Source organism: Heterocephalus glaber, unplaced genomic scaffold (genome assembly GCF_053883595.1).
Source record: "Heterocephalus glaber isolate CG9 unplaced genomic scaffold, H.glaber_assembly_v1.0 deba00000818, whole genome shotgun sequence".
NCBI lineage: Eukaryota > Metazoa > Chordata > Mammalia > Rodentia > Bathyergidae > Heterocephalus > Heterocephalus glaber.
Window position 1 is genome coordinate 13,847,110 of NW_028258164.1, and position 144,179 is coordinate 13,991,288.

Below are 144,179 nucleotides of genomic sequence, written 5' to 3' on the forward strand. Positions count from 1 at the left end.
CAGAGAAGAAAATTTCATGTTGAAAACCCTGTTGCCACTGATGATTTTTTTCAATTTTCATATATATATTTTCATGGTAGAAATGTATGCTCAGGTGACTGAAATTTTTTGAGCATAAAAATTCACTACAAGATAGAATTCTGTGGGGGTAGTAAATGGACAGCCAAGGAGGAAAAGAAACAGTGTAAAATTTCTGACTATTAGAAAAATGCTTACTCGTGTATTTTTAAAATAGCTAATGACTGGGATCTAATTGCTATGTTGCTTGTATTATGCTGGAAATGTTTTCCAGAAGCACGAGTAATCCTTCATTTTAAAATATCTACAATGTGCTAGAAGTGACATCTTTTGCAAATGTGATGAGAAAATTTTAGAAGCTCAGTTTACAATCCTCAAAACAGGACCTAGATTTTCGAAAATCCTTTTAGTGAATAATCAAGCAAAGAGGTTGAAGAATATTGTCTTAGAGAAGCCCCTACAGGATGGCGTGAGGATGTTTTTATAAGAAAGCTCCTGGTCATAAAAAGCCAGAAACAACCCAAAAATTCACTAACAGTGGAGGTGTAAAATACCCTTCAATGATAGAATGATACACAGCACAGGTATCTAAATGAACAAATTATGATTACCTGCATTGACGTGTATAAATCTTACATACATAGGTTGAACCAAAGAAATATTCCCCACTCCCCAAATAGAGTCTGATCTCATTTTGTCAAAGTTAATCATAGAAAAAATTTTTAAAAATTTATTGTTCAGAGGAAAAGACATATGTGGTAAAACTATAAAGAGAGCCCAGGGAATAATTATGACAAAGGACAGGGTAATGATTCCACTCTGGTGGGAGGGAGGAGGTGTGGTAATCACAGAGGGACTGCTGAAGGTGGCGGGAGGGCGCTCCAAGAGCAATGCTCTGCTTCTTGAACTGGGTTATTTGTTCCATTGATCTTTCTATTGTGCAAATAGTCTTATACACATATGATATACTTAGCTATAAAAATGAAACCATATAGGGCCTGGATTTAGCTCAGCGGTTTTGCTGCCTGTTGCACAAGCGCAAGGACCCGAGTTCAATCCCCAGTACCAGAAAAAAAAAGAAGAAACCATATTGAAAAACATAAAACAAGTTCTGAGCTAATAGAAAAAGTACCATATTCTTGTATAAAATGTACTTACCACAATAAAAATACACATTCTTCCAAAAATGGAATATACAAGAGGTTATCAAAATATATAGTGAATGTTTCTTGAAGTTTATTACAGCTAAAGACACATTGCCATTAATCCCCCTACACTTCAAACATACTTATCTCATCATTCTTGCCACTTTCTGAAGCAGTTCTGGAAGTCCTCTTTCATGAGTGTCTTTAAGAAGTGTGATCAAAATACGTTGCTGCCAGGTGCCATCCAATGGAAAGGCAGATTCATAAATAGATGAAAGTGTATCCTATTCACCAGATTCAGCATCATGTATCTTCTGACTCTTCCCCAAAGTGAAAATGACCACAGAAGGGAAATGTTTTGAACTGATTCAGGACATTGAGGCAGCCATGACAGCATAACTAAGACACTTATGAAGAGAATTCCAGAACTGCTTCAGAAAGTGGCAAGAAGACTGTAATAAGTATGTTTGAAGAAGCAAAGGGGAAGATTTTTTTGGAGGAATTAATGGAAATGTATATTTTACTGTAATACATTTTTTTAAATTTAAACATTAACCGTATTTTTTATCATACCTTGTTTATATTCAAATTCAATTGAAATCTGTCCTTTTTCTTTAGGCACCATGGAGTGAAAGGAAAAGTCAGAAGGCAACCGAGTCAGTATGATGTTGCCGTAAGAGTGGATGAATAAATCAGCAACAATGGACATGGTACATAATGAATCACAGTTGACAGCAATACTTCACACAGGACAAAGGCAAGGAAAGAACAGCTTTTTCAGTCAGTGGTGTGACCCAAATTCCAAATAGACGAAGAAAAGCTAGCCTGCCACTCACACTACATAAACTCCAAAAAGGATTAAATTCATATCTGTAGAAAAGTAAAGCAAAAGAAAATCTTAAATAAAATCTAGGAAGCTATATGTATAATGCAAAAGTTGAGCAAGAAGCTAGACAGGAAGCCAGAAAGTACAAAAAGACAAGATAGTTTTAAAGTTTTCATACTGCAAAGATGCCATTACCAAAGTTAAAGACAAAAAATAGATTTTTTTTTTTTCGTACCAGGAATCAAACTCGGGACCTTGCACTTTCGAGGCAGGCACCAGAGCCACTGAGCTAAATCCCCGGCCCCCAAAAAGTCGATTTTTAAGAAGATGAAACTTTAAATTTTATCTTATAAAAACAGCTCACAAAAATAAGCATGTGCACATCTGTGTAGACTGTTCACAAATGAACAATAAACAACCAATATAGCCAGCAAAAGATATCAACCTCATAAAGAAGTTGAAGTCAAGGAAGTGAAAATTAAAACAATTTACAATTTTTTAAAAAGTCATAACGCTTACTCCTGGCAAAAAGTAGTGATGAGGTTGGGAAGAAAGGACAAAAAATGCTTTAATGCAGGCATTGCTGCTGAAATGGAAGTTATTACAGCCAATCTGCAGGGCTCCCTGATAAAATTTATTTCATTTTAAAATATTTATACCCTCAATGCATCAGTCTCTTTCCAAAGAGTTCATCTCCCTGCAGTGAAGGCTCCAGTGAGTATAGCTCAGCCCTGTATCATTTTTTCCAGACAAAAAAAATAGCAAAGGTAGCAAAGCTCATCAGGGGGACTATCACTGGGTAAACTCAAATACACTCTTACAGAAATTTTAGGCAGTCATTAAAAAGGACCGTGAGAACAACTAAAATAAAATAGACTGGAATCGCGCGGAAGATGCTGAATCACCCCGCTACAGACAAGCAGGTCTGCCCACGCCGTGCCAAGGTCCCGAGTCGCATGGCACATGCCAAATCAGCCCGCTGCAGACAGGCAGGTCTGCGGACACCCTACCGAGGTCCCAAGTCACCTGGAACACGCCAAATCAGCCTGGTGCAGACAGGCAGCCACCTGGTTCCACACTACAAAGACGCAGAGGACACTGGACCACCAGACCATGGTACTGAGTCCCGCTGATCCCGACCCAGAGGTAGGGCCTTCTGAGCCGCCATCCCACTGTTCCTGGTCCAGAGGAAGGGGCTTTCTGGTCACCAACCCTCCCGCTGCTCCCAGCCCAGAGGAAAGGGCTTTTGGGCCACCTTCTGTCCCGCTGCTCCTGGCCCAGAGGTAGGGGCTTCTGAGCCGCCATCCCACTGCTCCTGGTCCAGAGGAAGGGGCTTCCTGGCCACCATCCCTCCTGCTGCTCCCAGCCCACAGGAAAGGGCTTTTGGGTCATCATCCCTACCGCTCCTCCTGGCCCCTGTCCCAGCTCTCCCAGCTCAGAGGAGGTAATCAGTGCAGGTGCTAACGGCCCCTCGCCCCAGTCGAAATGAGAAAACACATAAATAAGTCTCAAAACCAAACTTCCAGATCACCTACAGCAACCCCAAAGGGAAATGAGATAGAACACTCTGATATTCAACCACCTGGACCCACTGAACTGGCAACAAAAGGGGATCTGGAAAAAATGAAATCAGAAATAATTTCTCAGATAACAGCAAAGATTGTGCCCATAGTGCAAGACATGATTAATAAATCTAGAGAGGAGCTGAGGAACATGATGGAATCCCAACATAAGAAACAAATGGAATCCATAAAACAGATGCAAATAGATTTCCAGGACATGAAAAACTCCATTGAAAGTCTACACAGCAGAATGAGCCAGTGTGAGGACAGAATTTCAGATATAGAAGATAAGATTGCAATTAGTGACCAGGAAAAGAAAAATTGCTTCAAAATTATAAGGGAACATGAGAAATCAATCCAGCAGCTGCTAGATGATGCAAAGAAGAATAACATAAGACTGATTGGGCTCAATGAAGAAACAGGAGAGAGTGCAGATGACATAAAAAATCTCTTCACAGAAATAGCGGCAGAAAACTTCCCAAGTGGGGGAAAAGAGCTTGACATACAGATAAGTGAGGCATATAGGACTCCAAATAGCCTTGATCAAAAAAAATCTACACATAGGCATATAATTGTTAAGATTCCAGAAACACAACAGAAGAACAAAGTTCTCTAAGTAGTCAGAGAAAAGAAACAAATCACATACAAAGGAAAGCCCATCAGAATCACAGCAGACTTCTCAACACAAACCCTCAAGGCAAGAAGAGCTTGGAGTGATGTATTTCAAGCCCTAAAGGAAAACAGCCTCCAACCCAGATTGATGTACCCTCAACCCAGACTGATGTACCCTGCAAAACTATCTTTCAAAATTAATGGAGAAATAAGATACTTTCATGACAAAGAGCACCTTAGGAACTTCGTGAATACCAAACCAGCACTCCAAAGAATTTTACACAATATCCTAGGAACAGACATTGAGGATCACAATTCCAGGAAGCAAAGCAGAATGAACCCATCTGGCATGACAAGAAATTAAATGTAAAGGGGGAGAACCCAACAAAAAGAAAAAGTCATGGCTATGACAAGTGAATACGTTTCAGTTATAACCTTCAATGTTAATGGTCTCAATTCACCAATCAAAAGAAATAGACTGGCAGAATGGGTCAAGAAGCAAAATCCAACAATATGCTGCATACAAGAAACACACTTAATTCAAAAGGAAACTCATAGACTGAAAGTTAAAGGGTGGAAAACAATACTCCATGTGACAGGAACCCAAAAAAAAGCAGGAGTAGCTATCCTCTTTGCAGATCAAGTAGATTTCAAACCAACACTGATTAAAAGAGATGAAGAAGGACACTACATCCTTGTAAAGGGAACAATGCAAGAGGAAGAGATGACAATCATAAATATCTATGCACCAAACACTAGTGCACCCAACTATATAAACAAATACTAATGGACATGAAAAGTCATATATGCACTAATACAATTGTAGTGGGGGACCTCAACAACCCACTGTCACAAATAGATAGATCAACTAGACAAAAAATAAGTAATGAAATACTAGAACTCAATCGAACTCTTGAACAAATGAACTTAACAGATGTTTGCAGAGTCTTCCACCCCACAAAATCAGAATACACATTCTTCTCAGCTGCACATGGGTCATAGAACATGTTTAAGTAAGTGCAAAGGAATTGAAGTTATCCCCTGTATATTATCAGACCATAGTGTGATGAAATTGGAGATCCATAGCAAAAGAAACTCAAAAAATTTCATAAACACATGGAAATTGAACAACGCACTTCTGAATAACCAATGGGTCACAGAGGAAATTAAAGAAGAAATCAGACAGTTCCTTCAATTAAATGACAATGACAATACAACATATCAGAATCTATAGGACACAATGAAAGCAGTCTTACGAGGGAAATTCATAGCAGTGAATACACATATTAGGAAAACAGAACAAGCCCAATTAAACAACCTGATGCTGAACCTCAAGCTTCTAGAAAAAGAAGAGCAGGACAACCCCAAAGCTCATACAAGGGAGGAAATTATAAAAATCAGAGGAGAAATCAATGCAATGGAGACTAAGAGAATGATACAAAAAAATCAATGAAGCCAAGAGTTGGTTCTTCAAAAGAATCAACAAAATTGACAAACCTTTAGCCAACCTTGTGAGAAAAAGGACAGAAAAGGCCCAAATCCATGCAATTAGGAATGAAAAGGGTGAAATGACAACAGACCCAGCAGAAATCCAGAGGATCATCAATACCTACTTCCAGAACCTTTATGCCAATGAGATGGACAACACAGAAGAAATGGACAGATTCCTAGATACATATGAATTACCAAAGTTGAACAAAGAAGACCTAAAAATTCTAAACAACCCAATATCAACCAATGAAATTGAAAATGTGATTAAAAACTTATCAGCTAAGAAAAGCCCAGGCCCTGATGGCTTCACTGCTGAATTCTACAAGACACTTAGAGAGGAACTGCTGCCACTACTGTTTAAACTCGTCAATGAAATTGAAAGGGAAGCAACATTCCCAAATTCATTCCTGGAAGCAAGCATCACCTTGATCCCCAAAGCAGAGAAAGACCCAACTGAAAAAGAGAACTATAGGCCAATCTCACTAATGAACATAGATGCAAAAATCCTTAATAAGATACTGGCAAACAGAATGCAGAAGATCATCAAGAAGATCATACACCCTGATCAAGTGGGATTCATCCCAGGGATGCAGGGATGGTTCAATATACACAAATCAATCAATGTAATACACTATATCAATAGCGCCAAGGACATAAACCATATGATTATCTCCATAGACACAGAAAAAGCATTTGACAAAATCCAACATGCATTTATGATAAAAACCCTACAAAAAATTGGAATAGATGGTCTCTACCTCAAACTGATAGAAGCCATCTATGAAAAACCAACAGCCAATATCATACTAAATGGTCAAAAACTGAAATCCTTCACACTCAAATCAGGAACAAGACAAGGATGTCCACTATCACCACTCTTGTTCAATATAGTTCTGGAAACATTAGCCATGGCAATTAGACAAGAGAAAGAAATAAAAGGAATAAAGATAGGTAATGAAGAAGTCAAATTGTCATTATTTGCAGATGACATGATACTCTATATAGAAGACCCCAAGAACTCCACCAAAAGTCTTCTAGACTTAATAACCAAATTCAGTCAAGTAGCTGGTTACAAGGTCAACACACAAAAATCAATAGCTTTCCTCTACACCAATGACAGACTCACTGAGAGAGAAATAGGGCAAATAATTCCTTTCACAATAGCATCCAAAAAACTGAAATACCTAGGAATTATCCTAACAAAAGAAATTAAAGACCTCTTCTCTGAAAACTATGGCACTCTGAAAAGAGAGATTGAAGATGATATCAGAAAATGGACAGACATCCCCTGCTCCTGGGTAGGAAGGATCAATATAGTGAAAATGGCCATACTTCCAAAACTGCTAGATAGATTTAATGCAATTCCAATTGAGATCCCAGCAGCATACTTCATAGACCTTGAGAAAACAATCCAAAAATTCATTTGGAAGAAGAAGAGACCCAGAATAGCAAAAGCAATTCTAGGTAACAGAGACATGGCAGGGGGTATCCCAATCCCCAACCTGCAACTATACTACAAAGCTACTGTGATAAAAACAGCATGGTACTGGCAAAGAAACAGGCTTGGGGACCAGTGGAACAGATTAGAAGATGCAGAAACAATGCCAGACACACTCAGCCATCTCATCTTCGATAAAGGAGCCAAACACCCTCACTGGAGGAAAGATAGCCTCTTTAATAAATGGTGCTGGAAAAATTGGGCTTCAACTTGCCAAAGAGTAAAACTAGACCTATATCTCTCACCATGCACTAAACTAAAATCAAAATGGATTAAAGATCTAAATATTAAAATAGAAACTCTGAACCAGTTGGAACACAGGTTAGGTAGAATACTTGAAGATATCGGTGTAGGAAAAAATTTTATGAACAAAACCTCAGTTTCCTGTGAACTACCACAAACAATCAACAAGTGGGATATCTTCTTATTAAAAGGCTTCTGCACAGCAAGAGAAACCACCAGCAGTGTGAAGAGACAACCCACAATGTGGGAAAAAATCTTCACCTGCTCTTCCTCAGACAAAGGTCTACTATCTCGAATCTATAAAGAACTTAAAAAGATCAGACCTCCCAAATTTAAAGACCCAATCCAAAAATGGGCATCTGAAATGAACAGACATTTCTCAGACAAAGAAGTAGAAATAGCAAATAAATACATGAAAAAATGTTCAACATCACTGGTCATTCGAGAGATGCAAATGAAAACAACGCTGAGATTCCACTTCACTCCAGAAAGAATGGCTGCTATCATGAAATCAGCCAGTAACAAATGCTGGCGGGGCTGTGGGGAAAGAGGAACCCTGCTCAACAGCTGGTGGGAATGTAGACTGGTGCAACCACTGTGGAAATCAGTATGGAGATACCTCAAAGAACTAGGACTGGAAGTCCCATTTGACCCTGCTATTCCACTGCTGGGGATCTTCCCCAAAGAATTTAAAGAATCATACCACAGTGATATATGTGCACCCATGTTCATAGCAGCACAGTTTCTAATAGCTAAAACATGGAAACAGCCCAAATGCCCATCAACTGGAGACTGAATAAAGAAAATGTGGGTTTTTTATAAAATGGAGTACTACTCAACCATAAAAAATGAGAAATTAGAGACATTTATAGCTAAGTGGATGCACATTGAGGCGATACTCTTAAGTGAAATAAATAGGACACACATGAATAAATACCAAATAGTTTCTCTGGTGTGAGAAACTGAAAGTGTAAATAAGGACTAAATGTATAATAGGTAATGTGAAATAGGAAGAAAAGGGGCAAAGGGGAAGGAAGTGGGAGGGCTAGGGGAAAGGATAGAAGGGAATGAGATTAATATGAGAAAATGGAAAAATAGAAACAAAATCTTTGTAAATAGGAATGGAGAAGTTGAAGGGAGGGCTGGGCAAGGGTGAAAAATAAGAACTAAGAGAGGCTATGGAAAGGTGCAAATTTCCAATGATGAATGTCATTATATTGTATACCTAAAATGTACCAATGATTAGAATGAATAATCGATAATGTAAAATAGGAAGAAAAGGTCCAAAGGGGTAGGGGTAGTGGGAGGGGCAGGGGAAAGGAAAGAAGGGAAAGGAAAAATGCTGAGAAATGGAAAAAATGGAAATAAAGTCTTTGTAAATAGGGAAGGGTGGAGGGGGTGAAGGGAGGGCTAGGAATGGGGAAAAAATAAGAACCAAGATGCATTATATAAAGGTACAAGTTCCCAATGAGAAATGTAATTGTGTTGTATACTTACAATGTACCAATAAAAGAATTTAATTTAAAAAATAAAATAAAATAAAATAGACCACCATTGCCACATGTTGGTGAGGATGTGGAGTAACAGGCTAGGATATGCAATGCACGCACTTTAGAAAATGGATAGTTGGTTTCTTAAAAATGTAATATGTATCCACAGTAGTATTCAGCCACTTGGCTCATAGCTATGTTCCCAAGAAAAAAGAAAACACAGGTTCATAAGAGACTTGTGCCTGATCCTCATAGAACTTTACCAGTAATAACCAAAAATTGGAAACAATCCAAATGTCCATCAACAGGGGAATGGATAAATAAGCTACAGTTTATCCGTACAATAGGATAGTACTCTTCAGTAAAAGGAAAACAACTACTGATCCTCACAACCACGTGGACAGATCTCAAAACTAGGGTCCTGAGTAAAAAAAGCCAACACACAACAGGTTGCATGAATATTGTATGATTCCACAGGTGTAGAACTCCAGAAAATGCATGATAGTGCCTAAGTATGGGGGTTCAGGAGAGGGGATTGTTGGGGACATGAAGAGTCTTTTGAAGGATAACAGTTATATGTCAAAACTTATCAAATTGTGTGACTTTAAATATGTACATCCAATCTATAGTATATCAATTATACCTCAATAAAGATGCACACATAGGTAACTGAATAAACTGAAACAAAAAGCAGGTATAAGTTGCCATAACTATGGATCTAAGAGCGAGTGTATTTTTCTGACTTACTGTGCTTAACAGGTCCTTTTCATTCTACAAATTAAAGTGTTCCTTCACTCTGTGTAAATTTCTTTTTATTCTTTCCTTCCTGCTTTTTTCTCTGCTCCTTTTCAGAGACTATTATCCAAGATGTTCCACCTCTTGTATAGCTCTCTTTGGTTGTTACTTATTCTCTCATGTTTTATATCTCTTTCTCTTTTTCGTCATATAATTTTCTAGCTTTTCTTTGGGATTTGTAACTTCAGCAAGTATTTGTCTATGCACTGAGTGACTCTTTCTTCCAATTTTCCCTGTACACAGCATCCTCTTATTGTCCATAGTGGCACCGCCACAATACACTATAATCCCAATCTCGCTGAATATGCTATTTGGATTTTCTTAACTTCTCAGCTGCTTTTCTCAGTTTTTTAAAAAATTAGCTCTTTTAGTCTTCCAGGGTTCTCATAAACCTGGTGATCCTAGGCTTCTTGTCCACACTTATGAATGAAGAAGTAGGCAGTGACACATGACACACAAGATCCATCACCTCTGCCCTTTCGTACAAGTACTTTCCCTCAGAACAGGCGTCTTTCCTCTGACTCAGTCTGACTCATGACTGGGTCTATCTGGCAGGGCCCCTCAACTCACAAACCATCCAAACAGGGGTTCTTTTCTCCCAATGTCTAGGCCCATTTGAAACTTGAGCTTACCCCAGATAGACCCTTCACTTATTTTAGGGAAAGGCTGTTTGTCTTGGCCTTATCCACTCTGGCTTCTTTGCCTACTAGAATCATCGCATCTGGTGGATGTTGTTAAAAATGACCAAAGTACAGTAGACCCTTGAGTTATGACTGGCCTGACATACAAACAACTTGGGTTACAACCGGAATTTTAGTTTTAACTTATGACCAAAGGCTTCAGTTATGACTTGAATGTCAGCCCTTTGTGCTTCCAGATGGTCTCAGATAGAGATTCAACCCTTAAAGAGTTCTGGAAGGCACATTACAACATCCTTTTCCTGTATGGGGAAATCCTGGGCCAGTGTGTCTGTAAGGACACTGAGATCTTCCTGGAAGAAAGTGTGGCCTAAAATTACACAGGAGAGATTTTGAAGGCAATTGACCAACATTACTTACAAGCCCCAGGGAACAAATTGAATTTGTAAGTCAAAGGTCCACTGTATGTAGGTTTAGTGACAAAGGCAGATCAGCACTGGTTAGAGAGAAGGAGAAGATGAAGGGGAAATCTTTCTTCAATTTTTAAAATGTCTTTAATGATGTCATTTACTTGTTTGATTTGGGAATATTCAAAACATATGAATAGGTATACAATGCAAAGTGTCCCCCTACCCCTTCATTTTCTAGATGGTTAACTCCCTCTCTAGAGGAATCACTGCTGCTAGTTTAGATGTTTTCCTCCAAAATGATTCTATGCCTAAACAAAAATATAAATATAGTATCTAGTGTGCATGTGTATGTCTGCACACTTTGCAAAGAATATACAATCTGTTATGCCACACGTGTTTTTGTAATCTAATTTCTGCCATTGCTCTTCTAATAGACCCCTCCCCTGTGAGGAAATTTGGATTACAAAAGCCACATTGGTGCATATGTTATTTTCCCCTGGTATTGTGTTGTATCCCACCGCAAAACTGCAAACCAATGCGCTCACCGTTCAGTGCTTACCATTAGGTGGTGGCCTCAGACTAGATGTGACTCCCACTTCCTCTCCTGGGCAGTCTTGGGCATTGAAGAGTTGTTCCAGGATTCCAGGATGTTTGTGCATTTTGCATTTGTCTGCATAACTCAGTAGACTTTTATTTTTAACAGTGAAGAGACATTTTATTATGTTTTCCCTATGTCTATACAGAATTGACTTTTTAGTGTGCTAAAATTTTTTATTAAGATCGTTTTTGCTTCTGTTAACCCTCTTCACAAAGCAGCACAGATTTTTAAAAATAAATTCCAACCTGGACTTCTTTGTAACTCTGTTAAGTTTAACGTGATATTTGAAGGACTAGAAAAATGTTCAGCAATCCATATATTATAGTAGAAATTTCTGTACTGTTCTAAACCATCTCAGGCTTCAAAATAAATAGTAGCATGTTACATATACTGCTCTGTGCTTTGCTTCTATTTTTGAACAAGAAGATAAGTACAGAAGCCCCCTTTGTTCTTTCTAAAGCCTCACAGTGCAAGTGGAGACAGGGAAATGAGAACTAGGTTTCTGATTCAGTTCTGCGTCTCTGGTATTGCACTCAGGTTTTCAAGATTTCAGAGGCCCCCAGAACCAGTATTCCACCTGGTCTTTGCCTGCAGAGTACATTTACAGTCTATATATACAACTGCCAAAGTTGAGGAACAGAACCCTCGCTTCACATGAGTGCCCTCCCCATCTGAATCCCTCCCACTCCCCTGTCCACAGGTGATGGCATTTCCTGGTAGTCCAGGCTGTCAAGTACATTGTGGAGAGCGAAGGGTTGAAACAACCTTGAAAGACCTCTGAGCCTCTTGAGAGTATAATGAACCCTGGATATGAAACTGGCACGAAAACAAGGATGTTGACTTGTAAAGAGAGTAGTAAAAATAGAAAGAATCTGAATGTCTGCAAAGCAAAGAAATAACATCCCCGGAATAGTAAAGATACACTTGACCTTTTCTCTGTAAACTAATTAGTCACCTGATCGTGTGGTGAGGAGGGGAGGGGAACTGTGGAAAGGGTATAAAAGGGTCAATAAAGTGGGAAGAGAGGGCTCTCCTCCTCTCTCCTTTTTCTTTTCCTTTGAGTCAGTGTTTTTCTTTCTTAATCCTCACCCCTCTGCTCGGGTACTGTTTGACTAGTGACGGCTGGTTCCGTCAGTACATCTAGAGTCACCCCAGAAACAGCACCCTGAACAGGAGGAGGCTTTGTGTGCAATCCCTTAGCACCAGGACCTAGAGATTCTGGAGGGAACCAAATAAATGCCAGTTATGTATTGTAGTATCTCAGCCTATTAGGAATTCATTCAATGGCAAGCAGTGCAAGCAAAAGTTTATTTAATGATTATGTACTACAAGGATCAAGAGTCAGTCTGGCTTCAGGTACTGCTGAATTCAGGGTTCAAGCAGCAGCATGGCGGGGGGTGGGGGTTCTCACTTCTACAATCAGACTTCAACAGATGTCTCCATTCTCCAGCTCCTGTGAATGTCCATGGGGACAATAAAGCTGTAAGAGTTCCTGCTTTATAGCTTTCCAGGTTCAAGTCCAGCAGAAAAAGAGCTGTTTCTGGTAATATAATCCAGAGGCCCTAGATTTACTCTGATGTGACCAACTAGGTTCATGTGTCCACCTCTTAAACAATCACCACACAGGGGAAATGATCAACAGTTTGAGGTAAGTTGGGTCACATGCATTTTTCAAGGCTTTTTGGCTACTAAATTGCTAGAAAAATTCTTGGGTTTGATTTGTTTTTATTAATTAAGTATTATTATGTTCAGATGTTTTAGGCTCCAGAGCTCCTTACTTTCAGATACAAAAGTCTGAATCTCTCTTGAAGACACCAAGCCTGGTAACTTGATTTCTCTTTCTTTGCCATCTTCTCTTTTAATTCTGATAGGTGAGGAGCAAGACAGAGAAATGTTAAGCCTGGTGTTTCTGAAACTTTATCTGGGGAATGAGTGATTGTTGTAGTCTGTTTTGTGTTGCTATAACAAAATGACCACCTCTTTACTTTATAAAGTAAAGAGATTTATTTAGCTCATGGTTCTAGAGTTTCGAGGCCATGGTGCTAGCAACTATTTGGTTTTGTTGAGAACCTCATGGCAGGAACATATACAGAGAAGTCACAGGAAGCAAGAGAAATCTGAGGGAGGTACCAGACTCACTTGTAACCCCAAAAGGAAGTGTAGGAAGGGAGAATGTGCTCCATTAACCCTTTGTATGAAGGTGGAGCCCTATGACCTGATTACCTTTCACAGTGTCTCTATCATAAAGGTTCTACCAGCTCTTAACATCATCACACTGGGGTTGGAGCTTCTGGTGCATGAGCCTTTGGGGAGGCAAACCATGTCCAATCCATAGTAGACACAAAAATCAAAAGCATGGGGAACAAAAGAGGAAAACCAGATAGTTGGGACTTTGTCAGCATTTAAAAGTTTTGTGCATCAATGAACAATGTTAACAGTAAAATGTCAACCCAAGAATGAGAGAAAATATTTGCAAATCACATATGTCATAACCATTTGATATCCAAACATGGACTCCCACAACTCAGCAACAAAGCTTAAATGGTCCTGAGTTTGGATAAACATTCCCCAAAGAATATATATATGAATTGCCATTAAGCACATGAAAAGATGTTCAACATCATGAATCACTAGGGAAATTCAATTCAAAACTACAACGATTTACCACTCCACACATTAGGTTGTCTAGTAACAACAAACAAAATACACACAAATAAACCAAAGAATAGCAAATAACAAGTAATGGCAAGGATGTGGAGAAGACAGAACCCTTTTGAACTGCTAGGGAGGCTGAAATGATGGGGGTACTGTGGAGAACAGCACAAGGGTTCCTCAAAAACTCAAATATGGAATTACCACATGGTTCTGCAGTCCCACCTGTGAGCATGTGCCCAAAAGAAGGGACTCAAGCCGATATTTACACATCAGTGCTCATAGCAGCTTTATTTATAATATCCAGAAAGTAGAAACATCCAAGTGTCCAACAGCAGAAGAATGGCTGAACAAAATATGGTACGCACATACAATGGAATATTATTCATACTTGAAAATGAATGAAATTCTGATATATTCTGCAAGGATAAACCTTGAAAACATTACGCTAAGTTAAATAAACCAATCATAAAATGACAAATAGTCTATGATTCCACTTCTATAAGTTGCCTACAATAGTAAAATTCATAAAGAAAGTAGAATAATAGTTATTCAAACACTAGAGAGAGAAGGAAATAAGCTATTGTCTCATGTAGACAGTTTGGGATAATACAAATTCTGGTAAGGAATTATGGTCATGGTTGCACAACAATTTGAATGTATTTAATAATAAAAATTTAAAATATAAATACAGCATCATTAGTGAAAGTTGGTAGAAAACTGCAAAGATTTCAAAATTTGGTATTTTTCCTATAGAAAATAAAATAAAGAATGTTGTAAGTTTAAACCATTTAAAGATACAGATTATCACTGATATGATTCAAGGGTAAGATAACATCAAAAAACAAATATTTGAAAAAGAAGGATATATGATATCTAAAAATTTTTAAATGGAATTTAAGTTTAATAGAATGTTTAAATGCATATTATACATAACTAAGGTAAAAATTAGCAAACTCAGAAAATAATTATGAAGAATCGAATCAGAATATAACAAAGAGAAATAAGGAGATGAAAAATGAAAATAAATGACAGAATTTAGACTTGCATATACTGTACAGTGAAGCTGTCTTGAGCCAGGGATAAAAGAGGGAGAGGAAACATTAAACAACGAGGCAACGGGGACTGGAGAATGGAGTTGAATGAGATGAAACCTGCACATTCCCCTAGATGCACCCAGTGCCAATGAGCAATTATGTCTTCTTCCTGTAACCAGACACAAGAGGACTAGCAGACTGGTGATGGCGAAGCCAATAAGCACAACCAGGAAATTAAAAGTGGAGACAGATTTGTTAGTTACAGCAACTAAGGAGAGCACTGGAGCTAATTCTCAAAGCAGGGTCTCCCTGAACAAAGAAGGATCTGTTATTGAGGACACTTATACATATTCAGATAGGAAAACTCATCAACGCATATAAAGGCCGCATGTATATTCCTAAGCATGCTCAGATAGAAGTCATATGGCACTTGTCAAAAAACATGGCAAATTTAAGCATGCTGGGTAGAGAATTTAGTATTACATTAGTCAAAGTTTCCTGTAGGCCACCTGAAAAGAATGAAACAGTGATTCCAAAGTTTTGGCTAATTTCTTGTTTCTCTGAAAAGCTTGTCTAAGAGAAAGCGGGAGGGAGAGAGAGAGAGAGAGGTGATGTAAAGGCATAGCAAATTTTTGCCCCATAAGTAAAGGAGGTTGCCCCCAAAAGTGCCTCTTTAGCAGCTAACATTCCTAGTTCAGATGGGAATCGTTTTAGTAAAAGTTACAGTTTTCCTAAAACTTAGTTGCAGTTTTTCTGCAAGCATTTCTTTGGATCTGAAGTTCTGGAATCTTCTCTGCAGAGTAGGAGGCAATGGGGCTTTACCCCATCACCCAGAAACATCTGTAAAGACAATGCTGGGGCCTTGTAGGGGTATGAAACAGTTAATATATATACATATATATTCCTGCTACAAGAAAGCCCTCCCTTTCCCAACAGTTCATATTTCTCTCTTTTTGGTATCCTGCATACCTTTCCAGGAATTTTCCTGATTGACCCAAGCAGGTAAGATGAGGAGGGCAGAGAAATTCCCAAGTGCTTCCCAGACTAAGCAACAGGAACCGACATGCTCACCACTCATAGTGTATAAATAAAGACCACAAACATCAGCTGCACTGAGATTGAGCAAGACTGCATTTTTAAAATGAACAGGATTGAGCCTAGAACACCAAATGGGAGTCCATTCAGTGAGTCATTACAGAATCTAGAATCTGGTCCTGATGTTAGGGGAACCCGAGATCTAGTGGGGAAATGGTAAGTTAACAGCGCAGAGTTAAAAGCAGTGATTAGGGGGAAAAACCCATTTCCTGTTTATGCTCAGAATGGTTTTAAACGCTTAGATAAATACATTATTCATAAACAGGATGGTGATTATTTGCCAGAAGGGCCATGAAGTCATTTCCATCTGTGGATATACAGACTCACCACCAAGATGGAGTTGCGCAAAAAAGTCAAATAGTTGGCTTTGTGAAGTAAACAGAAGCGAGGGGGTTGGCAACATCTGGTGATGAAAAAGAGAGAGATTCAGAAGTTTCTAGGCTATTCACAAGGCAGGAGGGCAAGGTAGACAGACACAGAAGAGCGGGGGTGGGGGGATTAGATAGAAAGGAGATAAAAGAAGGGGGTAGGGGATAAAAGAAGTTGCCAGAATCTGACACAAAATATTTCACGCAAAAACAAAGCTGACATTCATTTGTCAGAATGAAAAAGGGAAAGAATTTCTATCTGACCTGACTGGTATAGAAACACTGGGGAACAGAAATTAACACCATCAAGAGCCTCTTGACCAGAGCCTTGGGCTCAACTCTGCTTGTGTTTTGCCTCACCAAAATTCCTTGCTAAAAGCCCACAGTGAGCAAATCATAAAAAGGAAAAAAACAGACGTTAAACTGAAAGCACCTAATTCTTTATCTGAATTTTATTCTCCCCTGCAGGCCACAGAGAGTTCACATTTTAAAACTTCCTGAGCATACAGCCCCTTGGGTCTTGGGACAGTCAAATTCTTCTTGGTCTGTCTGGGTTGGGGTAGACACTTTGCCACTCTAGCAAGCTCCTTATGTTGCCCATGCGACAAGCCAATGAATTGCACTGCGAACAGCAAGAATTGGGACCATCAGAATCCTTCTTCTACAGAATTTAGAAGTGGAAAAGAATCTGCCTTTACCCTAGCCCTCACCCCCCAAAAAGAAAGAAAATTTCATTTGTTCATTGAGTGAATATATATTAACATCCCATGTGAGGCTGGCACAAGACAGTCCCAACCCATGGAGAAGCAGAGGATTATGGTCCCAAAAATCTATGACATCTTCACTCCTGTCCACAACTCTACCAGGCATGCCCCCCTACCTGTTCTGATGGTGCCAATGGATCAGCATTGTGCCGTCCTTTTGTTGGGTATGACCTTCCAGGAGAATCCTCTCCCCTACCCGCAAAGGCCTCATGATTGCAAGGGAAGTTCTACCATACCTTCATCCTTCCTGGCCACCATTACCCCTCGTCTACCTCGCCTGCTCCAGAGACACCCCAAGGAACAGATGTACCCAATTTGAAATGGGGCAGTTCTTACACAGCCCCCTCTGGGGTAGCAAGGTCATCTACTTTAAGTGGAAACAGGAAGGGCAAAGTCTTGGGTCAGAGAAGGAGGAGCCTGCTCCAGTAGAAAGAGGACATCAGGAAGGATGGGCCCTCAACAGCCTGATCAATTCAGTAGGAAAACTGACAGCACTGGTTCCTGCTTCCCAAGTATGCTTCTTCTTCTTTTGACCAAGTAGTTGGACCCTTGACGGAAAGACATTTCAGAAGCATGTCTTGATCTCTGATGGTTTGGGCTAAAAATTTAGACTGAAACTACCAGAGGCCTCTCTTATCCTGTTGGCATCTGAGTGCCCAAAAAGATGATACTGGAAATGCCTGAGATTTACTAGAAATTATACTAGAAATGCCTGTGATCGTAGAAATTCTACTGGAAACTCTAGAGATCATTGTGGGAGAGCCTGCCCTGGACCAGCCTGTCTGGATGGGGGTGGGATGCTTCCAACCAGAGGGTGACAGATTTTCTGGACATAGTGAAAGTCAGATGTAGAGGGAGAGGAAAGAGGAGCAGGTCAAGCAACCCTACATGACACTGGCCCAAGGACCTGATGACACCCCAGTGGGCTAGCTGTGAGGGACACCAGGCACAGCAGCCCTGCGGCCAGAGCAGGTGTGGGCATGGTCCCAGCCATCAGAGGCATCCTGGGGGCTGCACAGGAGTTGCTCAATCAACAATGGGGAAAGCACTTTGAGCAGAGTGTTAGGGTCTCTCCCCCGCTGGCTGGCCAGTTTCTTGGGATCAGGCTACTGAGTGGACAAGTCATGAAGCCCCATCTTGTGCGCCTGCTGAGGCACACAAGCCCTGAGCACAGGTGTTTATGCACCTACAGAAATGCCAGAGCCTCCCTCTCCCTGAAATTTTCTCCTTTATAGCCTCCCTTCTCCTGTTCCCCATTGTTACTCAACAGTCATTAGCACACCACCTTGCTGCCTGCTATACCACAAATCTGGCAATCAAGTAATATTCTTTCTTTGTAAGATAGGGTTTTTATGTCTGGCCTCTGGTTATTGTGGACTCCAGCAAGTATATTTTAAGTCAGTCTGTATCCTAACCCTTGTATACAGTCAGACATAGGATCAATGAAGGGTCAGCACATTGGCCTGCTGCCATTTTATAGATGCTGGTAGAAGCCACAAAATCTGAGTCAAAGATGCAGAGCCACTTATTACTCAGCAATGGCAGCAGCCATGGGATAGCATTTCCACACTGGTCCCATGATGCTGATTCCCAGGGCAACACAGAATACACTGCAGTGACTCCTATATGTGCACTGGGCAAGGTTCTAGGAGCAGACCCCTGAGCTTAAGGGACCTAATTCTTTTATAATAGTCAATAAGCAGTGGAACCTGAAGGTGGCACCTGATGAGAGGTTCTTAGGGGACAGTGGCATACTGGCCACTTCCTCTTCCCCCTTTTTTCACCCTCCCTGGTGATGAAGTAAGAGGTTTTGTTCCATCACCTGCTTCCACCATAATGTGTTTCCTCACCATGGGACCAAAAGCAATGAGGTCACCAAACCATGGACTGAAACTTCTCAAATCATACAGGTTTTCTTTTTATAAGTTGATTACATCAGGCATTTGTTATAGTGATGGAAAGCTGATGAACACAATCTCTTCACACATTATGTATCTCAGCTCAACTTTGCTTCTGGGCTCAACTACATTTGCATTAATTTCTTTAGCAGAGAATGAGGGGCTTCCATTCCTCCATTGCTGGAGTGAAATAAATATTGAGGTTCAGTTGTTCTAAATTTCTTTGCACCTCTAACTTCTTTCCTCGGGTTGGGGATGGGGACTGCTGGTAGTTTGGAGCTCAAGTTTTCCTGACTGACCGTTTGTGGACTCCGGACTCTAGAAGATCAGGAACCACACATATCACACAAGGGAAGGCCATTCCCAGCACAAGACTTGTGTAAATAAAGGGAGAGTCCATCTTCCTGAGAGAAATTATTTTTCCTGGGTTTTTTTTTCTCTTTAATCAGCATTGGGGAAAATGTGACAATATCTCTTCCTGGAACAGAGGGCACTGGAGAGGAATGGTGGGAGAGGAAGCAGGAAGAGAAGAAGGAGAAGGAATGGATAGTGGCTGTGGCAGAGGCAAGTGTGAGGCATGGGGCCAGGAGAGGGCCTGGGGACAGTTCTGTCATCCCCATGGGCCCTGGGCTGCTTTGACAGGAACACGCAGGAACCTAGGCAGGGTCTTCGGCCGCTCACAGGTTGATGACAGTCAGGGTCTCCTCCTTGGAGGTGGAAGGGGTCACTGGATTCACCCTCAGAAGCTTCTGGTTTGACTCTTTCTCATCCTGAAAAAAGAGGAGGGGCACCAATGGGAGAGAAAGAATGAGAGAAGAGTTTGCTTCCCAGAACCCGAAACCAGGAGAGGAAAGAAGGAGGGAAAGGGAAAGATGATGGAAATAGAGCTCCAGGGAAAAAAGGCAAGGTGACAGGGAAAGGGGACTTAGACAAGTGTCTCAGTCAGCGTGAAGGAGAGAGCAGGGAATTAGAGGAAAGGAAGCCGTGGTGAGACCCAGGGCAGGCCACGTCATGGAGCCACATCGCCAGCATCCCTGAGAGCAGCCCGGCCTGACTTCTGAGAAGCTCCTGGCTCCAGGGCTCCTCCCTATTCTCACACTTTTTTCCTGCCCAGACCCACGCTCTCCCACACACCTCCCTGACAACTCACTAGGAACTCAGAGCTTCGGCCACGCATGCTTCGAAGATGCAGTCCCAGGGAAGCCAAAGACACGATGACATTCAGAATACAGACAACTGTGAGCAGGATACAGAATCCCAGGAAGAGGTGCTGGAGATAAAGGAGGAGAAAAGACACAGTCAGGAGTCAGCTCCTCCGAGTCTGCTCATGCTGCGCGTGCCTACTTTGGGCCATAAAGTGATACTATGCCTGGGGCAGGGCAGCCCTGTCTGGCCTGGCAGCTTCCCATTCTTACCTGTTCAAATGCTCATGATGCCCCTCCCACCTTGTGGCCACGCCAACAGAATCCTGAGCCACATGGAGAAGCTATTGTAATCTGAGAAATGCCTGCTGTTTTTAAGTTAAAATGTCCTAAACAAAGAGCTAGGGCAAGCGCAAGGACCCGACACCTCTGCCCTCCAGTGCCCCAATTCCTTGGAAGAAAAGGGATATGAGGGGTCCCAGGAAGACTGGACTTTTCTTTCTCACCAGGGTCATTTTCATCAATGTTCTACAATTCTCTGTCCTCCAGTCTGAGTTGTTATTCCTCCATCTGTAATTAGTGGTTGTGGTGACAGGGACTAGCCTATCACACACGGAGTTGAACTTCTTATAGTTTAAGTCATCTGTTTGCCAGATTAAGGTCCTCACACAGAAAACAATGGCAGCCACAGTGGCAGCAATGCCAGCCAGGGTGAGCAGCCCTGACACACAGCCCTAGAAGAGAGAGATTCAAGATGCAGGTTCCATTCCTCAGTGGCAGAGCCATGTGGGTGCCGCCCTCAAATCTGTCTCTTCTTTCCCAGCTCCTGTTGCTGAAAACCCTCACAACCCTCCAGGAAAGATCTGAAGATATTGGGAACTAAAGAGTAGAAGACAGAAGATTGAGTGGAAAAACTAGATACAGGAGGGATTTGAAAGACAAGGTCAGGGAGAGAGGATGCCCAAGACTCACTGAAAGTTTGCCCCTGTGTTTCTCATGGACAATGGCCCCAGCTCCTGCTGCAATTGCCTGGAAAGAGAATTCACCAAAAAAGTGATTTGCTCTCCTAATTGATCTCCCATCACCCTTCTAGCCATAGCTCCTATATGAGCCAAATGGAAGTAGGACTCAAGAGACTAGCAAAGAAACTTCACGTATGGACAGAACTCCAGTCATACTGCCCCATCCTCTGGAACCTTGTGAAAGAAGAAATAGACAGGATAGGGTTTGGCCCAGGCCCAGGGTGGCTACCTCATGGAATAGGGAGCATGTGGACTCTGGGATTTTGGTGCCCCCTCCCAAGCATCTACCTACAACCAAAGGAACTTTTTGCTTGCCCATTACCACCTGCCTCCCACTGAGCTCCCAGCCCATTCCTTACTCACCACAGACCCTGCCCAGAAGGCACAGCCCAAGACTCGCAGCTCAGTCCTGGGCCCAAAGTAGAGACTCACTCCAAGAGCACAGCTTACAACCCCCAGCAGTATCTGCGTCACCTTCGAGATAGGATGAAAATCAATAGCCCAGCTCCTACCTCTTTGGCTCTTCCCCTGCCCTCACCTTCCTGCAGCTCTGATTCCAGAAGGCTCTGTTTCCTTACTATCCACTGAGCTGCGCTGGCCTGGTTCTCCCTTTATCCCTCTTACACACCTGGCTGTTTATCCTTTGTTATTTTTTCCTAAAAGAAATAATTTATGATGATCCCACCAGAGAGTTCCCATTTTTTTCTCCTCACCTTCCCTTAGGAATCTCGTCATTTTGTGCCAATCCTCCGTCTACCCTCAGCTTCTGACTCTGATATATCTCTTCAGGTTCAAATAGATAATTCTGAGGGCTCTGTAATGGACACGACAATGTGCCATTGGCACCCCCCCCCTTTCCAGCAAAGGCTCCCCCTCGTCTTTCAGCTGAGAAAAGACGTGATGGTCCCCAAGCCACTGACTGAGCAAGGCTGTGGCTCAAGGGTCACAGCCTCCTATTGTGGAACTGTGGTAATGGACAGTCTGTCAGGGACCCCCAGCCCTATCCTGCCCCCTTTTTTTTCATCTCACATGTGTTGCCCCTTGATAAACCATTTGCACCCCTAACTTTGACTCAGTGTCTGCCTCCTGGAAAACTCTCCTCACATAGGCTCCTGGATATCATCTGAGATTCGTCATTGTTAAGTCCCCTTTCCCATCTCCCAGGGCTCCAATCTCCTGGTCATCCACACTCCAAACCTCTACTGTTATTGGGTTTATCTCTTCTCTCATACTCCAAACCCGTTCACTTCCAAGTCATGGAGATGTCATAAACAAAGGATTTTGACTCCTGCTTTCCCTTACCACTTCAGCTCTGTCAACACACGCGCAGACCTTTCACATTTCCCATCTGGACACCTCCAGCTCTGAGGCAGCCGGAGCCCAGCTGCCTGCTTGGAACCCATGCCCTTCTGCCACAGACGCTGACTCGGGACAGACTCCTCCAAGGCTTCCTTACTCGGCCCTGAGCTGAACTCTCTTTACTCCGTACTGTCACAAACTTGCCTGATGCTCTCCAGCCTCTTTCCCTTCTCTCCTGCCACTTCTGTGACCTGCAGTTGCTTTTCTTTCATCCCCAACCACTGTCTGCCTAAATCCGCTCCTTCACCAGGGTCCGTCTCAAACACCAGCTTCTGCCTACCAGCATGTCAGGTGCGATTCTTGCTTCTTTGTATCACCTGATCTACCCTGGATTCTGCTCATTCTGTGTTACCATTTCGGATGGAAATGGAACGCTTTTCAGGGTGGTCTGACCAGCAGGGCCTAGCACATTGCCTTGCACCACAGCCTCGGTCTCCATGGGCTCAGCCAAACCTTTTTTTAAAATTATTCCTAAGTTCTTTTATTGGTACATTTTAGGTATACAGTACTTTTACCTTTATCATTGGGATCTTGTACCTGTACATGATGCATCTTGGTTCTTCTTTTTTCCCCATTCCCTGTGCGCCCTTCACCTCCTCCACCCTTCCCTATTTACATAGACTTCATTTCCATTTTTTTTCTTTTCTCATAATTTTTCCTTTCCCTTCTTTCCTTTCCCCTTCCTTCCCATCACCCCTATACCTTTGGACCTTTTAACTAACAGAGATTCTTCCTCCTGCTCCCCCGTGTTTGCCAGGCACTGTACCCTCTGCACCAAAGAGGTTGATCATTCCTTTCCATCCAAGTTCTGCAGGCAAAGTTCCAAAATTTTTCCCCAAATATGATGTCAATCCTTGCGGAGACTCCACCCACTTTCCTTTATGCATCCTATTGAAGAAGGCGATATGTAGGAAAACTGAAGTACTTTGAGAACATAATGTTAAGTGAAATAAGTCAGATACATGAGCTTCGATACCATGTGATTTCTCTTATTTGAGAAACCCAGAGTATAAATAAATTAAAGAGCAAAATAGATGACTATAAGAAACAGGGAGATCGATGTTTTGCAAATGGGAAGGAGACCAAGTGATGGAGGGATGGAGGTGGAAGAGAAAGGGAAGAGGCCATAAAAAGAATTAAAATGTGTTATGTGCTTGCACTGGCTCCCCGTGATGAATGTGATCATTATGTAATGTAAACATGTGCTAATAAAGATCAAATGATTTTACATTTCTTTTAAATGAAAAGAAGGGTTCCTTTTCCCCACAGCCCCTCGAGCATTTGTTATTGGGTGATTTCTTGATAGCAGCCACTCTTTCTGGAGGGAGACGGAATCTCAGAGTTGTTTTAATTTGATCTCTCAAATGACAGTGATGTTGAACATTTTTTCATATATTTATTTGTTGTTTCTGCTTCTTCATCTGAGAAATGTCTGTTCATTTCAGATGCTCATTTTTGAATTAGGTCTTTAAATTTGAGGGTTCTGATTTTTTTTCAGTTCTTTATATATTCTGAGGAATAGCTGGCAAAAATTTTTCCCATGCTATGGGTTGTCTCTTCACTCTGTTGGTGGTTTTTCTTGCTGTACAAATGCTTTTTCATAAGATGAGATCCCAGGGCTGGGGATTTAGCTCAGTGGAGCTGTGCCTGCCTCACAAGCACAAGATTCTGAGTTCGATCCCCAGTACCAAAAAACCCCCACTAAAACTAGAGGCTCCATTTGACCCAGCTATTCCCTTTCTTGGTATCTTCCCAAAAGAATGAAAAGCATCATACCACAGTGATATATGCACACCCATGTTTATAGCGGCACAGTTTGCAATAGCTAAATCTTGGAAACAGCCCAAGTGCCCATCAACTGACAAATGGATAAAGAAGATGTAGGGTTTTTTCTACAATGGAGTACTACTCTGCCATAAAGAAGGATGAGCTTGAGACATTTCTAGCTAAATGAACCTTGAGACCATACTCTTAAGTGAAATAAATCAGACACACATGTTTAAATACCACATCGTTTCTCTGGTGTGAGAAGCTGAAAGTAGAAATAAGGACTAAATATATATAATAGATATTGGGAAATGGGAAAAAACTGTTCAAATGGGAAGAGGAACAGGGAAAGGGGGAGGGAGAAAGGAAGGAAGGGATAATAAAAAAGTGAAAATAGATGGAAAAAATGGAAACAAAGCTTTTGTATATTGGGAGGGGAGGGGGGCTTGAGTGAAGGGGGAATGGGAAAAAAAGAGGCGGGATGCATCATGTACAGGTGCGATATATCCCCTATAATGAGTGTTACCATTATGTGTGTCTAAAATGTACCATAAATGTTTTGCTATAAAAAAAATAAAGAAGAAAAGAAGAGAAGGGTTCTGCTCTCTGTGTCACCTCATTAACTGCCCCCCAACCACCACCAGCCCACTCTTACCCCTAGAGCCAGCTGCTCATTGCTTGTCCTGGCCTTGGAAGGCCCAGAGTCCCGAGGGTGAGAAAGCAACTGCTTCAGGGATCCCACTGCCTTCAGCAGCTGTGTCAGAGCTGACTCCCGGTGGATGTGGATGTTGATGTGCGTGGGCTGGGGCGGCAGAGAGGCCACACTGACTCTGTTCACAGTCACCATGTTTTGGGTCATCCTGCCTGCAGGGGAGAAGATGGACAGAGTTAATGAAGTCTGGGAAGCAGGTAAGGTGAGAAGGAGTACCACAGGGCTGAGGGGGGAGACAGTCTCCTTGGCGTGGTCCAAGGGGTCTTCCCAGTGCAGACATCCATGGCACAATGACCCTAATTCATAATGCAAATCCAGATTCCATCTAGAGCTTTTCACCTCATGAGTTCTTGGATGCCTTCCCAGAATGATGTGATACAGTCTGTCTAGGGTCCAAAGTGGGACGAAGAAAGGAATCTGAGTTATTTTAATGAATATATACATACATATATATACACACACACACATTCCTCCTGTCTGCCAAAAAAATACATACATCAAGAAAAGAAAAACTTGCATTAATACTTTAATACTAAATTTATTGAGACATCACGAGATTAATGCAAGTTACTTTTGGCCTCTACAATTACAAGAGATGCTCAAAGTGGTGGCCATGAGCTTCCAGACATTTATTAGTATGGTGAACTGCTGAAGTATGGATACATTTTCTGGTGAACTCTGTATATATATTGGACATAATTCTCTCACTAGTAAAAAAAGTTCAGAAGATATTAAGGGACACTGATACCATCAATTTCTTACATATCCTCCTAATGACACTTCTGCATACTCAAGATTGCTTCTTACCCACCTTTCCCCTCAAATGGCAGCACACCACACGTGCTGCTCTGCACAATGCTATGGTCACAGAAACACTTGTTCCAAGAATTAACCCAGCATCAGTCCGTGAAAAGCTTCTTTATTCATGTGTGTAACTGCATTTTTCCCAGTACACAAATCTATCATAATTTATTTAATTGATCCCCATTTAGCGAATTTAGGCAATTTTAGGCAATACGATGCTCCATTTTAAATGCTTATCTCAGTAAGTTTTGACAAATGTATACCTTTATGCAACTACAGTTACAATCAAGATACAGAATATTTGCCAAAGGGCTCATCACTGTGAATCCCCCAACTGGCCATAGGTAACTATTGATCTGCCTGCTGTAACTAGTTCAGCATAGTTTCAATCCGGAGTTCTCTCACTATGAGTGAAGTCAATCATCTTTTCACATGTTAAAAGCCATTTTTATTTCTATTTTCTTTTTCAAGCTCTTCTTTCATATCCTATGTCTTTCCTGTTTTATTTTGTTCTTCATAGAAGTGCTTCATATAGTCAAAAAATTACCATCTATGACATGAGTTCTGAATATTTCTTTACAACTGTGATTTATATTTTGACTTTGCTTGCATGTTTGCAGTTTTTATTTTAAGAAGTATAGTTTAGGTTTAGAAAAGTTTTCTCTTGTTTACGCTAGAAAGATTTTATTTCCCACTCTAAAAGGACTTCACCACTTCAAGATTATAACAATTCACCCTTGTTTTCTTCTACATGGTTTCAGGCTTTCTGTTTTCATTTTTAATATTGATCCTCTGGAATTCCTGTCGTAATCCAGAAGATATGGATCCAAGTTGCTGTAGTTGTTCAGAGAGCGAATTTCTGCAAGGTCACTTCCATTTGTGACGGATGTCTTCTTTCACTGATTTAAATGCTCTCCTGAGCAAACAGAAAGCTCCCACAGGAATTCAAGTCTACTCTAGTCTTTGTATTCAGCCCATTGGTATGTCTGTGAGGAGTGATGCACCAGTACTACGATTTTGGTTAGTGTTGAATTTAATATCTAACTGGGCTGCTTCTTGACTCCCTTGTGTTTTTTTTCAAAATTGCTATGGCCATTTTTAGTAGATTACTTCTCCATGTACACTTGAGAATCAATTTACCCGGCTCCAACAGACATACTGCAGGGACAATTCTAATGTGCATCCTGCCTAACTATCACTGTTGAAATCCAATATTAATAACCGTTCTAATAGCATCTCCCCTTTGCCCTCTGCCTACCTTTCAGAGCAATCTAGCTCTTTCACATACCTGGCCTCCTTTGAGTTCGAAGGTCAGGTTTTTGACAAGTCTGCAGGAGATTCAGACTCAATGGGCCCAGTGAAGGGGCACCAGGCCCAAATTCCCAATCTTCCCTGGGGGGCCCAGGAGCCATCTGAAAGGTAGGGTCTTCCAGGGGTGTACTTTGGGCCCCAGCTCCCCCAGACCCCTTTGGCCACAACACTTCCCTTCCTCCACTCCAGCCCTGTGGCTCCCAAGGGCAGGGCCTGAAACCAAGGGCAGTCCTTCCCTGCCTCCACTCTATTCCAGCTGGCAGGCTCAGGCCTGCTGTCCTCACACTGCTTTGTTCCTCCTCCCAGGGCTGGAGCTGGAGAAAGAGGGCTCCTGTCGGCCCAAGCCACAGCCATGCTACCTCAGGGCTCTGTCCCAGAGGAGCCCCATCCATCCCCACCCAGAGTGGAGGCTAGGGAAGCCAGGCTAAGCCTCCTCCGAACCCCAACCTTCCTTCTACAGTCGCATCCTCTATCCAGCCCATTCCTCCTTCACTAGAGTCTTACAGGAGAGCAAAATGGAGGAAGAGGGGCATCCCGTACCCAGAAGGGCATAGGCTTAGAGACTGGGGTCCACGCTCAGAGACACCAGGGAAAGGGCCTCCTGGGTGCTGGGGCTCTGCCTCACCTGCTGTCCTCGGGAGCCAGAGCAGAGCAGGACTGAGAGGAGCTGACTTGGAGCCAAGTGCTGGCAGCCTGAAGGGAGGAGAGCAGGGAGAAGGGATGGTGAGAAGAGGTGCGGCTGGGCCTCAGCATTTCCCAGCAGACAGCTAGGACGAAGGGGCCTCTCTAGGGGGTTCCATGGTGAGCAGACGGTCAGGCCAGCTCATGAGTGTGTGTGTGCACACTCACACATACTCACTCACATCCACTCAGGCAACATGCACTGACAGCACAGACCCACACTTGTTAGGAAAGCCCTGGCCAGTCGATTGTATGCCTGACACCCCCACAGTCCAACCTCCTCCTTCCTCTCTCCAGTTCCCCAGGACCCAGGGCTCCCCTATGGCTGTAAAGCCCTAGAGGAACCCCTGTGTCCCAGCTGTTTTATGAGGAGAGTGAAAGTCTGGTCATTCATCAACCTCCCTTCCTTCTGCCTCTCAGCTTCCTCTTCTAGCCAGGCTGCTCTCTCTCTGCCAGGTTCTCCTCACTCCTCTGGCCCTCCCTGAAGAGCAGGTGAGGCAGCCCCTTCCCAGGAACCTCCTTGCCCCTCATAGCTGCCAACAGAAGCTCTATAGGCAGCCAGGGGGCTGTGGGAGGGAGTCAGGTTCTGGGGTCACAGGGCTCTGGAGAGGAGACAAGAGAGGTTGGGATCAGTGGTGAGGGTGGAGAGGGGATGCGTGTGGGCACTGCTCAACCCAGACACTAGGGCCTGAGAGGACCAAGAGGGGCACAAAGCAGACCTGGGCTGATAAGGGAGCCCTATCGGGGACAGGCAGCCCTGCACCCTTCAAAGGGAGCAGCTCTGGAACCAGGAGCAGATGCTGTGTCTCTGAGTCCCACAGCCCCTGTATCCCCAACTCTGATGAACTTGTGTCCACCTCACCTCCCTAGTCCTCCCTTGCCCTCCCTCAGACAGACACCCATGGACGCGGGGACTGCTGACAGCAGCAAGGTGGCCTCTGAGGCCCCACAGCCTACCCACATCAATGTGCACATCCACGAGGAGTCAGCGCTGGCCCAGCTCCTGCTGACCGGATGCTCCCTGCTACGGATCCCAGCCACAGCCACAGCCACCAGTGCCACCACCCAGACCCTGGGCAGCAGCCGACTGCTGGTGGCTTCTTGGGTGAGGGGGCTGCTTGCCTCATGGGACCAGGGAGGGACACCTCATTCCTTATGTCAGGCCATGAGAGGCTTCTCGTCTTGCAGGCCACATACGCTCCACAAGCCTCTCCAAATAGAACAGTGACTCAGTGTTATCTTCTTATTAGAAATTGGTCTTTGCTGCCTTCTCAGTGCCTGCTGAAGAAGGGCAGCCTCTGGGCTAAAGGGCCAAAAAAGCTTTCTCTCTCTCTTTCTCTCTCTCTCTCTCTCTCTCTCTCTCTCTCTCTCTCTCTCTCTCTCTCTCTCTCTCTCTTTCTCTTCCTTTCTCCTAACCAGTATACCCAGACTGCAGCAGGTTCTCAAAGCCACCCTAAGACTCCAGGGGGCAGGGAGCTTCCTCTGAGCTCTGGCATCCAGGCTGGTTCTTAGCTCCTGCATCTTTCAGGTGGTACAGATCGTGCTGGGGCTCCTGAGCGGAGTCCTGGGAGGATTCCTCTACATCCTCATGTGCTACAGACTGTGCTCCTCAGGAGCTGCCATCTGGACCGGGCCTGTGGTGAGTGTGGCAGTTGGCAGTCAGCCTCCTGTCAGAGGGACAGGGACGCTGCTCTCAGTATTGCCTGGACATCACAACCATCAGAGTGGTGCTACAGAATGTTAGCAGCCAAAGAGGCACTAGTGATGGAGGCCACATCTTCGCTTGTAGAGATGAGAAAACACCCAAGGATGGTGGCAAGTCCAAAGTCACAGGGTCAGCTCTCGTCTCCTGCCTGGGGCTCCCCTCACCCCAGGCTGGCTACCATTCCCCACGGTCAACAGCAGTCACCACCAAGGATCTGAAGACCCACTCACCTCCAGACACTGCCCTGGGGTGGGGGGGAGGACAATGTGCCAGAGAGGAAGTGTCACCTCCCAGTTCTCCCCTTGTCCTCTGCACAATCCGTGGGACTAGAGATGAGTGCAGATGAGTACATGACTACCTGCTCATGGTGGGACTGGGGAACCTCAGACACACCCACAATCTCAGAGCAGCTAAACACACCCACATGGATTGAAAGAAGATACAAACGGAACCCTCCTAGTCCATCCACTGACAGAGACACACAGATTAGTTATGGATCAGCCAAACAGGATTTCAATCAATTTCTCCCTGGGGTATCCCAGACTTCCTGTTCTTCAAGCCCAGCTAGAGGGCCATGGAGCTGTTAGGATACTTGGACCTGAGGCTGCCCAAAGACTTATCTTGCATTGAGAGCTTCTCCAGCAAGCTGGGATTTTCACAAGATCCACCCCTGCCTCCCCAAACCCTCAACTTACATGAAGCACCCAATGTTGCTTTAAAAGGTTTTGATGAAGGGAGAGAGGGCTCATACCCAGCTCGACCACAAGCAATTTTTTTTTTTGGTACCAGGGATCAAACTCTGGACCTTGCACTTGTGAGGCAGGCACAGCTCCACGGAGCTAAATCCCCGGCCCCCACAAGCACTTCCAGGTGTCACTAAAACAGCATCCGGCAACTTCAGGAGTTTGACCCAGGCTCAGCACTCCCCACAGTTATTTCACCACAAACAACACAGCTTAGCACAAACCCAGGACACACCCGGAGTGCACTGGGGAGGGTCACTGTGTGGCTGGCAGCTGTCACAGGGGATTAGAGGGGACTTGAGGTTCCTGTGCTAACCCTGCCCCGTCCCTGTCTCTCTCCAGGCTGTGCTGGCTGGAGCTGCTGCCTTTGTTTATGAGAAACAGGGTGGGATCTGCTGGGTGAGTTCTGAGCAGGCAAGAGGAAGCAACCAGGCTCAGGCCTGAGGGTCGTGCATGGCTTGCACCAGGTATCGCCCTCTTTGCCCAAGTCTGGGCTCTAGAAAAGACTGAGTCACTAAGGTCTCCCCATGCCTTCTCCCCTCCAGGCCCTGCTGAGGACCCTTCTCACACTGGCAGCTTTCTGCACGGCCATTGCTGCCATCGTAATTGGGGCTGGTAACTTCTCTGAGTACCACAACAGTTGGACTATGAGCAGTGATTACATCTGTGAGGCCTCCTCGAGCAACTGGCACGTCACGCCCCCCAGCACCCTGAGTCCCAAACCTGAGAGGCAACGCCTGTGCATCTCCCAGGTGAACATGCTGAAGGTCAGTGGACAGGGGAAAGGGTGGGGTAAATGGTGGGAGAGAAGCCAGAACAGATAAGAGGAAAGCTGTCCATTAAAACAGGTGCCCCTAGTGCTCACCCAGCGTGGTGACTGTCACTAAACTGTCACTAAAGATGTAGTTCTGACCATGGCAGAAACAGCTCCTGCAGCTGAGGTGTTAGAGACCAGTGGGAAAGACAAACGCTGAAATACTCACTGTGAATGAGCCAAGACTTCAAGTGTGCAAAGTGGCACCAAGGTGTTAAGTGCATGTCCTGCTTTGATCCTCTCTGGTCTAGGAAGCCATTAAGGAATCATGTCACAACCCAATCCATCTCTGCAGATGAGCACAGGGTGCTGCATTCTGCATACTGGACACAGCAATCCCCCTCCAGAAGTCACCACCTTGGGGATGAAGGGCAGACAAATTTCCATGTCAGTGAAAAGCATGGGAAAGGGCCTGAAAGTGACCATTGCTCTGGTGCCCATGGCTTTGCCTCTTTGTCCCCAGAACCTGTCTGTAAGCCTTCAGTCCATGCTCTTGGGTGTTTGGGTCCTGCTGCTTCTGGCATCTCTAGTCCCTCTGTGTCTGTACTGCTGGAAAAGATTTTCCATTAAAGAGGTGAGTACTTGTGTGTTTGGGGCAGCAAGGTTGTTCAGAGGAGACAGGAATGGAGAACAGATGCTTCAGGAGGAAAATGGGGCCCATTCCAGGAGTTCCAAGTAGCCTCTTGCCTGTCTTTCTACCCAAGCCCAGAGAGCCCCGGTTCCCAACCAAGGGGCCCCAGCCAAAGTCTCCAGGAAACCAGGAGAATCCACATCTGTGCTAGGCTTTAGGGATCTTTGTATCAGGTGTCATGTAGCTGGTGTTGCATCTGGCTACTAAGCTGCTCTGGAGGAGAAAATCTGCCCTTTGTCTCCCATTCAGGGTTGTCTTCCCCTGCCCCTCTTAGAAAAGAGACCAGAAGAAGCTGCTGGAAGCAAAGGAGCTCTAGCCCTGCTTCTGCTAAGCATTCATATCTGATACTCCTTCTGCTCTGTACGGCCCTGCATCTGCCTCCTTGAAGAACCAGATTGGGACAAGAGATTCCCAGTGGCCACAGCTGTTCTTCCCTAAGAACCATAGCCACTGCCTTGCACCATTCGGCCATCACAGCAGCTCTTGCTTATCTCTTGCTCACTTTCACCATTCTTCATGTCCCCTCTTATGCAGTGATTCCCCAATAAATGTTTATGTGACTGGTCTCAGGTTTTTGCTTCATTATTCCAGGGAATTTGTCTGGCTGGGGAAGCAGTGGATCATGAACCAACAGCAGACCTAAAATGCCCCCCCATACCTTCAAACTCCTACCTGGATCTGGAGTTGCTGGCCCTGAAACCAGACCCCCTCTGAAGCTGGTCTGAGGCTCCAGGTCCAAAGTCTGGGTACAAATTACAAAAGGGGTGGGACTCAGCCCTGCTCTCTACCCATCAGATTTAAGAAAGTGAATGCGTAGGTTTTCATTTTGACTGTTTGGTAATATTAAGAAGTAGACAACAAAACACCAAGATACAATCACTTTAGAAATCATGGGATCACAAGTTCAAGCCCAGGCTGGGCAACTTAGTAAGATTCCATTTCACAGTAAAAGTGGGCTAGGGATGTAGCTCCATGTGAAGGCCCGAGTTCAATTCCCAGTAAAAACAACAATATTTTTTTTAAAGTATGAGAGAGAGAGAAAGAATATATTCATACCACCCAAAGTGGATTTCAAGTCAAAGAAAAAAACCAGAGATGAACAGAGTCATTACATAGTGATTAAAAATTTGATTTACTAAGATGCAACAATCCTAAATATATGTGCCCCTAACAACAGAACTTCAAAATATATGAAGCAAAGATGCATCGAACTGAAAGAAAAAATCATGAAATCCATGATTATAGTAGAAGACACTTCAGGACTCCGCTCTCAGCAATACATAGAATAAGTACTCAGAAATTAACAAGAACACAGAAGAATTGAGCCACCCCATCAATAACTAGATCTAATTGTTTATAATACACTCAACAACCACAAAATCACATTCTTTTCAACACTTGTTGAACATTCACCAAAACAGATCACATCCGGGGTCATAAAACAAATCTTGACAAATTTAAAATTGAATTCATACAGAGTATATTTTCTAACTATAATGAAATCAATATAGAAATCAATAAACAGAAAGATGATGGGAAAGTTTTTCAAACACTTGGAAGTTAAACAATATACACCTAAATAATTCATGGATCAAAGAAGTCTCAAGAAAATCAGAAAAAAATTTTAATACAACAAAAATGAAAATTTTGTCTGGCAAATTTGAGGGATAAAACTAAAGAAGTGCTTACAAGGAAATTTATAGTACACTGGACTCTCGAGTTATGACCAGCCTCATATACAAACAACTTGGGTTACAACTAGACTTTTACTTGTAACTTACAACCAAAATCTTGAGTTACAACCTGAATGCTGATCTTTCCTGTATGGGGTTAATTGAGAAATCCTTGGCCAATGTCTTTCTAAGGACACTGAGATCTGCCTGGAAGAAAGTTCGGCATACAATTATACAGGAGAGAGACTTTGAAGGCTGTGTAGAGGAACGTGAGCCTTCAGTCAACCTTGTGGTTGATGACACTGTCATATAGCAGAGTCCATAGGCTTGCAGATGGACAGTGGTGATGTTGAGAAACACTCAGATGTTAATGGAAGAACACTCAGAGGGACTGTCTATGGAGGAACTTCAGCTACTTCTGGCTGAGCAACAGAGAGTGGCAGCAGAGGAGCTTTCTGAAGAGGAGGGAGTATCAACAATTAGTGCAGCAAAACTCTTCAGAAATAAAGGAAATCCTAAAAAATATACAGAGCTACAAACATTTGTAGAGAAGACACACCCAGACAGAGAAAAAGCCAATCATTGCATTCACTTGCTTAATGACAATGTCATGTCATACTACAGAGCAGTGTTAAAGAAAAGACAGGAACAGACAACCTTAGACCTTTTTTTAGTTCTGAAGTGGTTGAGACCTAGTGAGCCAGAAGCAGATCCTAGTAGGCTACAGACTCTCTCAAGGAGAAAGACACCAAGAAAAGACACCAGAGAGCCAGATTCCTATTCTTATGGAAGGGGACTCTCCTTCCAAACAATAACCACCCTCCATTTCATCCTCCCATCCTGCAGGCCAAAAATGTCAACTTGAATGGTGAGTTCAGTATGAAATTGTTGTTTCTGGAAAAGTAGGCACATTTTATAACTTTTTGGTGAATACACTAGGAAAATTATTGGTGTGTTTCTGGTAAATTACACACATTGTGCAACCCTTTTTTATTATGAAAAGGTTAAATAAGGGATGTTTGGGGAGGTTCAGAACACATTGTGGATATTTTCATTATTTCTTATGGGAAAAATTTTTTTTACTTACAATTAACTTGAGTTACAACCAGCCCTTGTGAACAAATTGAGTTTGTAAGTCAAGGGTACACTGTATTAAATGCTGGTATAAAAGAAGAAGAAAGCTCTCAAATCAATTATCTCAAATTTCATCTCTGAAAATATAAAAAGGAGAGCAAAATGAGCCCAAAGCAACCAGGAAAAACAAAGCAAATACTGAAGAAGAGAACTAGATTAAATAGACAATGGAGCCAGATGTATTTATACATGCCTCTAGTTCCAGCTACTTGGGAGGCAGAGACAAAAAGATTGCTTGAGACCAGAGTTTGAGACCAGCCTAGGGAATACAGCAAGATCCTATCTCAATGAAACAAAGCTAGAAATTGGAAAAAAATAAGAGAAATCAACAAAGCTAATAGCCAGCATGTTTGAAAAGTCAAAATTGGTAAACTCACAGCAATAGTGACAAAGCAAAGAGGGACAGCACATATCACTACCAACAGAATGAAATAGGGGATATCACAAGCCCTATAGACATTAAAAGGATACTAAGAAGATATCATTAACAACTCTATATAAAAATTCAACTACTACTAACACAGAAGGCATAATTGATCTAAATATAAAAATATCTAAAATTGATCTAAATATTAAAAATATAAAATATATATCTATAAAACTTGTAGAACAAAACACAGAGGAATATCTTCATGACCTATGGTTACCCAAATAGTTCCTAGATGTGACACTAAAAACATGGTTCACAAAAGAAAAAAATTAATAAATTTCACTTCCTCATAATTAATAACTTTTGGCTGGCAAAAGATTGTGTACAAGTACAAGATGAGTACATGCTAGGCAAAAATATTTGCAAACCATATATCTGCTAAAAGACTTGTATTCAGAATGTATGAAGAACACTCAAAATTCAATAGAAAGAAAACATACAACTCAGCTTTTTTTAATGAACAGAGGACTTGAACACTTTAGCAAACGGCATATACAGAGTATCTTAGTCATTTTTTCATCTCTGGGACAAAATATCTGCCATTCAAAACTTCAAGGAGAAAGGAGGAGAGTTTATTTTGGCTCACGTTTCAATCTATAGTTAGCTGGCTCAAAGGTATGATGGCATAGCACACTGACAATTTGGAGGAAAACCTGCACCACCATGGCAGCCAGGAAACACAGTCAGTCAAAGAAGGAGCTGAGAAGGGAGATAAACCCTTCCAGACAATGTCTCCAATGACCTGTTTTCTCCAACCATACCCTGCCTCCCAACACCAATCCAGCTATACCACCCTCATAACCCAATCACCTTCCAAACACATGAGGCTTTGTGGCCCATTTTATTTTTTTCCATTAAGTTTATTGGTACATTTTAGGTATACAATATGGTTACGTTCATCATTGAGATCTGGTACCTTTACATGATGTATCTTGGTTCTTATTTTTTCCCCATTCCCCTGCTCTCCCTTCACCCCCTCCACCCTTCCCTATTTACAAAGACTTTGTTTCCACTTTTTTCCTTTTTTCATATTTTTTCTTTTCCCTTCTTTCCTTTCCCCTACCCCTCCCACTTCCCCTACTCTTTTAGACCTTTTCTCCCTATTACACATTATCAATTATACATTTTGATCCTTATTTACACTTTTAGTTTTTCACACCAGAGAAACTATTCAGTATTTACACATGTGTGTCCTATTTATTTCACTTAAGAATATGGCCTCAATGTGCATCCACTTAGCTATAAATGTCTCTAGTTTCTCATTCTTTATGATTGAGTAGTACTCCATTTTATTTTTAAAAAACCACATCGTCCTTATCCAGTCTCCAGTTGATGGGCACTTGGGCTGTTTCCAAGCTTTTGCTATTACAAACTGTGCTGATATAAACATGGGTGCACATATATCACTGTCGTATGATTCTTTTAATTCTTTTGGAAAGTTACACAGCAGGGGAAAAGCTGGGTCAAGTGGGACCTCTAGTCCTAGTTCTTTGAGGTATCTCCATACTGATTTCCACAGTGGTTGCACCAGTCTACACCCCCATCAACAATGGAGAAGGGTTCCTTTCTCCCCACAACTCCGCCAACATTTGTTATTGGTTGATTTCTTGATAGCAGCCATTCTTTGTGGGATGAGATGGAATCTCAGTGTTGTTTCCATCTGCATCTCTCGAATGACTGGTGATGTTGAACATTTTTTCATATATTTGTTTGTTGCTTTTACATCTTTGTCTGAGAAATGTCTGTTCATTTCAGATGCTCATTTTTGAATTGGATCTTTATATTTGGGGGGTCTGATTTTTTGAGTTCTTTATATATTCTAGATAGCAGACCTTTGTCTGAGGAACAGCTGGTAAAATTTTTTTCCCACATTGTAGGTTGTCCGTTACCTCTGCCGGTGGTTTCTCTTGCAGTGCAGAAGCTTTTTAATAAGATGAGATCCCAGTTGTTGATCCTTTGTGCTAGTTCCCTTGCTACTGAGGATTTGTTCATAAAGTTTTTTCCTATGCCAATGTTCTGGAGAGTTTTACCTAACTTATCTTCCAGCAAGTTTAGTGTTTCTGTTTTAATATCTAGATCTTTAATCCACTTGGATTTTAGTTTAGTGCATGGTGAAAGATAGGGGTCTAGTTTTAAGAGTTGGTTTTTCAAAAGAATAAATAAAATTGATAAACCCTTAGCTAATCTTTTCAAAAAAAGGAAAGAGAAGGCTCAAATCCATGAAATTAGGAATGAAAAAGGTGAAGTTACAACGGATCCGGCAGAAATCCAGAGGCTCATCAATACCTACTTCGAGAATCTGTACTCTAATAAAATGGAAAACACAGAAGAAATGGACAGATCCCTAGATAAGTATGAATTACCTAAACTGAACAAAGACGATATAAAAATTCCCGACCTTCCCACCCTGCTCTCCTCCTCCACCTCCCTTCCTCGCCACCCCCTCTTCCTCTTCCTCTCCCTCCTCTTCCTCCCCCTCCTCCTCCTTCTGCAGCGGTAGTTTGCAAACTGTGCTTTCTGCACCCGGATGTACAGGAGAATCAGCGGGAGGGGTGCGGGGCACCCTGTGAAGTCGCTGGGACTTCCTGGAGTCGCCCAGACCGGGCCCTGCAGATCTTCGGTTCTGGTCGCTTCTGGGCCCGGGCTGGCGTCAGGCGCGAGCGGCCCCGCTGCTTCGCACGTGCGCGCGCACTTAGCCCGGGATCCGCAGGCTCCGGCACGCGTGCGCCCCCTGTGGCCTCGGCCGTCCGAGCCCGGCCTCTGCTGGCGTCTGGGGCGTCGGTGTCCGGGCTGCTGCCAGTGAGCCTCTGCGGTTCTTCTCAGGTCCCTGAAGCTGTTCTTGGCCACCGACCAGAAGAGCAGGGGCGAGCACCTGACAGACGCGAAGTCCCCACGCCTGTGCCGCAAGTTCTCATCGCCGCCGCCGGCCCTGCCCAGGACCTCCTCGCCCTCACGGACCAGGAAGCTGACCCTCAGGTCGCCCGCGAGCTCCAGGACGGGCGCCCTGGACCGAGCGAGTCCTCCTCGGCCAGCGGCCTGCCCGCCACGCACAGCCCCGCCGCGCCCCCCCGCAGCCGCCCTGGAGTCCACACCAGCGGAGCAAGCAGCCACGGAGAGCAGCCGGCGGCGGACACCTCGGAGCTGTCTCCCTACCGGTCCCCTCGACGTCCCGGCACCTCCGCTACCGCCAGCCTGGAGGACAGACAGCAGATGGCACCCACTGCTCCGTGTCACCAGCGCCTGCTTTTGCAATTGCCACAGCCGCAGCAGGACACGGGAGTCCCCCAGAATTCAACAGCATGGAGAGAACGCGTGACAAAGAGTTCGTCATACGCAGGACAGCCACCAATCTGGTCCTGAAGTCCTCCGCCCCTGGGTCTCAAAGCATGCGCAGGATTGTGAACTCAACAATGAACTAAAGATGAATGTGCTAAATCTGCTAGAAGAAGTTCTGTGAGACCCAGACCTGCTTCCCTGGGAGAGGAAGGCCACGGCGAAGAGCCTGAGGGTGCTGTCCCAGGAGGATCAGGACGACATCCACGTGAAGGTAGAGGACGTAATTCAGACGACTGACTTCAAAGGCCGAGTGCTTCGAGACCTTGTCAGCCATGGAGCTGGCCGAGCAGATCACATTGCTGGACCGTGTCGTTTTCAGAAGCATCCCCTATGAAGAGTTCCTTGGGCAGGGATGGATGGAGCTGGACGAGAGCGAGAGGGTGCCCTACATTATGAAAACCAGCCAGCGCTTCAACGACACGAGTGACCTGGTGGCCTCAGATCATGAACCACGCCAACGTCGGCTCCCGCGCCAGTTCCATTGAGAAGTGGGTGGCGGTGGCAGACATTTGCCGATGCCTACACAGCTACAGTGGCGTGCTGGAGATCACCTCAGCCTTAAACGGAAGTGCCATCTATAGGCTGAAGAAACCCTGGGCCAAAGTGTCCAAGCAGACAAAAGCTGTGATGGACAAACTTCAGAAGACTGTTTCATCTGAAGGAAGATTTAAAAATCTCAGAGAAACCCTTAAAAATTGTAACCCCCCAGCGGTTCCCTATCTTGGGATGTACTTGACAGACCTGGCATTTATTGAAGAGGGAACACCAAACTTCACTGAAGAAGGCCTTGTCAACTTCTCCAAAAGGAGAATGATAGCACACATCATCCAAGAGATACGCCAGTTCCAGCAGACCTCCTACCGCATAGACCATTAGCCAAAGGTCACACAGTACTTGCTTGATAAAGGCCTCATCATTGATGAAGATACACTCTATGGGCTCTCACTAAAGATTGAACCTCGACTCTCTGCTTGAAAACCTGGCCTATCCCTGAGATCTCAGCATTGCTACCGTGGACAGTGAGACAGATGGAATGTGCATGCTGTGCATCACACCGTGCCTGGGGAATGGGAAGATGAAGCCAGGCCCCTCTGTCCACCAAAGATGGAACCAGACTGAATTCTGTCTGCAGCCAGAATGAAACCCAGCTGTGTGGCTCAGAGATGGGCACTTCAGCCTTGGGTGGGAAGGGGCAAAGATTGGGGTAGGTACAGCAGATGGTGCACTTTATGTGAGAGAGTGTAAGAGGGGAGATGCTGTACGAGAAGGTAGGTTTCCCTCTGTCTATGTTCTGTGAGAACTTGGGGACAAGGACCCACAGAGCAGACCTGATGGCACTTTACTGGCCGAGACACACCCATGGTCTCCTAGGATTTAACTGCTTCCATTTCCTGTGGTCACAGGTGACCTCCCTCGGGCCAGCACATGAGCAGTGTCTGTGTGTAGCACATTCATGGTGAATCATCATGTGGGAGGAGTGGTGTGACCTCACAACAGGACAGGAAAGAAATGGTGAAACCCAAGTGCGTTTGTTGGTAGCATTTCCTTAAAAGCAATAGCGGATTCCAGCCAATGGGTCTCTTGGGGCATGGGAGGGGACCTCTTTCTGAGACTGGTGACCCAAGAAACTACTTCCTCAGAGACAGCTGCAGGATTTGCAGAAGTTGCACACCACCTCACTGACAAAACTGTAAAAGACAGAGGCCACAAAGTGCTATGGCAAGAAGGGGTTTCCTGCTCTGTGAGAATATACAGCTAAAACCCACCTCTGCACCCTGCTTGACTTGATTTCTTCCCTACCCAAAGTACTGTGGAACTCTTTCCTGATTACACATAGGCTTGCTACAAACATTGGTTGTGTTGTTTAAAAAAAAAATCTAAACACCCCAATTATGATCAGTGAAATTGAAAATGTAATTAAAAATTTACCAACAAAGAAAAGCCCAGGTCCTGATGGCTTCACTGTTGCAGTCTACAAGACATTTAGAGAAGAACTATTCCCACTGCTCTTTAAACTTTTCAATGAAATTGAAAGGGAAGCAATACTCCCAAATTCATTCCTGGAAGCAAGTGTTACTTTGATTCTAAAACCAGGGAAAGACCCAACCAAAAAAGAGAACTGCAGGCCAACCTCCATAATGAACACAGATCCAAAAATCCTTAATAAGATACTGGCAAACAGAATACAGAGGGTCATCAAGAAGATCATACACTCTGACCAAGTCAGATTTATCCCAGGGATACGAGGATGGTTTACATACGTAAATCAATAAATGTAATACACCATATTGATAGAGTTAAGGACAAAAACCATATGATCATCTCAATAGATGCAGAAAAAGCATTCGACAAAATTCAACACCCATTCATGATAAAAATCCTGCAGAAAATTGGAATAGATGGTCTTTATCTCAACTTGATAAAGGCTATCTATGAAAAACCAACAGCCAACATCATACTAAATGGTCAAAAATGGAAAACCTTCACGCTAAAATCAGGAACAAGACAAGGATGTCCACTATCACCACTTCTGTTCAATAGAGTTTTGGAAACATTAGCCACTGCAATTAGACAAAAGAAAGAAAGAAAAGCAATAAAGATAGGAAAGGAAGAAGTTAAACTGTCGTTATTTGCTGATGATATGATACTCTACATAGAAGACCCAAAAACCTCCACCAAAAGACTTCTAGACTTAATTTTTTTCCATTAAGTTTATTGGTACATTTTAGGTATAAAATACAGTTACATACATCATTGGGATCTTGTACCATTACATAAGTATCTTGGTTCTTATTTTTTTCCACTTCCCTTGCCCTCCCTTCACCCCCTCCACCCTTCCCTATTAGCAAAGACTTTGTTTCCATTTTTTTTCCTTTTCTCATATTTTTTCTTTTCCCTTCTTTCCTTTCTACTACCCCTCCCACTTCCTCTACTCCTTTAGGCCTTTTCTTCCAATTATACAATATCAATTTTCCTTTTTTTAAATTACCATATCAAGATTTAGACTACATTACCACAGATTTTACAGAATTTAAAAGGATATAGAAAGCATATAACAAAAATCTTTCTTGGAATAAATTTGACAACTTCTAAGAAGTACCTTGGAAGACAAATTAATGAAACTGACTCTGGAGGAAATATAAAATTTGAATAGCACCTATTAAAGAAAGCATATTCCTAGCTTGAAAACCTTCCTATATGATGACAACAACAGGCTCATATACATTTTAACTGATAAATTATATCAAACATTTAAAGCAGGAAAAAAAAGGAACACTTCTCCCCTCATTTTAGGAAATCAGCATTGTGCTAATTCTAAAACTGGATAAAGATAATAGAAGAAAAAAGTACAAACATAGATAAAAATTTGTTTGACAAAACAAACTAGTAGAAGTCAGATCTGGCAGTATGTAGAAAGTGGTTTTATTATAGGGATGGCAGTGTTGGTTCAGCATTGGAAGATCCACCCTCAAAAGTCATCATTTTAACAGAGGAAAGGAAAAAGCCATATGATCCTGTCAGTAGTTGGAGAAAAAGTATTGGACTAAATTCTGCGGCCATTCATGGTAAAAGCTATCAGAAGACTAAAAGTAGAACAGAACCTTCTCAACAGATTAAAGACACATACTCCATACTTCCAGCAAAAACACCTTATATGAATGGAAAAGATACAATGCTTTCTCTCTGAGGTGGGGAACAAGGGCAGATATGCCTACTCTTCATCTGTCCATTAAACTTTGGAACACAGGCCCAAACCAAAATAGTCTGGCAATAGAAAGAAGCAATTAGTATACAGTTGGCAAGGGAGAAGTAAAATCTTTATATGTAGATGAAATGATCATCTACAGAGAAAATACTAAGAAATCTCTAGAAGCCCCTAGAACTTGTATTTGAATTTAGCAGGATTAGAAAACACAAGGTATACATAAAAATTCAGGTTTATGTATAATTGCTATAAATGAAGAATATGAAATTTAAAAGTTATGTAGGAGTACAAAGGACCTAGAAAAGTAAAAAGAAAAAAAAACAGTGTTGGAAGACATTTATTACCTAATTTTAAGACTTCCTCTAAAGCTGCAGTAATCAAAGCAGTGTTGGCATAAGGAAAGACATATAGATCAATGGAATAAAACAGAGAATCTAGAAATAGAACTACACATATGTGGTCCACCGAGTTTTGAAAGATTATTTAACATTAACATTTTATAGAACATAAACTCAATTCAAGAGCAGAGGAAAAGCTAGTGTTTTCAGCAAATGGTACTAGAACACCTGGTGTCCATATATAAAAAATGAACCTCAACCCTTTATTTCCATACATAAAAATAACTTGAAAGGATCTATGAACTTAAATATGAAAGACTAAAACTATAAAACTTTAAGAAGAAATTATAAGGGAAAATGTTCATGAATTTAGGGTAGGCAAGAATTTCCTAGGATACACAAAACATGTATAAAAGAAAAAAATTGACAAATGAGATTCCATCAAAATTTAGAACTTTAAATGACATCGTTAAGAAAATGAAAAGTAGTCCTTAAACAGACCATATTTATAATACATATAACCTAAGACCAGAATATATATAGAACTTACAGCTCATTAATAAGCAATCCAATTAAAAAGTAGACATAAGAAGATGATAAATAGCCAGTACAGATACATATTGACTTATCATTGTCATGACTTTTTTGTTGTTGTTGGATTCTCCCCCTTGTGCTTAATTTCTTGTCGCACCCAACAGATTAATTCTGCTAGGCTTCCTGGGGTTATGATACTCATTGTCTTTTCCTAGGATATTGTCTAAAATTTTTTGGAGTGCTGGTTTGGTATTCATGAAGTTCCTAAGGTGCTCTTTGTCATTAAAGTATCTTATTTCACCATGAATTTTGAAAGAGAGTTTTGCAGGGTACATCAATCTGGGTTGGAGGCTGTTTTCCTTTAGGGCTTGAAATACATCACTCCAAGCTCTTCTAGCCTTAAGGGTTTGTGTTGAGAAGTCTGCTGTGATTCTGATGGGCTTTCTTTTTTTCTTTTCTTTTCCTTTTTTTTTGCTTAAATTCTATTATTGGTACATTTTAGATATACAATACATTTACATTTATCATTGGGTGCTTGTACCTGTACATGATGTATCTTGGCTCTTACTTTTTTCTGCATTACCTGTGTGCCCTTCAACCCTCCACCCTTCACCCCTCCACCCTTCTCTATTTACATAGACTACATTTCCTTTTTTTTTCTTTTCTCATAATATTTCCCTTCCACTCTTTCCTTTCCCCATCCCCTCCCACCACCCCTACCCCTTTGGACCTTTTCCTATTTCAAAGTATCAATTATTAGTTATTAATCCTTTTAATCCTTATTTACATTCTCAGTTTCTCACACTAGAGAAACTATTCAGTATTTACACGTGTGTCCTATTTATTTCACTTAAGAGTATGCCCTCAATATGCATCCATTTAGCTATAAATGTCTCTAGTTTCTCGTTCTTTATGGCTGAGTAGTACTCCATTTTATTAAAAAACCACATCTTCTTTATCCAGTCTCCAGTTGATGGGCACTTGGGCTATTTCCAAGCTTTAGCTATTACAAACTGGGCCGCTATAAACATGGGTGCGCATATATCACTGTGGTATGATTCTTTTAATTCTTTTGGGAAGATACACAGCAGGGGAATAGCTGGGTCAAATGGGACCTCCAGCCCTAGTTCTTTGAGGTATCTCCACACTGATTTTTATAGTGGTAGCACCAGTCTGCACTCGCACCAACAATGGAGAAGAGTTCCTTTCTCTCCACACCCCACCAGCATTTCTTATTGGATGATTTCTTGATAGCAGCCATTCTTTGTGGGGTGAGGTGGAATCTCCGTGTTGTTTTCATCTGCATCTCTAGAATGACCAGTGATGTTGAACATTTTTTCATATGTTTATTTGCTGCTTTTACTTGTTTGTCTGAGAAATGTCTGTTCATTTCAGATGCCCATTTTTTTTCAGTTCTTTTATTAGTACATTTTAGGTATACAATTCATTTACATTTATCATTAGGTGTTTGTACCTGTACATGATATATCTTGGTTCTTATTTTTTTTCCCCATTACCTGTGCACCTTTCACCCCCTCTGCCCTGCCCTATTTACATAGATTTCATTTCCATTTTTTTTCTTTTCTCATAGTTTTTCCTTTCCCTCTTTTCCTTTCCCCTTCCCCTCCCTTCACTCCTTCATCTTTGAACCTTTTTTCCTATTTCAAATTATCAATTGTTCATTTTAATCATTTTAACCCTTGCTTACACTATCAGTTTCTCACACTAGTGAAACTATTTGGTATTTACACATGTGTATCCTATTTATTTCACTTAAGAGTATGGCCTTGATATGCTTCCATTTAGCTATAAATGACTCTAGTTTTTCATTCTTTATGGCTGAGTAGTACTCCATTTTATAAAAAAAAATTCATTTGGAGCAATAAGAGACCTAGAATAGCTAAAGCAATTCTAAGCAACAGAGACATGGCTGGGGGTATCACAATCCCCAACTTAAAACTATACTACAAAGCTACTGTGATAAAATCAACATGGTACTGGCAAAAGAACAGACCTGAGGATCAGTGGAATAGATTAGAAGATGCAGAAACAACTCCAGACATACTCAGCCACCTCATCTTTGACAAAGGAGCCAACCACCATCATTGGAGGAAAGATAGCCTATTTAATAAATGGTGTTAGAAAAACTGGATTTCAACCTGCCAAGGATTGAAACTAGACCCATACCTATCACCATTCACTAAACTAAAATCAAAGTGGATTAAAGATATAAATATTAAGACAGAAACACTAAACTTGCTGGAAGATAAGTTAGGTAGAACTCTTGAAGACATTGGCATAGGAAAAGACTTCATGAACAAAACCTCAGCAGCATGGGAACTAGCAGAAAGAATCAACAACTAAGATCTCATCTTATTAAAAAGCTTCTGCACTGCAAAAGAAACCACCAACAGAGCTAACAGACAACCTACAATATGGGAAAAAAATTTTAGCAGCTGTATCTCAGACAAAGGACTACTATCTAGAATATATAAAGAATTGAAAAAAATCAGACTCCCCCAAATTCAAAGACCCAATTCAAAAATGGGCATCTGAAATGAACAGACATTTCTCAGACAAAGGTGTAAAAGCAGCAAACAAATATATGAAAAAATGTTCAACATCACTGGTCATTCAAGAGATGCAGATGAAAACAACACTGAGATTCCACCTCACCCCACAAAGAATGGCTGCTATCAAGAAATCAACAAATAACAAATGCTGGCCGGACTGCGGGGAGAAAGGAACCCTTCTCCATTGTTGGTGGGAGTGCAGACTGGTGCAATCACTGTGGAAATCATTATGGAGATACCTCAAAGAACTAGGGCTAGAGGTCCCATTTGATCCAGCTATTCCCCTGCTGTGTATCTTCCCAAAAGAATTAAAAGAATCATACCACAGAGGTATATGTGCACCCACGTTCATAGCAGCACAGTTTGTAATAGCTAAAGCTTGGAAGCAGCCCAAGTGCCCATCAACTGGAAATTGGATAAAGAAAATGGGCTTTCTTTTGTATGTGATTTGTTTCTTTTCTCTAACTGCTTGTAGAATTTTGTTCTTCTGTTGGGTTTCTGGAATCTTAACAATTATATGCCTATGTGCATATTTTTTTGATCAAAGCTAGTTGGAGTCCTATATGCCTCACTTATCTGTATGTCAAGTTCTTTTCCCCTGCTTGGGAAGTTTTCTGTCATTACTTCTGTTAACAGTTTTTTTTTAAGTCATCTGCACTCTCTCCTGTTTCTTCATTGACTCCAATCAATCTTATGTTATTCTTCTTTGCATCGTCTAGTAGCTGCTGGATTGATTTCTGATGGTCCCTTACTATTTTAAAGAAATTTTTCTTTCCCTGGTCACTAACTGCAATCTTATCTTCTATATCTGAAATTCTGTCCTCACATTGGCTCATTCTGCTGCTGGTGTCCACGTAGCTTACCTCCTGTGTGCTAGGGGAGGGGGTGGTACTTTGGCCCGGAAGCCTCCTCTTGGGCGCCGGGAGCAGCTCCCTTCTAGGCTTAATGGACAGATTCAGTAGAGTAGCTGGATAAAAGGTAAACCCTCAAAAATCAATAGCCTTCTTGTACACAAATCCAGACTCACTGAGAAAGAAATTAGGGAAACAATCCCTTTCATAATACCATCCAAAAGAATGAAATATCTAGGAATTAATCTAAAGAAGGAAGAAAAAGACGTCTACATTGAGAACTACAACACTGAAAAAAGAGATCAAAGAGGATATAAGAAAATGGAAAGATATCCCTTGTTCCTGGGTAGGAAGAACCTATATAGTGAAAATGGCCATACTTCCAAAACTGCTATAGAGGTTCAATGCAATCCTGATTGAAATCCCAAACTTATACTTCACAGAACTAGAGAAAACAATCCAAAAATTCATTTGGAACAAGAAGAGACCTAGAATAGCAAAAGGAATTCTAGGCAACAGAGACATGGCAGGAAGTATCACAACCCCCAACTTGAAACTATACTACAAAGCCACTGTGATAAAAACAACATGGTACTGGCAATGAAACAGACCTGAGGATCAGTGGAACAGATTAGAAGATGCAGAAACAACTCCAGACATATTCAGCTACCTCATCTTTGACAAATAAGCCAACCATCCTAACTGGAGAAAAGATAGCCTCTTTAATAAATGGTGTTGGAAAAACTGGATTTCAACTTGTGGGCCATTTTAGATATAAACCATAACATTCTGCCCCTGACTCCCAAAAGACTCATACACATCTCTTTATCCAAAATGCATGTAGTTGTTTTTGTTTGTTTGTTTGTTTTGGGGGGGTTTTTGATACCGGGTATCAAACTCAGGACCTTGCACTTGCAAGGCAGGTGCCGGAACCACTGAGCTAAATCCCCAGCCCCACATGTAGTTTATCTTTAAGAGTTTCCAAAGTCCTAACAATGTCAGCATTGCTGAAAAGTCCAAGTCCAAAGTCTCCTCTGAGACTTAAGGCAAACTCTTAGCTGTGAGACCCTGTAAAAATAAAAAAGAAAGTTAAACATATACAGTGGCACAAGATAAACATTCCCAATTCAAAAGGGAGAAATAGGGAGGAGCAAAGCAAGGCCAAACCCCATCTGAGAAAACATTAAATCCCATACTTCCATATCCAGTACCAGAATAAGTTGTGGTGAGATGTAAACTCCAAAGGACTTGGGTATGGGCTGGGAATTTAGCTCAGTGGTTCTGCTACCTGCCTTGCAAGTGCAAGGTCCCAAGTTCAATCCCTGGTACCAAAAAAAGAAAAAAACAAAACAAAGGGCTTGGGTCACTTCCACAGCATTGCTAGTAGTTGCAGCTCTCATGGCTCCTCTCTTGGACTGACTTTGCTCATTCCTTGCAGCTTTCCTCAGACATTCCATGACCCTGGCTTCTCCTACTTGAGTTTTCCACTGCACTTCTACAGCTTCACCCACTACCTTCTCAGAGGCACACTGCCTGCACTCCCAAGCCTTTTGAAATCTGAGTGGAAGCCTCCATGACCCTATAACTCTTGTCTTCTGTACGCCAGTAAAACCAGCACCGTGTGGTTGACACCAAGGTCTGTTGCCAGCTGAAGCAGTAGCCATGCTCCCTTGTATCATGGCTGCAGAAGTATCAAATGCTTGTATCACTAAGCACTATGAACTGAATCCTGTGGAATCAATTCCTTAGGTGGTTATTCTTGAGCACAGGGTCCTGGGGATCTCTTCTCAAATCAAAATCTTTCACTTTTGAAATTTGAACCTGTGAAGGTTGGGGCCTCCTGGTTTCTCACATGCCCTTAAGGCATCTTTCCTGATTTAAATACTTGGCTTCTTTTTCATCTTTTCAGCAACTAAGCTCCCTGCTCCAACTTTACAGGGCCTGACTTGATAGGAGCTTACTTTCTGGCAAAACTCAAAACTTTAAAAATCACTCAACTATACCATTTGCTCCTGATTCTTAAGGTAGATTGGCCAATAATAAAAGCTGCCAATAAAACCCATGCCACAGCCTCAATATTTGGGCTGTCTTGAAATTTCCTTTTCCAGATTAGTCTTCCGCCCTTAATCTCAGTATCCCATAAAGTCTTGAGACATAAGCAAAATGTAGACAAACTTTTCACTAGAGTATAACACACATACCCTGAAATCCAGCTACCAATGGAGTTCTTATTCCCAACTGAAATCTCCTAATCCTGCTCTTTATCATCTGCATTTCTACCCACATTCTGTTCTTAGCTCCATGCAAAATCAAGTTCAGTTTACAGCATTCTGGGGCTGCTTCTCCAGGCAGCATCTCCAAATCTTTCTAAACTACTTCCTCAAACTAGATCCAAAGGCTTCTGAACCACATGGTCAAGTAGTGCCACAGCCATGACCCCACTTCAGTGGCACCAGAATTAGTTCTAGTCACTGTCTTTATTGCTGAGACACAATACCCAACACTGGCAACTCAGAGGAGGAAAGGTTTGCTTTGGCTCATAGTTCACAGAGGTTTCAGTCCATAGTCAGCTGGCTCCAAGGCAGGATGGCATTCACAGAGGCATGGCAGAAGAAGAGCTGCTCATTTCATGGCAGCCAGGAAGCAGAGAGAGAAGGAAGGAGCTGGAGAGGGACATAAACCCTTCCAAGTCACACCCACACCTACCTCTTCTGACCTGATTCTGCCTAACAGAAAGTTAGCCACAATGCCCCCAATCCAGCACCTTTCAAAAGTCCTGCCTATAATCACATGAGGCTTTGGGGGGACTTCTAGATATAAATCATAATAGATAGCAAATAAATACATAAAATGATGTTCAAAGTCACTAGGTATTAGGTAAATACAAATCAAAACCATGATCAGAGCAGGTAAAATAGAAAACACAGGCAATACCAGAAATTAGTAGGAATGCAAAATGGTACAACCACTCTGAAAAACAGTTCTGCCGCTTCTTATAAATTTAAACCCATACCATATGATTCAGTTATCCCATCTCTAGGTATTTATCCTAAAAAATTAAAACTCATATTTACATGAAGACCTGCATGTGAATGTTTATGTCCCTTCTCTTCATAATTAGCGAACACTAGAAACAACTCAAATATCCTTCTATGGGTGAATGGATAAATAAACTATAGGAACATCCATACACTAGCATGCTACTAGTAATAATAAGAAGAAACTATGCACAACAATGTGAATGAATCTCAAAGTCATTATACTGAAAGAAAGAGGCTTGCCTCAAAATGTTGCATATTGCATAATTCCATTTATATGATATTCTCAGAACGTAAAAACATAATGATGGAGGTTAGGAATGGGAGGAGGCTATCCCTACAAGGGGAGATTTGGGGGAGGTGATGGCACTGTTTTGTTTTGTTTTCAATTAATTTTATTGGCACACTTTAGGTATACAATTCGTTTACATTTATCATTGGGTGTTTGTGCCTGTATATGATGTATCTGGGTTCTTATTTTTTTCCCCATTACCTGTGCACCCTTCACCCCCTCCGCCTTTCCCTATTTACGTGGATTTCATTTCCTTTTTTTTTTCTTTTCTCACGATGGTACTGTTTTTTATCTTGACTACAAAGTTGGTTAAACAAATCCATACATGTGTTAAAATACACAAAACTGTACACACACAAAAAATGAAAAAGTTACTTCCAGATGTGTGTATTCATTTTCCTCATCAACACATGAAACCGCTAGCCTGTGACTTTAGCTGTATTTTTAAATACACAAATTGCATTTTTTTTAATGAAAAGGAAGGATTTCATAATATCTGATTTACTACAGAAGAGACCATCAAAGATCTTGGACTTTCTGAGGCTGCAGGGAAGGAACAGGTAACAGAGGGGACAGAGTAGAGGCCAGGAGTGGGGTGGGGGTGGAGAGGTCAAGCAGAGGGCAACTTTTCTCTAAGACTCAGATCCTCCAGAGGCAATAAACAAAGGAAGTTGCCAGATCCTGACAGTAAAAGGTCATTTCTGAGCTGAAAAACAAACTGAGTTGACATTAGTTTATCTGGATGAAGAACGGAAAGAATCTACATCCAATCTGGCCATAAAAGGACTGATTTAGAAGTGCTGTAGAAGAAAATTCATATGACTTTTAGGTTGAGAAAGAAAATAATTTACCAGCATCTTTATGTCAGTTTTACTGTGCAGTGTTTCTTAGAACAATATGATCTTTAAACTTCATGAATAATCAGTTCAAAAACAGTTATAAAAAGGCTGAATTTAAATTCAAATGCCTCCTTCTATATTTGAACTTTTGCAAGCCATCTAAAAATGATTAGCTCTGCCACCTAATGGCTATAAAAAGTTTAGTTCAGGAAAAAAGAAACCAAAACAAATGAACTTTTCTGAAAGTATTTATTCAACTGAACAAATACCTGATAATACTGCTCATGTGGCAACCACTTCCAGTACTGGAAATGGAACAATGAGCAGACTGGATGGTCTCCTACCCTCCTAATCCCTGTAGTACAGATATTTCTCATTGAACAATCTACCATTAAATGACTGTTCAGACTCAGGATGGAGGCACAGTGTTTGGATTTATGACCCACCATTCAGGTGTATGACTCATCTTTTTTTTAAAATTCAGTTCTGTATAGCTTGTTGATAGAGCCTCAGTGTATTTTGGCTTCGGCACACCTTGTTTGTGCAGTACTGTAATTTTTGCTGATTGTACTACACCGTACAGTACTGTAGCTTTACATGCTATTATACATTACAGCACCACATGTAAGAGTTATGCAAAGAAAAGCAAAGTCATCAGTTTGGAGCTTTCTTTGACCATTTCTTTGTTCTGAATATTGTAATGTACATACTATATACATGTCCTCATTTAGCGACTACTTCATTTAAGGACCTGGTCGCAGGAATAAAACTCGATCATTAAATGAGGAATCCTTACTCTTATTGTGCTGTAGGCACATTCACTAAGCATGTTGTGCTTATAAACACAGCATCCATGAAAAGACAAATGTCTTCAAAATATGTATTATTTCTATAATGTCTGATACTGGGGAAAAATAAGCTACCTGATTTTTTTTTTTTTTTGGATATCCAAAAAATATATGATCTGCCTGTTTTGATGCAGAAAGGAGTGATTCAGAGCATGGTCTTATGAGCCCTGTTGATTGCTTAGGATCCAGGCACAGCAGCTGGGCCAAAGGGCCAGACAGATTCATCAGCACACTCTTATCGGGCTCACTTCTAAGGACTACCTGCTCCCAACAGTTCCTCAGGTGATAACAAAACTGAATCATTCGGAGTCAAATAAATTCTCAGATAGAAACAAACTCTTTAGAAGAGATGTTACCTTTGGAACTTTTTGATATGTTGAAATGTCTCATATCATGTGACTGCACATAGTTTCTCAAGGGTTATATAAATACTTCCGAACCACAGGAAACAATTGAACAACTAATTATCACTGTGATTCTTGGCTCTGTGATTGTTTTATGTATTTAACTTTTATCTTACTTCTATCTCCTGGGTAATCAGCTCCTTTATTACATACTTTAGATGTCTTTCTGTCCTCCAATGTTTTTACTAGAGCCAGACAGAACAGTGGCTCCATTAATGCTGGTTTCACTGTCAAGGATATTTCTCATTTCCAGTGATTTTCACGTAGTCAAGCAGGCTCACGATTCTGTGATATCTTATTAGTAGTATTTTAGTTTCATTGGTCCCTTGTTATTGTTGTGCCCAGATCGCGAAGTCCCCAAAGACCACCAAGGAGCCGATTCCGATGTAAACACACGAGGGTCGTTTATTCAAGCTTGAGCAGGGGCACTCAACCGTCACCGACGCAGCGGATCAGGATTGAGAGCCCCGAATTCCAAATCAGCAGGGTTTTTATTGTGGCTACCGCAAGGTTTGGGGATGTTCCATTCAGCAGTTACATGATTGGTTGATATTTAGCAAGCATGGGGGGTTGAGGGGTGGCTACATGTAGAGTTTATGGGAAAAAGGAACAATCAGCACATTGACAGAATGTTCTATAGATAATGGGCCCGGGAGCATCTGTTTTCTGGGCAGACAGAGGATTGAGTTAGGAGCTGTGTCTTTTTTTTATCTGTTGTCCCACAGCAAGGACATTTTATCATTAGTTTATGGGCACAAAGGAGACTAGGGGAATCGGTGACTTCAGTGAAGTGGAATTTATGTCAAGGCCACTTCACTGTCTTACTTTAAGATGGAGTCAAACTTTAAAATGGAGTTAGTTAGGTCTCACACTATGACCCGCAGAAGCTCCTTTCTTAAGGAGCCACAATTGCACACTCAAAACACCACTTCCATAATATCAACTGTGTGACCAGTGTAACCTTGAAGAATTCATGAAAGCTGCTAAGATGCTGGGAAAGGGAATGTGAGGGAATACAGCAATAGACACATCATTGATTTGCTAAGGAGCATATCTGGATTGCATCTCTTTTTCAATCATAATTATTGATGAGTACTTTCTGTATCCTTGCTATATCATAAGATATCCTGGATTTTCTACATAATTTTCATCCCATCCTTTTCTGATGTGTGAGGGATCGATATTGCCTGAACCTAGCTAATGTGTTGGTGGCTGCTATATTTTATTTTTAAAAATTATTGGATAGTGTGTATTCTTAAAAAATCATTTTTATTGAACTATTTTAATAACATGATGTCTAATACAGATATACCTTGTTTAACAATCTGCCTGTTTAACGACTGTTAGAACTTACAACTCAGGTGCATTGTTTGGATTTATGACCCGGCCAGTCAGACTTACAACGTGGCTTTTTTTTACAGTTCTGCACTTCTTATTGTTAGTGCCTCGATTTTTTTGTACAGTACACCTTGTTTATACAGAACTGTAATTTTTGCTGATTGTCCTGTACATTATGGTACTATAGTTTTATGTTCCATTACACATTACAGTACTGCACATAAGAGTTATACAAATAAAAGCAAAGTCATTGTGTTGGAGTTTCCTTTGACCATTTCTTTGTTCTGAATATTATAATGTACATACTATATACAATTTCTCATTTAGAGACCAATTCATTTAACAACTCAGTCGCAGGAACAGAACTCGGTTGTTAAACACAGAGTGCCTGTAATTGAGGAGTAAAGGCCAAGACATCATGACTTTGCTCTCTTCCTCCATCAGAGGGCCCAAGCCAACTGCTCTGCTGAGCCAGCTACTCAGAACTTCGCCTTTATGCCCCAACTCCAGTTTTAGAGAGTAGGTGGGGTTTTTCCTACTGCTCCCTGTCAGTTCTCTCCCTCTCCACTTCATTCAGGAAGCAGATCTTCCAGTTCTGAGCTGGAATCACTTCTATCACAGCCCACTCTGAAGCATCCACAGTGACAACTGCTGAATCCTGCTTGGACCCTGGCCCAGTGAGACACACTAGAAAGAAGGGCATGGCAACAACCTGAAGGATGAACTTGGAAACATGGGCACCACCTCAGAAGGAGCCCAGACACAGCATCCCCCTGCCACCTACCAAGACCAGGGTGCAGAGGAATCTGTCCCCTCCCAATGGAAGCAGTGTGACCCAGGTTCACAGGAGAATGCCCCAGGCACACAGCTACAAGCCCCCAGCACAATCTGACCACCTGCAGCCCAAAAGACATGGATTTCCTAAACTAAAAGCACCAGCTGTGAAAGCACCATCCATAAAAGAAATGGCTGGAAAATCCAGTTTCACTTAAAATAGAAACTTCTCAAAAAATGAATAAAGGAATAATATCAAAAGAAGAGCTATATAATGTCATAAAATATTTTCAACACATCTTTCACAAAAGAGCAGTATTCAGAAGATGCTGATTTAAGCCTTACAAAACTGCTATCTTTATGTCAAAGATAGTCAAATACCGGCAATTTTATATGAAGAATTCCTATAAATCATGAAGGTACTCATATTTATGAGAATAGCTTATATTCTTTTCATCATTAAGGCAGATAACAGAACAATTATCCAAAGATCTGAGCAGATAATGTACATAAGAAGAAATCCAAATCCCCAATAAATATAGGAAATGTGTTCAATTTCATCAACATGCAGGTAAATTTAAATTTAAAACATAATAAGATAACACAAATGGAATCCATCATAGTTGGCAAAAAATTAAGAAGTCTGACTACATTAAGTGTTGGTGAGGATGTGGAACAATGAAAATTCTCATACATTTCTGGCAGGAATGTAACCTGGTTCAACTACTTTGAAAAACATGCACACAATAGTAAAGATGAAATACATCACTGATGCCTGTACCATTGCACCCAGGAACACAAATTCATCAGTTCATATGTGCAAAGAAAGGATTATAGATATATTGTTTATAAGATCCCCAAACAAAAAACATTCCTAATATCCACCTAATATCAGTAGGCTAGTTATACAAGTTGCAAATTCCCAGAGTAGAAAATCAAAGATCAGTGAACAACCCATAGATACTGATCAAAATATACAAGGTCCACAAAACAATAAGGTTCAAAACAAGCAAAACCTATCTATATCCTTTAGAGATACAGACATAGAGGGCAAAAACTAATCTAGAGAAAAGCAAAGAAGTAGTTTGTACAAGAGTCACTGGATGGGTCATTATGGAATAAGGGAGAAAGTGAGGAGGTTGCTTTAGGGATTCAGGTAACTCTGGGGCAAAACTATTTCTTGGCTTGCTGGTATACAAATTTGCTTTGTAATTATTCATACAATTATACTTATATGTCTAATGTTCATTTTAATGCTACATTTGATAATTAAAAGAAAAGTAACTCAAAATTTTGTCAGGGTCAAAGATCTGTGGACAAATCTTAAAGACAAAAGATGAAAATTCCATTGCTGTGGTGTGGTATCCTGGTTAGGAATTCATGTATCATAATCTGACTTGAAAATCAAAAATAATATGATTCAAATCTAAAGAAGACAACTAAATGACCACCTTTTTAAAGTAATAAATCCCCATTTTAAACTAAAACTAGGGCTCAAAGAGTCCCACACCAGAGGCAAACCTTAAATGCCATCCACATACTCCTCCAAAGTAGGAACCACAATTTAAGGGAAAGTAGAGTATGCAGAGCAGCACTTTCAAGGAAAAGAAAATAAAACCAACATGAGGGATGTCACCAATACCACAATCGTTTGAAACCAGAAAGAAAAGGAAGTACAATAAATAAAGCTGAGGCCAGACATGAGGACTAACAAATGAAGAACAGAGTCTCTGGAAAAGTCTCAACTCCCATTCATGGCTGAATCTATAGCATCACGTAGTTTAGAGGTGGAATAGGAGGAATTCAGAGACTTAGTGCTACTCCCAATGAGCTTGGGGGACACATGTCATGCCATTGAGGAGTCAGCACGTGGCCTTGTTCCTGCCCACAGAAGACGCGCATTACATTATGTATTTGCCGGATGAATCTCAGATCAGACCAGCAGGATTTCCAATCTCATCGAAGTTGCACTACCGGGACACGAGGTGGCGCTGTCCGTATTCACGGGGCGGAAGGCGGGGCTTAAAACGCTGATAGACCCCCCCCCCGCTCCTTCCTCATTGGCTAATAGAGAGTGAGCGGCAGGAAGGTTGTCCATTGATACAAGAATATGGCCACTCCCACCGAGAGGTCATACCCCAACAGGTGGACCTCTGATCCCGTGGCCCGGACGCCACAGGCTGGAGCTAGGGACCCGGAGCCAAAGTCACACTGACTGGTGCGGCGGGACAGGGCCTCAAGCGGCGGCCCTACCCGGCGCCCTGGACCCCGGTGTCCCTCCCCGGTGTCGCCCCTCTGGCCAGGACCTGTCCTGGGAACTCTTCCTCTCTTCCTGTCACCTCAGGGTCAGGCTGGACAGGGCCCCGCCCCACCAGGTGGCCTGGGAGGGACCAGGTGTCGGCCAGCTCGTTTGTTTGTGCTGTCACTCAGACTCTGCTCTCTGCCATCTGATCTACAGGGCAGCAGATGTGCTCCCTGGGGAGGCACCGTGTGGCTCTACCTGCTGTGTACTTGACTGTCTTTGAGGCAGCCTAATCACCCAGCCCAGCAGGCTCTGAATCTTTTGAAATCAAGGGGTTTGTACCTCCCTGTAGCCTCACCTGCCAAAGACTTCAGTTTCCTGCTGGAGATGCCCTGACTAATGGGTGTCCCAGCTCAGCCTGACTCATAGGTCAAGCCACTTCCCTTCTCTGGTCCAGAATAGAATGAGTCATAGCCTGGGAAAGGGTCTTGCTACAGGTTGCTGGCACAGAACTCCTTTGGGACTCAGAGTCTGATCAGGGAGGGCAGACTTGCCCACCATTCTAGACAGAGGCTTTCTGCCTGAGGGCAGAACAAATGGATTGAATTTAGGTGCCCAGAATAGAAGATGTAGAGAGCAATTCGGCTGTGTCCTAGGGACTGTGTCTGAGCCTTCTTCCTAATACCACTTGGCCAGACCGGAAGGCAGTAAGAAGACAAAGGTGGAAGAAAGTTTCTGCAGACACTCTCACTCATGACCACCAGGAGCAAAGGGACCCAGTCCCAGCTTCTGGTTTCCGAGAGGAGCCCTGGGGAGTTAGTTCTCCATGGACTAAGCTGAGAACACCAGGGAAAGCCGGAAAGCGTCTACCAAAGCATAAGTGTGCCCCAACGTCCTTACCTGCCATCGTGGTTTTTCCAGTTGAAAAGGTGAAGCCAGAAGAAAGGTGGTGCTGTGTTTTCACCCACCTGCGTGGTTTCCTTCCTCCCTGCTCAGATAGGGACACAGGTACACTGGGTGCTTCCTGCCCCTCTCACCCTGCCCTATGCCCTGCAAGCTGGCCTTTGGGGGCAGCATTCGTGAGTATGGCTTGGCCTCAGGCTGTCAGTGGCCCTGGCATAGAAATGACTTCAAAGTACTCACTCCCCTGCCTTTTTCTGTGCCATCTAGCATGGCCTTGTGCTGCCAACAGCCACAGATCTCATCAGGTCCTGCAAGTCTCGCTTGTTTTAGTAACCACCACCACCACTACCACCACCCTGCCTCTTCCCATATGGTGAGGAAAACAGCTTCAACTGCTCTTGGCCTCATCTTTGTAAATACTCTTTGCTATGGTTTACATCCAAAATGTCCCTCTAAAGTCTCTCATGTGTTTAGAAGGTGATTGGATCGTGGTGCTGTATTCATCAGCGAGTCCATCCATTGATGACTTTACAGCTGAATGTGCTGTTAGGAGATGGGGCGTGGTTGGAGGTGGGCGTGGCCTGGGAGGGCGTGCTCTTGTTCCTGGCTCTTCCCTTCTCTCTCTGCTTCCTGGCTGCCATGAGGGGAGCAGCTGTCCTTCCCCAAGCCCTTCTGCCATGCTGTTTCTGTCTGTAGATCGAGCTCACTGGAAACTGAGTCAAATAAACCTCTCCTTTAAGTTGCCAGTGTCGAGTCCTTTGCCCCCATGACAGGAAAGCGACCGGTAAGTTCTTTAAACCTTCTTTGTTGAGTATTCCAAGAATGCCATCTATTTCCCAACAGGACCCTAAAGGACACACTTTTCTTTCACTTCAGCTTTCCTTTCCTTTGAACCTGGAACAACCCCCATTTACTATGAAAAAAATACAAACTGAGTGATGGTGGTGTGCCAGACTCTGAGCTAAGCACCAGGATGCAGAGATGAGAAAACAAGTTACAGCCAATCAATAGGCCAGGTGTTGGAGGCAACAATGGTGGTCACTACCAGGTGGGGGCCCAGCCAGGGAGAAAAATGATCAACAGAAGCATCAGAGGCAGAGGTCATCAGGAAAGGGCAGAGTGTGAGATGTTCCAGACTGTAGGGCTGTGCAGGGACCTCAGCGAACCCAGGCAGTAGGCATCGCAGGGGCTGGTGCCAAGTCAGGCCTCAGAGGGCCACATGAGCCACCACATGTCTGGGTGTCAGAGCGGGGCAGCCAATGATCAGACTTCCACTGTGGAAAGTTCATTCTAGCTGGGACAGAGAAATGGAGGGGGCAAGTTGGGGAGCAGGGAAGCCAATGGGGCCTATTGCATGAATTTAGGTAAAACATGGAATCCGTAAGCCAAAACAACAATAGGGCATGGCCTGGAGGACATAAATGGAGGAAATTGCTAGGAAATAGAACTTGCTGGTGTGTTGGGTGTGCCTGGGAGGGAAAAAGGACTCCAAGATGTCCCATCAGGGTGGACCTTGGTAGCATTCCCCATGACTCAGGAGCACCGCCCTGTGCGATTAAGATATTCTGCTCAGAGTTTGTGGAATCTGAGGTATTTGAGGGATAGCTAGGCTAGTGGAAATGCCATAGAGCTGAAGCTCAGAAGGATCTAGCGACTCAAGGTATGAATTGAATCCCCATTTTCAAACACAGGAGCAATGGCGTGAACCACAAATGCAGATTAGCTCCCGGCACTCCCAAGCTATTCGTAAAGTAGGTCAATGAACCACCATGATAATGCTGACCACTGGTGAGCACTGCCAGGCACTCAACCTTGTACTTTACGGTGAATACTTTGATCTCATTTATTAAATCCTCACCACACCCTGTGAGGCCCTGGTTTGAAAACCCAAGTCTCAGAGAAGTTCAGTAACTTGCCCAGGGCTACACAGCTAGAAAATGTCAACCCTGAGACTTGAATCCTGGGTTTTTTCTCCACCATTTCAGTGAATAAACACCTCAGCTACATAGTCTGTATTAGGGGTTTAGTTTTCCTTTGACAGCAGGTGAACCTTAAAGACAAGGCTCAAATTAACTTTTTCTGCCACCTGTCCACTCTCAGGTCTCCATTGTTGTTGGACAAGCCCTGAGCTTTGCTCCCACCTGGGGGGATGAGGCTGACACGGAGCCAGGAGCCCCTTTGGCTAATGCTGAATGGACTCCCAACACCATTGCAAATGATCTGCACTTCTACCCGAGCTGTCAGGAAATTCAGTCCGTGGCGTGAGAGGTGAAAACACCAATGCTGTTGTTTAAGTCCAGGTTAAAATGCTCCACGGGCTCTGAGTTCCCTCCAGGATCGAGTGTGAATCACCCACCTTCTTCCCCACCTCCTGCATTCTTCCAGGCTGCACCCCAGCTCCCGCCCCATGCAAAGCACTCACAGTTCCTAAACTCGCCACCAAGGGGCACACTTGTGCCCTAACATTTTACACGAAAGTTTTCAAACAGGAAAAACAACCAATTTACGCTAAATACCCACTTGCCATTACAGTAAATACTGAGAAGGTGCTAGAACTCTGCAGGAAACCTGGGCCACCACTTTAGGCCGTGGCACTGCACAGATCTGGGTCCAGGGTTTACTCTTCTGTCCCACTTGGAGGAGGCCTCATCTTCCCACAGCCAGGAACTAAGGCCTTCCTGGTCCTGAAAGTTGAGTCAAGCCCCAGAGGACCATGGATGAAACTAACAGCAGGCCGTGGGCAGGTGGTCTTCTCTCAAAGAGAGAAATGTGGTGTCACATGCCACATCTGGCTGATGGGAAATGCCCACTGCCCTCTGGGAAGATTTCCTGGCCTTTTGTACAAGGCCTGTATATGACAAAGCTATTCTCAACCTTCCTCCCCACCTTTTAAAACCTCTGCTACAGGGGCTGGGGATTTAGCTCAGTGGTTCTGCTGCCTGCCTTACAAGCACAAGGACCTGAGTTTAATCCCCGGTACCAAAAAAAAAAAAAAAGACTAAAACCTCTGCTACATCTGGACACTGTAGATATAAGGAGGTTGCTGACCTATGCTAAAGCAGAAAAATCCCTCATCTTGTAAATGCCCGTGGGTTTTTACACACCTGTAATCCCAGATGAAAGGCTGAAGCAGGAGGATCACAAGTTTGAGACCAGCCCGGGGATCTTAGACAGTTAGCAAGACACAGTCTCAAAAATAAAAAATGAAATAAAACGGGCTAAGGATGTAGCTCAATGTGAAGGTCCTGGGTTCAATCCCTAATACTGAAAAAAAAAATTTGGTGGGGGGAGTGACTTCTTGAAATGCAGTTGTTAGATTGTCTCTAGAAGTGACACTTGTTACGTCTGGTGGGCCTAGGGTCTAGACTCACCCTCACCGGCCCTGTCTCTCTCTCCAACATAGAAAGAGGAAGAGGAGTCAGAGAAGATCAATACAAAGCAGAAACTTTATTGCAGGTATTTCGAGAAGTGGTACAAAGCCACCCCGGGGAAAGAGTGGAGGTGCTCAGAGCTGAGGCACTGCTGAATCTGGGACAGAGTCCTGTTTCATGGGGTAAGGGTCTATCTCCACCCCCCTGGAGGCTTGACACTTGGTTACTAACCTTGTTACTAAGGGCCACAGTAAGTGGGCTGACAGAGAATTTGGAAGGGAAACTTTTGTTTGTTTGTTTGTTTAGGGAGAAGTGACGTACTTAAAGAGGAGCTTTGGGGGAGCAGTGTAGCTAAACCTAGCCTGGTGTCAAAACCACAGGCTGTCAGCTCTGCTCTCTGCTGCTTGCTGAGGTGCAGAGGCCTCTGAAAGGGGCCCAGTCCCTAATCTAATCCCCTCAGAATCCTGCTGTCCCTACACACTCATCCATGTTTGTTCAGAGGCTTAGAGAACTGGAACAGAAAACAGTGAGAAGAAAGAGAAGGTCCAGGGCCAGGCTGGCAGAAAATGTTTTGGATATTGTAAACTTTGTTTGGTGCATGCATTGTATTCCTCATTATATATATCGTTAATAACGCCAAGTACTTTTTGAAATATCTAGTCTTTCTAGATGTTCTCAAGTGTCTGATGTAGGTTAAAAAATAGAAGCAGTGAAATAATACATTTAGTAAATTTCCTTTTGTTAAAACTCACAGGAAGTGTTATTTTGTGGAGGAAAGAGCTGACCCCCTCTGGAGTAGTACATAATGTGTGTGTGCACTGGTTCTCAGAAAAGAAGGAAACGCACGGCTCTGTGCCTGTGTGCTCATCATGAAACAGAAGTAACCCTTGCCCCTTACATCTGTGTATTTTGTTTCACTTTGCTGTGAGTGTAGTACATGTAAAGAACAGATGAGTCTTAAATGACATGATCTAGTCTTCCTAGATGTTAATGAGGTTGCCAGTGTCGACAAAAGTAGAGCTAATAAACTAATAAATTGTGTGTTAAAGTTCCTGGGAGAGATTGTCTTGTGGTAATTTGAGCATTATGGCCCCTGGGCGTTGAGTGAAGAAGAGAAAGGTTATAGGCTCATATTTTGGAGACACTCAAATTATAACTTTTGTTACATTATACAATTTATTCAAGACTGCTGTGTATATGTAATGGACAGATTGAGCCCTTACTTTTTTTTTGTACTGGGGATCGAACTCAGGATCTTGTGCTTGTGAGGCAGGCAACAGAACCACTGAGCTAAATCCCTGGCGGGCCCTTGCTTGAAACAGTTAGTCTTATCTAGGTGTTGATAAATCCTTATGTTAAATGTAAAGGTAATAAAATATCACTGTGTAAAGATCTTTTTGCTAAAATTCACATGAAATATTGTCTTTTGGGAAGGAAATTGTTAAAGTGCCTCTGTGAACAATACAGTAGTAGCTGTACTTGTTCCCTGACTTGGAGGAGGGATTGCTAAAGGTAATAAGTCAGGGCTTTTGTATTGGACATTCTCAAACACCATTTTTCTGTACTGTTCATGGGTTTTGTTTTGCTGTGTATGTAGTGTATATCATGGGCAAATAAGTTCTAAATTTGAAAACAGCTACTCCCTAGGTGTTAAAAAGGTTGGTAGTGAACAACACAGTAGTCAGTAAAATCAGCATACAAGTGGTACCTTGGTTCACAAACTTAATTCTCTCCAAACTTAATGGGTCGCTAACTGAATCAAATTTCCCCATAAAGTCATCACCAAACCTAACCATTGAATTTGATTTGGTTCTCTTCCAATTTGGCTTTCAACCAGAATCATGAAAAAAATTAAGTTTGTGAACCGAGCTACCACTGTATTTTGTATAGTATGTGTTAAAATTCTTAAGAATTATATGAAAAATCTTGTTCTTAACATTTAGAAGTACTTAATACACTTAAAAGCAGGAGTGGAGATTTAGCTCAGTGGTTCTGTTGCCTGCCTCACAAGCTCAAGGTCCCAAGTTCAATCCCTGGTACCCCCCCCCCAAAAAAATGAAGCAGGAGAAATATATAGATACGTTTTGCAAATAGCTTTTTAAAACTGACGGGAAATGTTGTATTTGGGAAATAGAGTCATTAAACTGCCTCTCTGAGCAGTGTACTGTCTGTGCTTGCACACTGAGTTGAGGGAGGTAGGAGAGAAGAAATTACAAAAGTTGTTTTATTGGTGTATCTAGAAAATTTCAGCTTATTCATTTCCCTTATGTTATATGCAATTCATTTAATTTTGCTATACTGTACATATTTTGTACCTACTGGACAAATGAGTCCTAATTGTACAATATCTAATCACTAGATTTTAAGAGGTTGCCAATATATTATAAAAGTAGAGCTATTAAGGGCCTGGGAATGTAGCTCAATGGCACAGCGCCTGGCTGGCAAGTGTGAGGCCCTGAGTTTGATTCCCAGCACCCCCCCAAAAAGAGTAGACCTATTAAAGTAAGATATTTTATGCACTTTGTATTAAAATTCACAAAAAAGCTATCTTCTGAAAAGGACTTTTGGGAGTGAAATTGTAACATCGCTTTTAAGTGAAGCATGTGCCTATATCGCATGTGATATAAGAAAGAAGAAACTGGAAGAAATGAACCATGTGAGGCCAGAATGTTCCTACTTAGGAAACAGTTTAGGATGGAACCATCATTACAGGTGTGTAGTTTACTCAACTCTACTGTGTATACAGTGAACAAAGGAGTCCATATTTGAAACATCCAATCTTTCTAGATGTTGAGATGCATAAAATATGTTAAAAGTAGAAGGAAGAAATAACTCATTTTATAGATATCCTCAGGGAAGAAGGAGGAAAAGAAGGAGGGAAGGGCTTTAAATCAGTGTGCAGATTGACCACTGTCCCTCATGTCTGTACTATTTTCTTTTACGTTGCTGTGTGTATATATAGCTGTATGTAAAGGACAAAAGAATCCTAATTTATGATACCTCTCCTTTCTAGATTTTAAAGAGGTGGCCAGTGTGTGACAAAAGCAGTAAACTAATGTGCTGATATATTTTGTGTTAAAATTCATAGGAATGACTTCCTTTTTATTTCTTTTTTCTTTTTTTTATTAGTACATGTTTGCAGTACAGAATGATTACATTCACCATGGGGAATTTATATATGTACATAACACATCCTAATTCTTTTTCTTTTGTTGTTCCCCCCCTCCAACCCTTAAACTATTCCTAAAACCACTTAGGAAGTGAAAGCGTTGAAGTGCCCTCTAAGTAGTGCATATGAACACATCTGATAGAGATGGGAAGGGAGAAGGGCTCCGGGCCAGAATATTCCTATTTAGAAGACACTTTCAAATGATAACCTTTGATAAAATTACTTGTGTGCAATTTATTCATACCATGGGAAATTTAAGTCTGTAGGAAACAGTCTTTCTAGATTTTTAAAGGCACACAAGTAAAAGTCAAGGGCTAAAGTAATGTCTGTTAAGTATTTTGTGTTGTTTCACAGGAATGGTTGCATTTTGGGAATGGAGTGGTTAAACTTGATGTCTTGGGGAGTGATCTGACTGTTCCTGAGCTGGGATGGTGGGTGCAGGGAGAGATGTGTTCTTTACCATTACATGAGTTCAGATTAGCCATTGTTCCCTGTGTGCATCTTTGTTAATATCGCTGGATATTAAAGGATAAGTCTTGGTAGCAAAGTCGCAAGTCACGCCGAACATGCCAAATCAGCCCGTGCCCCAGCAGCAATCCATTGGACACCGCCCCCCGTACAGCCACCTGGTTCCACACTACAAAGACGCAGAGGACACCAGACCACCTGACCACGGTACTGGATAAGTTGGGAGTCATCTTCACCTCCCATCAGGACAGGGACTATCTTCAGGGGAAGGGCAGCTGGAACCTGCAATACAACTCTGCAGAGTTCAACCCTACAGGAGGACAGGGAGCTCAACTTGGGACTTGCAGCCAGAAATCTGCCTGAATCTCATGGGTCTGGGAATAGCTTGCTGAGACTCATTGACTTATATCTGCACACTGCAACCCACGTTGTCTATTGTGACAGCAGAGACCTACCCTGAAAGAGGCCCTTCATCTTCATGGTTATTCTTTATTCCCAAAATTAGTTTTATTATTTTGGGGTTTTTTCTCTTTCTTTTCTTTTGCTCCTTTTATCTTTAATTTTTTTCCCTACTCTTTGCAAATATTTGTTTTTCTCTCCTTTTTTTCCTTTTCTTTTTTCTTTTCTCTTTCCTTTCTCTCTCTCTTACACTCACTCTCTTGCTCTCCCACATTGTTCATCTTCCCTTTTTGTCTCTGTTTTGGTCCTCATTCGGAGTTCTTTATTTTCCTATTATTCTCTTTTTCCTTCTCACCTGTGTCCTCTGGCCACACTGCTAACCTTCCCCTGTCCTTCTTCCCATCTGTCCCTCCCTCCCCAACCCCTTCTAACTCCCCATCCCAAAGGGTAAAGTTGTTATATTGAAGAGTTTATTCACTATATGTTGGGTTGGTCCTCAATCTTGATTTAAGATTGACATAAAAAAACTGTTCACAGAAGTAATAGTAGAAAACTTCCCAGACAGAGGTAGAGAATTGGACATACAGATAAGTGAGGCATATAGAACTCCAACTAGCCAGGATAAAAAAAAATCTACATCTAGACATGTAATAGTCAAGATCCCAGAAACCCAACAGAAAAACAAAATCCTACAAGCAGTTAGAGAAAAGAAACAAATCACCTACAAAGGAAAGCCCATCAGAATCACAGCAGACTTCTCAACACAAACCCTCAAATCAAGGAGAACCTGGAATGAAGTATTTCAAGCCCTGAAAGAAAATAACTTCCAATCTAGACTGTTGTATCCTGCAAAATTATCTTTCAAAATCAATGGGGAAATTGGATACTTCCATGACAAAGAACACCTGAGAAATTTCATGAACACCAAACCAGCACTCCAAGCAATTCTGAACAATATTCTAGAAAAAAGCAATGAAGGCCACAACTCCATGAGGCCCAACAGAGGGAAGCCACCAGGCAAGGTAAGACACTAAAGGGAAAGGGGGGAAAAATAAGAAATAAAAGAGCCAACAAAAGTAAAACATCATGACAAGGATAAATCAATATCTATCAATTATAACCATCAATGTTAATGGCCTCAATTCACCAATCAAAAGAAATAGACTGGCAGAATGGATTAAAAAGGAAAATGTAACAATATGCTGTATACAAGAAACACACCCAACTCAAAAATAAACTCATAGACTGAAAGTAAAAGGATGGAAAACAGTTCTCCACGCCACAGGAACCCAGAAGAAAGCAGGGGTAGCAATCTTATTTGCAGACAAAGTAGATTTCAAACCAAAACTAATTAAGAGAGACAAAGATGGTCACTACATCCTTGTGAAGGGAACAGTCCAAGAGGAAGAGATGACAATCCTGAATATATATGCACCAAATACAAATGCCCCCAACTATACAAAACAAATATTAATAGACATGAAAAACCAAATAAACACCAACACAGTTGTAGTGGGGGAACCTCAATATCCCACTATCACAAATAGACAGAACATCTAGGCAAAAAGTTAACAAGGAAATTCTAGAACTGAACCAAACTATTGAACAAATGGACTTAATAGATGTTTACAGAGTGTTCCACCCCACAAAATCGGAATACACATTCTTTTCGGCTGCACATGGTCATTATCCAGAATAGACCACATGCTGGCTCATAGGACATATCTAAGTAAATGTAAAAGAACTGAAGTTACCCCCTGTATATTATCAGACCATAGTGCAATAATATTGGAGATCAATAACATAAGAAACTGCAAAACCCCAAGAAACACATGGAAACTGAATAACACCCTCTTGAACAACCAATGGGTCACAGAAGTAATTAAAGAAGAAATTAAACAGTTTCTACAAGTAAATGAAAATACCAGTACAACATACAGGAATCTATGGGACACAGTGAAAGCAGTTCTTTGTGGGAAATTCATAGCAGTGAATGCCCATATTAGGAAAACAGAGAAAACTCAGATAAATAACCTAATGCAGAACCTCAAGCTCCTAGAAAAAAAAGAGCATAACGATTCCAAAGCTCGTACAAGAGAGGAAACTATAAAGATCAGGGCAGAAATCAATGCAATGGAGACTAAGAGAACAATACCAAAAAATCAATGAATCAAAGAGTTGGTTTTTTGAAAGAATAAATAAAATTGATAAACCTTTAGCCAACCTTATCAAAGAAAGGAAAGAAGGGCTGGGGATTTAGCTCAGTGGTTCCATCACTTGCCTTGCAAGCGCAAGGACCCAAGTTCAATCCCTGGTACCAAAAAAAAAAAAAGGAAAGAAAAGGCACAAATGCGTGCAATTAAGAATGAAAAAGGTGAAGTCACACCAGATACAACAGAAATCCAGAGAATCATCAATACCTACTTCAAGAACCTCTACTCCAATAAAATGGAAAACACAGAAGAAATGGGCAGATTCCTAGACACATACAAATTGCCAAAGTTAAATGAAGAAGATATAGAAATTCTAAACACCCCAATTACAATGAGTGAAATTGAAAATGTAATAAAATGTTTACCAACAAAGAAAAGCCCAGGTCCGGATGGCTTCACTGCTGAATTTTACAAGACATTTAAAGAAGAACTATCGCCATTACTCATTAAACTCATCAAGGAAATTGACAGGGAAGCAATATTTCCAAATTCATTCCTGGAAACAAGTGTTACTTTGATTCCAAAACCAGGGAAAGACCCAACCCAAAAACAGATCTACAGGCCAATCTCCCTAATGAACATAGATGCAAAAATCCTCAACAAGATACTGGCAAACAGAATACAGAGGGTCATCAAGAAGATCATACACCCTGACTAAGTCAGATTTATCCCAGGTATGCAAGGATGGCCCCACACTCGTAAATCAATAAATGTAATACACCATATTAACAGAGTCAAGGACAAAAACTATATGATCATCTCAATAGATGCAGAAAAAGTATTCGACAAAATCCAGCACCCATTCATGATAAAAACCCTACAGAAAATTGGAATAGAAGGTCTTTATCTTAACCTGATTAAGGCTATCTATGAAAAACCAACAGCCAACATCATTCTAAATGGTCAAAAACTGAAAACTTTCACACTAAAATCAGGAACAAGACAAGGATGCCCACTATCACTACTCCTGATCAATATAGTTCTGGAAACATTAGCCACAGCAATTAGAAAAGAGAAAGAAATAAAAGGAATAAAGATAGGAAAAGAAGAAGTTAAACTGTCATTATTTGCTGATGATATGATACTTTACATAGAAGACCCAAAAAACTCTGCCAAAAGACTTCTAGACTTAATTGACAAGTTCAGTAGAGTAGCTGGATACAAGGTCAACACTCAAAAAACAACAGCCTTCTTGTACACAAATAACAGACTCACTGAGAGAGAAATTAGGGAAGCAATTCCTTTTACAATAGCATCCAAAAAAAATGAAATATCTAGGAAACAATCTAACAAAGGAAGCAAAAACCTCTACATTGAAAATTACGGCACTTTGAAAAAAGAGATCAAAGAGGATACAAGAAAATGGAAAGATAGCCCTTGCTCCTGGGTAGAAAGAACCAATATAGTGAAAATGGCCATAATTCCAAAACTACTATATAAATTCAATGCAATGCCAATTGAAATTCCAACAATATACTTCACAGAACTAGAGAAAACAATCCAAAAATTCATTTGGAACCATAGGAGACCTAGAATAGCTAAAGCAATTCTAAGCAACAGAGACATGGCTGGGGGTATCACAATCCCCAACTTGAAACTATACTACAAAGCTACTGTGATAAAATCAGCATGGTACTGGCAAAAGAACAGACCTGAGGATCAGTGGAATAGATTAGAAGATGCAGAAACAACTCCAGACATACTCAGCCACCTCATCTTTGACAAAGGAGCCAACCACCATCATTGGAGGAAAGATAGCCTATTTAATAAATGGTGTTGGAAAAACTGGATTTCAACCTGCCAAAGATTGAAACTAGACCCATACCTATCACCATTCACTAAACTAAAATCGAAGTGGATTAAAGATATAAATATTAAGACAGAAACGCTAAACTTGTTGGAAGATAAGTTAGGTAAAACTCTTGAAGACATTGGCATAGGAAAAGACTTCATGAACAAAACCTCAGCAGCACAGAAACTAGCCGAAAGAATCAACAACTGGGATCTCATCTTATTAAAAAGCTTCTGCACTACAAGAGAAACCACCAACAGAGCTAACAGACAACCTACAATGTGGGAAAAAAGTTTTAGCAGCTGTAACTCAGACAAAGGACTACTATCTAGAATATATAAAGAATTGAAAAAAATCAGACCCCCCAAATTCAAAGACCCAATTCAAAAATGGGCATCTGAAATGAACAGACATTTCTCAGACAAAGATGTAAAAGCAACAAACAAATCTATGAAAAAATGTTCAACATCACTGGTCATTCGAGAGATGCAGATGAAAACAACACTGAGATTCCACCTCATCCCAGAAAGAATGGCTGCTATCAAGAAATCAACAAATAACAAATGTTGGCGGAGTTGTGGAGAGAAAGGAACCCTGCTCCACTGCTGGTGGGAGTGCAGACTGGTGCAACCACTGTGGAAGTCAGTATGGAGATACCTCAAAGAACTAGGACTAGAGGTCCCATTTGACCCAGCTATTCCCCTGCTGTGTATCTTCCCAAAAGAATTAAAAGAATCATACCACAGTGATATATGTGCACCCATGTTCATAGCGGCACAGTTTGTAATAGCTAAAGCTTGTAAGCATCCCAAGTGCCCATCAACTGGAAACTGGATAAAGAAAATGCAGGTTTTTTATGAAATGGAGTACTTCTCAGCCATAAAGAACAAAAAACTAGAGTCATTTATAGCTAAATGGATGCATATCGAGGCCATACTCTTAAGTGAAATAAACAGGACACACATGTGTAAATACTGAATAGTTTCACTAGTGTGAGAAACTGATAGTGTAAACAAGAGTTATAGTGATTAAAATGAATAATTGATCATTTGAAATAGGAAAAAAGGTCCAAAGACGAACAAGTGAAGGGAGGGGAAGGAGAAAGGAAAAACTATGAGAAAAGAAAAAAAAGAGGAAATGAAATCTATGTAAATAGGGAAGGGCAGAGGTGGTGAAGGGTACACAGGTAATGGGGAAAAAAAAATAAGAACCAAGATATATCATGTACAGGTACAAACACCCAATGATAAATGTAAACGAATTGTATACCTAAAATGTACCAATAAAAGAACGAAAAAAAAAAGGATAAAGTAAAGCTACTCATTATGTGAAAAAAAAGGATAAGTCTTAATGCCCAAGTTATGTTAGAAGCAGCAAATAATCACTATGTAAATGCCCTTTGTCAGTTTTTAGGAAGAGCTATCTTCTGGAAGTGACCTTTGTTAAAGCCCCTCTCGGAGTTAGACATGGTCCTGAACTTAGTCACTAGAGAGATAATGAGAGGAGGGGAGGGAGGACCTTTGCTAATATTTCCATATCTGGAAGACAGCTTTAGATTATAACCACAAATCTATATGTGGCATTGCAATAAAGTACTTAGGCTCATTGTGTACAAAGCTTATACTCAATTGTGCAACATCTAAGCCTTACAAATATCCTGAGGTAACAATATATGGTGAACAGTAGAGCTATTCAGTAAATAAGCCAACTTGTAAATATCTGTTTATTATAGTTGCTAAAAGAGCCAGGAATTGTCACCTCTTGTCTGGGCAGTGTGTATCAAGACTTGCCATTAGGCTGACAGCAGAGGAGCAGGAGGAAGCAAACAAGGACAATGTATGCAGTGTTTTCAAATTTACACATTGGTGAGCACCATGTGTATGTGTTTGAGTGTGTGTGTGTGTGTGTGTGTGTGTGTGTGTGTTCTGAATGTACTATAGGAGCACATGAGTAATTCAGTGGGAATGTACCTTCTTGCTAATATTTAATAGTAGAGATCTGATAACTCTCAGAAATATGCTTGGTCTACTTTGTTGTTTTATGTCTCATTTTAAATTGAGTATTAAGGGGGTGCAGCATTTTAGTTGTAACTCTGCCAATACTTCTATCTAGAGCCTATTTCCATTTGTATCTTCAGTGAAATTTTTGTCCCCAAGAAATGCAAGATTATGATTTTTACCAACAGATTGAGTCAATATATTACTGGTAATCCCAAACACTCTTATCACTTCAGAATTTTGCTCTGGTGAATATTCGTGATGTGTGGAAAAGTGTGACACACACTATAAAATCCTGTCATACGAAAGGGCATGTGTAGGTAGGTACATGTGGGGCCTAGAAGGACACATGCAGCTAAGCTGCTTATGACTGCAAGTGACTGTGTCCTTTGCATCATATGTTTTTCTGTTTCCTATAATGTTCATGTTAACTTTTTCAAAATAAAAATTATTTTTTAAAAAAAAGAGATCCCCGGATCAGGATGTGGTCATCATGGAAGCCACTATTCCGCCTTCCACATGCCCCATTTAATGAGTTTTTACAAAAGCTCACACTCAAGTAACTGAAATCTCATCAAGATGTAGAGCATTTCCACACTCCCACCCCTAGAAGTAACCACTATTCTTTTTGCCTCTTCAGGCAAAAAGATTCCGTAAATGGAATCATATAGTGCTTGGCCTTCCAATTCCAGCTTCTCTTACTTGACACAAAATCCCTGGGACTCGACCATGCTACATGTACTAGTATCAGCTTGTTCGTTTGATCCTTTGTTCCTTTTTGTTGCTGAGTAATATTCCAGCTAGATAGACCACAGTCTGCTCAGCCAGCCCTCCTCTGACTGATGACTTCACGCTTTGTCCAGCCTCTGTGCTCATGAGTCTGCTCTTGACCCTTGTCCCCTGTCCTGCAATAACCTTCTCACACCCAGGGTCTGTTCCCCCACACACAATCAGTCACACTCACAGGCCTGCTGCACAGGATGCAGTACAAGACCACCCTGCTGGGAAGCATTTTGCAAACTACTGCCCCACACTCCCTCCTCCAAGCCTAGTGCATACTTGAGCCCCTATCCCTGGCCATTTTGAGACCTTCATTGTGTACAGGCCTGACTGCCCTCTCTGATGGGAATCAGGGAGATTGGGTTCTGTGTCTGTACTCCTAGGGCAGCAGAAATTTGGATTTTGGCACCATCATCTGTAAAATGATGCCTCTACTAGGGCCTTATGAGGAATGAAGAAATAGACACAGGATGTGCTCTGTGAAGGCCAGGCACAGGGCAGGTGCTGAGACTCATCTGACTACTTGGTTGTAGAAGAAGCAAATGAAGGAACCTATTCCATAACGATGCAAGTGGCCCTTGGCCAGCAAAACCTTGGTTTCTTTGCATGCATACTAGAGGGAGAGATCTGCTTTGTTCTGAAATTGACATGAGCAGGACACGGGAACAGGTAGACTCTCAGCTGTCCACTTCACAAGAACAACTGATGATTTTTTTTGTTTTTTGAGACAGAGTCTCACTATGTAGTTCAGGCTGGCCTTGAACTCACTATGTAGCTCAGGTTGGCAATCCTTCTGCCTCAGCCTCCCGAGTGCTGGGATTACAGGTATGTGCTACCACGCTCAGCAAAGCTGATGACTTTTATTCACAACTTATTTGGGTCACTGTTTGGCAACCTGGAATCCATTTCTCTTTAGACAAAGGGTAGATATAGACCACTGTCTGAGAAGCCTTAACCTGCTGGCCAGGAAGAGAATTGCAAGCAGCTTTTTCTGTGAGTATCATTTTTTCCACTCAGCAAGAATACCTTGCTTGTTGCATGGGGTCATGACTTTCAGTGTCAAGCTTGCTCCAAGGTAGACCTTGAGATTCCTAAATTTTCTCATTCTGAGCTAATCTAGGCCTAAAGAGGTAAACAATGTAAGGAAAAGTCTGAAGGACGCCTTCCACGAGTTCTGATCCTCCCCCACATTGTTTCAGCCTTATAAAAATGTCAGTACCTACCCCTAATTAACTGGCCTGGCCTAAATCTTGTTTCTAGAACAGACCATTCCAGACCAAGAGGCCCTCAGTTTCAGAAGAATAATGAATATTATGCAAACAAGAAATGGAGGGACAACACGCCAAATCAGCCTGCTGCACACAGGAGGGTCTGTGCACGCCCTGTCGAGGTCCTGAGTCACAACGAAGAAGCCGAGTCACCCCGCTGCAATCAGGCAGCCACCTGGTTCCACACTACAAAGACGCAGAGGACACCAGACCACCAGACCAAGGTACTGAGTCCCGCTGTTCCCGGCCCAGAAGTAGGGGCTTCTGAACCATCGTCCCACTGCTCCTGCTCCAGAGGAAGGGGCTTCCCGGCCACCATCCCTCCTGCTGCTCCCAGCTCAGAGGAAAGGGCTTTTGGGTCACCTTCTGTCCCACTGCTCCTGCCCAGAGGAAGGGGCTTCCAGGCCACCATCCCTTCCGCTGCTCCCAGCCCACAGGAAAGGGCTTTTGGGTCACCATCTCTACCGCTGCTCCCGGCCCCTGTCCCTCCTCTCCCAGCTCAGAGGAGGTAATCCGTACAGGCACTAACAGTCCCTCGCCCCAGTTAAAATGAGAAAATACATAAATAAGTCTCAAAACCAGACTTCCAGATCACCTACAGCAACCCCAAAGGGAAATGAGATGGAACACTCTGATACTCAACCACCTGGACCCACTGAACTGGCAAAAAAAGGGCATCTGGAAAAATTGAAATCAGAAATAATTTCTCAGGTAACAGGAGAAATTGTGCCCCCAATGCAAGACATGAATAATAAATCTAGAGAGGAGCTGAGGAACATGATGGAATCTCAACATAAGAAACAAATGGAATCCATAAAACAGATGCAAATAGATTTCCAGGACATGAAAAACTCCATTGAAAGTACACACAGCAGAATGAACCAATGTGAGGACAGAATTTCAGATATAGAAGATAAGATTGCAATTAGTGACCAGGAAAAGAAAAATTGCTTCAAAATTATAAGGGAACATGAGAAATCAATCCAGTAGCTGCTAGATGATGCAAAGAAGAATAACATAAGACTGATTGGGCTCAATGAAGAAACAGGAGAGAGTGCAGATGACATAAAAAATCTCTTCACAGAAATAATGGCAGAAAACTTCCCAAGCAGGGGAAAAGAGCTTTACATACAGATAAGTGAGGCATATAGGACTCCAAATAGCCTTGATCAAAAAAATCTACACATAGGCATATAATTGTTAAGATTCCAGAAACTCAACAGAAGAACAAAGTTCTCCAAGCAGTCAGAGAAAAGAAACAAATCACATACAAAGGAAAGCCCATCAGAATCACAGCAGACTTCTCAACACAAACCATCAAGGCAAGAAGAGCTTGGAGTGACATATTCCAAGCCCTAAAAGAAAACAGCCTCCAACCCACATTGATGTACCCTGCAAAACTATCTTTCAAAATTGATGGAGAAATAAGATACTTTCATGACAAAGAGCACCTTAGGAACTTCGTGAATACCAAACCAGCACTCCAAAGAATTTTACACAATATCCTAGGAACAGACATTGAGGATCACAATTCCAGGAAGCAAAGCAGAATGAACCCATCTGGCATGACAAGAAATTAAATGTAAAGGGGGAGAACCCAACAAAAAGAAAAAGTCATGGCTATGACAAGTGAATACGTTTCAGTTATAACCTTCAATGTTAATGGTCTCAATTCACCAATCAAAAGAAATAGACTGGCAAAATGGGTCAAGAAGCAAAATCCAACAATATGCTGCATACAAGAAACACACTTAATTCAAAAGGAAACTCATAGACTGAAAGTTAAAGGGTGGAAAACAATACTGCATGCGACAGGAACCCAAAGAAAAGCAGGAGTAGCTATCCTCTTTCCAGATCGAGTAGATTTCAAACCAACACTGATTAAGAGAGATGAAGAAGGACACTACATCCTTGCAAAGGGAACAATCCAAGAGGAAGAGATGACAATCATAAATATCTATGCACCAAACACTAGTGCACCCAACTATATAAAACAAATACTAATGGACATGAAAAGTCATATATGCACTAATACAATTGTAGTGGGGGACCTCAACACCCCACTATCACAAATAGATAGATCAACTAGACTAAAAATAAGTAATGAGATCCTAGAACTCAATTGAACTCTTGAACAAATGAACTTAACAGATGTTTACAGAGTCTTCCACCCCACAAAATCAGAATACACATTCTTCTCAGCTGCACATGGGTCATTCTCCAAAATAGACCATGTACTTACACATAGAACATGTTTAAGTAAGTGCAAAGGAATTCAAGTTATCCCCTGTATATTATCAGACCACAGTGCAATGAAATTGGAGATCCATAGCAAAAGAAACTCAAAAAATTTCATAAACACATGGAAATTGAACAACACACTTCTGAATAACCAATGGGTCACAGAGGAAATTAAAGAAGAAATCAGACAGTTCCTTCAATTAAATGACAATGACAATACAACATATCGGAATCTATGGGACACAATGAAAGCAGTCTTATGAGGGAAATTCATAGCAGTGAATATGCATATTAGGAAAACAGAACAAGCCCAATTAAACAACCTGATGCTGAACCTCAAGCTTCTAGAAAAAGAAGAGCAGGACAACCCCAAAGCTCATACAAGGGAGGAAATTATAAAGATCAGAGGAGAAATCAATGCAATGGAGACTAAGAGAACAATACAAAAAAATCAATGAAGCTAAGAGTTGGTTCTTCGAAAGAATAAACAAAATTGACAAACATTTAGCGAACCTTGTCAGAAAAAGGAAAGAAAAGGCCCAAATCCATGCAATTAGGAATGAAAAGGGTGAAACTACAACAGACCCAGCAGAAATACAGAGGATCATCAATACCTACTTCCAGAACCTATATGCCAATAAGATGGACAACACAGAAGAAATGGACAGATTCCTAGATACATATGAATTACCAAAGTTGAATGAAGAAGACCTAAAAATTCTGAACAACCCAATATCAACCAATGAAATTGAAAATGTAATTAAAAACTTATCAACTAAGAAAAGCCCGGGCCCTGATGGCTTCACTGCTGAATTCTACAAGACATTTAGAGAGGAACTGCTGCCACTACTGTTTAAACTCTTCAATGAAATTGAAAGGGAAGCAATACTCCCAAATTCCTTCCTGGAAGCAAGCATCACCTTGATCCCCAAAGCAGAGAAAGACCCAACTTAAAAGGAGAACTATAGACCAATCTCATTAATGAACATAGATGCAAAAATCCTTAATAAGATAATGGCAAACAGAATCCAGAAGATCATCAAGAAGATCATCAAGAAGATCATACACCCTGATCAAGTGGGATTCATCCCAGGGATGCAGGGATGGTTCAATATATGAAAATCAATCAATGTAATACACTATATCAATAGAGCCAAGGACAAAAACCATATGATTATTTCCATAGATGCAGAAAAAGCATTGGACAAAATCCAACATGCATTTATGAGAAAAACCCTACAAAATATTGGAATAGATGGTCTCTACCTCAAACTGATAGAAGCCATCTATGAAAAACCAACAGCCAATATCATACTAAATGGTCAAAAACTGAAATCCTTCACACTCAAATCAGGAACAAGACAAGGATGTCCACTATCACCACTCTTGTTCAATATAGTTCTGGAAACATTAGCCATGGCAATTAGACAAGAGAAAGAAATAAAAGGAATAAAGATAGGTAATGAAGAAGTCAAATTGTCATTATTTGCAGATGACATGATACTCTATATAGAAGACCCCAAGAACTCCACAAAACGTCTTCTAGACTTAATAACCAAATTCAGTCAAGTAGCTGGTTACAAGGTCAACACACAAAAATCAGTAGCTTTCCTCTACACAAATGACAGACTCACTGAGAGAGAAATAGGACAAACAATGCCTTTCACAATAGCATCCCAAAAACTGAAATACCTAGGAATTATCCTAATGAAAGAAATCAAAGATCTCTTCTCTGAAAACTATGGTACTCTGAAAAGAGAGATTGAAGATGATATCAGAAAATGGACAGACATCCCCTGCTCCTGGGTAGGAAGGATTAATATAGTGAAAATGGCCATATTTCTAAAACTGCTATATAGATTTAATGCAATTCCAATTGAGATCCCACCAGCATACTTCATAGACCTTGAGGAAACAATCCAAAAATTCATTTGGAACAAGAAGAGACCCAGAACAGCAAAAGCAATTCTAGGTAACAGAGACATGGCAGGGGGTATCACAATCCCCAATCTGCAACTATACTACAAAGCTACTGTGATAAAAACAGCATGGCACTGGCAAAGAAACAGACTAGAAGATTAGAAGATGCAGAAACATCTCCAGACACACTCAGCCATCTCATCTTCGACAAAGGAGCCAAACATCCTCACTGGAGGGAAGATAGCCTCTTTAATCAATGGTGCTGGAAAAATTGGGCTTCGACCTGCCAAAGATTAAAACTAGACCTGTATCTCTCACCATGCACTACACTAAAATCAAAATGGATTAAAGATCTAAATATTAAAATAGAAACTCTGAACCAGTTGGAACAGAGGTTAGGTAGAACCCTTGAAGACATCGGTGTAGGAAAAGATTTTATGAACAAAACCTCAGTTGCCCGTGAACTAGCACAAACAATCAACAAATGGGATCTCTTCTTATTAAAAGGCTTCTGCATAGCAAGAGAAACCACCAGCAGTGTGAAGAGACAACCCACAATGTGGGAAAAAATCTTCACCTGCTCTTCCTCAGACAAAGGTCTACTATCTCGAATCTATAAAGAACTTAAAAAGATCAGACCTCCCAAATTTGAAGACCCAATTGAAAAATGGGCATCTGAAATGAACAGACATTTCTCAGACAAAGAAGTAGAAATAGCAAATAAATACATGAAAAAATGTTCAACATCACTGGTCATTTGAGAGATGCAAATGAAAACAACGCTGAGATTCCACCTCACTCCAGAAAGAATGGCTGCTATCATGAAATCAACCAATAACAAATGCTGGCGGGGCTGTGGGGAAAGAGGAACCCTGCTCCACTGGTGGTGGGAGTGTAGACTGGTGCAATCACTGTGGAAATCAGTATGGAGATACCTCAAAGAACTAGGACTGGAAGTCCCATTTGACCCTGCTATTCCACTGCTGAGGATCTTCCCCAAAGAATTCAAAGAATCATACCACAGTGATGTATGTGCGCCCATGTTCATAGCAGCACAGTTTGTAATAGCTAAAACTTGGAAACAGCCCAAATGCCCATCAACTGGAGACTGGATAAAGAAAATGTGGTTTTTTTATAAAATGGCGTACTATTCAGCCATAAAAAATGAGAAATTAGAGACATTTATAGCTAAGTGGATGCACATTGAGGCAATACTCTTACGTGAAATAAATAGGACACACATGTGTAAATATCGAATAGTTTCTCTGGTGTGAGAAACTGAAAGTGTAAATAAGGACTGAAATGTATAATAGGTAATGTGAAATAGGAAGAAAAGGGGCAAAGGGGAAGGAAATGGGTGGGCTAGGGGAAAGGATAGAAGGCAATGGGATTAATATGAGAAAATGGAAAAATAGGAACAAAATCTTTGTAAATAGGGAGGACTGGAGGGGTTGAAGGGAGGGCTGGGCAAGGATGAAAAATAAGAACCAAGAGAGGCTATGTAAAGGTGCAAATTTCCAATGATGAATGTCATTATATTGTATACCTAAAATGTACCAATGATTAGAATGAATAATCGATAATGTAAAATAGGAAGAAAAGGTCCAAAGGGATAAGGGTAGTGGGAGGGGCAGGGGAAAGGAAAGAAGGGAAAGGAAAAATGCTGAGAAATGGAAAAAATGGAAATAAAGTCTTTGTAAATAGGGAAGGGCGGAGGGCGTGAATGGAGGGCTAGGAATGGGGAAAAAATAAGAACCAAGATGCATCATGTAAAGGTACAATTCCCAATGAGAAATGTAATTGTGTTGTATACCTACAATGTACCAATAAAAGAATTTAATACCAAAAAAAAGAAAAAGCAAAAAATGGAGGGCCGGGGATTTAGCTCAGTGGTTTTGCCGCCTGCTATGCAAGTGCAAAGACCGAAGTTCAATCCCCGGTACCAAAAAAAAAAAACTCCAAAAAACAAAAAATGGACCAGTGACCATGGACTGGGACCTGTTCCCAGAATAGTAAGTTTCCAGCTTCCTTGTTCTCTGCTAACCCTGTAAGCCCCTTACTTTCTAAGAGATCTCCTGCTTGCTCTTCAGAGCCAGCAGCCCCTCTCAGGTCTTTATCTCAAATAAAGCCTGTCCTTGCTGCAAGTCTCTCTCTCTCTCTCTCTCTCTCTCTCTCTCTCTCTCTCTCTCTCTCTCTGTCTCTCTGTCTGTCTATCTATCTATCTCTCTCTCAGTTTTATTTCTTACAAACAATCTTACAACAACTACAAAGAATATCCTGATGAAATTCCTACATTTCGTGTATATTTGTTAACTTTCTGCCACTGTGGAAAAATAATGTACCTGAGATAAACAACTTACAAGGGGGAAGGATTTCTTTGGCCTCCAGTTCCAGCAGTCTCAGCCCAGGTTCACAGGGCCCTGTCACTTTAGACCTGTGTCAATGCCAAGTTGAACGGCAGGAGGCACATGGCAAAGTGAAGCTGCTCATGGCCACCAGGAAGCAAAAGAGAGAGAGAGGAAGAAACTGGTGTCCCAATACACTCTTCAAGGGTACAACGTCACCAGTGATCAGCTTCCCCCAACCAGGCCCCGCCTCCCAGCAGCACCATCAGCTGGGGACTAAGCCCCCACCTTATGAGCTCTTGGGACACATTTAAGATCTCAAACCCTAGCATGTATCTTTTTGCCTCAGTATAATATTTATCAAGAACTTGCATTTATTGATCTTCTTGATGGTACAAGAAGTAGTGTGTTAAACTTGCTAGAAGATAAGTTAGGTAGAACTCTTGTGGACATTGGTGTAGGAAAAGACTTTATGAACAAAACAGTGGCACGGGAACTAGCAGAAAGAATCAACAACTGGGATCTCATCTTATTAAAAAGCTTCTGCACTGCAAAAGAAACCACCAACAGAGCTAACAGACAACCTACAATGTGGGAAAAAAAATTTAGCAGCTGTAACTCAGACAGAGGACTACTATCTAGAATATATAAAGAATTGAAAAAATCAGAGCTCCTAAATTCAAAGACCCAATTCAAAAGTGGGCATCTGAAATGAACAGACATTTCTCAGACAAAGATGTAAAAGCAACAAACAAATCTATGAAAAAATGTTCAACATCACTGGTCATTCGAGAGATGCAGATGAAAACAACACTGAGATTCCACCTCATCCCAGAAAGAATGGCTGCTATCAAGAAATCAACAAATAACAAATGCTGGCAGGGGTGTGGGGAGAAAGGAACCCTTCTCCATTGTTGGTGGGAGTGCAGACTGGTGCAACCACTGTGGAAATCAGTATGGAGATACCTCAAAGAACTAGGGCTAGAGGTCCCATTTGACCCAGCTATTCCCCTGCTGTGTATCTTCCCAAAAGAATTAAAAGAATCATACCACAGCGATATATGCGCACCCATGTTTATAGCGGCCCAGTTTGTAATAGCTAAAGCTTGGAAATAGCCCAAGTGCCCATCAACTGGAGACTGGATAAAGAAGATGTGGTTTTTTATAAAATAGAGTACTACTCAGCCATAAAGAATGAGAAACTAGAGACATTTATAGCTAAATGGATGCATATTGAGGGCATACTCTTAAGTGAAATAAATAGGACACACATGTGTAAATACTGAATAGTTTCTCTAGTGTGAGAAACCGAAAGTGTAAATAAGGATTAAAATGAATAATTGATAATTTGAAATAGGAAAAGGTCCAAAGGTGTAGGGGTGATGGGAGGGGAAGGGGAAAGGAAAGAAGGGAAAGGAAAAATTATAAGAAAAGAAAATAAATGGAAATGAAATCTATGTAAATAGGGAAGGGTAGAGGGGGTGAAGGGTGCACAGGGAATGGGGAAAAAATAAGAACCAAGATACATCATGTACATGTACAAGCACCCAATCATAAATGTAAACGTATTCTATACCTAAAATGTACCAATAAAAGAATTTTTTAAAAAAGAAGTGTAGTGTTTTTCTTATGGACTTTTTATTGCATTTTTCTGATTATAAAAATAAATGATATATACTCATTGAAGAACATTGGAAAATACTGAAGACAAAAATCACTGATAATTTCACACTCCAGGAATAACTGTTGTTAATATAATAATCTAATTCAAATCATAAAAACAGAGGATCGCTGCCCCTCCATCAAGTCCCAAACTGGAGATAGTTTATAGACCCAGAACTCTTTGTTTTTGTTTTGGGTTTTTTTTGGTACCAGGAATCAAACTTGGGTCCTTGTGCTTGCAAGGCAGATGGTGGAACCACCAAGCCAAATCCCCAGCCCTGAGAACTCTTTGAATTAAGGGGAGGCTGAGTCCCATCCAGTGCACTGACCCTAGTACACTACCAAACACACTCTTAATCCTCTTGACCTTCCCCAAAGTGATCTACAGCATTTTACCAAGATAACTATGCATTGAGGGGAAAGAAATAATCAGACCTTTGGGAAATACTAGACCCTGGCTCTGAACTGACACTGATTCCAAGAGACCCAAAACATCACTCCAGCCACTGAATCCATCCTGTTCCAGAATGCATAACTGGAATAGACATCTTTAGCAGTTCACAAAATCCCTACATTGGTTCCATGACCTATAGTGTGAGAGCTATTTAAAGGCCAAATAGCAGTCATTAGACCTACCTCTAACTAGGAAAATAGCAAATCAAAAATAATACTGCAGCCCGGAAGGGACTGAAGAGATTAGTGCTACCATCGAGGGTTTAAACATGCATAGGTGGTGATTCCCAACAGATCCCCATTCAGTTCTCCTATTCGGCCTGTGTGAAAGACAGACGGATCCTGGGGAATGACAGTGGATTATCATGAGCTTAACCAGCAATGATTCCAACTTCAGCTGCTGCACCAGAGGTGGTTTCTTTGCTTAAGCAGATTAACACATCCCCTGGTACTAGGTTACAGCTATTGATATGATAAATGCCTTTTTCTTCATCCTTTTCCATAGAGCTCCCTAGAAGCAGTTTGCATTCAGCAATACACCTTCACTTTCCACCTCAGGGGTCTATCAACTCTTTAGCCTTAGTTTGCAGGAATTTGATCACTTTTCCTTTCCACAAGATGTCATACTGGTCCATTACATTGATGGCATTACACTGATTGGACATAGCGTGAAATAGCAGACTTACTTATTGGCAAAACATGAAGTGTCAGAGAGTGAGAAACAAATCCAACTAAAATTCAGGAACCTTTTACCTCAGTGAAATGATGAGTAATTGGTGGTGTGGAGCATAGAGATATATCATCAAAGGTAAAAGATAAATTGTCTCACTCCTACAAACAAAAAAAGAAGCACAATGCCCAGTGGGCCTGGTTTGATTTTAAAGACAACACATTCCTCCTTTAGGGTTACTGCTCTGACTCATCTACTGAGTGATTCAAAAGCTTCTCATTTTAAGTGGGACCCAGAACAGAAGACTCTGAAACAGGTCTAGCCTGCCGTACAAGCTGCTCTGTCACTCAGACCAAATTATCCAGCAGATCCAATGGCACTTGACATGTCTATGCCATATGGGGACACCATGCAGAGCCACTGGCAGGTCCCTATAGGTGAACTGAGGAGAGAGACTCTCAGATTTTGGAACAAAGTCTTGCCATCACCCTACTGAATGACACCTCTTTGCCTGCAAATAAGACTTAGTAAAAACTGGGCCGGGGATTTAGCTCAGTGGTTTCACCACCTGCTGTGCAAGCGCAAGGACCAGAGTTCGATCCCTGGTACCAAAAAAAAAAAGACTTAGTAAAAACTGAATATTTGGCGATGGACCACCAAGTTACCATGTGACCTGAGCTGTGCATTATGAATGAAGGCTATGTGATCACCAAGCCATAAAACTGGGCATCCACAGCAGTGCCCCACCATCAAATGGAAGTGGTATGTATGTGATAGGGTCCACACACGTCCTCATGGCCCATGTATGTTACATAAAGTGTCCCAAATACCCAAGTTTCTACTCCTGTTATACTATGTTTCCCCCAGGATACACCTGTGGCTTCTTGGTGTACCCTACATCAAACGAGAGAGGAAGACTAGAACCTCATTTATAGATGGCTCTGAATGATATGCAAGCACCACTCAGAAGTGGACATCTGCATCTGTACAACCCCTTTCTGGAACATCCTGAAGTATAACGGTGAAGGGAGATCTTCTCAATGGGCAGAACTTCAGGTAGTAAATCTGGTTGTGCACTTCCCTTGAAAGGAGATAAGGCCAGATGTGCCACCGTGTACTGATTCATGAGCAATGGCCAATGGTTTGGCCAGATTGTCAAAGACTTGGAAGGAACATGATACTTGTGTGTCATATGCATGATCATCAAGGAGTAACCTCAGTAGAAGAGACCTTTAATAATCCAGAGGATCTGATGAGCCTCTTTCCCCAGCCAGACCTGTTATCACCTGATAGGCTTACAAACAAAGCAGCTATGATGGCAGGGATACTGATTATGCATGGGATCAACACCATGGACTTCCATGTGCCAAGGCTAACCTAGCCTCCACCAATGACCAATCTGCCAGCAGCGAAGACCAACACGGAATCCTCAGTATGAAACCATTCCTTGGTGTGACCAGCCAGCAACCTGGTGACAGGTTGATTACATTGGACATTTTCCATCATGGAAGGGGCAGTACTGTTTCCTTACTGGAATAGGTACTTAGCCTAGACATAGATTTGCTTTCCCTACATGCAGTGCTTCTGCCAAAACTACCATCTGTGGGCTCACAGAATGCCTCATCCATTCTCACAGTATTCCTCACAGCATTGCTTCTGACCAAGGAACCCACTTCACAGCCAAAGAAATGTAGCAGCAGGCTCATACTGATGGAATCCATGGGTCTTGTGATTTTCTCCATCTCCTAAAGCAGTTGGCTTGATAGAAGCTATAATGGCCTTTTGAAAACTCAGCTATAGCACCAGCTAAGTGGCAATACCTTCCAGGGCTGGGGTAAGATTCTCTGGGAGGTTGTACATGCTCTGAATCAGCACCTAATATATGGTGCTTTTTATCCCATAGCTGGAATTCCAGTTCAAGAACCAAGGGGTACCAATGGGAATGGTACCACTCATAAAAATTTGTGACCTTCCCCCAACATTTTTGCTTCCTGTTCCCACAAGGTTATTGTCTGCTGGCCCAGAGGTCCTAGTTTCAAACAAGTACTGCCATTAGGTGACACAAAGAGTGTCCCCTGAACTGAAGGTTATGATTTCCTACTGGCTACTTCAGGTTCCCTTAGGGCATCTCATTGAATTTTCTTTCTCTGTGATTAAGGCCAATGGGAAATTACAACAACTCAATCCAGGCAAGATTCTAAACAGCCCAGATGCTTCAGGAATGAGGGTTTGGAACACCCTGCCAAGGTACTTGCTGAAGGTGAAGGGAATACAGAATGGGTAGTAGCTGAAGGTAGTTATAAATATCAGTCATGACCACACGGCTACTCACAGAAACAAGGATTAATCAATGTAAAGATTTCCTTCCTATTTTGTCAAGAATTTGCCTGTTAATGCTGAGGGTATAACTCAGTGGCAGAGTGCTTGCCTAGAATGTGCAAGACCCTAGGCTCAATCCCCAGCACTGCAACAGCAGCAAAAAGAATTTGTGTGTAATTTGTGTATAATATATGTGTGTGTGTATAAATATCTTTGCTTTATTTCTCTCTTAGTCATTTACCACGTACCACAAGATTTATTGTCCTCATCTACATATTTAAGTATTGATAATTTTACCTTTAAGTTATGGGATAGCAGAAGAATAAATATCACCCTTGAACTTTACCTCCTCTTCTCAGAAAGACATTAGTGTATTTTCATTTGTACTCAGGATAGTTGCATCACATTGGGCACCACCATTGCTTTCTTATTATCTTTGTAGATTTAAGGATGGTCTAAGGAGATGTGTATGGCTGTCAGGTTGACAAGGGTTGTGCTTGTGATGGTTCAGTTTAAGTATCAACTTGACTAGTAAGGAACACCTAGAAAACTTGTAAAGAATTATTTCTAGGTATGTGTATGAGGATTTTTCCAGAGGGGATTGGCTCATGAGTCCATGGATTGAATGGGAAAGGTCAGCCTTCTACATGGGTGTGCTCCATCCAATCATCTAAGGGCCCAGATAGAATAAAAAGGCACTTTCCTGTCTCCTGGAGCAGGGCTGTGCTCCTCCCCTATTCCTGGATGTCAGCAGGACCCTCCAGTGTTAGGACCCCAGAACTTGCAGCGGTGGTGTAAGCACTGATCGAAGCACTACATCAGCCTAAGCGTTACACCTTCATCTTCCCCAGTCCTGAGGCCTTCGGACTTGGACTAAGCACCCCAGCTCTTGCTCTGAGTAACCTGACGTGGGACTTCTCAGTCTCTGTAGTCAGATGAGCCAATTCCCCTCTAAATTTCTTCTCATCTATCTGTCTAGATGCCAATGTCCCCATCCCTCTGCAGACTCCTGACAAGCACACCTGGTAAGCCAGGCACTTCTCATTGTCCACTCAGCTGGGCCCCCAAGGAGTGAAGGCAGCAAGCATACACCCCTGTCAGCACCCAGAGCATAGGCACTGGCCTGGCCAACATGGTAGGCAGGGCAGAGGTCAGAATAGGGTCCACCTGTTCCACCTTCCCTCCCATGGCTTCCTGTTAGGCCCTTCCATCTGAGCCTTGATTCCATGTGACAGTGACAGCCAGCTCTTTGGCTGGTGCCTTGATTCATTTTGTCAAGGCGTCAACACAGCACAAGACAGACTGGGTGGCTTAAACAACAGACGTGTATTTCTCACATTTCTGGAAACATCAAAGCCGAGACGGAGGCGCTTTCCCCTGAGGCTCTCGCCTTGGCTCCAGATGGGTGGCTGGGCCCTCGAACCCCCGCTCACAAGTCCTGTGTTTCAATCTCCTCTTCTTAAAAGAACACTGCTCATGTTAGAGTGGGCACACCTTAATGACCTTGTCTTAACTTCTTTACCTGTTTCTAGAACCAGTCCCCAAATAGACTCATATTCTGAAGTCCCCAATGATAAGGACTCTAATATTGAATTTCAGAGGGGACACAATTCAGCCTGTGACACTGCCTGATAGTGTACTCATGCTTGATTCTTAGCAGGCTCCTCATCACCAAAGGTCATGAAGAGAAACTTCAGTTCCTTAGAATCAAGCATTTTAAACATCAGAGACTTGAACTTAATGGGAACTTGCTGTTTAACCTTACAAACAAAGCCGGTTTCTACAAGAGCAGAGAGGCTGTGCATAAGCACCCTTGTCTCTGGGGAGCTGCTGCCTGATGGCTCTGTCTCAGAATCACCCCAGGAGCTTTTAGAAACCTGGAACCCAGACCAGCTAAATCAGAATCCAGGGCAAACCCCAGTGGTTAGGGACATTCACCAGGTGATTCCAGTGTGCAGCCAGGGTGGGGACAACTCAAGGTGGGAACGTCCCAGCTGTGAACTTGGGGCCATGAGGTGCATCATTCCCTCAGTCACTGAGAGACAAGCAGTTGGGGTCACATATGAGACCCAGGAGCATCGAGAAGCTCACATGGCCCACACAGGAACCTGCTCTGAGCATCCTGTGTCCCTGTTACTTACAGACGGACTAAGGGACAAACCCAAGGGAAACCAGGACGATGACCCATCCCTGACCAACAAAGAAGCCAATGGAGGTGTTCTAAGCGGAACAGGGCAACCCGATAACCAGCAAGCTCATCCCAGGAAGACCTTGCTTCTTTGGAATTTGCAGAGTCCCACGGTAGAGAGAGAGACTCACCTACCAAAACCGCACAAGTCCCCAAGCCCCAGGGAAACACCACCTCTTCACCTGCTACAGTTCTACAGAAGGGACAATGACATCCAAAGCAAAGGAAACCTGCTGGGGCACTGGAGTACCCATTGTAAAGTCAGTGTCATCCCTCGGGGAACCAGGAGGCCCCACACCTGAAGTCACAGCATTCTTCCCATGATGCCACTGAGGTCCTAGTGTTGAGGACCCCTCTTTCCCCCTGGAGACTCAAGTCCTAAATAGGGATCAGGGTATAGTGAGTGTTGCCCCACCAACCCTGCCTCTACCCACAAGGGTAAAGTCAAACTGGCTACTCTCCTCCGACAGCTTAGCCCTCTGTGGCTGCATGGCATCCTGGGACACTGAACAGCCACCTCGTAACAGCCTGAAGTGAAGGCTGAGTCCAGACACCTACATTGGCAATGGTTAGAAACGGCTGTTCCCACAGGGATTGGGGCTGGGGTGGGGGTTGAGGTGGCCAGGACCCAGCCCTGATAGAGAAGAGTTAGATCCCTCAAGGACAAGAGTCCCTGTCTGGAAACTAGGACTATAGTGTGGCTTTTCTCAGGGAACTGTGGGGGGTAGGATGAGATACTACACATAAAGCTCTCAGAACAAGACCAAATTTGTTAGCTGTGGATGTCATCACCTTACTCCTCATGAACACCACAAACAGAAGTAGTGACATTGGTTTGGATTTCCTCTTTGTGGTTTTGGAGCCTGCTCACCGTGGACCTGGGCTGCCCCTTCTCCAAGATAAACTCCTCATGAGTCTTCTAGGACTCATCCAGCCCATCTCCCCTTGGAGCCACTGGGGAGGGAAGGGTCTGAGTTTCAGGAAGAGGCCACCAGTCATAGAATTTGAATTTATGCCAGACAGGTTCTGAGAGCTCTAAATAAGGGACTAGTAACTATTTGAATGCAAAAAAAATCATAATCCTTACAGAAAGCCAATGTTTCATACTTGAACCCTGCCTTCTAGAATAGGTTATGATATCATAGAGATGATAAAAGGTATACTTGAGATCTAATGTTTGTTTGAAGATTTTTCTAAAGTATGTAAAAATACCTAATGGGCATACTTCTAAACGTGGCATGCTTACCAGTGTAGGGAGACTTTTCTCCAAACACCATCCTTCCATAGACACAAAAGCCCCTTTCCAAAAGCATATTTGGAAGGGCCACCTACAGCAGTGAAGAGCGCAGAGGAAGTGGAGGGATTGGGACATGACTTGGCTGTAGAGAAGGGTCCTCATTTGACCGATGACCTTTTGAAAGAAACAGCCCTTACAGGTCTTAATACCACCGGGGCCCAGGATGTCGTGTCCCTTGGAGGATGGATATAGGTTTTGAAGCCAGAAAGATCCAGGTTCAAAGCCTAGTTCTGCCACTTCTAGTTGTGTGGCCTCAGGGACAAAGCCCTCTATGCGGGGTTAACTTGTGGGGTTAACTTGTAGGATTAAACAGGCTCATGCACAAGTTCCCAGCACAGTAGCATCAAGGTCCCTGGGAGTGGTAGACCAGGCATTGGTGCTCATTCATTCTTCAGCCCAACTCAGAATGTCTCCCACTTATGTGAAAGGGACTCTCCCACTGTTGAGAAGATCTGCCCAGCAGCCTCTGTGTGTCTCCTAAGGTCACCTTCTTCACATTCCTAGCCGGCAGTGTGTACCCTCTGATCACGCTCACCCTCACCCTGCCTTCCCTTAGCACGGTTCACACAGACTGGAACTTGTAAAACAGAAACTTTACCTAATTCTGGTGGGCACAAATCAAACAGAGCAGAGATGGACCTTGATTTGCAGAACTTCCAAGATCTTGATTCTAGGACTGGCTGATGATCTGAACTACTTCCCCAGCCTCACCATCTCTCTACTAATGTAGATAATACATGATCATACAGTTCATCTTGCTATTTATAAAATTGAACAGCTGTTAGCAAAAAACAAAAAGTCCCTAACCTGGAGAAGTTGCCCTCAGGCACTTCCATGGTGAGGAGCCTGTCTAGAATGTAACTTTTCAAGTAGCCTGAGGGCTTCCTGCCTGCTCAGGCCCAAATAGGAGGCAAATGTCAACCAGCCCTTCAAACTTGTGGGTTAGATACCCAGCCACTTCCAGACCCAGTGAAAGGCATTGCTCTTAGAGAAAGAACCCCTTGCCTAGCACTTAAAACTTTAGCAAATGGAGAGTTCTTTAAGGGAAGTGTAGCTAAGAGTGAATCATGAGGAAGGACTTGAAGCCAGAAAGTTTAAGCCAAGACCCAGAGATCTGGGACCTTTACCTCAGTTGTACTTTTGGTGCTGTCAATAATCCACATGGAGCGTCTCTTCTTGGTGGCTCCTGACAATGGGCCTCTGGGGCCGTCTACACTCAGCCTGACTCCCTTACCCTATCAACCCTGCTAATCTACCTTCATTCTTCAAGAGTTAGCCTCACTGCCTCCACTCTGTCTCCCTCGCAGACCTTCTAAACCCAAGCCAGAACCAGCTACATACATTTCAGGGCCCAACAGGAAATGAAAACATAGGGCCCTTGTTGAAAAGTTTAGGAATATTAAGACAGTATGAACAGAACATCTAACCCAGCACAGGCCCAAGAGCCCAGGAGGCCAGGGCCTACTTACAAGCTCCCAGCTGTCCTTCCCCTAAGGACCTATAATGTTGCTGGAGGTCTTTTCCCTGAGATCCTGCTGTTTCCCATCCCAAAGCCATCTTAGTAGTAACCTGGTTGAACCTCCATTAGGTAGGCACATTTCTTTCTCAGGATGCCACATGGCAATTGAAACTTTCTTGTACCTAACATCGCACCCATATTCCTTGTCAGTGCCATCTGTTTGTTCATTCACCCCCAAAACATACACAAAAAAGAGTTCCCACCGTATGCCAGAAACTATGTGGGTCTCTGTGTCTTTGAATATATTAACATATAGTCTCTAACCTCAAGGATGCAGTGAAGAAACAAACTTGTGAACAGATGGTTGGAAAACTATGTGACAAATGCACAGAGGAATGTATTAGTCAGTTCCCCTGTTGCTGGATACAATACCCAACACACAACTTAGAGGAAGAAAGGATTAATGTAGCTCACAGTTTAAAGGGATTCAGTTCATAGTCAGCTGGCTCCAAGGTAGGATCATCATGCCAGAAGGATGTGGCAGGAGAGCATGGTGAAGCAAAGCTGCTCAGTTCATGGCAGCCAAGAAGCAGAGCAAGATAAAAGTGTAGAGAAAGGCGGCTCCTAGGCAGGGAAAAGATAGGCTTTACTAAAAATCAATAGGGACTCTTACTAAAAGCACTTTTGCCTCTACAGTTAAACCCTTCTACAGTTAGAGCAATTAGAAAGACAAAGAAGGAGAGAGAAACCAGACCCAGGAAGGTACCAGGTAACACAATGACCCCAAGTATTTATCAGAAAGAGTTCACGAAGCACGGTTCCTCCGAAGCCAGAAACATAAAAGACCAAGGAAACCACCCTCCCCTACCCATCTCTGATAAAATGCAAAGGAGACAAGGGATAGCCATCTAAGGACTCTTATTGAATATGTAAAAGATATATATATCTATCTATACACATATACACATTCTCACTTTAGCATCACTATATTACTACACCAGATGCACACATGTCCTCTTAATAATTAACTCTAAGCTACCTTTCTATAAGGTTACACACACACACATACACACACACAAACACATGCATGTGCACACACACACTTATCCATCACAAAGGGGCAGGAAGGAATCAAACGGGCCAAAAAAGAATGTAGACAGAGGTGCCCAGGTTAAGGTCAAAGACAGCCAGAGAGCCAATCAGATGGCTACAACTTCTATGTGCCCACATGGGGGATGGAAAGAGTCACTAGTCCTAAATAAAAGGAACCAGAGACAAAGGCTCAGAGGTGTTCACCTTTCCAAAGGCCTCTACTCTTCTAGGGTAGTTGCCTATCTTCTTTTTCTGCCCTTTTCCAAATAAACTTTCTTCCTTTATTTTAAACTCTGCCTCTTTAATTCCTTACTGGGGCTGAGTTTATGATTCCAGTAGCTTCATGTTCCAGCAGCTCAGCAGTGCATATACCCCACCTCAACACAACAAAGGCACTAGACAGGAAGGGGTGAGAGAATATATATAGTACCCAGGTCACACCTAGACATACCCAGGAGTACATTCTACTAACCTGCTGGGCATTTTTTAATCCAATGAAGTTGACACATCAAGATTAACTGTTACTGGCTGGGGATTTAGCTCAGTGGTTTTGTCGCCTGCTGTGCAAGCACAAGGACCCAAGTTCGATCCCCGGTACCAAAAAAAAAAAACCAACAAGATTAACTGTTACAAGAAATGTGCTGTATTTTGATAAAATTCACTTGTATGTTTGTTTTAATCTCTAAAAAAAGAATGACAAACAGCTTCTTTAAGAAAAAAAGATTAACTGTCACAATCCCTTGTCAAGTTCATACCCAAATACATCTCTTTAAACTATAATCTCCAAAGACAATAGCAAGTTCATAATTCTGCCTAACATAATACAATTACTCCTCCTCATGTAAGAAATGCAATAATTCCTTCCCCAAAAGTTTCAACAGTTCCAGCATTTTTCAAAAATCCAAAGGCAAATTCATAGCTGTGAACCTCTGTAAAAATGAGAATCAAGGGCCGGGGATTTAGCTCAGTGGTTTCGCCACCTGCTGTGCAAGCACAGGGACCCAAGTTCGATCCCCGGTACCAAAAAAAAAAAACAACACACAAAGATTCAAGTTACATAATCTGAAGGTACAATGACACAGAGTAAAAAAGTTCCCATTTCAAAAGGGAGAAATAGGGGAAGAGAAAATAATCAGACCAAAGGAAGACAGAAACCCAGCAGAACAGACATTAAAGCCTGCAGCTCCTTATTCAGCATTTAGAGCACATGGTGGTAAAATGTGAGATTCAAAGGGCACAGGTGACTCCACCCCTATGGCCTTGCCAGTTGCAGCCCAGATGCCTCTCTCTTGGGTGGATTCACTCACTGCCTACAGCTTTCCTTAGCTGATGTTCCACATTCCTGTCCTCTCTGGCTTTCTGGGGTCTCCACTACACCTTCACCCTCATCCCCTTAGCTTCATGAACTGCCCTTTCAGGGCCTCCTTGCCTGGTCTTCCAGGCCTTCCTCTGAAATCTAGATGGAAGCCTCCTTGACCCCAGAACTCTTGCACCCTTTGTGCCAATAAAACCAGCCTCATGTGAGCAACACCAAGGTCTGCTGTCATCGGAAACACCAGTCAATGTCTCTTGGACCGGCAGCCTCCAAGAGCCTGAATGGCTGAGCATGGTGAAATGAATCCCAGGGAACCAATTCTCTAGGGAGCCCTTCTTGAACAGGGATCCCAGGGACTCACTTCTCAAATGAAAGGTCAACAGTTTTGTATCCTGGACCCTGCCAAGGGTGGGTCTTGCTGATTCCTCAGAGTCCTTCAAAATATCTTTCTTTTGGTCCCTATACAAAGTATTTTGTTTCTTTTTAGTCATGTTAATCTTTCTAGAAGCCACACCTCCTTTGGCCCCAATTTCACACATTTCCTTCTGGGCCAAATTTTAACTTTTTCAAATTTTTCTGTTCTGCCTTTTGCCCCTGATTCTTACCACCAATCTGGCTAGAACCAGCCAGAAGTATCCATGACACAGCCTGAATGTTGGGCTGTCTTGAAATTTCCTTCACTATATTAATTAGTCCATCAACCTTAATCTCAATCTCTTCCAAAGTCCCAGGATATGGGCAAAATGTAGACAAATTTTCTGACAGAGTATAACACACATCCCCTCTAATCCAACAGCCAAATGGGGTCCTTGCTCCCAACTGAAACCTCATGAGCCTGGCTTTTACTATCCATGCTCCTATCAGCATCCTGGCCTTCTGAGCACTGACTAGAATAACCCATCAAGCTCTGTTTATATCATTCCAGCCTGCTTCTCCAAACCTTTCCAAACTCTCCCATAAACAAGGCTTCTAAACCACATGGTCAGATATAGTCAGAAACAGCCCTCTTTCCCTGGTACCAAGTTTCTGTATTAGTCAGTTTTCTTATTGGTGGACACAGTATCTGACACTCACAACTTAAAGAGGAAAAGTTGGCCCGGGAGGAGGCTCCCCCACCACCATTCCATCACTCCTAGGGCAGAAGAGGTGAGCCAATCCCAGCACCTGGGAAGAGGCTCCCCACCGCCATTCCACCACTCCTAGGGCAGAGGAGGTAAGCCAATTCCAGCGCCCAGGAGGAGGCTCCCCTCCTCCATTCCACTGCCTCTAAGGCAGAGGATGTAAGCTGTGCAGGTGCCAGCAGCACCCGCCCCCTGTGGAAATGAGAAAACACATAAACAAGCCTCACAAACAGACTTCCAGATCACCTACAGCAACCCCAAGGGGAAACAATATGGAACAATCTGATACTGAACCACCTGGACTCCCTGAACTGGCAACAAAAGCAGATCTGGAAAAAGTGAAATCAGAAATAATTTCCCAGATAACAGCAAAGATTGTGCCCATAGTGCAAGACATGATTAATAAATCTAGAGAGGACACAGATAAAAAAATAGAGGATCTGAGGAACATGATGGAATCCCAACATAGGAAACAAATGGAATCCATAAAACAGATGCAAACAGATTTCCAGGAGATTAAAAACTCCATCGAAAGTCTACACAGCAGAATGAACCAATGTGAGGGCAGAATTTCAGATATAGAAGATAAGATTGCAATTAGTGACCAGGAAAAGAAAAATTGCTTTAAAATTGCAAGGGATCACGAGAAAGCAATCCAGCAGCTGCTAGATGATGCAAAGAAGAATAACATAAGACTCATTAGAGTTAATGAAGAAACAGGAGAGAGTGCAGATGACATAAAAAAAACAGTTCACAGAAGTGATGGCAGAAAACTTCCCAAGCAGGGGGAAAGAACTTGACATACAGATAAGTGAGGCATACAGGACACCAACTAGCCTTGATAAAAAAAAAAAATCTACACATAGGCATATAATTGTTAGGATTCCAGAAACCCAACAGAAGAACAAAATTCTACAAGCAGTTAGAGAATAGAAACAAATCACATACAAAGGAAATCCTATCAGAATCACAGCAGACTTCTCAGTGCAAACCCTCAAGGCAAGAAGAGCTTGGAGTGATGTATTTCAAGCCCTAAAGGAAAATAGCCTCCAACTCAGAGTAATGTACCCTGCAAAACTATCTTTTAAAATTGATGGAGAAATAAGATACTTTCATGATAAAGAGAACCTTAGGAACTTCATGAATACCAAACCAGCACTCCAAAAAATTTTTGACAATATCCTAGGAAAAGACAATGAGGATCACAACCCCAGGAAGCCCAGCAGAATGAATCCGTTGGGTGTGACAAATTAAATGCAAAGGGGGAGAATCCAACAAAAAGAAAAAGTCATGACAAGGCTTTTAAAACTTTTAACTTCATCTCCCTAATGAGTGTATAATTCAATCTTGTTATTGTACTGATTAGTATTTTTCTGATTCTAGTGTTGCACACCTTTCCTTGTGCTGTACTGGCTATTTATCATCTTGTGTCTACTTTTTAATTGGGTTGTCTATTAATGAGCTGTAAGAGTCCTTCATATAGGGCCGGGGATTTAGCTCAGTGGTTTTGCCGCCTGATGCGCAAGCGCAAGGATCTGAGTTCAATCCCAGGTACCAAAAAAAAAAAAAGAGCTCTTCATATATTCTGGTCATAGGTTATATGCATTGTAAATATGGTCTGTTTAAGGACTACTTTTCATTTTAATGATGTCATTTAAAGTTCTAAATTTTGATGGAATCTCATTTATCAATTTTTTTCTTTTATACATCATGTTTTTTGTATCCTAGGAAGTTCTTGCCTACCCTAAATTCATAAACATTTTCCCTTATAATTTCTTAAAGTTTTATAGTTTTAGTCTTTCATATTTAGATTCATAGATCCTTTCAAGTTATTTTTATGTATGGAAATAAAGGGTTGGGGTTAATTTTTTATATATGGATACCAGGTGTTCTAGTGCCATTTGCTGAAAACACTATCACTTCCTCTGCTCTTGAATTGAGTTTATATTCTATAAAATGTTAATATTAAATAATCTTTCAAAACTCAGTGGAGCATATATGTGTGGTTCTATTTCTAGATTCTCTGTTTTATTCCAATGATCTATATGTCTTTCCTTACACCAACACTGCTTTGATTACTGTAGCTTCAGAGGAAGTCTTAAACTTAGGTGCTAAACATCTTCCAACACTTTTTTTTCTTTTTGTTTTTACCTTTCTAGGTCCTTTGTACTCCTACATAACTTTTAAATTTCAATATCCAATTCTTCATTTACAACAAGTATACATAGACCTGAATTTTTATATATACCTTATGTTTTCTAATCCTGATAAATTCAAATACAAGTTCTAAGGGCTCCTAGAGATTTCTTAGTATTTTCTCTGTAGGTGATCATTTCATCTACATATAAAGATTTTGCTTCTACCTTGCCAATCCTATCTTAATTGTGTCATTTTATTGCCAGACTATTTTGGTTTAGCCCTATGTTTCAAAGTTTAATGGACAGATAACGAGTACACATATCTGTCCTTGTTCTGCACCTTAGGGAGAAAGCATTTTATCTTCTCCATTCATATAAGGCATTTTTGCTGGAAGTATGGAGTACACGTCTTTAATCTGTTGAGAAGGTTCTAGTCTCCTGATAGCTTTTACCATGAACAGCTGTAGAATTTAGTCCAATACTTTTTCTACAACTGATGACAGGATCATATGGCTTTTTCCTTTCCTCTGTTAAAATGATGACTTTTGGGGGTGGCTGAACCAACACTGCCATCCCTATAACAAAACCACTTTCTACATACTGCCAGATCTGACTTCTAATAGTTTGTTTTATTAAACAAATTTCTATCCATGTTCATACTTTTTTCTTCTATTATCTTTATCCAGTTTTAGGATTAGCACAATGTTGAGTTCCTAAAATGAGGGGAGAAGTGTTCCTTTTTTTTTCTGCTATAAATATTTGATATAATTTATCAGTTAAAATGTATACGAGCCTGTTGTTGTCATATAGGTAGGTTTCCAAGCTAGGAATATGCTTTCTTTAATAGGTGCTATTCAAATTTTATATTGCCTCCAGAGTTAGTTTCATTAATTTGTCTTCCAAGGTACTTCTTAGAAGTTTTCAAATTATTTCAAAACAGATTTTTGTAATATGCTTTCTATATCCTTTTAAATTCTGTAAAATCTGTGATAATGTCTCCTAGGTCTTGATACTGTAATTTTAAAAAATGTATAATTGATATTGTGTAATAGGAAGTATAGGTCTAAAGGAGCAGGAGAAGTGGGAGGGGTAGGAGAAAGGAAAGAAGGGAAAAGAAAAAATACGAGAAAAGAAAAAAATGGAAACAAAGTCTTTGCAAATAGGGAAGGGTGGAGGAGGGGAAGGGAGGGCAGGAGAAGGGGGAAAAAATAAGAACCAAGATACTTATGTAAAGGTACAAGATCCCAATGATGAATGTAACTGTATTTTATACCTAAAATGTACCAATAAACTTAATGGGGAACAAAATAAAAATAAATAAATAAAATAAAAGAGGAAAAGTTTAAATTAGCATATGGTTTAGGGGGATTCAGTCTACTGTCAGCTGGCTCCAAAGCAGGAACATCATAGTTCAAGGCATGGTGGCTAAGCTGCTCAGTTCATGGCAGCTGGGTAAAAGAGCAGGACAATAGTGGCAGAGAGGAATGGAAGAAGAACCATGTATTATACCCACAGTCAGACCTCCATGACCCACTCAGTCATACCCGAGTGTGCTCTACTTTTTTTTTGAGACAGGGTCTCATGTAGTTCAGGCTTACCTTGAACCACTGTATAGCCCAGACTGGCCTCAAACTTGCAGCAATCCTCCTGCCTCAGCCTCCCAAGTTCTAGGATTACAGGCATGTACCACCACACCTGGCTGCTAAGCATTTCTTAATTCAATGAAGTTGAGATATGAGGATTAATGGTCACAGGGAGGATGGACAAGTTCCCTGGAACCAGGAAGGACAAGACAGCTATAGAGAGGATGTAAAAAGGTGAAAGGAGGGAGTTGAGCCTTCGGGAAAGTGCTAAGTGAATGAGGAGGGAGAACAAGAATGAGACTGCTAGGCCAGAGGCCCAGGAAGTCTGACAGCCTACATGGATAATGCCAAGAGCACAAGGAAAACTGGGGCTGGACAACTTTAAGACCAGATGAAACAGTTGACATTTCATCCATAGGCAACTCATGTTTTTCCTAAGCATTTGCCCCCTCAGGAATTCTACACCAGCATTTGTCCCATGTCTTGTGCTGCCACATTTATGACACTGGTACCACCTGTTATGGCTTATGTGTAGATGTTTCCCCAAAGTCTCGTGAAGTCACAGGTGAGGCTTTTCAGAGGTGGCTGTATCTAGAGTGTGTGATGCTGGGATTAAGTATGTGATGATGGGATCAAGGGTGTGTGATCACTAAATTAGTCCACAATTGGTTTCCCATAGTTCTGGGTATGGATAATGGGAAGGCCCACCCTGGGTGTGAGTGCCACCCACACTAAGGATATGTTGCCTGGATAGACTATAAGGGACAGAAAGAAGGCAGCTGTTGTCACTTGCTGCTTCACTACTTCACTGTTTGCTGCCTTCTGCTTTCCTGCCTTTTGCCCACCATGAACTGTTTCTCCTCTGCCATGCCCCTCTGCTGTGCTACCCTTCCTTGAAGCCAGCCAATCATGGGCTAAAACCTCTACAAACTGTGACCCAAAATAAATCTTTCCTCCTTTAACTTTGGGTGTCAGGTATTTTGTCTCAACAACAAGAAAAGTAACTAAGACACCACATTAGCACACCTCTGCTATCAAAGGCCCAGATCACCCACATGCCTAGAGCCTTGCTTAGCCAAGCAGATAGTCCTAACTTTGGCCACAACACAGCAGGGACCCTGGGGGGTCAGCAAAGGAAAGGGACACTGTGGTGGATTATGGATTCAGCGTAGTTCCAGGCATGGAAAACCCACCTGAGGACTGTTGCCAATGACATAAAAAGAACTAGAGAAGATTGTATGCTGATGATTTTCCTGGGGAGGCTTGCTGTGGCTGGTTTTCCTGATGTGAACTTGGCTGTACTCATCGGAGGAGGAGTTCAGGTCCTTGCTGTCGCTGGGAATGGCTGCTGTTCTCCTCAGGGAAGCTCTGGCCTTCACTTTAAGCATCACACTTCCATTCCTGGCTCCAGGGAAGATCCCTCAGCCTGATGGCACAGATCCTTCACCCCTCCAGCACTGGCTTTCTAGCTTCTACCACTGGCCTTTGGGCCTTCCCAAAGCAGATCCTTGATACGGACTTGCATGAGACATTGCCATGGGCTCTAGGCCTTCAGCTGGACTTGTGTGGGACATTGCTGTGGGATCCAGGCCCTCAGCTGGATTCTTCGAGTCTCTCGTGTGTGGACAGATCTCTTGCAGTCCTCTGCATTTGACTTTTGGGATGAATATTATAAAATAATCCTATAAATTATTTGTCCTGTATTAAATCTATTCCCTTGCAAATTTTGGCTACAACAGATACATAGAAAGGTCCTGGAGGGGCCTGGTTCTGCTCTCCCTCCCTTGAACCCACCACAGCCTGTGAAACACAGGTTCAAATATAGGTTAGGGCTGATCGCATAGTAACCAATGCTTGCAGGCTGCCAAGCTCAACTTCCAGGATTCCAGACTCTCGAAGGACAGTAGGTATCTGTAGACCACACTGTTTGTACATGGTCTAAGCAGGCTAGGAAGGCAGGGGAACATCTAAAGGTCACGTTTCCAGTTACCAGTCCGGGGACTAGGCCTGCTCTGTTAACTCACAGGCCTGTTTGGTTGATACTCTTTATTGCCTGTCTCTCCTCACTAAAATGTGAATCTCACGCATTATTTTACTTTGCTGGTTCACCAATGTGTCACAGAGTGTGTGTTCCATAAATATTTATTGAGTGAACTGAGGCCTGTCAAGAACAACCCCACCCCAATGGTGGAAGTGGGGCAGGAACTTAGAGATGTTCTCCTGTGCAAGGGTGGGATTGTCCCAGCCTTATGGATCTTTCCAGGGCCCTTGTTTGGGGGAAACAGTACAGTTTTTTTCTTTGCAAAAAGAAAAAAAAGATTTGTTTCCTAATTAGGAACAAAGCTTATGATGTTAGCTTCATTAACATAAAGGTCCAATCCAGTGGCTTCCCTGGGCCACCTCCAGCCAGTCTTGGTCCAGGCAGCAGTGGCCGTTTCTTTCCTGTGGTTCTATAGAAACAATCCTTCTCTCTAGATTAACACAATTGATCTCTGATGGGTGGGGACCTTCTGAAATCAAAATATCATAATCTAGCCATGGGACATCTATGAATGGGGATTTCTAGCCGTCTAATCCCAAGACTCCAAATCCGTCTTCCCTACCTGAGTCATGACTTCTTCCTCCATGTCTCGTCCTCTAGTACATCAGTTCTGCCCCTTTAAGGAATAAGGAAGGCAGGCAGCCACGTTCAGAAGGGCACAATCTTTGCACAACTGTTATCTGTAACTACTACCAATCATTAACCCCAGGAAGGGAGGAGCTGGACCTCAGAAATCAAGGTCACTTATTCTAGGGAGGGGCCAGCCACCAGGAACACAGCACAGAGTCAGGAAACAGAATGTGAATTCTGGCATCTTATATCCACACCACACGTACAACAAAAACAACAGCTTTACACAGTAACACAAACCCCACTGATTCTCCCCAGGAACACCCCGTTCCCCGTCCCAGGAACAGACTACTTGTCTGGGTCTGAGACACTGCCACCACCCACCTTCTGCCCGGAGAGTCGTGTCCTGGTGTCCTCCAAGCCCTGCATTAGCTCTTTGCTGAGGTCACTCAGGGTTGCAGCACCCAGGCACAGGCCTTGGGATTCACCCACTGCTGAGGGCCAAGTTCTGTGCATTGAGGCACACACAGAGGTTACACAGGGTTGCACAGTGTCTCCCCCAAATTCATGGCCTTCCTGGGCCTCAGAATGTGACCTTCTTTGGAAATATGGTTGTTGCCGATGAATAGTTAAGATAAAGTAGTGTGGGGGTGACTTAATCCAATGACCAGTTTTCTTATAAGAGTGGCAGGGGAGGACACCAGGTAAGGACAGAGGCAGAGGTTAGAGTGAGAAGTCCCCACACCGAGGACCCAAGAACTGTGGGACCACCAAGGACAGAGGCAGCATCAGCAGCCGGAAGAAGTGAGATCTTCCTGCGAGCCTTCAATGGGACCACAGTCCTGCCAATGCCTTGATTTCAGACTTGCAGTCTCTGGCACTGTGACAGAATTCTTTTCTGTTGGCTGAAGGCCCCAGTCTGTGGACCTTTGCTATTGCACCCCCAAAGGATAAAGGAAGAGGACAGCATTCCAGGACTTGGGGTTTGCTGTTTTGAGGGGCATTTCCTTCCCCACCCTGCAGACTGGCTCTCAAGCATCACCCCTGCCACATTTAGCCTATGCCACCTTGTCATAGAACACTTTCTCTCTACGCTTTCAAACCCGAAACTGGACTCTCCTTATACGCCACAGCAACTCTCTCCCTCACCACCCCAAGCCTCTGGGTGTGAGTCTGGAGTGAGTCCCGCCTCCAAGACCATCTCAACTGTGGAGTGACCACCTGCAGCCACCCAGCCTGTCTTCCCAGGCTGGTCTTTTGTTTAATTATGGGTATCAGGTGCTAAGCACTGCCTCAATGCCAGGGCACCTCAGTGCCCCAGAGATCTTTTTATACAAGACCCTCCCATTCTTCTTTTGTTTGTATGTATCTATGTGCATATGTATGTGCGCCTATGTGTGTATATATTATATATGTATGTATGTATGTATCTATGTATGTATGCATTCTCACTCCTATCCCTAGCTAGGAAACCATTCCAATGCATTTAATGTGCATCAGTCCTTAAAGATGTACAAGTGACCTCGTGTGCATGTGTGTTAATCTGAGAGACAGCATCGTGCTCTGTCATTCATCCTCTTTTTCCCAAAATTTTAAGATCCACTTTTGTGAGTTGCTGTGTTCAGGTCCACACCTTTGCAGAAAAGCTGCATGATGCGGTCCGACCCCTACCCTAGTTTCAGGTCCCTGATAGCAACTAGCTCTCCATCTCTACAACCCATGTACATTTCCTACCACTGGGCCTGTGTGAGAATCCATCAAAATGCAGAACTGCTGAGCTGTAAGACATGCAACCAACTCATTTGCCCACACCCTGAGAATTGCACTGCAGAACAGCTGTACCATCCACATCCCCTACCCACAGGTCACACCAGTTTGCTATTTTCTTACATCTCTACTGACACTAGGCATCATCCAGCTTTCTCATTTCTGCCAGCAAGGAGTATATAAAATTATATCTCATTGTTGACTCCTTTGCATTTTTCAATAACCATTACACTTCAGCATCTTTTCATGGATCCATCAGCCCTTTGGGTTTCCTCTCTTATAAGTTGCCTTTACCCAAGTTTCTATGAAGATGGCTACCTCTTTCTGGTAGATTTGCAAGACTTCCTTGTGTGTTCTAGATATCGAACCCTTTGCTTCTTTATAAACAGCTTTATGGAGACATCATTTACATACCTTACAGTTCACTTGTGTTTGCAAGTGTACGTGTCAGTGGATATGCAATATATATGTGCAAATACATGTGCAATAATTACTTGTCAATTTTAGAACATTATTGTCACCTCAGAAAGAAACCCAGCCCATTAGTTCTCACCTTATCCCCCCAATTCCACCCCAGACCTTGGCAACACTAACACATTTCTGATCTGCTCTATAGTTTTACCTATTCTGGACATTTTATATAAATGGAATCATATGTAATGTGACCTTTTATAACAAGCTTTTTCATCTCACATATTGGTTTTGAGGTTCATCCATGTTGTAGCATATATCAGTAGCTCATTTCTCTTTATGCCTGAATAATATTTCATCATATATATCTACCACATTTTCTTTATCCATTCAACAGCTGATAAACATTTGATTTTCTTCCACTTTGGGGGGATTATTAATAACACTGCTATAAACATTCACATAAGGGGCAGGGGATTTAGCTCAGTGGTTTTGCTGCCTGCTGTACAAGTGCAAGGAACCGAGTTCGATCCCCAGTATAAAAAAAAAAATTCACATAAAAGCTTCTGAGTGAACATATGTCTTTGTTTGCCTTGGGCATTTACTTAGGTGTGGAATTGCTAGGTCATATGGAAAGTCTGTGTTTAGCCATTTGAGAAACTCAGTTTTGCAAAGTGGTTGCTTCATTTTACATCATCACCAGCTGTGTGGGAAAGCTGAATTTCCCCACATCCTGGCAACACTTGCTATTATATTACTTGCTCAGTCTAGTCATCCTAGTGGATGTAAAGTGATATCTCATTGTTTTTTTCATATACACATATTTTTATTTTGACACATACTATTTGTACCTGTTTATGGGGTACAGTGTCACATTTCAGTGCATGTGTACAATGGGTAATGATGAGGGTACTAAGCACATCCATCATTTCAGACATTTTGATTTCTTTGTGTTGAGAAATTCTGTCAACTGCAGCAACATGGGTGGAACTGAAGGACATTATAGTAAGTGAAGTAAATCAGGTACAGAAAGACAAATACTGCATGTTCTCACTGATACATAGCAGCTAAAATGTTGACCTTACAGAAGTAGAGAGAACAGTGGTTACTAGAGTCTAAGAAGGGCAGAAGGCACTGGAGGATGAAGAGAAGATGGTTGACAGGTACAGGAATAGGAGAATGAGTCCTAATGTTCTGTAACAGAGTTGGAAAACTATAGTGACAGTAATTAATTGAATATTTCAAAATGGTAGAGAAGATTTGGGATGTTCTTGTTGTTGGCTTGACTTTTCTTTCCCTAATGACAAGTGATGTTGAACATCTTTTTATGTGCTTGTTGGCCATTTGTATGTTTTCCTCCAAGGAATATCTGTTCAGATCCTTTGCCGTATGTGTGTATGTGTGTGTGTGTGTGTGTGTGTGTGTGTGTGTGTTGCTGAGGATTGAAGCCAGGGCCCTGTGCATGCTAGGCAACTGCTCTGCTACTGAGCCACATGCTTGACCCATTTTTTTAATTGGACTTTCTTTTAATTACTAAGTTGTAAGCTCTTAATATAGTCTAGATACAATATCCTTGTCAGCCACACCATTTGCAAATGTTTTCTCCCATCCTGAACACTGTCTTTTCACTTTCCTGTTGGTTTCCTTCCAAGCAAAGAAGGTTTCCATACTTATGATGCCCAATTTATGATTTTTTTCTTTAGCTTTTTGTGTTTTGGGGTCACATCTAAGATGCCCTTGCCAAGATCAAGATCAAGATTTGCTTCTCTGAAACAATCCAAAAATTCATTTGGAACAAGAAGAGACCCAGAATAGCAAAAGCAATTCTAGGTAACAGAGACATGGCGAGGGGTATCACAATCCCCAACCTGCAACTATACTACAAAGCTACTGTGATAAAAACAGCATGGCACTGGCAAAGAAACAGACCTGAGCACCAGTGGAACAGATTAGAAGATGCAGAAACAACGCTAGACACACTCAGCCTTCTCATCTTCAATAAAGGAGCCAAACACCCTCACTGGAGGAAAGATAGCCTCTTTAATAGATGGTGCTGGAAAAATTGGGCTTCAACTTGCCAAAGAGTAAAACTAAACCTATATCTCTCACCATGCACTAAACTAAAATTAAAATGGATTAAAGATCTAAATATTAAAATAGAAACTCTGAACCAGTTGGAACAGAGGTTAGGTAGAACCCTTGAAGACATCGGTGTAAGAAAAGATTTTATGAACAAAACCTCAGTTGCCCGTGAATTAGCACAAACAATCAACAAGTGGGATCTCTTCTTATTAAAAGGCTTCTGCACAGCGAGAGAAACCACCAGCAGTGTGAAGAGACAACCCACAATGTGGGAAAAAATCTTCACCTGCTCTTCCTCAGACAAAGGTCTACTATCTCGAATCTATAAAGAACTTAAAAAGATCAGACCTCCCAAATTTAAAGACCCAATTGAAAAATGGGCATCTGAAATGAACAGACATTTCTCAGACAAAGAAGTAGAAATAGCAAATAAATACATGAAAAAATGTTCAACATCGCTGGTCATTCAAGAGATGCAAATGAAAACAATGCTGAGATTCCACTTCACTTCAGAAAGAATGGCTGCTATCATGAAATCAACCAATAACAAATGCTGGCGGGGCTGTGGGGAAAGAGGAACCCTGCTCCTCTGCTGGTGGGAGTGTAGACTGGTGCAACCACTGGGGAAATCAGTATGGAGATACCTCAAAGAACTAGGACTGGAAGTCCCATTTGACCCTGCTATTCCACTGCTAAGGATCTTCCCCAAAGAATTCAAAGAATCATACCACAGTGATATATGTGCTCCCATGTTCATAGCAGCACAGTTTGTAATAGCTCAAACTTGGAAACAGTCCAAATGCCCATCAACTGGAGACTGGATAAAAAAATGTGGTATTTTTATAAAATGGAGTACTACTCAGCCATAAAAAATGAGAAATTAGAGACATTTATAGCTAAGTGGATGCACATTGAGGCAATATTCTTAAGTGAAATAAATAGGACACACATGTATAAATACCGAATAGTTTCTCTGGTGTGAGAAACTGAAAGTGTAAATAAGGACTAAATGTATAATAGGTAATGTGAAATAGGAAGAAAAGGGGCAAAGGGGAAGGAAATGGGAGGGCTAGGGGAAAGGATAGAAGGGAATGGGATTAATATGAGAAAATGGAAAAATAGGAACAAAATCTTTGTAAATAGGGAGGACTGGAGGGGTTGAAGGGAGGGCTGGGCAAGGGTGAAAAATAAGAACCAAGAGAGACTATGTAAAGGTGCAAATTTCCAATGACGAATGTCATTATATTGTACACCTAAAATGTACCAATGATTAGAATGAATAATCGATAATGTAAAATAGGAAGAAAAGGTCCAAATGGGTAGGGGTAGTGGGAGAGGCAGGGGAAAGGAAAGAAGGGAAAGGAAAAATGCTGAGAAATGGAAAAAATGGAAATAAAGTCTTTGTAAATAGGGAAGGGCGGAGGGGGTGAAGGGAGGGCTAGGAATGGGGAAAAAATAAGAACCAAGATGCGTTATGTAAAGGTACAATTCCCAGTGAGAGATGTAATTGTGTTGTGTACCTACAATGTACCAATAAAAGAATTTAATATAAAAAAAAAAAGATTTGCTTCTCTGTTTTCCTCTAAGAATCAATGCTTTTGGCTCTTACATTTAGGTCTTTGATTCATTTGAAGGCCAAGGTTACGTGAGGTGTGAGGTAGGGGCCCAAACTCATTCTTCTACATGTGACCCCTTCACTTTTAATCTTTGCCAGTGTCTTCTCTTAGTTTGTCCTCATGTGACAAAAATTGTCCTTTGGAGAACAGAAACAGATCTAGTTTCTCAAAGTCAGGTTGTTCCTGGAACTCTCTTCTTATCTGAACCCCATCTGTTTGTAGGGGAGGCAGTAACTGAGAACACCTAAGTCTCAATCCTCCAGAACCTTAAGGCTGGAAAGACATAAGATTTCATTTTCACTGTGGCAATCATCATTTTAGCATTGAAAGCTAATCCCCTTCCTAATGGCGTCAAAGGCCTTCTAGAACTGCAAGCTGTCTATGGAGTTAATTAATTGTTTCATTCTAATAAACACTGAAATGACTGGCAAAGCAAACAGCAGGAAAGATAATGGTGGAAAACACAAAATCTAACTAACCACAAAATGAGAAGCGAACCCTTAGCAATTCTACCTTGGTAACCAAGGTGACAGTGACCTCTTGGTTCTCCCAAGCCATGAACTTTTTCTAACTCTATTCTGGCCTCTCTAACCAGGAGCTCCCTGTCCCTCGCATTTGTTCCTCATAAGTCACTCTGATCTCCTTCCTCCCTGCAGAGGCACCTCCTGCTCCCAGCTTCCTTTCCCCTTCTATCTACTCTCTGTGCCACAGCTTAAACTACCCTGACCAGAATCCTCCCCCAGCTACATCCTCCCTCCTCTCTCATTCCTGCCACTGTCCCCAGAGATGGTGAAAAAGATTTCTCTCAGAGGCCCAACTCAGTGACCTCTCTCTCCCAAACTGCCCCACCTCTGGCTCCCTGTTCTGCATGGGTCAAAGTCTCTGTTTTGCTGTGGCTGTCAGTCCCTATCAGCCCCTGCCTTGATCCACAAGTTTACCTCTAGTAACACTACCAGCTAGTAAATTTCCCCTTGTCACATCTTTGCCTCTGAAACATGACACCCATGTGAGTAGACCATACCCCTACATGGATTGTAGAAGAGAAAGCCAAGATCAGTTCTCATTGAAGACAGCACCATGACAACAGAAACCACAGGGAATCAGACAGGACACATCTGCCTGCACCCTGATCCTCCCACCTCTGGGGAAACCCCTGAGCTATAATTCTCATCTTGACCTACCCATGCCTCACCCTGCCCCTCCCCACAGGGCGAGGTCCAATAACTTCAAGAAGGAGTCAGGGATCAGCGTCCAGGAGCAAGAACGGGCAGGAGGTGAGCCAGAGCATACAGGTATGTTGTGACGGGACACAAGAAAGGGCTGAAGGGGAAGGGGAGAGAGCAGAGGGGCAAGGTGTGAAGTGAGGGGCAGGAGAAACAAAGATATTGAGCAAGAAGGAGCAGAAGGACAAAAGCCTAGAGCCAACTGCAAAAGGCTCCAGCCTGCTCTGGGGTAAGACAGGAAGGTGCAGTGGGGAGGTAGATGAGGAGGAATGAGAATGCTTCCTGACTGCAGCACAGAGGCCTGCATGACGGGTTGCTCTATGGCCATTGTCCACCTTCCTGCTGCCCATGTGGCTGTAGGAACAGAGGCTTCTACTAGGGAAAGAAAAGATGACTTCTCCATTAATCCCCTTCGTGGCAAAGCAAAAAGAAATTTGGAATAAGAAGTAGAGTAAGGAGTTCCGGCCATGAAATGAGATGGTGGTAGCCTAAATGCATACTACTAAGTGAGAAAAGCCATCTGAAAATGCTGCATCGTTCAGGACTCCAGCTAGATGATATTCTGCAAAAAAGCACAATGTGGAGACAGTAAAAGATCAGCGGTTAGTAGGGATCAGGGAAGGAGAGATGAATAAGCAAAGTGCAGATTTTAGGGCAGTGAAACTACTTTCTGTGATACTGAAATAGGGGACACATGGCATTACACATTTCTCAAAATCCACGGAATGCACAGCTCCAGGGTAAACTGTGGACAAATGTAAATTATGGACTCTGGGTGATAAACTATGGACTGCGTGGTTCATCAAGTATAACACACGTCCCACTCTGGTGGATGCTAATAGTGGGAGAGGCAGTACTGGGAAGAAAGGACAGCAGATATACGGGAGCTGTTTGTGCCTTCTGCTTAACTTTGCTGTGAACCCAAAACTTCTCCTAAAAGTGAGCCAACATTTAAGTTGTTAGGTCAGGAATCTGTCCCAGGAACAGAAAGATGACCAATACAGAAAACTGGTACCAGAGAAGTGAAGTCATTGTTGTGAGTATTCCTGGCCATATGACTCATTAGCCTTTGGAACTGGTTTGCCTGAGGAGTTGGAAAGACTTAAAGATAAAGGCTAGAGAAGCCCGACAGTAGTGTAAGCAGAGTTGTATGGGCAATTCTGGGGGGCTCAGGAGGCCAAAATGCTGATAGGGATACAAACAGTAAAGTCTGTGCTCATGGGATCTCAGGCAGGAACAAGGACTCTATAGAGAACTGGACTACAGGCCATTTGTATTACATTCTGGCAAAGAATTTTCTACATTTTGTCCATGTCATAACACTTTGTGCAATCCTGAGTTGAAGGATACCAGACTAATCTGGCAGAGGAAATTTCAAGGCAGCACAACATTCAAGCTATGGTATGAGGTCTGCTGGCTGCTTTTAGTCAGATTTCCAGTGAGAATCAGAAGAAAGAAAAAAAAAAAACAGAACTGAAAATTTTGAAAAATTGGCAGTTTAGCCAGAAAAGAAGCATGGTAAAGTTGGAGCTAAGGAGAGTGTGGTTGCAGAAAAGACTGATGTCATGAAAAAGAAGCCAAGAACTTTGCAACAGGACAATAGGAGAGATGCCTTGAGGGCATCTCAATAATTGGTTAGACTTCATTCATCAGCACAGGCTCAAGAGTATAAAAGTGTAAAGTTGTTTAAGAGATTTTGCTTTGGGAAGAGAGCCCAAGGGCACCCTGCTCACTCAGGGGTGCCTAGGGAAGCATTTCTCCAAGTTCAGCAACCCACACACTCAAAGGGCACCACAGCTATGGTCCAAGGGGGGCTGGCTCTTTCTTACATAGGTAATGCAGCAACCTTAGCATCCGGCCTGTAAAGCTAGTTTTGCAAGCATGCAGCATTAAAGAGTTGTGAGGTGGTGGGAGCTTCCACTCAGACTGCAGAGGAAGGTCTGAGAGTTCAGGGTCAGAGTCCCTGCAGAGAGCCCCTCAGAGTCCCTGCAGGGAGCCCCTCATTGTGTGAAGCTATGGGAGTAAAGTTGAAGATGTTGTGGAGACCCCGGGAAGTTAGAGACCCAGGAAGTTAGAGATGCCAGGAATGTGGAATATTCCCTGAGGAAAGCTACAAGCACTGAGCACAGCCAGCCCAGGAGAGGCCTTGTGGGCTGGGCTGCAAGTGGTAAGGCTGTAGGGGTGAGGCCACCCAAGCCCTCTGGACCTCACATCTCACCTCCTTATGCTCTGATGCAGACATGAAGCTACAGGACTTAGGTTTTCCCTGCTGGCTTTTGTTCTTGACTTGGTTTTATTCTTTTCTATTCCCCTAATCATCCCTTCTGAAATGGAAATGTTTACCCTGTGCTATTGTATCTTGGGAGTGTGTAACTGGATTTTTGCATTTTACAGGAGTTCATAGCTAAGAGTTTGCCTTGAGTCTTAGAGGAGCCTTTGGACTTGAACTTTTGAACAATGTTGGAAATGTTGAGACTTTGGGGGAGGGATTAGCATATTTTCAGGTTGTACATAGGATAGTTGTATCACGATAGATGAAAATATGACCTTATTATTGTCTCTATTTGGAGATGAAGTATGTTTTAAGGAGATGTGTTTGGGTGTCAAGTTGACAAGGGGTTGACTTGTGATGTTAATCTTGATTATCAACTTGATTGGTGTGAGACACACCTATAAGATTAGTAAAGCATACTTTGAGGTGTGTCTGGGTGGGTCATGGAGTCATAACCTTGGGGACTATATCTGGTCCCCGGCCCCTTCCTTTCCAACTTTTCCTTGCTTCTCAGATGTCATGAGTTGAGCAGCTTTCCTCCACCACAGCTCTCCAGCATGTTTTTGCCTTGGATTCCACCAACCATGGTCTGAAACCTTTGAAACCATAAGCCAAAATAAACCTCTCAGCTGGGCATCGTGGCACACACATGGAATCCCAGCACTTAAGAGGCTGAGGCAGGAGGATTGCCATGAGTTCCAGGACAGCCTGGGCTACATAATGAGTTCGAGGCCAGCCTGAACTAATAGAGAGACCCTGTCTCAAAAAGCCAAAAATCAAAACAAAACAACAACAACAAAATGAACCTCTCCTCTTTTAAGTTGGTATGTCCCTTTGTCACAGGAACAGAAGGGTAACTAATATGGAGGCCTGAACAAAATTTAATAGTAGAGCCAGAGCTCAGCTCCAATCCTCTTGCTGGCTCCAAGTTCATCTAGCTGTCCATGTCTCACCTGCCTCCCTGAGGCTGGGTCCAGAAAGCACAAGGTCATATGTGTCCCTGCCCCCCCTCCACCAGAAGTCTCATGAGAGAGGGTCATGAGAGGGAAGTCCTCAGGGTGGGCCAGATCCCTGGAGGAAAACTAGGGCCACATAAGAGTCTAGCTATGGGGACAGGGAAAGCAGAGAAAAAGACTTTTCAAGCCTCCCTTGACTGTTGTCACCAAGGCCAGGAGGTCCAAACACAGAAAATCTGTGGCTTCCAGCAGACCACCAGTTCACCAGGCCCAGCAAATATCTTGCACTGGCCTCCAGCTCAAGAAATGCTCATAAATGTACAAATTAAATACCAAAGTGCTAAGGGGCCCCTGAGTGGGTAAGTGAGCTATATTAGGTAGGGCCCAAGACAAAAGGTCCTTGGCAGGGTAGAGTTTTAGCCAACTTTGAAAGGAGGCACAGGATATGAACTTGGCATAGGAGAGACACCATGAAGCATAGCTTCTCTGGAGGGAATCATGCACAAAGATGATCAGGCCTCTAAGTGAAGAGACCTGTCGTGGTCCCAACATTTCATATAAGTCATGGGACACACAAAACACATCTCCCAGAAAGCAAAAATTAAGCATCCACAAAGCTCAGATTCTCCTTTGCCCAGTTCCTCCATCAAGTATTGGATGAAGCTACATTTCCTTAAGCCTGATTCCAACTCTGCAACAGAGCTCTTAGGGGAAATCCACCTAAAGTCCCAGAGTCTAAAGCCACCCTTCCAGCCAGGCCCTGGGCCTCCTGGAGAAAGCTGGACAGGACAGACCTCTGAGACCCACTCTGCGCCTCTGTCTTCTCCAGGATTTTCCCCAGAGGTTCTGATCTAGAGAATGAAAGACAGTTACCTATGAAAGCAAGGCCCTCTATGAGTTCTTCAACCCACCCATAGCTCAAGCTCAAGTTGGGTCTTGGACCCTGGGCCCCACCTGTGGGAGCTGAGAAGCATAGTTAGAGAGCCAGAGGAATCCCTGAGTGGGATTTCAAGGTCAATGAGAACCTAGGAAGTCAGCGACAGCAGTGAGGGCAGATTCTCTGTTGAGAAATGTCATGGTGAGGAGTTGGGTCTCAATACCATTGAGCAGGACAAGTGAGGGACCTGAGAAACTAGGGCTGGGAGACGGCAGTGGCCAGTGGCTGCAGCAGTCAGTGCGCTGTGCAAGAGCAGGGTCTCCCAGGGACTCTGCACACAGCGAGCCTTGGTGGGGGGCCCCACCCCAAGCATAAGGGAGGACAGAGGTGGTTACCGGGCCTCCCAGCAGCTCTACCCTCAACTACTCACGCAAGATTTTACTGGTAGCATGACTGTCCCCTCCTCTCAAAGGGAAAAGGGAGAGTGACTCACTGTATTGTGACCTGGGGTGACCCTGGATGCTGCCAGATGTCCTCTTTATAGCCTTGGATGCCCAAGGGATCACCACTCAAGTACCCTCTGAGGGGCCAGAGAAGGCTGGGCAAGACCCTGGAAACTCGTGTTGAATCACTCTGCAGTGCTTAAAACCTGCAGTGTGCTGGGATCCAAAACCAGGGTTCACTTTAAAGAGAAGAATAGAGCCAAGCGTGGTGGCGCACACCGGTAATCCCAACACTTGGAAGGCTGAGGTAGGAGAATCACCTCAAGTTTGAGGCCGGTCTGGGCTACATAGCAAGTTAAAGTCCAGCCTGAACTAAATAGCAAGACCCTGTCTCAAAAAAAAGAAGAGAGAGAGAGAGAGAGAGACAGAGGAAGAGGAAGAGAAGAGTAGGCCAGAGCCAGCCAGGCATGGTGGTGCAGACCTGTAACCCCAGCACTCTGAGAGGCTGAGGCAGGAGGTTTGTAAGTTTGAGCCCAACATACACAATGTAGTGACTAAGCAAGACACTGTCTCAAAATATAAAATTTGAAAAGGACTAGGGATATAGCAAAGGCTCTAGATTCAATCAATTCTCAGGTGAGAGAGAGAAAGAGACACAAACACATACACAGAGAGAGACAGAGACTGACAGAGCTGATACTTATACATATGTGTATGTTTCTTATAAGGCCCAAACCCTTTCTATTTACTCTTCAGTTGTCTTCTCTCAATGACTCTAGGAGATAAGTGCTGCCCTTATTTTCAGTTCACAGTTGAGAAAACAGAGGTCCAAAGAGTTTAAGCAATGTGCCCAGGGTCACACAGCTAGGCCTAGTGGTGTGACTTATCGGGACTCAAACTCTGCCAGCCTGTCCCCAGATCCAACCCTTTGAACTTCTACTATAAATTTCAAAATTGGGCTCCCAAAAAGTATTTTGTCACATCGAAAGGTAGTTTTGCTATTGGTACACACAGCTCTGTGTGTCTGCAGGACACAATTGACACTCTGTGGCCTTGGAAGGGCAGGGCTCAGGGCCTGCTGGGACTCGTGGAAGCCTGGGGTGAGGAGCGGGCTCTGTGCTAGGACAACATCCACATAGGGTAAGACGAGTGAGCCCACACATCTAGGTGAGAAAGTCCACGGGGATATAGAGGATTGCAGATGAAGGGGAGAACAGAAGGCACATAGATGAGGCCTGGGTGGCCCTGGGGACAATGTGTAGGAGCCCAGTGACCTGAGCTACCTCCCACTTGGGCTGGGGCAAGTGGAGGAAAATCGGCAGGCTAAGGAGCATGGTACTCCACAGTGCTGGCCTGAGACAAACCTATTTCCCTCCATAAAACACCTAAGCCCTCTGCTCTGCTCCATTCCCTAGCGATGAGACACAAGAGCCTGGCCCTGGCCTACACCCTGGCTGCCATCTTGGCTCTACAGATGGCGACCACAGAGCGCCCCCCACGGACTCTGCCCAGCAAGGCGCAGGTGTTTGCGGACCTGAGTGCCCAGGAGCTAAAGGCAGTGCACAGCTTCCTCCAGTCCCAACAGGAGCTGGGGCTGCAGCCCTCAAGGACACCGACCATGGCCAAGAACTCGGTGTTTCTCATTGAGATGCTGCTTCCCAAGAAGCAGCGTGTGCTGAGATTTCTGGACACGGGAGGAAGGCCTCCTGTGCGGGAAGCCCGGGCCATTATCTTCTTTGGGGCCCAGGAGCACCCCAATATCACCGAGTTTGTTGTGGGGCCCCTGCCACAGCCCTCCTACATGCGACCACTGTCACCGGGGCGGAGGCACCAGCCCTCCTGGGCTTCCAGGCCCATCACCACAGTAGAGTACACCTTCCTCTTCAACACCCTGAAGGAGGCCACCAAGCCCCTGCATCAGTTTTTTCTGGATACCACAGGCTTCTCATTCCAAGACTGTGGCAACCAGTGCTTGACCTTCACCGATGTGGCCCCTCGGGGCCTGGCCTCTGGCCAGCGCCGCAGCTGGATTATCTTACAGCGCAATGTAGAAGGCTATTTCTTGCACCCCACTGGGCTGGAGCTCCTGGTGGACCATGGCAGCATGGATGTCCAGCACTGGACAGTGGAGCAGGTCTGGTACAATGGGAAGTTCTACCAGACCCCAGAAGAGCTGGCCCAGAAATATGCAAATGGAGAAGTGGACATAGTGATCCTCGAGGGACCACTGCCCAAGGGCCAGGGGACTGAGAGGCCAGAGGATCCGCCCTTGTTTTCCTCCTACAAGCCCCGAGGGCACTTCCCCACCCCCAGCCACATGCGCGGCCCCCGCCTGGTCCAGCCTCACGGCCCTCGCTACAAGCTGGAGGGCAACACTGTGCTCTATGGGGGTTGGAGCTTTGCCTTCCGGCTGTGCTCTTCCTCAGGGTTGCAGGTCCTGAATGTGCATTTCGGGGATCAGCGCATCGCTTATGAAGTCAGTGTGCAAGAAGCTGTGGCGCTGTATGGAGGACACACACCCGCGGGCATGCAGACCAAGTACATCGATGTGGGCTGGGGCCTGGGCAGTGTTTCTTATGAGTTAGCCCCTGGCATTGACTGCCCGGAGACGGCCACCTTCCTGGACACCTTCCACTATTATGATGTTGATGACCCTGTCCTCTACCGCAGAGCTCTCTGCCTCTTTGAGATGCCCACGGGGGTGCCACTTCGACGGCACTTTGACTCCAACTTTAATGGTGGTTTCAACTTCTATGCAGGGCTGAAGGGTCAGGTGCTAGTGCTACGGACAACCTCGACAGTCTACAATTACGATTACATTTGGGACTTCATCTTCTATCCAAACGGGGTGATGGAAGCCAAAATGCACGCCACAGGCTATGTCCATGCCACCTTTTACACCCCTGAGGGGAAGCGCCATGGCACTCGCCTGCATACCCACCTGCTCGGGAACATGCACACCCACTTGGTGCATTACCGTGTAGACCTGGACGTGGCAGGTAGGACTCACAACCAGGCCTGTGGGTCACACACCTGCACCCCCCAGTAACTTACACTTTAGTGACCCCAACTGCTTCTCACCTGGGCTGGGGCAAGGGGAGGAAGCTCAATCCATAGGAAAATCATAAGGCTCTCTAACTACCTTCATAAAATCAGGAGTGTTTGCCCAGCCTGCTCCTGTTTTGTATAAACTAGAGGTTTAGGTCTCCCTGAGTAACCCCCAAACTGCACCCTGTATGCCACAGTGTGGCCCTGTCCTTGCCCTGCAGCTGAGCTGAGTAGAAAGGTGTGCATGAGCTAGGGGAGGAGATCGCTGTCTAGCACTTTGAGCTGGGGTACAGCGACACCTGAGGATACCCAGTGTTTCTCTCCATGAACGATGTCACCATAGAAGAGTGGCATGGGTGTCATGCCCAACATCACATCCCAAAGCAAAACAAGGCCGCTATGAGCAGGTGGGCGGCTTCCACCTGCTGGTGCAGAGGGAACCAACTGCTGACTCTCGTGCCCTGGGCTGCCCTGCTCTGGGGTTGCAACCACATCAATGGGTTTAGCACAGCCCTTGAGACACCTCCCAGAGTCATACCAGGATTGATGCTTTTACCATGACTGAATCATAAGCTTTTCTCCAGCTCCTCTGATTTTTATTATCCCCTCTCTCCATCCCCAGAACTAACACTGAACACAAGCCCAGTGCCCTCTTCTGCCTGATGGTTTCAGCTATTGGGTGGAGGTCCCAGGGAGGAAGAGGGAGGTTTCAGTTCCAAGTGCTTTGTTCTCATTCTCCTTTTCTCTATATGAGGTGTGGCTGAAATATAAGGTCAATGTTAAAAAAAATTTTTAATTCTTACAGAAAAAGACACATTGCCATGAATCCTTTTCAAAATACTCCTCCTCACTTTGAATACATTCTTCTCATCATTCTTGCCACTTTCTGGAGCAGCTCTGGAAGTTCTCTTTCATGAGTGTCTTTAGTTGTGCTGTTCTTGATGTCTTGAATCAGTTCTAACCGTTCCCCTTCCATGGTCATTTGGACTTTGGGAAAGAACCAGAAATCATATGGTGCCAGATCTGGTGAATAAGATGGATGAGGATGCTTTTACAAGCCTGCCTTTCCAGAGGATGGCACTGGGCAGCACATTCCGCATATTTTGGTTCATACCTTATAAAGGCACTCGGGAAAGAGGGCTTCTAGAACTGCTTCAGAAAGTGGCAAGAAAGATGGCATAAGTTTGTTCAAAGTGAGGGGGACGATTTTGAGGGACATTAATGGCAATGTGTCTTTTACTGACCAAAGTTTTTTTTAATTTAAACCTTCCCTATGTATTTGGATCACACTGTGTATACCTCCAGGGACCAAGAATAGTTTCCAGACGCTTCAGATGAAGCTAGAAAACATCACCACCCCCTGGAGCCCAAGACACCACCTGGTCCAGCCTACCCTTAAGCAGACTCAGTACCCCTGGGAGCACCAGGCGGCCTTCCGCTTTGGGGAGACTCTGCCCAAGTACCTGCTCTTCACCAGCCCTGAGAAGAACCCCTGGGGTCACAAGCGCAGCTACCGCCTGCAGATCCACTCCATGACGGGGCAGGCGCTCCCCTCGGGCTTGCCAGAGGAGCGGGGCATCACCTGGGCCAGGTGAGGGGACCCAGGGGGCTGGTGAGGTTCACCCGCCTCCTCAGTGTCCCTGTGTGTCTGTCTGCGTCTGTCTGTCTGTCTGTCTATGCTTCCGTCACGAGGCTCTGTGTCTGTGCATGAGTCTGGGCAAGCATCTCCCAGTCCTCTACTGACAGTGGGCTGTCTGGCTTCCACCCTGGGGAAGTAGCAATGTCCTCATCTCTCACGCTGAGGGTGCTCCCTGGGAGGGGCTGGGTGGCCACTTCTGCACCCAAAGCCACCTGGCTTCCCCTCAACCACAGGTACCCTGTGGCTGTGACCAAGTACCGGGAGTCAGAGCGGCGCAGCAGCAGCATCTACAACCAGAACGACCCCTGGGCCCCCCCTGTGGTCTTCCAGGAGTTCCTTCGTAACAATGAGAGCATTGAGAATGAGGTACCCTCCCAGTCCCCACCCTGCCCCCCTCTGGCCTCATCACTAGCGGAGTGTGCTAAGCAGCCTTGTCCCTGTCCTTGTCCCAGGGCTCTCTGGGTGGAGGCCAAACTCAGAGGTCCCAAAATATCTGCCCAGCTCTGCAAACAGGGGCTTGGAGGCCACTCCAGAAGCTTCTAGAACCTGGTATGGCCTCAGTGGTCAGTACTCAGCCAGCCCTCTCTCCTGCAGGACTTGGTGGCCTGGGTGACAGTGGGTTTCTTACACATTCCCCACTCAGAGGACATCCCTAACACAGCCACACCGGGGAACTCTGTGGGCTTCTTGCTCCGGCCCTTCAACTTCTTCACAGAGGACCCGTCCTTGGCATCCAGAGACACTGTGATGGTGTGGCCCCAGGACAAGGGTCCCAACCACATCCAGCACTGGATTCCCGAGGACATAGACTGCTTGAGGCCTCCACCTTTCAGCTACAATGGCACCTACAGGCCGGTGTGAGGGGCCCAGCCCCAGCTCTCACTTGAAGCCCATGAGCCCCAGAGGACAGGCAATAAACCCTCAGCAACCAGCCTGTGTGCTATTCTTGGGTGTTGGCAGGGAGAGCATGGCCACAGGCACACACGTCCAAGCACACATGGCTGTGGGAACTGTTCACATTCACCTACTACACTCCAAAAAGACCTCCATGACCAGAGCTGAGACCCATGGAGCCAGGAAGAAAGAATGAGTTAGAAAGGTCTAGGGCAGCTGCACACAGTGGTTCAATAAAACAGTTCCCACTCTCCTCTTCTTCCAAGATGCCACTGGGGCTGCCTTGAAGGCTGAGTGCCATTGCGTACTTCGTGTCCCCACTTCTCCTAGGCATCTTCTTGGGTGGTGTTGTGCCAAGCGAGCCGGTAAACCACCAAACACCGGGACCAACGACAAAGTTAAACTGAAGGGAGTTTATTCATGTGCGTGGACTCCACTCCCTAAGTGAAGTGAAGCACTGAGTCCGGGAACAGCACAGTTTATATAGGGTGTTATAGCGGCATATCTTTTATAGGTGTTATTTTAAGAGGAGAAGTTCAAGGGGAGGTTATCATGTTTTGAGTTGCAAGAGTAATTTTTCACAACTCAGCTATCTTGCTGTGTCAGGTACAGTAAAGGGAGGGACCAGGCACTATCTCTTTCAGAGAAGCAATGAAGCAAGTTTACAAAAGCAGAACAAGCAGTCACAAAATCATCTACCTTATAGGGGGGGGGGTATGAGGGGAGTTCATCTACTGGCCAAGATGGCGTTTCTTGGATTTATCCTGGTCTCACAGGTGGCACATTCAGTGGGCACCCAGTGGTGCTTGTTGAGTGACTGAGAGCCTAGGTCATACAAATCCCAAATACGCACCCCTTCCTATCCTCCCCTCCTCTATGCTGCTGAGTCCTCATCCCTTGCCCCAAGTAGTGATCTTGACCATTCCTTGGCTGCCACAGTGCCAGCTCCTAACACCATCCATCCCAAGGTTACAGCAAGAGGACCTGAGCCTCTCTTGCCCTGAGAAAATAGCTCCAAGAATCCCAAGGGCCCCATACCCTCTCTGGCAGGCCACCATTTCTAGCCTCCTTCCCTTATAGCTCCAGCTGCTACATTCTAGCATTGCTCCCATCCTTCCTGTAAACAAACTCCACAATGTGCCTGGCCAGGGATACAGAGGCGAGGAAAACAAAGTCCTTGTCCTCAAGACTCCCTCAGTCCCATGGGAGACAGGCCTGAGGAGGGCCACCAGACAGAGGTGGATGTCCTCAGACAGTCACGTTCTGAGTTTTTGGTGTATTTTTTACTTATAAAAACTGGCAGTCTGGTCTGACCCTAGAACTGCCAGTGGCCCCAGTTGGTTAGACATAGTGTGGCCTCTGCGAACTCACTCAACAGTTGTTCATTGTGTGACCCCAGCATTCTCAAGTACTCAGCACCCCCAGGCCCCCAGGCAAGTGAATCCCCGATGATCACCGTGTGCACTTGAGAGGGGAACGGTCCCTGTTGCCCAGCCCTCCTTAGGCAAGAGAACAGAGAGAAGCAGGTGTTCCCAGCCAAGTCCCAGCCACAAGCCAAGAGCAGGAGTCCGCAGAAGTCAGGTGGTCCAGAGTCCTCAGTGTTGGTCTGACTGATCCTCTCACAACCCAGATGCCCCCAAGAAGCCCAGTCAAGCTGGATATCATGGCCCATGCAGCTGACTAAGTAATCATCCTTGAGAATGACTTGCAGCTCTTACAGGAACAGAAAGTGGCATAAACAGGACAAGGTATCCATTAGCGCAGGCTCACATAAAGGTGGGGACAAACAAGAAACCCTGGGGCTCTGAGCAGTTTCATCAAGGCAGGCTTTGGGGGCCTTTCCCAAACCTCCAGGGAACCCATGGGGCCAATCCCCCTATCCCTCAGCCATCCTTCTGTTTTTGGGTAACCCTAAACCTTTCCTCTTGGCTAGGTTTCCTAACCATGAGTCCCCTTCACGTATGAGCAGAGGTCCCTGAAAGCCAAGCCTTCACTCCTCCTGACAGGGGATCCTGCCCACCAGGACCAGGACTTGTGAGCCCCAAACAAATTGCCGCCCCTTGGCCCAAACTATCAAGAATTTCAGGATGGTGACAGCAGAGCACTGACACCGTGCTAGGCTCGGCCCACATGCTGGTCCTGCTGTCTGTCAGTGGCAACCACTGTGGACCACAGCAACATCCCAGGACCGCAGGCTGTTTCCCACACTGTGTTTAATCATAATGCATCAAGACAGCATGTAATCATCTCATCAAAGCATTTTAAGCCTCCCAAAAGGAAATACATATTTATTAAATTGATATGACACTTGTGGCAAATATTTCATTTTAACTAAAGGCAGTATTACCAGTTTAACTAAATTTAACTTACGCAATTCAGAGCAATTACACATTAACCCTAACTTATCTTGGCAGTAAGCTTTTCCACTGAAAAGACACGATTAGCTAAATAGATTTCTCAACTACTGTAGGTTCCTCAAGGATAAATCCTAAGTGCCTGGTTAGCTAGGAGCTATTTCTCAGAGCACAACTATTATTTGGCTGATTAATGTGTCCTCATTTGCTGTACCCCTCCCAGTTAGAGGGAGATGTTTGTATTTGGAGCCGCACATGTAGTAATTGACTTGCTCTTTTGAACTGCATGGATTCCCTGTCCTGGGGACGCTTCAAGTCCCACTTCCACATTATAGAACTGCTTTTTTTTTCCAAAACATTCTTACATAATTGAGATCTTGTTGATTATATTGAGAATCACTATAGACATTTCACTTTGGACACAATTCTTAATCCATGTACCAAAAACCTAAAAAGCCATATATTGTGTATCAATAAACGTAATATATTATATTAACAGACTCAAGGACAAAAACCATATGATCATCTCAATAGATGTAGAAAAGGCATTTGACAAAATCCAACACTCATTCATGATAAAAACCCTACAGAAAATTGGAATAGAAGGTCTTTATCTCAACTTGATTAGGGCTATCTATGAAAAGCCAACAGCCAGCATCATACTAAATGGTCAAAAACTGAAAACTTTCACACTAAAATCAGGAACAAGACAAGGATGCCCACTATCACCACTCCTGATCAATATAGTTCTGGAAACATTAGCCACAGCAATTAGAAAAGAGAAAGAAATAAAAGGAATAAAAATAGGAAAGGAAGAAGTTAAACTGTCATTATTTGCTGATGATATGATACTTTACATAGAAGACCCAAAATAATCAGCCAAAAGATTTCTAGACTTAATTGACAGATTCAGTAGAGTTTCTGGATATAAGATCAACACTCAAAAAACAATAGCCTTTTTATATACAAATAATAGACTCACTGAGAGAGAAATTAGGGAAACAATTCCTTTTACAATAGCATCCAAAAAATGAAATATCTAGGAATCAGTCTAACAAAGGAAGCAAAAGACCTCTACTGTGAAAACCATAGCACTTTGAAAAAGGAGATTGAGGAGGATATAAGAAAATGGAAAGACATCCCTTGTTCCTAGGTAGGAAGAATCAATATAGTGAAAATGGTCATACTTCCAAAACTATTATATAGGTTTAATGCAATCCCAATTAAAATTCCAACAATATATTTCACAGAACTAGAGAAAACAATCCAAAAATTCATTTGGAACCAGAAGAGACCTAGAATAGCAAAAGAAATTTTTAGCCAACAGAGATATGGCTGGGGGTATTACAATCCTCAACTTGAAATTATACTACAAAGCTACTGTGATAAAAACAGCATGGTATTGGCAAAGAAACAGACCTGAGAATCAGTGGACTACATTAGAAGATGCAGAAACAACTACAGATGTGCTCAGCCACCTCATCTTTGACAAAGGAACCAACCATCATCACTGAAGGAAAGATAGCCTATTTAGTAAATGGTGTTGGAAAAACTGAATTTCAACCTGCCAAAGATTAAAACATGACCCATGCCTATCACCATGCACTAAACTAAGATCGAAGTGGAGTAAAGATTTAAATATTAGGACAGAAACACTAAATTTTCTGGAAGATAGGTAGAACTCTTGAAGATATTGGTATAAGAAAATACTTTATGAACAAAACCTCAGTGCCATGGGAACTTGCACAGAGAATCAACAACTGGGATCTTATCTTATTAAAAAGCTTCTGCACTGCAAGAGAAACCACCAACAGAGCTAAGAGAAAACCTACAATGTGGGAAAAAATTTTCAGCAACTGTACCTTAGACAAAGGACTACTATCTAGAATATATAAAGAACTTTAAAAAATCAGACCCCCCCAAATTCAAAGACCCAATTCAAAAATGGACATCTGAAATGAACAGACATTTCTCAGACAAACAAGAAAAAGCAGCAAATAAATATACGAAAAAATGTTCAACATCACTGGTTATTTGAGAGATGCAGATGAAAACAACACTGAGATTCCACCTCACCCCCAAAAGAATGGCTGCTATTAAGAAATCATCTAATAACAAATGCTGGGTGGGGTGTGGGGAGAAAGAAACACTTCTCCGTTGTTGGTGGGAGTGCAGACTGGTGCAACCACTATGGAAATCAGTATGGAGATATCTTAAAGAACAAGGCTTAGAGGTTCCATTCGACCCAGCAATCCCCCTGCTGGGTATCCTCACAAAAGAATTAAAAGAATCTTACCACAGCGATACATGTGCACCCGTGTTTATAGCTGCACAGTCCGTAATAGCGAAGCTTGGAAACAGCCCAAGTGCCCATCAACTGGAAACTGGATAAAGAAGATGTGGGTTTTTTTATAAAATGGAGTATTACTCAGCCATAAAGAACGAGAAACTAGAGTAATTTATAGCTAAATGGATGCATACTGAGGGAATATTCTTACGTGAAAGAAATAGGACACACATGTGTAAATACCGAATAGTTTCTCTAGTGTGAGAAACTGAAAGTGTAATTAAGGATACACATGGATGAAATTGCCTAATAACATATTTCTCAGATTGTTTCCATTGCATGTCATATGACTGTATCAAAATTGAAATTAGGGAGAAGCTTGGCTTATGTGGAGTCTGCTAACTCACTGGAGTTTTTTTCCAGATCATTATTTGTTCAATGTTGGTTTGGGGGATCTTTCTGAAACAAGTTACATCCTCTGGTGTCTTGTTGGTGCTTGAGATGCTTTCTTAAGTTATATGGAAAAACGTTTAAGTGCTTTTCAGTTTTGTTTTGGCTGAGTTCTACTGTATTTGAATATTATTGTAGTTTTTTCCCCTTGCATTGTTCTTCTTTGAATGGTTTTAATTTTTTGTATGTGTGTGTGTTTGATAATAAAGTTATTTTTTAAAGCCATATATTAAAAAACCCATATATTGTGTTTCTTTTTCAAACATTCATCCCAGCAACTTTCCAGCCTCAAATTTAGAGGCAAATTTCCCTTTAGAGAATGATCAAGCACTAATATTTTCAAAGGCTGCTGAAGTCCCACCAATTCATGATCCCATATCATACACACTACACACTCAAATTATTTATCTTTCACAGCACACTAACAAACAATTAGGAAAACTAGACTACCATGACCAAAGATGTTATAAAGTACCCACAATTCTGACAGGTAGGTTTTCTTTAGGAAATAATTCTACTGAAAACAACATGTGAATAGAAGTAATTGAAAATACTGAATATAAAAAAAAGAAAATACTGAAGATATAATAAAGGCATGACTGTGACTCTAAATTACTATGACCTTTTAGTATGCTTTGTATTGTAGGATAGAAAACTACCCTGCAGCTGACAGTCAAAGCCTCCCAAAACTCAATATCCCACTATTTTCTGTTTGTAACAAAAAAATAAACAGCAAATGACTTCACCTCTTTAAAGAAAAAAAACATTTATACTTTTAAAATGCAATGAAGTGGATTTCCTTCCTTTTTAAAAATGCTTCTAGAGCTACTAACAAACTTCCAGCAAACCACAACACAATCATCCCTGTGTATCTATGGGGGTGTTAGTGCCAGGAACCCCCACAGATGTCAAAGCCTGCAGATGTTCAAGTCCCTTATGTTTAATGGCATGGTACAGTGGTGGCGAACCCATGGCACGTGTGCCACAGCCAGCTGTTTATTATCATTGAAAGCTCCAAAAGGTTTATCATCACCAACATCACCGACAAGTAGATGCATCTTACACACATCCTCCCATAATCATTACACTGGATCTAGATTAACTGTAATATCTAATTCATGTAAATGATGTAAATAATTGTTATGCTGTATTGTTTAGAGAATAACAATGAGAAAAAAGTGTATACATGTACAGTACAGACACCTTTTTTTCAATTATTTTCCATCCACAGTTGGTTGAATCTGAGGGTGTGGGATCTATAGATAGGTAAGATCAACTGTATGATCTTTTTTTAACTGTATGATCTGAATGAAAACTAATTTTCACCTCCTGTGCCACTTCCTGGTAGTGGCTGTGTCACAGAGGCTCTGAAAGTGCAACTAAGTTCAAGTCTAGCAGTAAGTTAATGACCAATCTTCTGAGTGAAGGAAGAGATGTTATTGTCCTTTCTGAAAGATACCAACCCTATCAAATATCACCCCAGACAACTCAGTTCGTAGCACTCTTCCTTCACAGTATCAGATACTCCGTCAACTAGAAGGCTTCAATATATCTTCACATCTTTCATGTCCATGGTGACTTCACCCTCAGTTCTTTCATTCATTCAACAAACCTTTACTGTCTATGTATTAGATCCTCTTCTAGGTTTTGGAGATATGCAGATGAAAGACATGGTTTGTGGTTTCCAGAAGCTTGTACTTTGGTCAGGAAAGTCAGGTAATGGAACAACTGAAGTACTGCAGAGAAAGGCTCTCCAAGGTTATTCAAATAAGCCAGTCAGAGAAACTTTAAAAAGAGATAGAGTGTGAGCTTCACTGTGATCAGAAAAAAAGATGTGTCAGACAATGGGCTGCACACAGATGTCAAACTATTCTGGGAACATCAAGTGCTCCACAAAATGTTCTCTAGAGCAGCAGTCTCCAACTTTCTCACCTTTTCAGCACTAGGGACCATTTTGTAGAAAACTATTTTTCCACAGACCGGAGTGTGGAGTGGTTTGGGGGATAATTCAACCATATTACATTTATTATGCACTTTATTTCTATTATTATTGCTTTGTGACATCTAATGAAACAGTTACACAACTCAGCACAATACAGATCAATGGGAGTCCTGAGCTTGTTTTCCTATGACTATATAAAGTGGGCTTGGAGAATGTGAATCACCTGTTGCCACAAACTGGCACTTTAAGTAGACTCTTGATGTTTTCTTCTAAGTGCAGCTTTCTCTTTCTTGGTATCTGAGTGTTCTACTGTCTTACCATTGGGTCTTTCCCCCTTTTCAAAGAAGCCCTCCCATGACATTTGCTTTCTACTCATTCTGGCGAGGCTTAGCTGTAGGCTTCCCAAAACTGTGATGGAGGCAGTGTGCAGTGTAGGAAAGAGGCACAGACAGAAGTGGTCAATACATAATGGGCAGGCCACACATGGATGAAAATAAGTGTCAGATTCTAATCTAAAGCTCCCACTAGATACAGTTTAATTGTCACTTGCCACTCACTGGGTTTGATAGAAGTCCTCCAGCAATTGATTTATTATGGTCTCCTTACAGTCAGTCTTTTCTGCTAGTGTGAATCTGTATTTGCAGCTGCTCCCCTGTGCTAGCATCACCATCTCAGCTCCACCTCAGGGATTCGATTCTCATAAGGAGCTGCAACCTAGATCCCTCTCATGTGCCAAGTAGGGTTTCTGTTCCTATGAAAATCTAATACTATTGCTGATCTGAGTGGTCCAGAACATTTTTCTTTTTTTTTGTAAGCTCTCTTGATCATTTGAATGCAAAAGGAGCTAAGTGTGACAATACTATACTTAAATCTGCCCAAAAACCTGTATCTTATCCTTTCTCTGAGCCCAAGGCAATAGTTTAAGTGATGCTTAACAGTAAGGTCATGACAAATAATTAAGCTCTAAAATCAAATCACAAAGCTAACACCAAAAGACAATAGAGGACATTCTGAGAATCATGGAAATGCTGGAATATGTCCCCTCTTTTGGCCTCACCATGAGAAGACTGTCTTCTATTCAGCTGCTGATGTCCACACAGGAACTGGGTTGATTTCCTAAATGGGTTTCAAAGTATTTGCCCTAGTAGATCCAGGCCAAGATCTGGATGTCACCAAGGCCACCATGGAGCCCCACTTGAGATGGAAACTTGTGCCTAAGGAGGGAAAATATCAATGGGGAAATGTGAGGGTCAGATCAGATCGTTTTGGGTCCCCTGTATCAGCTCTACATTGACAGCCAGTGCAGGAAATGACTAACATGCAGACTCAGGAATCATTCAGATCTCTGCTGCCATCTTCACATGGCTGTCTTCCCTGGGTGTCTCTGTGTCTCTCCTCTTCCAAAGACATCAGTCATTGGATTAGGGCCCACCCTGATCCTGTATGACCTCATCTTAACTCAGTTGGGACCCTATTTCCAATAAGGTCACAGTCACAGGTACTAGAGAGTAGGACGTGAACATATCTTTAGGGTCATAATTCAGCCCACAACACACATCTTCACTACATCTCTGAGTTTCAGGGGAATAAATGGACACAGAATTCTGATCATCTCACCAGGACTGAGGACAACCTGTGCCCTTTTTTTGAACCCATGACAAGTGTGTTATACTCCTTAGCCTCTATTCCACTTTCCTTCTGATGTGTCTTTCTGCACAGAGGTGAAAAAACTAAAACTCTACATTTCCAAGATTCCTTCACAGCCAACGCTCTAGATGTACCAGTTATTGTTTCTATCAATTAGAAGCACTAGATTGCCGGGGATTTAGCTCAGTGGTTCCAACTTCTGCCTCACAAGCACAAGGTCCTGAGTTTGATCCCTGGTACCAAAAAACAATGAAGAAGAAGAAGCACTAGATTGAGACTTGGATGACAGGAATGAGGCTAAAATTTTCTCCCTGCCCTTGTTGGTGTTTTTCTTTGCAGGTAAAGTCATAGGATGACAACAGGGTTCCAGTCCCCACCCTCCCCTACCTAGAGAGGAGGCCATCACAGGACTAGGGGAAACAGTCCCACCAACAGCTGTGTTGAGTGGCGAAGTTCACTCTCCTGGACATCTGGCCTCATCAACCAGTGAGTCCCAGATCTGAAAACTGTTTCTGGTTCCAGAAGATGGATGAGATATCTTGGTATTTTACAGTACGGCTGCCCTTAGTTACCCTTGATTTCTGCTGACAGTGTATGTTGAGTAGTTCCTACTTGGTAGCCACTTCAGTTGCTTCTACAAATGTTCTATCAACCATTTCCATACCTCTCTGTGTTCAGGCTCACTTGCCTGATGAGGGGCAAGACAAGAGATCTGTTCTCACCACTTCTATTCAACATTGTACTTGAGGTTCCATCCAGGACAATTAGACAAGGAAGTGAATACTTAACCACTTAACAGTTTACCTCATGTGTCACCTGGGCAATATGTTTGTTTATGTGCTGACTCTCCCAAGCATCACTTGGGCAGGTGTCATTTCAACCAGTCAATTCTTGTATTGAATAAATTTAATAAAATTGTTGTTTTATATTTCCTGTTATATTATCTCATAAATATTAATGGGAAAATATGCAATTTTTGGTCATCTTGTATTTAAATAATTGGACTGGCAAGTGGTTAAATATCTAGAAAGAAATAAAACTATCTCTAATGACATGATCTTGCACATAGAACATCCTAGGTGATCCACTAAAAAGCTATTAGAACAAACAAGTCCATCAAGGTTGCAGGATATAAGATCAGTATACAAAATTCAATTATACTGCCATACTCTAGCAATGAGTAATCCAAACATGAATTTTTTAAAATTCAGTATGTAATAACATTAAAAGAATAAAGCACTTCAGAATAAATTTAACAAACGAAATACAAACTTTATACCCTGCCAATCATTCTACATTCATGAAAGAACTTAAAGGACAGCTAAATCAATGGGAAAACATCCATGTTCATAGGTCAGAAAGCTTAATATTGTTATGATGGTAATATATTGAATATTGATGGACATATTCAATACAACCCCTACTAAGAGCTCAGCTGGATTATTTGTACAAATTTACAAGCTAAAATCCATATAAACCATATATTCAAATGATCCAGAATAGATCACTAAAATGATCTTTTTTTTTTCTTTTTTTGGTACCGGGGATCAAACTCGGGTCCTTAACTAACATGATCTTGACAAAGAACAAAACTGAAGGATTAGCACTTCCCAATTCCAAAATTTACTACAGTATTGAGACATTGTGGTACCAGCATAAGGATAGATCAGTGGAATACAACCAGGAGTCCAAAAATAAACTTTCACATCTATACCTGATTAATTTTGGACAAGGTTACCAAACAATTCAAAGGAGAAAGGACAGCCTTTTCAACAACAGTGCTGGGACAACTGGATAACCACAGAATGACTGGAACCCTATTTCATGTCACATATAAAAACATCTCCAAATGGATCAAGTAAAACTCTTAAAGTAAAATGGAAGCATACATCTTCATGACTGCAGATTGGACAAAGATTTCTGAGATACAACATCAAAAACACAAGCAACAATAGAAAAAATAGACAAATTGAACTTCATCAAAATTTAAAAGGAAGCCATCAAGATAATGAAAAGATAACCCACAGAATGGGGAAAGTACTTTGAAATCATATATCTGATAAGGTTCTTTTATATAGAATATATAAAGAACTCATACAACTCAATAGTAAAAGAGTCAATAACCCAATTTAAAATAAGCAAAGTATCTGAATAAACATTTCTCCGAAGAGGATATATAAGTAGCCCATAGCACATAAAAAGTTGTCCAACATCATTGACCATAAGGGAAATGTAAATCAAAACAACAATGAAGCGTCACCTCACATCCTCCAGGATGGCCACAATCAAAAAGAAATCCCAATAAGCACTGATAAGAATGTGGAGAAATTATAAATTCTATATTGCTGGTGGGAACATAAAATGGTGCAGCCACGTTAGTCTATGGTCTGATGGTTCTTCAAGACAGAAATTCCACTCCTGGATATACACCCAAGAAAACTGAAAACATATCCATGCAAAAACTTGTACATGTTATATTCACAGCAACAATCTTCACAGTAGTCAAAAAGTGGAAGCAAAAATGTTCAACAATTGATGGACAGATAAACAGATAAAATGGAATATTATTCTGCAATAAAAAGAATGGCATATTATACAAGCTTTAGCATGAATGAATCTTGAAAGCATTATGCTAAATGAAAGAAGACATAGAAAAGGCCACATAGTATATGATTCTATTCATAGTGTGTCTGCAGCCCACAAATCCGTAGAGACAGATAGTAGATTAGTGGTTTCTAGGACCTGGGAGCATTGGGAAGAATGAGGAGCAGCTGCAAATTGGGCATGAGGTTTCTTGTGGAGGTGAAGAAACGAATATGCTAAAAGCATAAGAGGATACTTGAAGAAAATAAATTGTCAAGAATGTGAATTTTATCTTAATAAAGCTGTTAATTCTTTTTTTTTTTTTTTTTTGGTATGTGGGATCGAACTCGGGACCTTGCACTTGCGAGGCAGGTAGTGGAACCACTGTTAATTCTTAAAAGAAATAACACTCTCCAATATTTATTGTTAAGTAATAAAGGCAACTCACAGGATCATATATTACATTATTCTATTTGTGAAAGCAACAAACACTATATTTGTATTTGTGTTAAAGTTTTTATGAACATTTATTCACATAATGTCATTGTAATCTTGAAAAAGTTTAATTATCAAAAGGTAGAAATCCTATGACAAAATAAAATTTTAGCAAAGAAATATCAAAAGAGATATGTTGTATCTACAGATAAAAAGAGGCTTAGGAGGCCTATCAACTAATTATAATGTATGAATTTTCTTAGAATCCTTATTTAAGCAAAGATAATCATAATATTCATGAGAATTTGCAAAATTTGAACACTGGATAAATGATACTAAGAAATTATTGTTACATTGCATGGTATAATAATATTGTGGGTTTTTTAATCTCTTATTTTTCATAGACAGATGGTAACATATATCCTGTTACAATGATACGATGCTTGCCATTTAATTCAAAATAATCCAGTGGAAAGGGTTTCAAAGGGTTTACGGAATATAGATGACTTAAGAATGTTCACAAGTATGGGCCGGGGATTTAGCTCAGTGGTGCCACCACCTGCTTCACAAGCACAAGGTCCTGAGTTCGATCCCTGGTACCAAAAAAGAAATGGTCCCAAGTAGATTTAAGAGGGTTGAATACAGCCTTCTGTCTACTTCTGTATTACTGGAAAGAGGTATAATATACTTGATGAAAGAAACTATAGAAGATCCAACATATATGTGCCTAACAACATAGTCTCAGGCCAGGGATTTAGCTCAGTGGTTTCACCACCTGCCTTGCAAGCGGAGGGACCCAAGTTCAATCCCTGGTACCAAAAAAAAAACAAAAAAACCAACAACAACAACATAGTCTCAAGTACAAGAAGGAAAAATAAACCAATGATTTTTTTTAATTTTAGCACATAACTCCCAGAAGTTGGTAGGTCACATAGACAAAAACATAAACAAAGAAACAAAGATACAGATTATCTGAATCATGTATCTCATAGATGCAATTTGCATATAAACCTCCTTGCAAACAAAGAATACATGTGTATTACATAGAATATTCATTTAAAATTGGCCAAAAACTGATTGTAAAGGAAGTCTCAAATTCTAAAGAACTGAAAGCATAGCAGACCCTTTTCTGAGAACCTAGTGTAAGGAAATTCATTTAAAAGGTCTACATAAATTAAAAGGTAACCATAGTCTGTGATGAGATGGCTTAACACTAAAAAGGTATTGATTTTTCCCAATGTTTTCTTCAGTGCTGATCCTAATTAAAATTCCATCTAGAATTTTTGAAAGGTTTAATAAACTCCTAAGTTATATGAGAAAATAAAGTTCACAAATGGTGAAATCAACTTTTATAAAGAAGGAAAAGAAGTAAGCCTGGTCCCATCAAATACAGATTGCATTATAAACCTATAGAAATAAAAAGCCATGGTGTTGGATCTAGAACAATACAATAGACCAATGGAACTGGAAAAAGAGCTTAGAGACCAACTCATGGACATAAGGGGAAGTAGAAAGAAAATGGACCATTTAGTATATTATATGGGAAAATCTCCTGCAATACAAAGCAAAATAAAACAGTAAAACAGTATCTTGCCGGTGTGGTGGCACATGCCTGTTATCCTAGCACTTGGGAGGCTGAGGCAGGGGGATTGGCATGAATTCGAGGCCAGCCTAGGCTACACAGTGAGTTCAAGGCCAGCCTGAACTACATAGCCAGACCCTGTCTCAAAAAATAAATAAATAAAATAAAACAGTATCTTACCTGATACAGTAATACAATAGACTCTTGGTAGAGCAAAGACGTTTTCGTGAAAAGTAAAACAAATGTAGGAAAACATTTCTGTGACCTATCAGTGAAAGAGTTCTTAATCAAGTCCTAAAGCAAGAAGAAGTAAAAAATATTAAGATGAGACAGACAGACAGACCGGCAGACAAACAGATAGATACAAAGATAGATACATAGTTACATAGATATACAGATACATAGATGCATAGATAGATACTAATTCTCCAAGATGAATGAAATTATTATGTATCACAAACATATACTAATAAAAAATAAGTCCTAAAAACACAAATCCCAAGGTAAAAATTTATAGATTTAATTTCATCAAGATTAGAGTCTTCTATCCAGGCAAGTGATACATGCCTGTAATCCCAGCAACTTGGCAGGCTGAGGCAGAAAGATCACAAGTTCAAGCCCAGCCTGGGCAACTTAGTGACTTAGCATGACTCTGTCTCAAAATTTAAAAATAAAAAGGGCTGAGGATATAGCTTTGTGCAAAGGCTCTGGGTTTAATGCCAGTACCACAAAATTAACAATAAAAAAATTACAGTCTTTTATTCAACAGAGTAAATCATAGACAAGGTTGAGAGATTGGGAGAAGATATTTTCCACAGCTCAAGTGAACAAAGGATTAGCAACTAGAATATGTAAGTAACATCTGAAAATCTATAACCCCAGAAACCCATTATAAAAATGACAAAGTATATAAGCAATTAATTTATAGAGAAACTCATACTGATAACCTATCAAGACATGCTCAGAATTAGAAAATTAGATAACATCAAATATAAGTAGGGTATTGAGAGGCACAAATGTGAGTCTGGCATGGGCTTCATGGTGTTGGAAATGTAGACTGATAAAATCCTTCTGATTTAATGCAGTGCCAATTGAAATTCCAATAATATATTTCACAGAACTAGAGAAAACAATCCAAAAATTCATTTGGAACCATAGGAGACCTAGAATAGCTAAAGCAATTCTAGGCAACAGAGACATGGCAGGGGGTATCACAATCCCCAACTTGAAACTATACTACAAAGCTACTGTGATAAAAACAGCATGGTATTGGCAAAGACACAGACCTGAGAATCAGTGGACTACATTAGAAGATGCAGAAACAACTACAGATGTGCTCAGCCACCTCATCTTTGACAAAGGAACCAACCATCATCACTGAAGGAAAGATAGCCTATTTAGTAAATGGTGTTGGAAAAACTGAATTTCAACCTGCCAAAGATTAAAACGTGACCCATGCCTATCACCATGCACTAAACTAATATCAAAGTGGATTAAAGATCTAAATATTAAAACAGAAACACTAAACTTGATGGAAGATAAGTTAGGTAAAACTCTCCAAAACATTGACATAGGAAAAGATTTTATGAACAAATCCTCAGTAGCACGGGAACTAGCACAAAGAATCAACAACTGGGATCTCATCTTATTAAAAAGCTTCTGCACTGCAAGAGAAACCACCAACAGAGCTAAGAGAAAATGTACAATGTGGGAAAACATTTTTAGCAGCTGTACCTCAGATAAAGGTCTACTATCGAGAATATATAAAGAATTGAAAAAAATCAGACCTCCCAAATTCAAAGACCCAATTCAAAAATGGGCATCCGAAATGAACAGACATTTCTCAGACAAAGAAGTAAAAGCAGCAAATAAGTATGTGAAAAAATGTTCAACATCACTGGTCATTCAAGAGATGCAGATGAAAACAACACTGAGATTCCACCACACCCCAGACGAATGGCTGCTATCAAGAAATCAACCAATAACAAATGCTAACAAATGCTCCATTGTTGATGAGAGTGCAGACTGGTGCAACCACTGTGGAAATCAGTATGGAGATACCTCAAAGAACTAGGGCTAGAGGTCCCATTTGACCCAGCTATTCCCCTGCTGGGTATCTTCCCCAAAGAATTAAAAGAATCATACCACAGCGATATATGTGCACCCATGTTTATAGCGGCCCAGTTTGTAATAACTAAAGCTTGGAAATAGCCCAAGTGCCCATCAACTGGAGACTGGATAAAGAAGATGTGGGGTTTTGTTATAAAATGGAGTACTACTCAGCCATAAAGAACGAGAAACTAGAGACATTTATAGCTAAATGGATGCATATTGAGGGCATACTCTTAAGTGAAATAAATAGGACACACATGTGTAAATACTGAATAGTTTCTCTAGTGTGAGAAACTGAAAGCGTAAATAAGGATTAAAATGATTAAAAAGAATAATTGATAATTTGAAATAGGAAAAGGTCCAAAGGTGTAGTGGTGGTGGGAGGGGAAGGGGAAAGGGAAGAAGGGAAAGGAAAAATTATGAGAAAAGAAAAAAAATGGAAATGAAATCTATGTAAATAGGGAAGGGTGGAGGGGGTGAAGGGCACACAGGTAATGGGGGAAAAAATAAGAACCAAGATACATCATGTACATGTACAAGGACCCAATGATAAAGGTAAACATATTGTATACCTAAAGTGTACCAATAAAAGAATTTTTAAAAAATTTTAGCACCTGTACCTCAGACAAAGGACTACTATCTAGAACTTAAAAATATCAGATCCTCCAAATTTAAAAACCCAATTCAAAACTGGGCATTTGAAATGAACAGACATTTCTCACACAAAGAAGTAAAAGCAGCAAATAAATACATGAAAAAATGTTCAACATCACTGGTCATTTGAGAGATGCAGATGAAAACAACACTGAGATTCCACCTCATTTCAGAAAGAATGGCTGCTATCCTGAAATCAACCAATAACAAATGCTGGCGGGGCTGTGGAGAGAAAGGAACCCTTCTCCATTTTTGGTGGGAATGTAGATTGATGCAACCACTGTGGAAATCATTATGGAGATACCTCAAAGAACTAGGACTAGAGGTCCCATTTGACTCACCTATGCCCCTGCTGGGTATCTTCCCCAAAGAACTAAAAGAATCATACCACAGTGATACATGTGCACCCATGTTTATAGCGGCACAGTTCATAATAGCGGAAGCTTGGAAACAGCCCAAGTGCCCATCAACTGGAAACTGGATAAAGAAGATGTGTTTTTTTTATAAAATGGAGTACTACTCAGCCATAAAGAATGAGAAACTAGAGACATTCATAGCTAAATGGATGCATATTGAGGGGATACTCTCAAGTGAAATAAATAGGACACATGTGTAAATACCAAATAGTTTCTGTGATGTGAGAAACTGAAAGTGTAAATAATGATTAAAATGAATAATTGATAATGTGAAATAGGAAGAAAATGTCCAAAAGGATAAGAGAAGTGGGAGGGGTAGGGGAAAGGAAAGAAGGGAAAGGAAAACTTATGAGAAAAGGAAAAAATGGAAACAAAGTTGTTGTAAATAGGGAAGGGTGGACAGGAAATGGGGAAAAAATAAGAACCAAGATATATCAGGTAAAGGTACAAGTACCCAAAGATAAATGTAAATGTATTGTATACCTAAAATGTACCAGTAAAAGAATCTAAGGGGGAAAAATCCTCCTGAAACATAATCAAAATGCACCTGGTGAAATTGAATGTCCATAAACTCTATAACTCAGATAATCCACTCCAGAGTACAGATAATTGAAAGCAATTCTCACCCAGGACCATGAGGGGATGAGAACAAAGATGTCTTCACAGCATCTTTCATAGGAGTGGGAGATGGAGGAAAATTTGGTGCCCATCACTTTGGCAGTGGAGGAGTCAATTGTACCTAATGTATACCAGGAACACCAACAAACATGTCCTACTCATTGGGTTCTCCAGAATTCAGACGCTGAAATGCTCGGATGCAGTTAAGTTTATTGGGGAGCTAACACCTGGGAAAAAAACAGGAGTGGGCTTGAGGAGCCAAAAGACCTTGACCAGACCTCTGAAAGTCTCTGCCAGCCCCCAGGGATGCTCTGGAGCTAAGATGGCCTGATGAAGGCCACGAAGGGTGGTGAAGTGGCCTGGCCTCTCTGCCCAGTCAGTGCTGGATCACCAAGAGAAGAGTGTGACCCTGGCCGGAAGCTGAGACAGCCCTCAAAAAAGCTAGCAGTGGGAAGCATCAGTGCACACGCACACACATGGGTGCACACACTAGCCATTAGGGAAATGCAAATTAAAGCCACAAAGATATGTCACTACCTACCAACTAGTAAAGCTAAATTTAAAAATGGTGATAACTCCAAACACTAATGAGGACACCAAGAAATTGGATCTCTCCTACATTACTGATGTATCTGGAAAATTATTTGGGAGTTTCTTATAAAACTAAGCATTCGCCTATCAGATAGACATTCACTTATCAGATAACTCTACAATCACAGGGGTTTTTTGATTTCTTTTTTGGTTTTTTTACTGCAAAAGGCTTTATTTTCTTTTGGTCCAAGACTTGGGAGGGGGCTCCAGAGAGGTGAAGAAGCTGCCTAGTGGCTGGAGGGAGAGGGTTAGGCCAAAGCCCTGATGCCAGGTGAGCAGGAGCCCCTCAAAGGCCTCCTAGCCATGTCTGAGGGTGAGCCTTTCCAAGAGGTACTCGCCCAGCCCAGCCTGGGGCCGCCAGCCTGCAGACATTAGTGAGGTGGTCGCCTATCTTCTTGATGAGCTTCACCTCCTCGTCCAGGAAGTGGTTCTCCAGGACATCACAGAGATGGGGGTCTGTCTTGGCAGAGCCAAGGCATGAAGATCCAAAAGAGCATGGTTCAGGTTCTTCTCCAGGGCCAGGGCAGCTTCCATGGCATCCAGGGTTTTACCCCACTCATCTTCAGAAGGTTTCTGAACGTCTTGGAGGAGCACTCGGCCTCTGCGCTGGTTTTGCATTTTCAGGAGATGCTCGACACCCTTGCCTTTCTCCTTGGCCAGCTCGTGGAAGAAATGGCCCACGCCTGCCAGAGCCACATCGTCACGGTCGAAGTAGCAGCCCAGAGAGAGGTAGGTGTAGGAGGTCCGCAGGTGCAGATTCACCAGGCGGTTGACGCCAGCCTCCACCTCGGTGGAATAATTCTGACGAATCTGAGAAGTCATGGCTAGTCAGCAACAAGGAGCTACCCACAGCAGAACAGCGTTGGCCAGTCCTGGAAGCAGGAGATGGGCGAGATGATGGTCCCGAAATCTGTAACTGGAAGGTGGATGGAGGATGAAAAAGAGGGAGTCCCCGGGTCTGTTCCGTCTAAACACTGTTGAAGCAAGAGACAGAGCCGCGGGACCTCCAGACACGCCGCTCTACAATCACAGTTTTGGGCACTTTTCCCAGAAAAATGAAGTCTTATGTTCATGCAAAAAGCTGTGCAATAATGTTCCTGCAAGCTTTATTCATAATAGCAGATTAGAAAACAACCTGGGTGTCCCAGTGGCTAAATGGTTGAACAAACCCTGGTACAATAGACTACTACTTGGCATAGCAGGAATAAACACTGATGCAGGTGACAACCTGGACACAAGTCACGAAGCTTAGCGTAAATGTTACATCTGGTATAACATCACACATACACAGCATCCCCAAAATGAGAAAACTGCAGAGATGGGGAGGAGGTTAGTAGTTATCAGAGGACAGGACCAGAGAGTAGATGTACATAAAAGAGGTAGCAGGAGAAGTTCTTTGGTGCTGATAGAGCAATTCTGTATCTTGTTGGGGCAGTGGTTAAAAAACCTACAGCTGAGGTAGAACTGAGTAATTTCCGAAGTCTATACCAATGTCAATTTTCTGGTTTTTGACATTGGATTCCAGCATTATAGGATGAGTCTTGGTCCATTCAAGCTGCTGCAACAAAATACCAGAGACTTATGGCCACTAAAGAGCAGAACTGTAATGCTCCGGGTCCTGAACTGGAGTCCAAGATCCAGGCAGCAGCAGACTCAGTGTGTGGGGGAAGCCTACTTCTTGGTTCACAGATCTGCCATCTTCTGGCTGTGTCCTCTTTTGTCAGAAGGACCAGGGACTTCTCCAAGGCTCTTTTCTAAGGAAACTAACCCCACCATGAAGAAGCCCTCATCACCCAATCCCTTCCCAAAGGCCCCATCTCCTCCTGCCACCACTTTGGGGGTGACTATCTCAGTGATAGCATTTTAAGGGACACTCGCTTTTAGCCCATGACAAGATGTCACCATTGGAGAAACTGGAGCAAGAGGCACACAGGATTCTGTACTCTTTTTGCCACCTTTTGTAAATTTATAACTATTTCAAAGCTTTTTTAAAAACACATATACAAACTCTCAAGCAAAGAATAGTAAAACTCTTCTTCTATGCTGCTTTTTCAGGTATGTGATGTCTTTCTCCATAAACTGCTTCAACCATGTAAATGGAAAAAGAAACAAAGGCGCTGCTTTTAAATCTAAAGTTTTACATTAATATGTATGTCCATACCAGATAAGTATGATCATAGTTGTTCATATTTTATAAGAATACATATACATTCAAGATTATGTGTCAAATTTAGATCAGATTGTCCCCACCCTTGCCGTGTTCCTCATCCCATTTCCTTCCTGCACCAATTGGGCTTTCCGGGCGCTAAGAAACCTTCCCTTCTCTGGAAGCAAACCACGCTCCTTCCCGAGCCATCGCCGGCTGGACGCTAGGTGGCGCCTCTGGGCCCCGCACCTGCGGTCCTGCACAATGTCCAAATTCAGAATCTAGAAAGATGCACAGGTGGAGGGCAGGGAAGATGGGGTGCAGGACAGAATGGCTGTGAATGGTGGGGTGCTATCTTCCCGCCGCCTGGTCCCCTCAGGTTGCTCAGCCAGCCTCCCAACCTCCAAACTTCTGGCAAGAAGGAGGCACCAGTCTCCCGAGTTCATGTACATTCCCAGGTCCTGGGCTCCAGGCAAGCTCCAGGTAAGCTCCAGGCACCAGGGAAGACCTGTGAATTCCACCAGCAGTAGGCACACAGCCAGGGTGTAGGCTCCTGCCCCAGGCAGGCCCTACCACCTCTCAGAGTCATTCCCTGGGGACCCCAGGAAGGAGGCTGATTACATCCCTGGCTTCAGTACACTCCCTTTACACTCAAGCAGGCTGGAGAAAAGCAGAGCTCCCAGCACAGCGTGACCACTTCCTAGCCCATGTGACGCAGCACCCTGATGTGCTGTTTAGAAAGTGGGGTGCTCCCATAGCCCCCTTTTCTCCCCTAACGTCAAGGAGGCATCCTCTGCCTGAAATGGAATGAGCCAGCCAAACACAGAACACACAGATGTGTGTGCAGCAGGCTCCTGGTCTCATCACCTCTCCACCCCAAGGGAGACCACTGGAGGGATGCATCTCTGAAGAGAGTGAGGCAGCTGGGCTGTGCAGGGCTGAGAGTGGGCTGCCCTGGCTCCCTTGGGAGGGTGTAATTGGATATTTGCATAATTTGACAGACAGACAGGTAAGCGAAACCAGTTAGGCTGAGGACCCAGTGGGACACAGCTGGCCAGGCTGGCGAGGGAGCTGTACGGGGACCCTCCTGGGTGGGGAGCAGGTCAGAAGAGAGCAGGGTCACACATGCTCAGGCCTCTGGGAACCTGTGGTGCTCACACATGTCCAGGCAGCACATGAAATTTTTGCTCTGCCATACATACAGTGCTGCATTTAAGGAAAGCTTTGGGCTTTAGAAAAAATTCCCTGGACTCTGAAAATGTTTCCATTCAATAATCTAGTGTCTTTTTCTCATTCTTTCTAATGAGCTACCCTGACAGTGAGAATTCAGGGATGGGTTTGGGCTTGTGGTCAAGTCTAAATCTGTGGGGTTACTGCGGCCTGTCAGGCCACTCATGCCCCATTAAACCCATCCTCCCTTCCTCTTTCCTTCTTTCTTTTTTACTTTCTTTTTCTCTCCTTTCTTTCTCTCTTTTCTTCCTTCCTTCAAAGAGAAGAGGACCCAGACAGACACAGATACAAAAAAAAATCACATGGAGATGGTGACAGACTTTGGAGCTGGAAGACACAAGGATCATCCCCTAGAAGCTTTGGCTGAAGCATGGCCCCACCAATGCCTGGATTTGGGGGGCCTGGCCTCCTGCACTGTGAGAGACTTTTTTTCTGTGACTTTAAGGGACCCAGTCTATGGGCCTTATGACGATGGCCCGGGGAACCTAACTCAACAGCCCCTCCCAGGAGGGCAGCAGGGACACAAAGCTGTGCAGTTGGGGCTACAGAGTGAATGCAGGGGGCAGGTATCAAGGTCACCAGGGCACAGTGTGGTTCCAGGTTCCATGATGCTCTGGGAGGACGCACACCTGTGTCCAACAACCGTGCTGGTCTTTGAACATCTGCCGCCCAAAGCCTATGAGCAGTGTAAGAAGGACCACCTCAGCAGCACTAGTTTTCCTCCAAACCCCTCCCTGACCCTGGCCCCTGGGGACACTGGCAGGTGCAGGAAAGAAGTAAAGGAGGGACAGTTGGCCCTGTCCCTCCCCAGGGCAGGGCCGTGGGCCTGGGGTCAGGCTGAACTAGGAGGAGAGGGAAAATTTGGAACTGGACCTCAGGGGATCATTTTTAATGAACCTGAGGGGCATGGTCAGATAGCTGGGTGCATCCAGGTCGGGAAAAAAGGTCCAAGATGTGCCCCCTCAGAAAGCAGGGGACAGAAGGAAAAAGAGGTGTCCCCAGACCCAGGGGCTGAGTCACCCATGGAAGCCGGGATCTCTGTGGGCTGATCCGTCCCACTGGTGCAGAAGGAGGAAGTATCGGCCTCCATCCTGCCTGGCTCTCACCAGCACCTTCTGGGGGTGGGGACTGGGAATGCTGGTGACACAGCCCACAGGTGTCTGTTCCCAAGAGACAGAGGAGGGGAGGGCGAGGATGGGGTCTCAGGACACACAGACCCGAGACGAGCACAAGAGGTCAAAAGACCATGTAAGGGCAGGGAAACCCTCCATTCCTACTCAGCCCCCTCTGGCTCCAACTCGCCAGGAAAGAGTTCTGTGACCACGCTTCTCTCCGACACAGGACCAGGGGTGCAGAGATGGGGGTCTGGACCCATCTGGACCGGGCCACACCTCCTGGGCTGGGCAGATCCCACAGGCCTCCTATGCACCTCCTATGCATCAAGACAGCAACAAGAACACTCCCGGGGTTTCTTGGGGCACCCTGTGAGTGGGGCTGTGGACTGGAAGAACCAGGAGGGAGAGCCTTGTCCAACACAAGCCTCCCACCCGATCCTCACCAGGGAGAGAGACATTTTCACCCAGGACAGATGTGCCAGCTCCCACCCCCATACCAGGCTTGGGAGCAGAGGCCACAGGAGGCACAGGGCAGGCCTCTGAGAGGGAGGAGAGGCACGCCCACCCCAGCTTTCCCAGCCAGCCCAGTGAGAAGAGAAGACAAACCAGGATTCGCCAACTGCCCACTGTCTCCCTCCAGCCCCAACTCATTTCCTCCCCATGTAAAACACAGACAATTTTGTTTGTTTGCAGCTCTTGCTGCCAGGTGGAGATGCAAATGCCAAAGGCTGCAGGGAGCTCTAGGTTTTGCATGAGGAAGAAGCCAGCCACGCTGGGGACTCAGGAGGGATGAGGAGGACACTGCTGCCACCGTGGCCCTGGTAACCACTCCTTATCTGTGACCATCCTTCCCGAGGCCAGGCCTCAACATGTCACTCGTTGAATGCCCCCGCTTCCCCAGGGACTGTGAGTCTCCTCCCACACCTCTGCGGAATCAGCAGGGTGGGCACAACACAGCCCCCTGAGAGTCCTGCGTCTGTTCTGGGGATGAGATGAGAAGCTTCTCCCCCAGACCCCTTCTTCCTCTACCTCATTACTTAGGGCCATACTTACTGCCAAGGCTGGGCTGACAGTATCAGGGCCGAGAGGGTCTCCAACCAGGCTGGAAACCACAGCCAGGCACCCAGGGTGGGTGAGCTGGGTGCACACCAGGGTCCCATCCCACGGGCTCCCAGGAACCTAGGAATCTCTAAAGCTTCAAGACTGATAGCTGCAGCTCCGACTCAACTCTCCAACCCTGGCCATTTTGAGTTGGTACCGGGTCAGCAGAAGGAAGTATTAATGAGCTCAGCGACAGAGAGTCACTCCGCCCATGGTGCAAACCACCACAAATTGATTTTTGCCTCTGCTGCCACTTTGGGCTCCCTTGGTGTTAATTTCCTGTCCAGTGAGGCAGCAAGGCAGTGAGTCACCTCCTGCCCCATGGCCAGCCCAAATATTGCTTTGAGCCAGGCGGAAGCTTGCTATCTGCCGTGTAACCACTAGGTGGTGACAGCACCCCAGCAGGCGGCTCCACGAGGCAAGGGCTGCGACGCTGCGGACCACGCAGAGGTCAACACACAGATTGGAAATGGCCTCGGCCTGATGCTATATAGCTTGAGCAAATATCACAGAACCATAGTGGTTTCATTTGAACCCAGTTCCATTGAATGTCACAGAGCTGCTAACAGTGGCTTCCATGAGCGTTCTATTTGTTTCTATATAAAACACTGCCCTGGTATACAGGCTCCAGGAAGGTGTCCAAAATGCAGCCTCTTTCCTCTTCATAGCCCCCATCTAGGAAGTCCCCTCAGCCTCCTAGTCCAATGTGACTGCCAGTGCTCCAGCCATTTCACCTAAGGAAGTAGAATGGAGCTGAAAACAGGGAAGGGCATAGCCCCACATTTTGAGGAACTTCCAGAATTCACCTCTATCTACAACTTATTGGCCAACTCTTAGCTGTATAGGGAAGCTGGGGACTTTAGTCTTTTACCTGAGCATTGCTAACCCCAAGTAATTTTAAGGTTCATTTTGGAAGGAGAATGGAAGAATGAACATCTGGAAGCAGCTAGCAATGTCAGTCCCATATTTGTATATGCCACTGGGCATTTCTCTCTGCCAACACATATTTCCTAACCAGTGGAAACCACTGCAGCCCCCTCCCTGCCTGCCCTGCAGTTGATAGGGCCCCCAGATACATGTCCCATACCCACTCTTTTCCTGAGTGTCCTACAAGAATCTTGCTCATCGTGCTAAGCCAGCCCTTCCTCTCTCTCCCCCAGGCCAGCTCTCCTGTGCCCCTAGCTCCAGGATGCCAGCAACAAAGCCCTCTCAGCCAAGCCAAGATCCCCTTCCTGCCACACAACCACTGTGTCTCTGTACAGGGGCTCAACACACCTTCTTCTACCTAGGGGGTGCCATGGTTCATATTAAATATGTCCCCCATAGTCGCGAGTGTTCACAGGTGGGGCTCGGGGGTTGTGATTGGATCGTGGAGCAGTGGATTAATCTATTGACAAGCTCACAGCTGAGTGTGCTGTTAGGATGTAGGGCTGTTTGGAGGAGGTCACTTCTGAAAAATAAAGGTTAGTAATCCTCTGTACTAGTCACCTTTCTACTGCTGGGACAAAATACCTGATAATTTAAAGGAGAGGATTATTTGGATCATGGTTGTCAGGAGCCATTCTACATAATTTTGGGGAAAAAATCATTTCACAATTAAATTATGATTAGGACTGTCTGAGGCCTCAGTTGTCCTGTGATGCTGTGATGCTCAAGGACAAGATTACATCAGCTGAAGACATCCTGGTTCTTTAAGAACTGAGTAGAAGGGTTTCACCTGAGGAGGGACAAATTCCTCATCAGTTTAACTCATCCCCCTACTGTTGTAAGAACGTCTTGCTCATCTCACTGGCCTAATCAGCTTAAAATCCTCATCAGCATAAGATCCTCATGGTCACAGGATTACCACCACCCTCTGAGTCGTCTGATACCTCCTCCAATTATAAGATCCTTATCAATTTAGGATTAACACTGCCCGCTGTATCGTCTGATACTCCCTATGATCCCAATAAATAGTGGCAAGCTCAGGGTGCCTTTGTCTTTGCTGCCCAGAGCAGCACTGATCAGATCCAAACCTAGCTTTTTCTCTGTCTTGTTTCCTGTCTTTAATTTGCTTTGTGTTGTAGTGGCTCACAGGAGACCAGAATTCATTTCAGGGGTTCTTCCAACATCCCCTTTCCCATTCCCTACACATGATTTCTGGGGATTCAGTCCATGATCAGCTGGCTCCAAGGCAGGAACATCATGACAGAAGGGAATGGTGGAGCACAGCAGCTCAAACCATCACAGCCAGAAAGCAAAGAAGGGAAGAGAGCTAGAGAGAAAGGAAGCAGCCGGGAACAAGGACACATCCTTCTAGGTCTTGTCCCCCATGACCATTTCTCCATGACAATAGCCACCAAGCATTCATGGTGTGGGCTCTAGACTGTGCTCCTGAGGTGAACAGGGAGGCCCAACTCACAGAGCCCAGGATTTGGGAAGAAAGAACCAAAAACCATGGCACTGTGAGGCAGAGACTCCCCCTCTCAGAGTCTGGCCTAGGGGTCAGGGCTTCCCTGATGCCTCTGAGCAGCTGGGCAAGGAGGCTGGGCAGGAGCAGGGGACAACAACACAGGCAACAGCCCCAGCAAGATGCAGAGCTGAGAAATAGAGTGACAGAGAATGGCTGGGGAGACCAGAGTGGTCTGGACCTGGCACTTTCTACAGGCTGGCACTGTGATGATGGGGATGACAACAGAAGCCACGTTTAGGAGGAATGTAAATTTCAGAGACAGGGAGACCATTCAGATGCTAAGAAGACAACTTGTTCCTCAAGTCTAACTCAGAGCTGAGGTGAGGCAGAATAGAAGAAATAAAGATGGGTAGAAAGGACAAAGAAAAATCAGAATATTTAAAGTCTACTTTTAAGAAGAACTGTAGCTTCAGGACACAAAAGGAACTCAAGCCATTTTCCCTTCAAGGAAACTCACTCAAAAAAAAAAAAAAATTCTGAAGGGTCCTAAAGACACAGTAAGCCTATATATTGGGCTCTAGGCTGTGCTTTTCCCCTGTAAATTACACTTCCTCCCACAGACTCAAGGAAGTAGCAATGGTGGGCAGTGGATCTCAGCTTCAGACACAAGGAAATGTGAGACCCCTGCTTTGCAACAGAGCTCCACTGGGCGCCCTGACAGACAGTAGGAACACACGTCCTAGAGCGGCCATCTTGAAGACACCCAAAAGGTCCATAAATATACCCAGCTCCAGATCATAAGACCTCTCCTCTCTCTCTCTCTCTCTCTCTCTCTCTCTCTCTCTCTCTCTCTCTCTCTCTCTGTCTCTGTCTCTCTCTCTCTCTCTCTCTCTCTCTCTCTCTCTCTGGCCCATGCGCCATTTCTTAAAAGACACACTTTTTAAATTTCTGTCTAATAAATCTCTTTGTGCCTCTTACTGACTCAACCTAAAAATCTTTCTTCTGAGATAGGAGTCAGTGAACCTACAACTTTATTGTATGGGTAGCGTGGGTTTAGGAACCTCCTGGAGCCCTCTCTGGTGACGGGCAGGAGGGTTAGGAAGGAAAGGTACATCTAAGAGTGTCCAGGGCGAGAGACCAGGCCTCAGAGGGCCAAGATTGGGGGAAGGAAGGAGCAGCTTCAAGCTGGGAGCACTGGGGACCCTGATAGAGAGCAGCACTGGGATGGGGAAGGGCAGGAAGGAGTCGGGACACGGTGGAGGGCTGCACCTGTGACCGGCCAGGAGGCCGGTCTTGCACTTACCAAGGCAGGGCTCTAACCTGTGATCTTCTTGCCTCAGCCTACCAGAGTGCTGGGACTACAGGCCTGTGCAGCCATGCTCAGCTCATGCACTTCACACTTAAACCTCACACTGAGCAGAAAGGCAGTGCCCAGGGCCTGTGCCAGGCTGGGACCCTGAGGGCCGTACCCTCTCCTGCCTTCCCGTGATCTGTGCCCCCTTCCTGTCATCCGCCTGCTCCGCCTCAGTGTCTGTGTTTCTATCTCTGTCTCTCTCCATTTCTGCCTCTCTGTCTCTGTGCTTCATCGCCCCCCCACTCCCGCACTGGGCTGAGAACTCTTCTGCTCCCTCCAGCTCATGCCACCCCTCCCCGCTTCCTCAGCCCTGTTTTCCTCTGGCTCCTGTGACCTCTGCACACTTGTCACATTTTTGTGCCACCCTGGCACTTAAGGTCCCCATGGCTACCCACACTCAGAACTAAACAAATGCTGCTCCTGGGGGCCTGGCTGGCTGCAGACATGCGGGCCGGTCAGTGGCACTCTGTTTCTACCAAAGCAGCTGGGACTTGGCATCTGGGTTCCTGCTGAGTCATACGGAGCTTTTGGTTCCCATAAAACAGGTTTCGGAGTTTTAGGAAAGAAATTATCCATTTACTGCAGAAAAATTTGAAAACACAAAACAATATAAAGATTACTAAAAATTACCTATAACTCCCTATTTCAATACATCTCTCTTTGATCTTTTATTTTGCAAATTTTAAAATATTTTCAAATAAATATTGAAACCAGGCACAGGGGCTCACGCCTGTAATCCCAGCTCATCCCTGTAATCCCAGGGAGGCTAAGGCAGGAGGAAAGCAAATTCAAAGCCAGTGTAGACAACTTAGTAAAACCTTATTTGAAATTTTTAAATGTTCAAAGGGCTGGGCGTTTAGCTCAGTTGAACTCTTCCTTACCATATAAGAGGCCCTGGATTCAATCTCCAAATCTCCCATATCACACACACACACACACACACAAATAGTTGATTTAGGGCCAGGGATTTAGCTCATGGTACCACCA

General features: G+C 43.0%; 3 protein-coding genes and 2 pseudogenes across 13 annotated transcripts; 3 read left to right on the forward strand and 2 right to left on the reverse strand.

Annotated features, from left to right (window-relative positions):
- Positions 1-19,554: 19,554 nt before the first annotated feature.
- On the reverse strand, positions 19,555-99,055 carry Tmem176b (transmembrane protein 176B). 6 transcript variants are annotated; one of them, XM_087207800.1, is made up of 9 exons: positions 98,948-99,047; positions 31,370-31,557; positions 27,883-27,950; positions 25,086-25,294; positions 21,668-21,778; positions 21,255-21,311; positions 20,789-21,016; positions 20,291-20,410; positions 19,555-19,910 (listed from the first exon to the last, which is right to left on the reverse strand). In XM_087207800.1, exons 4-9 carry the CDS (start codon positions 25,287-25,289, stop codon positions 19,818-19,820), a joined length of 813 nt encoding a protein of 270 aa, XP_087063926.1. In that variant the 5' UTR covers positions 25,290-25,294; positions 27,883-27,950; positions 31,370-31,557; positions 98,948-99,047; the 3' UTR covers positions 19,555-19,817. The 6 variants fall into 6 exon arrangements, with proteins under 6 accessions (XP_087063926.1, XP_004860464.2, XP_087063925.1 ...); XM_004860407.3 differs by lacking the exons at positions 27,883-27,950; positions 31,370-31,557 and having other exon boundaries at positions 98,948-99,055; XM_087207799.1 differs by lacking the exons at positions 31,370-31,557; positions 98,948-99,047 and having other exon boundaries at positions 27,883-28,052.
- Positions 28,244-32,400, forward strand: Tmem176a (transmembrane protein 176A). 6 transcript variants are annotated; one of them, XM_004860409.4, is made up of 7 exons: positions 28,244-28,430; positions 28,809-29,043; positions 29,467-29,577; positions 30,729-30,785; positions 30,932-31,153; positions 31,664-31,774; positions 32,081-32,400. In XM_004860409.4, the coding sequence occupies exons 2-7, from the start codon at positions 28,840-28,842 to the stop codon at positions 32,174-32,176; spliced, it is 801 nt and encodes a 266-aa protein (XP_004860466.2). In that variant the 5' UTR covers positions 28,244-28,430; positions 28,809-28,839; the 3' UTR covers positions 32,177-32,400. The 6 variants fall into 6 exon arrangements, with proteins under 6 accessions (XP_004860466.2, XP_087063928.1, XP_012933501.1 ...); XM_087207802.1 differs by having other exon boundaries at positions 28,245-28,430; positions 32,106-32,400; XM_013078047.3 differs by having other exon boundaries at positions 28,289-28,430; positions 28,830-29,043.
- LOC101723418 (ras-specific guanine nucleotide-releasing factor 2 pseudogene) lies at positions 37,596-41,389 on the forward strand (annotated as a pseudogene).
- A 6,985-nt stretch (positions 99,056-106,040) lies between the features above and the next one.
- Positions 106,041-116,241, forward strand: Aoc1 (amine oxidase copper containing 1). Its single transcript, XM_004860401.4, has 5 exons — positions 106,041-106,123; positions 112,018-113,601; positions 114,956-115,241; positions 115,523-115,655; positions 115,884-116,241. Exons 2-5 carry the CDS (start codon positions 112,020-112,022, stop codon positions 116,148-116,150), a joined length of 2,268 nt encoding a protein of 755 aa, XP_004860458.2. The 5' UTR covers positions 106,041-106,123; positions 112,018-112,019; the 3' UTR covers positions 116,151-116,241.
- A 17,910-nt stretch (positions 116,242-134,151) lies between these two features.
- Positions 134,152-134,863, reverse strand: LOC101723066 (ferritin light chain-like; annotated as a pseudogene).
- Between the last annotated feature and the right edge of the window lie 9,316 nt (positions 134,864-144,179).

Coding starts and splice junctions, on each gene's coding strand:
- Aoc1 (XM_004860401.4), top strand. CDS start 112,020: ATGAGACACAAGAGCCTGGCCCTGGCCTACACCCTGGCTGCCATCTTG. Junction 113,602..114,955: donor TGTAGACCTGGACGTGGCAG/GTAGGACTCACA, acceptor GTATACCTCCAG/GGACCAAGAATAGTTTCCAG. Junction 115,656..115,883: donor ATGAGAGCATTGAGAATGAG/GTACCCTCCCAG, acceptor TCTCTCCTGCAG/GACTTGGTGGCCTGGGTGAC.
- Tmem176b (XM_021240835.2), bottom strand. CDS start 27,649: ATGGATGGGGCTCCTCTGGGACAGAGCCCTGAGGTAGCATGGCTGTGG. Junction 25,295..27,234: donor TCGAACTCAAAGGAGGCCAG/GTATGTGAAAGA, acceptor TCTCCCCTGCAG/GCAGGATGACCCAAAACATG. Junction 20,411..20,788: donor CATTGATGAAAATGACCCTG/GTGAGAAAGAAA, acceptor CTTTATCTCCAG/CACCTCTTCCTGGGATTCTG.
- Tmem176a (XM_004860409.4), top strand. CDS start 28,840: ATGGACGCGGGGACTGCTGACAGCAGCAAGGTGGCCTCTGAGGCCCCA. Junction 29,044..29,466: donor GACTGCTGGTGGCTTCTTGG/GTGAGGGGGCTG, acceptor TGCATCTTTCAG/GTGGTACAGATCGTGCTGGG. Junction 30,786..30,931: donor AACAGGGTGGGATCTGCTGG/GTGAGTTCTGAG, acceptor TCTCCCCTCCAG/GCCCTGCTGAGGACCCTTCT.